This window comes from Equus asinus, chromosome 13 (genome assembly GCF_041296235.1).
Source record: "Equus asinus isolate D_3611 breed Donkey chromosome 13, EquAss-T2T_v2, whole genome shotgun sequence".
Taxonomy (NCBI): Eukaryota; Metazoa; Chordata; class Mammalia; order Perissodactyla; family Equidae; genus Equus; species Equus asinus.
The window spans coordinates 3294898-3400150 of NC_091802.1; the positions used below are offsets into that span (position 1 = coordinate 3294898).

A 105253-nucleotide genomic window follows, 5' to 3' on the forward strand; every position below is an offset into this window, starting at 1 on the left:
GTCTGAAGAGCTAATGCAGGTAAACTGGAGGAGGAAGTCAGACCCCTTCCTATTTTGATAGAAGGAAGGGGTTAGAAAGTTGGAAGGCAGCAGAAATGAAAAGAAGTTGCTAGGTGAGGGGAGGGTGGGGTCCTGGGCAGGTCCTATTTATCTTCTGTTTGGGTGTGTCCTGGTCTTTAAAAAAGCACTGGCTCTTGGTGCCTTCTCTGGTATATCCAGGAGATTTTATATGGTCGTGTCTCAAAAAAAATAAGGTTTTCATGAATGTTCCCTTCTCCTTGGGCTTAGAAAATAGTTGGGGACGTCTTTGGAGCTGTGAAAATCCAAACGGCCATTGCTGCTTCTTCCCGGGGTGGTCGGTGGACAACGCTTCAGTAGCGGCCTTGAATTAAGAACTAACCACACTTGGCTTCAGCCTTCTGGGGGCTGGGTCCACGCTGTGAACCCAGCAAGCCTCAGTACATGTACGCGGAGTGCTGGGATGGATACAAAGAGCTAGGCATGGCCTTCGCCCTGAAAACAGCTGATAGACGAAATCAGAAAAGTTAGCTGCCCTGAGTAAAAAATACCCAGTGGCAGATTTTAGCCGGGGCCACTCTCAGTGCCTCATTCTTCTTGGGTCTACGTAAGTGGAAGGTCTTTTCCAGGGACTAAGATGCAGGCTTGCACTTACGGTGGCCCTCACGGCTGGGCGCCGGCAAAGCCCCCTCTCCCAGCTCTTTGTTAGGAAGCCCCGCACATCCCCTCTTCATTCCATCCCCATTGGACGCCCGAGCCTCCTAGGGCTTTCTCCCACTGCCTGCCCTTCCCCTCGCCAGGTAGGAGCCCCGGGATACGGAGGCTCACCCAACCAGCTGCAAATTGCTGGCAAGGAGCTCATTCGCGGGGAGCAAATTCTTTATCAGCCAGAAAGCGAGGCAGAGGGAGCAATGTCATCTGAAATGCCAGCAGTGTGCTCTGGAGGGCCGCCCTCCCTCCTCGCCCCTCAGCACATCTTCCTTCTCCGACCTGTCGTCTCCCTTGTCATCACCGAGCGCCGCGCCCACGGCTCCCCCACAAGGACGCCCTCTCCCCCGACACCGCGCCTTCCCCTGCCGCTAGGGTGGCCTGCTGCCCCCTCCCCGCCTCATCCCTGGAGCTCCGCTGGCGACGACGGTTGGCCGGGGCGCCGGGGCGGCTGCAGGATGGAGGTTGAGGTGGAGGTGGGGGTGGGGGTGGAGCCCCCCGCCCCCTGCCGCCGCCTCCGCGCTCCCATCGCGTGGGCGCGCCCGCCACCGAGCCGCTCCCGCGCCGGCATGGACCTCGCCGCGGCCGCCGACGCCGAGACCCCCGCGCGCCCGGGCGCCCCCCGCTGGCGCGGCTGCCTGCGGGGCCTGCGGGGCGCGCTGCCGCCCGACGTGCGGCGGGAGGCGGCCGAGCTGGCGGCGCTCGCGGGCCCCGTGGTGAGTGCGGCCGGCGCCTGCCGCGGGGGGGCCCCCAGGCGGTGCGCGATGCGGGGTTCTACCAAGTTCGGTCCTGCGCTTTCCCGCTTTGCTCCGCGAAGCATGCCCCGGGGCGGAGAGGGTTGCAGTAAACCCGTCCTTTCCTTCCTCTTCCCTTGGCAGTTCCTTGGACAGTTGATGATCTTTCTGATTAGCATCGTCAGTTCCATATTCTGTGGACATCTGGGGAAGGTCGAGCTGGATGGTGTCACGCTCGCTATATCGGTAGGTTTTTAAATTTTTATCTTGTTATCTGGGCTGACAACGTGGTCGAGCCTCGGAATTTGAATTGTATTGTGTCTGACACGTCTTCCTTTACAGGGCCGGAGCTTGACCAAGGGGTACCATTACCTTATCTTTAGATTTGAAAGAAGATCGTGTCAACTACTTAGAAAAGTGTTTTCAGTACTCTTCAACCATGAGGTGTGGCCAGCCTCCAATTACAAAGGGACCAGGTATTGCAAGGAATTTGTAGCAATTAGATAAATTGTGCTGGTAAAACTAAAAGAACTGAGCTTTTTCGTATTATAAAATTAAACCAAAGAACTTTTAGTAATTTAGGTTGTCTGCCATTGGTTTGAATTACACAGTTCATTAAGGTCACACTAACCCTGGTAATAAAGTGTCTTCCTTAGGCCATGGATTGAAATTACACCTCCTTTCAAGTCTTTTGTCCCTGCATTTTTGTTAGTGATGCAGTAGAAAGTTGCCTTTCTCTTGCATTTTATCCAGGTTTTCAAAGAAGGTGAAAAATACTTCTCCTGCTGCTGATGGCAGGTGGTTTTTTCCAGGCTCAGAAAATGTGCCTTCTGTCCCCACAGGAGGTGGGTGTACGCTCTAAGATCATGGCGGGGCCACAGAAGTTACTCTGTCGGCTTTATGGTTGAGATGACCTTGGTATGTAGAATCAGACATTTTATTTACAGGTCTGTTATTGGGTGAAGTAATTTGAGCTAAGGGATATTTCTACTTCCTTCGAAAGTTTCATTGGGTCTCTAGAAAGACTCAAGAAAGAAGAGAAGTTTTATATACTAGCTGTTAACAGTGTCCCCTCCAAGAAGGATGAGCTTAACCCCTCCACCACATAGGGCTACGTGGCCCTGGCACACATTGTACTCCTGGTCACCCTTCTGGGTGTGAACAAACATTAACAGTGGGTGATTCTCTGAAATTTGAGGGACACTTTCTCCAGCTTCTCCACAGAGCCCAAGATTGGGGTCCACTTTTTCCTATCACTGCTTCCAAACAGTTACTCTACGGTGGCCATTTACAAAAAAATTTTAAAAATTAATTTTTTGTTGAGATATAATTGATATATAGCATTATATTAGTTTCAGGTGTACAACATACCGATTCAATATTTGCGTATGTTGTGAAATGATCACTACAATAAGTCTAGTTAACGTCTTTCACCATACATAGTCAGAAAATTTTCTTGTAATGAGAATTTTTAGATTTACTCTCTTAGCAACTTTCAAATACTATGCAATGCAGTATTATTAACTATAGGCACCATGCTGTACCTTACATACGCACACTTTATGTATTTTATAACTTGAATTTGTACCTTTTACCCCCTTCACTCATCTTGCCCATCCCCGCCTCCCTGCAACCTCCAATCTCCTCTCTGTATCTATGCATTCGTTTTTGGTTTTTGTTTTTAGATTCCACATTTAAGTGAGATCATATGGTATTTGTCTTTCTCTGTCTGACTTATTTCACTAAGCATATAGCCCTCAAGGTCCATCCACGTCTCAAATGGCAAGATTTCCTTCTTTTTTATGGCTGAATAAATTCCATTGTGTGGAATAAATTCCATTCCAGGTCTTACATTCACGTCTTTAGTCCATTTTGAGTTGATTATTGCGTGTGGTGTAAGATAGGGGTCCATTGAATTCTTTTGCATGTGGCTGTCCAGTTTTCCCAGCACCATTTATTGAGTAAACTGTCCTTTTGCAGTGCCCGTTTTTGGACAGTCCATCCAGGTATACCATCCTGTACTTCTCCCTGTTGATGATATCGAGTGGCCGGTACATGGCCTCTTCCTTGTTCATTGAAGACCTCAGCGCCTGAGTGCTCATCTTCTTGGGTGTGGGGGCTCCACCTCCCTGCATCTCACTGGCTTCCAGGACCCCCCAAATGCACTTCAGGCCCCACACCTTGCACATTTTCATCCCTCAGGATGGACCCATAGTAGAAGTTTTAAACTTTGCTTTCCTGCTTGCTACCTTTTATCCCTGGAGCTCTGTCAAGTCTCCACCCCATCCTACCTGCCCTTTGACCTCATGGGGTCATGACGACTATGCTATGATCCGAAGAGTCCATGCCTGACGACCTCTCACCTCCCCTTCAGTACGGCCACCCAGATCTCCATCACTCCCCTCTTCAGGACCAGCCTCCTGCTGTGCTCTGGAACCTTCTTTCTCCTCCAACCCCTTCCCTTTAACTGGTGCCATTGCATTCTGATAAATATATTCAGTTGTAAAAACACCTCCATCACCTGTCTCCTCCTTGCCCAGTCCCCTCTCTGGCCTCTATCCACTTATGCTCTTTGCTCGAAAGTCTCCATTAACATCTTCATTTTTCTTTTCTTCCCATTGCAAGCTGGCCACTATTTCCCCACCACTCCATTTAACCTACTCTGACGAAAGCTGTCAGTACCTCCCCCCCGCCATCTCCCGAGGACTCACCCTTGCCTGGCCCCTTGTCACTCCCTCACTCCTGGAAACTCTGCCTTCGGTGCTTCCATCGCTAGTCCTCTTTGGTTCTCCTTCCACTCTTCTGAGAGTTAGACTTGTCTTTCTCTCCCCTCTCCCTCTCCCTTCTGTTTGTTAGTGCCTCCCAAATTTGTGTCTCCGTCCTTGACCTGGACTGCCTTCATGTGTCTAACTGCTCATGTCTATAACTGGATCTATTGGCTGAATATGTCAGGGACTCCTCACACTCCGAATATCTGAAGCTATAGTGACCATCCCCACTTGGGAGCCCTAGACACTCCCCTCTATTTCTACACCCCACGTCTTGGTCAGTCAGCAAGCCCTGCTAACTTTATTTCCCCCATTTCTTAAAATCACTCCTTTTCTTCTGTTTCCTGCTTTCGCTCTCTCCATCCAGCCTTCATCCTTCCTGCCTGCCCTGCAGCCTCTGTGCTGAACTGGCCTCCCCTCCTCCAGCCCTGGATCCATCCTCCTCTCCTCCATTCTGGAGCCAGAGTCTAGAACCACGAATCCAGTCCTCCTGGCTTAACATCCTTCAGCGGTCCCCTGATGATGAAACCTAGACCCCTTGGCCTCCTGCTGTGGGTGTCCACTCACTGCATTCTGTTACTTGCATGTGGGGTGCCGACATATCTTAGACACAGCCTGGGGGCATCTGCAGAAAGCTTTCCCTGAAGACCCCAGCAGGACCCCACCCAGAGCCCCTCCTCTGTTCCCTCAGTGTCCCGTGCCAACCTCTGTGTTGGTGCCTCCTGTGCTGGGCCCACATTCTCTTTCTCTGCATGCTCTCTTGCTGATCTGCTAGCTCATGTTAATTTTTGCCGAACCTGGTACCTGGCACGGATCTGGCCCAAGTAGATGTTTCAGAGAACTACATAGCTCAGGAGAACCATCTGTGAGCCACCTCTCACCCAGGCATCACCTGAACTTTTCCTTTTCTTCTCAACGCCCTCCCTTATGCTTTTCCATCCTCTAATATGGGGAGGGTTTGAAATGTTACATTTGTATGCGTGTGTAGAGTCCCATGACTCCTGTTCTTTCAGTTATTTCATCAAACTATTTTAAAACCTATCTTGGAGGGGGGGAAGCTAAATTAAGCTTTTTATTTATTTATTTTTCTTCTTCTTCTCCCCAAAGCCCCCCAGTACGTAGTTGTATATTCTACTTATGGGTTCTTCTAGTTGTGGCATGTGGGATGACGCCTCAGCATGGCCTGATGAGTGGTGCCATGTCTGTGCCCAGGATCTGAGCTGGTGAAACCCTGGGCCGCTGAAGCTGAGCAGGAGAACAACCGCTCAGCCACGGGGTCGGCCCTAAATTAAGATTTTATATGTGGTTTGTGGTGGTTTCTTTCCCTCTTTCTCTCTGTTTTTCTCCCAAATCACCCAATGATAAGAGGGTAAAAAAAGAGTTCTTAGTTTTCAAAGTAAAAATGATAGGAATAGAGTAAATACAAATCTAAGATTATATAGATGGGCCTAAAAAGGGTATGTGGGAAGGTTGGTATGTTCCAGAGACAAGAATTTCTGTAGAGAAGACGTCAGATAAGGCAGTCTGTGCCCGCCCTCCCTTGGGCAGTGGGTGGTGATACTTTGCTTTTAATCAACTGTTAAACTATAACTAATAGTGAGGAAGATAATAGGCTCAGTTTCAAGAAAACTGTTTATGAAAGCCAAAAATGTTTACCTTATGAAAATTTCTGTATGTAGTGTGAGAAGATTTACAAAAGTGTTTGTTTTTTAAATAAAAGAACATTTCTTTATACCCAACCTTGTTCCACAAAGAATTTGAATTGGTTTATAAAACTACTTTCAGTACAGAAGGATAAATAACCAGCCAGTAGAATGGGGTCGAAGAAACGTAGATGGAAACAGACCCAAGCCAGGGGTGGTGGGCAGGGGGCTGCAGACCCCCCCCCCCCCAAACGCCCTGCCTGTGATTCCAAAGCTGATTTCAAGCCACCGCTTGAGGCGAAGGGCAGCCTTTCTTCATACGGAGTCCTAGGGGAATTTCTCTTGTAGAGTTTCATAAAGGGGACACTCTGAGGAGGAAGATTCTGTCCTGGCAACTTGCCATAGAGATACAGAAGCAATTTTGTACCGTCTTGTATTACACAGTCAGCCATTGTAAGGGGAAATCGTGGCGTCAGAGCTCAGGTTGGTCAAAGCTGGTTGACTTAAACCAAGTCAGTCTCTGACTAAGAGACCTGACCTGGGGGAGACTTTAAACTGAGGAAGATTAACATGCTGAGCCAACCAGACTCAGTCAGTTTACCAGAAAAAGGCTCATGTGTGACTCCTTTTAAAATACAAACTTTTCAGAAATTGACGCGCTTCATCTTTTTCTTTCCCTGGAAGGCTGAGGAATTTTTGGAGCTTGAGCCCTGACACTGCCCTGGGTGGAATTCGGAGCAGAAGGCGTCTTGGTGTGGGTGCCTCCTACTGCTCACTGGGCCGGGGCCCTGGGGCTCACTCACTCTCTGTGTGGCCTGTCACTGGCTCCTGGTGGCCAGAGTCTGTGCTCTTGGTCAGCCAAGAGGTTAACTCACCTGCTCACCTGGAGTTGACATCCCTGCTCACTGAAACCTAGGATGAAAACGAAGACCCTCACCTACAGGTGCCCTTGGTTGTCAGGGGCACTGGGTGAGGTCTGACCGAGAGAGTGACGCAAACCTAGTCCCATTCCTCACTAGGGGACTAAAGCCTGGGACCAGATTCCCAGCTTGAGGTCACTATCTGAATGACCAAAACTTGCTGTGACTCGCTCAGGTGACCTATAAGGTGAGAGCAGTGATGGTAACACCATGTACGTGCAGGGTTTGGAAGAGCACCTGCACGTCGCACGTGCTCAATACATGTTTGCTGTTATTATTATTAAATGCACATCGCAGATCAGGGGCGTCGCTGTCAGATGTTACCCACAGCTTAACCTTTAAATACAGAGATTGTAACACGCTGTGTTGTAAGCTCCCCTGTTGACACAATCTGATTGTGATCCTTTAGGCAGAGGGTACATTTTTGTTTGATAATCGAGAAAGACAGATGTAGACACCCCTTTGATCTGAAATATAGAGCCTTACGTGTATAGTTACAAGTTGCCCCTTGGAGATAGGCTGTCACGGTTCCTTGGTTTAAAGGGAGCTGTTTGACAGAGACTCTGCTCTCGCTTAGTCCCCTGGCTGCTTGCCGCACCCGGTCTCTTGTTCCTTGCAGGTCGTGAATGTTACTGGGATTTCGGTTGGAACTGGCTTGGCCTCTGCTTGTGACACGCTGATGTCTCAGGTGAGGGCCACCCTCCCCCACATACCATTTCTGTCGATTACCTCTCATATTAGAGATGATCCAGGGGACTGCACACTCTAGTTTTGTTGCCTCTTGTTTCTCGAATACCATGCTGCTGATGGCTGTAATGCAGATAGAGCTGGCTTTACTAATTCTGTCCTCTGGGCCTGTCTGCTCAGGGGCTGTGTTTTCCCTTTTCTTTCCTGTCTGATCTCTCCCACCCTAAAAGTGCCTTCCGTCACCCACCACTCCACCTCCGTATCTCTCCCTTTCTCCTCTCCTTTAAGCCAAGCTTCTTGAAAGTGTTCTTTGTGCTCCCTGTCCTGACCCCAGCTCTTGACTCAGCGCCCATTGACGCCTTTCTGTCCCTGTGCATCCCACTGAGCCTGGTCTCCTGCGAGCCTGTTGTGACTGAATCATCAGGTGAACACTTGGCCGTCCGTAACCCACTGGGCCATTCTCTGTTCTCCACAACACTCCCTCAGCTGCCACCATTGCGGGCCTTCCCGACATTCTTGCTGCCTCTCTGGCTACTCCTTCTCAGTCTGTGCCCCTGAGATAGCCCTGCCCCTTAGAGACCCCACGCCCTCACCTTCCACCACCGTACACTCTCTCCCCAGCTTCTGTCTCCACCCTGGTGTTGAAAACGCATATCTCCATCTCCTGCCCACACCTCTCCTGAGGGCCAGACTCGAATGTTGATTATGTACCAGACATCTCAGGCTCAGCTCACCCAGAACTAAGCTCGTCAGTCTTTCCCACTCTGAACTGTCTCTCCTCTAGGATTTCCTCTCGCAGGAATATACCACCCTCTGCTCAACCCACAATCCTTCTTCGTTTCCCGCGTCCGTATGTTAGCAGAACTATTGACTGCTATTGACTTTGACTCCTACATGTTTCTTGAAGCTGCTCATTTCTCTTCATCCTTGTTGCCTGTCACGGGATTGGGAGTTGTGGGTTGGAGTGCTAGCATTATCAGAGGAGAGGCAGATTCTGGTCCAGGTCTTTTACGTCGCTGTGTCTTCCCATCTCACCCACCCAGTTTACAACCATAGTGGTCTCCCTACTAGACTCTGAGCTCCTTAGGGAGAAAGACTATATCCCTTTCAGTCTTTTAATCCCTGTAGTTCAGAATCATGCTTGCTGTTTAGTGAGTACCCTGAAATTTGTTGAATGAGTGAGAGGAAGGGAAAGAACAAAGCAGGGATGGGTGGATGAATGGTTGGATAGATGGATGATGGATGGATAGATAGGTGGGTGGGTGGGTGGATGGATGGATGATGGATGGATGGATGGATGGATGAATGGATGGGTGGGTGGATGGTAGATAGATGGATGGGTGGGTGGATGGATGGATGGTGGGTGGATGGTAGATAGATGGATGGGTGGGTGGGTGGATGATGGATGACTCCTACCTTCAAACCCAAAGCCTGGAAGAGTGAGGGCAGCTTTATGTGCATGGGAAGAACAACATCCTGAGTTATCCTAAGATAGTTTTTACAGGCTAAGCTGAACATGGCTTTAAAGGACTTAATGTAATTTAGGCCAAAGTTACCTATGGATTGGCATGGCATGGGATATGAAATTTTAATTTAAAATGATTTTTTGGTCCCTTTTTTGCACCATTTCAGTCATTTTTATTCATACTTTTTTTTCAACAAAAAAGGCTATGTCTTTAATTTAGTTCCCCACCTATCAATATATAATGGACATCTTTCTGTATTATTAAATATATTTCTGTAATGTCACATTGTTTCCCAAATTTTAAAGTTTTTAGAAAAGATTTATAAAGGTCAAACACATATAGAAACATTAGGTTACCTAGAAAAGTTTTTTTAAAAAGTGAAAAACAAATTACTAAAATTTAGTTGCTCCCTCTAAAGTTACCTCTGTTTTTGGTGACTATCCTCCAAATATTTCAATCTGTGTGTATTTACACACTCACACAATTCTAAAATCTACTCATGGTTTTAATACTTTTTCCACCAATTAAACAGTGCGTTTTGGAGAAACATTGCATGAAGTAGTCATACAGGTTCCCTTTTGATATTTGCATACTATTCTATAACATGTCATTTATATTTCCATTGTTTTATTATTATTTAATTTGTTTCCATTGTCTCTTTTTGTTTGTTTGTTTGGGTTTTTTTTGAGGAAGATTAGCCCTGAGCTAACTGCTGCCAATCCTCCTCTTTTTGCTGAGGAAGACTGGCCCTGAGCTAACATCCATGCCCATCTTCCTCTACTTTATATGTGGGACGCCTGCCACAGCATGGCTTGCCAAGCGGTGCCATGTCCGCACCCGGGATCCGGACCAGCAAACCCCGGGCCGCCAAAGCAGAACATGCACACTTAACCGCTGCGCCACCGGGCGGCCCCTCTGTTGTCTCTTTTAATGTGCTTTAAGTTAGACTCTTTTTTGATTGTCAAAAAGAGATAATCAGGGGTCGGCCCCGTGGCTGAGTGGTTAAGTTCTCGCACTCCGCTGCAAGCGATCCAGTGTTTCGTCGGTTCGAATCCTGGGCGCGGACATGGCACTGCTTGTCGGGCCATGCTGAGGCGGCGTCCCACATACCACAACTAGAGGGACCCACAACTAAGAATATACAACTATGTACCGGGGGGCTTTGGGGAGAAAAAGGAAAAAAAAAATAAAATCTTAATAAAAAAAAAAAAAAGATAATCATTCATGTTGCTTGAAGGAAAAGGTGCCTGGAAAAGGATGCATGAGGCCTTAGACTCGGCCAAGACCCTTGTGGGGACCAGCTCCTTCACCTCTGTCGGGGGTCGGCTTCTCTCTGGCGCAGCCCTGGCCTTCCATCGCCCACTCTCTGATCTGTGTTTTGGTCTCCTAGCTGCTGCTCACTTGTGGCTTCTCTCCCCTCATCACTCTTAAACTTCAGGCGGATCATGTCATCCCTCTGCTTAGAAATCTCTAGTGACCCTCTTTCCACTGTGGAGGCTGCTGGGCCTGCTGCCCTCCCCCACTCTAGTTCCAGCCACGCTGGCCGCCCTCCCGTGCCTCTCCCAGATGTCCACCCGGCTCACTCGCTCAGCCCCAGGAGGGCTTTGTCCTGTATCACCTTCTCAGTGAGGCCTCCCCAGCCCCAGTTTAAAAACTACGCTCCCCTTCTAACACTCCATCCCTCTTCTCTGATTTATTTTTCTCCACAGCACTTACTGCCATATCCTAGACAATGCACTCTAGGTCTTGGTTATTTCTCTTGTTTACTGTTTGTCTCCCGTTCCCCTTAGAAACTCAGCTCCATGAGAGCAGGGTCTTCTGCCCACTGTGTTCGCTGCTGAGTTCATTCCCAGTGCCTCAGATATGTCTGGCACATGGTAGGAGTTGAAGGAATATTTGCTGAAGGAATGTGGAAGGCTCTAACATGGGCCCAGTTCTTCCCATTCTTTTCAAGCTCTGGTCTCTGCTGCCAGTGCCCTCCATGTCTAACTGTCCCTGTTCCCAGGAGCAGGGGACTCATCATCCCAGGGCATGTTTAAAATGCCACTGGTGCCAAGTAGCTCACTGGCCGCTCTTGGCTTGGATGCTGGAGTGGGGAGCTGATGGCAAGGAAGCATGGCTGCCCGGCCGCAGGGGTGGCGGGCAGGGCACTCCCATGGAGGGGCTGTTTGTAGTGCAGGTGGTCCAGGCCTTGGCATGCCTGGTACGTGGTGGCATTCTTTATCATTGTATTTGTTTTCTCAAGTCCTTTGGAGGCAAGAACCAAAAACGCGTGGGGATCATACTTCAAAGAGGAATCCTCATCTTGATGCTGTGTTGCTTTCCCTGCTGGGCCATCTTCATCAATACCGAGCATATCCTCCTGCTCTTAAAACAGGACCCCGAAGTCTCCAGGTCAGCAGCGTCTCTAATGTCAGAATCCCAGGTTCAGAGTAAGTGACTGTCTGGTCATCTTACCTGTGTTGACATTTTTGGCCAGTTACCTGGACTTGAACCCTATGGAAAATGGAAGCTATGACTGTGGATCACAGAAGCCCTGGGCTGGCAGGGACCCCCCTGAGGCAGAGTGACGCTGTCACCTGACACCCTGCCCAGGGTGGAAAGACACAGGACGAGAATGTAATACCCTGGGCCCTAGTCGACCTTTCACAACTTTCCTCCATTTTGGTGTTTTGCAAACACACAGAATATTTTTCCCCTGACAAAAGTAAAATAGCAACACAGTTGCCTTCACTTTTGTCTTTAGAGCTGGGTTTTTTAACCTACAGTTGTTTGTTCTCTGACACTGTCGCTGGGGCACGTGAGATGCAAGGAGGCGTCTCTCCTTTCTAGAAGACTGCCGGCCTTGCTTCACTGTGGGGCACAGCTGCAGGCCTGACTCTATCAAAACATTTTCTGAATTTTCCCTGACTTTTAGTTCATTTTGCTGTGTTCATTCCACCTTTTATGCTAAGAATGAGCTAAAAAACGTGAAGTCAGACTTCCCCTTAGGAAGCAGACATTTAGCAGGCCTAACGTAATGCTGATTCAGGTTGTAGAAGGACAGTCACTTAAAACTGTTATTAAATGTTTCCCATATAAATTATTTTTAGTTTTAATTTTCAGAAAATAGTCTATGGATTCAGTTTTAAGACAGTATGACCAGCAATTGTTTTAATATTAACTGAAGGCTATTCTGTCATTTATTTCAGGATAGCCCAGATGTATGTGATGGCTTTTATTCCTGCCCTTCCTGTAAGTGTCAGGATATTCTTGTGTTTTGGTACGTGAAGCAGCTCGTGAATGTTGTCAGGAGTGTGCCTCCCTGCTGTTTTTTGGTTCGTTCATTTTATCATAGTCCTGTTCATGCACAACTTCCGCATGTGTTTCTTGGACCTGTCACATCTCCCTTACTGATTCTCAGTGCTTGTGCCGATTTCCGGTCCCACAGCTTAAATTAAACACAAACACTGATGAGGGGATCAAACTTCTCACCTTAGTCTATGGTTACTTTTGATTGCAAATCAATCAGAATATTTCCTGGGCTCCTCTGGGATTGTGGGAAGAACCACCTGCTGGCACCCTTCAGACTCAGGGCAATGAGTGGCCCCTGCTTCAGCCCGTAAGGGTCTGCCCTTGTTGGGTCTTCAGAGAGTCCACTCTGGAAAATCCCAAATAGTTTGCATCCTAGCATTTGATTAGTACAAGTCTGGTTTTCTGAATTTAAGGTCACATATCAAGAGGAAATATCTTATTAAAAAGCGGAACTGACATAAACTGTTGAATTATACTTTCATATTAATGAGAGGTGTTTGTTTTTCTATCTTATAGGCGGTATTCCTGTTCCAGCTGCAGACGCGATATTTACAAAGTCAGGTACAGATTCTTTTTGTATTTTTACTCCATAACACTGGAAATGTATGGTAAATCTTCTTAGGAAGTTTTCCATACAATTTTTTTTCCTGAAATTCTACCCAGACCTCTTTGTTTGGGAAACGTGGGGTCTTGTGGGGGCATTTTGTCCAGCCCGGGAGAGGCGCCCTATGGAGCTGTCAGATTCCTGCGGCCCCCTGCTGTTTCTCTCTGCAGCCCCCACACCCCACCGCTTGCTTCTTCTGGGGGCTGGCTGCCTGCTTTGCATCTGGCCTCAGGCCCGGCTCTGGTGCCTCTGTTTTAGAGGAGGACCCAGAGCTCCTGCAGCCACGTTCCCAGAAGCGCACGGGGATCACCGTGCCCACAGCACGCCAGAGGGAGAAGGGGACAGAGGGAAGGCTGAGGGCCAGAGGTGTGGGCGGAGGTGAGAGGCGAGCTCTGCCTCCCGGGGTCCCCTCCCCAGTCCCTCTGACTGCCTTCGTCCGTGGTCCGTTCCTCTCTGACAGCAACTCTGCGTAAATGCGGGGAAAAAATGTGGAAGTCTTACTTAAAGAAAATGTTTATCCCAGTACTAGTGCAGAGTGGGCAACGGATAAAAAGAAGCGAGTACTGTGGCACTGTCGAACAGAGGGGTGAAGGCCCACTGCACACCTGCATCGGAGCGGCGTCGCTGGGTGTCCGCCTCCGTTCGGCAGCCCTGCGCAGGAGGGGGGCAGCTTGGCCAGGTGTCTCCCCGACCGTCTTTCCTTTACACCTCGTGCCAGCACCCACTTTGCCCTTCGTGTGGTTATTTCCTCTCTTCTGTCTTTGTTACTGTGGTGGAAACCGTGCCCTCCCAGGTCCTTCAGAAGCAGTCACAAACTTCTGGTGGTTTGGCTGGAAGCTGCACCGACGGAGGAGACACATGCAGTGGTCTCGACTCCCGGCTCTTGCAGTCTTGTGTAACTTCGCTGTCATTTAACGTGGCTGCCCGTTTAACTCTGAATGTTCATTTCACCAGCTGTTTAGGAAAAGCTCAATCTTCCTTCTGTGTTTCTCCTTTCCTCTCACGCTGCTATCGCGCTCACAACACTTCTGGCATCAGATGTGTGGGTTTTTCCCCCACACCAAGCAATTCAGCCATCCAGCTGAGTGTCCTACAATTCAACTCAATTCTGACACTGCCTCCCTGGAGATAGTGTCAGATCCCGCAGGTTAAGGGCTCAGTCCCGCAAGATTTCCCCCACTTCAGATGCCAGTGACAAGTCTGGTCTGTCACCTGTGCTTCTGACTGATCAGCTATAAATCAGAGGTTACCAGTACCCACACCTGGCGTTCAGTTAATTTGCTCGAGCGACTCACAGAACTCAGGAGCACAGTTTACTTGTTTCAGGAAATCAGTTACTGTTTACCAGTTTATTATAAAAGGATATGACAAAAAATACAGATGAACATCCACATGGAAGAGATGCATAGGGCAAGGCATGTGGGAAGGGGCACAGAGCTTCCATGCCCTCTCGGGGCACGCCATTTTCCCATTCTGTCCGTGTGTTCACCGATGTGGAAGATCTCCAAACCCTGTACTTTTGGGATTTTTATGGAGGCTTGCTCACGTAGGCGTGATGAATCATTAACTCCATTTCCAGCCCCTCCCCCTTCTCTGGAGAATAGGGGGTGGAGCTGAAAATCTCAACCTTCCAGTCATGGCTTGGTTTTTCTGAAGACCAGCCCACATCCAGGAGTCATCCAGGAGTCCCCCCAGAGTCGCCTCATTAGAACCAAGGGCACAGCTGTCATCCAGGAAGTCCCAAGGGTTTTAGGAGCTCTGTGTTGGGAACGGGGGTGGGGCAGAGATCAGTATACATGTGTTCTGTTATTTCATACCACTTAACTGATTAGCTTTTGAAAATGCTAACGTTTTCCTGTTTTGGGGGGATTTTAGGGCATCATCATGCCTCAAGTTATTACTGGGATTGCAGCAAATATCATCAACGTGGGCATGCATGCCCTCCTGCTCTATGCCCTGGACCTTGGAGTACTGTAAGTAGTGACCTGTTCACTCATCAAACAGTGAGTGTCTGCTGGATGCTCGCTCTGGTCCTAGGGGCTGGGACATAGGGGAGTGAAGCAGCCTTGTGGGAAATACCTAGAGGTGTTCAGATGCTGCATGTGACAGGGTACGAGCTGGTGCCGAGGAACACCCAGGAGGGGCAGCCAGCCCAGGCTGTTGGAAGGGAGGAGAGGCCGGGCTTCATCTGGGGACACAGGGGAAAGTGTTGTGGAAGAAGCAGCATGTGAGCCGACTCCTGCATGTGGAAGTGGAGGTAGCCTGCAGGAAGGCACTGCTGCAGCCTGTGAAGACTGAGATGGGTGACCCCAGCAAAGGCAAGAGCGGGGCAGATGCCTGTAGAGATTCTCCTGTTATCTCTGCCTTGTAAGAAATGGAGCCAAATTCCATCTTTATGAAGCTCAAGAAGACGAGGGTCACACATAGAAGGCAGTGTCAGTTTAATCTTCCCTCGATAGGCACTGTGCTGTTGGTCCATCCCTCACTTAACCCCTCTGGTGTGTTGGTCCAGAGCCAGCCTCCTTTGCATGAGCCTCAGCAGTTTTTAGGTGCTTTAGGGCAGTGTGTTTCTTTTTTCTTTCTTTCTTTCTTTTTCTGAGGAAGATTGGCTCGGAGCTAACATCTGTTGCCAATTTCTTCTATTTTATGTGGGACTCTGCCACAGCATGGCTTGACGAGCGGTGCTAAGGTCTGCACCCAGGATCTGAACCTGCGAACCCTGGGCCATGGAAGCAGAGCACATGAACTTAACTGCTATGCCACCAGGCTGGCCCCACTGTGTTTCTTTATAAATGAAAACTGGTTTAGTGGGTCATGACTGGCACTTTAAAAAATGAAATATATTATGAATGAAATAAAATAAAATGAAATAGAATAGAAAATATAAGGTGGTATGGGGACTTTTCTATAGGGTGTGTGTGTGTGTGCGCGTGCATATTAATGGGGGTACTGAATAGTGACGGAAAATTTCTTTCTTCCTGTTGGTTGCAGTAAAAAAATATACAAAAGCTGTTAATTAAAGGATTTCGGAGAGTTGGAACATAAGAGCAATCAATGAAAAAACAGTTATAACATCTTCCTCTGCCAGAAAACTGGAAGAGGCTTTGGCCATGGGGGAGGTAGGGGTCAGCAGCCAGGTTTGAGAACTGGTGACAGTGACCCACGTAAACACCTGGGTGGGCGTCCAAGTCCTCTGCAGATGGACCTCAGACTGTCTCTTCAAAGTTTCTTGAGCAGATGTACAAAGGACAATTCGGGGATAGGTCGGTAAGAGAACATATAGGAATGGATTAATAAGTGATAAAATGTGAGGCTTGGTCAGGAGAGTGAAATGACACAAATAGAAGGGAAAGCAGAGTTCCTGGCTCTCTGCCGGGATGAGACGCCATTTTATTTGTGGTGCAAAAGTGTCATCTATTGAAGATGCTCTAAGGTCATTTCCTAATAGAAAACAAATTTATTATAATCCTGGGAAATAAAGCCACTGTGACCGTGGACCTGTATTTTGAACACAGTAGCTGTTTGTTATATTCCTTTTAGCTAATTATGTGTAAGAATTTATTTGATGGGTCATTTAAGGCTGTTAAGATAAGGGACGGTGATAAATCTTTATGTCTTTTTGTTTTTCCGTTAATGAATAGTAACATTTAATTCTTCCACAATATTCAATGTTGGTGGAAAGAAAAGAAGTCCATTATAAGTGCATATGGTGTCTAAAATATTAAAAAGAGACAGTCCAGGAGTTCTAGATTACTCTAATGACTGATTCTTACAGGGAGCAAAAACTTGTCATGTGGTCTGTTTCTTGGTTGGGGGATACACTCACAGGTGCTGATTACTTTTTCTCCTTCAGAGGATCTGCCTGGGCAAACACCACGTCCCAGTTCTTCCTGTCTGGTCTTCTTTTCCTGTACATATGGTGGAAAAAAATCCACATCGACACTTGGGGAGGTACGAGGACGTTGATTTCTTACATTATGCTGTTTGTTATTCAGAACATGTTATTCTGATTTCTGGATTTTGTTTTCCAGAGGGTCTTTTTGTTTTTATCGTTTGGAAAATTTAAAAATTATATATGTTATATAAATTTTTAAAAAAATTTAAAAATATTTAAATTACCGACAGTGTAAAAGTTGCAGGTCAATATGAGATTTTTTAAATGTCTATGAAGGCAGATTTTGTTCATAGAAAACTGTAGCTACTGGGTAAGAATTAGTGTTTAATGAATTAAAATTGCAAATACAAAATCTTAGTTGTTGCTTACGAATCATCGTGCTCTGTTAAAGTGAAGCTTGTTTAATGTCTTATCAACACACGTGAGCAGATCGAACTCTCTTCAACGATCAGTACCGCTTACAGCTTAGCTAAGTGCCCTAAATATTTTAACATGCATTTGTCAATTTAGTAAAATAGATTTGCTTTTTTCTACTTTTTAAAATTGTGGTAACTATATATATAATGTAAGATGTGCCATTTTAACTATTTTTCAGTGTAGAATTCAGTGCCTTTAAGTACATTTACAATGTTCTGCATCCATCACCATCATCTATTTCTAAAACATTTTTATCACCCTGAACAGAAACTCTGTACCCATTAAGCAATAACTCCCCATTTTCTTTCCCTCTAGACCCCCAGTAACCTCAAATCTACTTTCTGTGGGTCTTGTACCCTGGAACTTTGCTGACGTCATTTATTAGCTCTAGTAGCTTTCTTGTGGTTCTTTGGGTGTTTATATATATATAGGATCATGCTATGTGTGAATAGAGATAATTTACTTCTTCCTTTGGGGTTTTGATGCCTTTTATTTATTTATTTTTAATTATTTTATTGAGGTCATGTTGGCTTATAACATTGTGTAAATTTCAGGTATACATTATTATATATCAGTTTCTATATAGACTGCATCGTGTTCATCACCAATAGCCTACTTTCATCTGTCTCCGTACATATGTGTCCTTTAACCCTTTTGCCCTCCCCCCACCTCCTTCCCCTCTGGTAACCACTTATCTATTCTCCTTATCCATGTATTTGTTTATCTCCACATATGAATGAAATCATTCGATGTTGATCTTTCTCCTCTGACTTATTTAGCTTAGCATAATACCCTCAAGTTCCGTCCATGTTGTCGCAAATGGCAAGATTTCATCTTTTTTATGGCAGAGTAGTATTCCATTGTGTATACACCACATCTTCTTTATCCATTCGTCCCTTGATGGGCACTTGGGTTGTTTCCGAGTCTTGGCTGTTGTGAATAACGCTGCAGTGAACGTACGGCGGCATATATCTCTACGTGTTTGTCTTTTCAAGCTCTTTGGATAAATACCCAGCAGTGGGATAGCTGGATCGTATGGTAGTTCTATTCTTAATTTTTTGAGGAGTCTCCATACTGTTTTCCATAGTGGCTGCACCAGTTTGCATTCCCACTAGCAGTGTATGGGGGTTCCCTTTTCTCCACATCCTCTCCAACACCTGTTATTTCTTGTCTCGTTAATTGCAGCCATTCTAACCTGAGTGAGGTGATAGCTCATTGTAGTTTTGATTTGCATTTCCCTGATAATTACTGATGTTCACCATCTTTTCATGTGCCTGTTGGCTGTCTGTATGTCTTCTTTGGAAAAATGTCTGTCCATATCCTCTGCCCATTTTTTGATCAGGTTGTTAATTTTTCATTGTTGAGTTTTGTGACTTCTTTATACATTTTAGAAATTAACCTCTCGTCGAATGTATGATTTGCAAATATTTCCTCCCAGTTGGTGGGTTGTTCTTTTGTTTTGTTCGTGGTCTCCTTTGCCATGCAGAAGCTTTTTAGTCCCATTTGTTTATTTTTTCGTTTGTTTCCCTTGCCTGAGTAGACATTTTCTTAATCGCCCTAGCTGGAACTTCCGGTACAATGTTGAATAGAATAGCAAATGTAAGCATCTTTGCCTTGTTTCTGATTTTAGAGGTAAAGCTTTCAGTCTTTAATCATTGGGTATGGTGCTACCTGTGGGTTTTTCGTAGAAGCCGTTTATCAGCTTGAAGAAGTTTGCTCTATTCCTAGTTTGTTGAGTGTTTTTTTTTCGTAAAAGGGTGTTGGATTTTGTTAAATGCCTTTTTTTGCATCAGTTGAGATGATCATTGTTTGTTTCCTTCATTCTATTAATATGGTATATTACATTGATAGATGTTGATCATCGCTTGCATTACTGGGATAAATCCCACTTGGTCATGGTGTATAACCTTTTAACTGCTGCTGGATGTAGTTTGCCAGTGTTTTGTTGAATATTTTTGCATATATATTCATAAAGGATATTGATCTGTGATTTTCTTTTCTTGTGATGGCTTTATCAGGCTTTGGTATTAGAGTAATGCTGGCCTCATAGAATGAGGCCATGACTTTGGTAGTGTTACTTCCTCTTCTGTTTTTTGGAAGAATTTGAGAAAGATTAGTGTCATTTCTTCTTTAAATGATTGGTTTAATTCAACAGTGAAGCCATCAGGTCCTGGACTTTTCTTTGTTGGGAGGTTTTTGATTGCTGATTCAATTTCTTATTAAGGGTTTGTTGAGGGGCCAGCCCCATTGCTGAGTGGTTAAGTTCGTGTGCTCTGCTTCGGTGGCCCAGGGTTCGCTGGTTCAGATCCTGGGCGCGGACATAGCACCGCTCGTCAGGTCATGATGAGGCGGCATCCCACACAGCACAGCCAGAGGCACTCGCAACTAGAATAGACAGCTATGTACTGGGGGGCTTTGGGGAGAAGAAGGAAAAAAAACCAAGATTGGCAACAGATGTTAGTGCAGGTGCCAATCTTTAAAAAAAAAAAAAGATTTGTTGAGATTTTCTGTTTCTTTTCAGTCAGTTTAGATGATTGATGTGTGTTTCTAGGAATTTCTCACTTCATCTGGTTATCTTATTTGTTGGTGTACAATTGTTCACAGCACTCTTTTATAGTCCTTTTTATTAATGTAAGATTGGCAGTAATGTCCCCTTGTTATTTCTGATTTTAGTTATTTGAGTCTTCTCTCTTTTTTTCTTAGTCAGTCTAGCTAAAGTTTTGTCAATTTAGTTGATCTGATCTTTCAAAGAACCAATTTTTGGTTTCTTGATTCTCTCATTTATTTTTCTATTCTCTCTTTCATTTATTTCTGCTTTAATCTTTATTATTTCCATCGTTCTAGCTTTAGGTTTAGTTTGGTCTTTTTCTGTTTCCTCAATGTGTAGAATTAGGTTATCAATTTGAGATTTTTTTTCTTTTTTAATGTAGGCGTTTACAGCTGTAAATTTCCCTTTGAGTACTGCCTTCACTGCATCTCACGTGGTATGTTGTGTTTTGTTTTCTTTTGTTTCAGAGTATTTTCTAATTTCCTTTCTGATTTGTTTAAGATTGTGTTGTTTAATTTCCACGTAGTTGTGAATTTTTCAGATTTCCTTCTGTTATTGATTTCCAGCCTTATTCCATTGTGGTTGGGGAAGATACTTTGTATGATTCAGTCTTTTAAAATGAATTGGAACTTGTGTTGTGGCCTAACATATGGTCTATTGGAGAATTTTTCATGTGCAGTAGAGAAGAACATGTATTCTGCTGTTATTGGGCGGGGGGGGGGGGGTGTTCTATATATGCCTGGTAGGTCTAGTTGGTTTATAGTGCTGTTCAAGGCTTCTGTTTCCTTACTGATCTTCTGTCTGGATGTTCTGTCTATTACTGAAAATAGTGTATTGAAGTCCCCAACTATTTTTGTAGAACAACTGTCTAATTCTCCAATTCTGTAAATGTTTGCTTCATATATTTTGGGGCTCTGTTGTTTGGTACATACATGTTTATAATTGTTACATTTTCTTGATGAATTGACCCTTTTATCAGTGGATAATGTCTTTCTTTATCCCTTGTAACAGATTTTGACTTAAAGTCTATTTTGTCTAATGTTAGTATGGCCACCCAGCTCTCTTTTGGTTACGGTTTGCATGAAATATCTTTTTCCATCCTCTCCCTTTCAGCCTATTTGTCATTTTGTGAGTCACTTTGTCACTAAAGTGAGTCTCCTATAGACAGCATATAGTTAGATCATGTTTTATAATCCATTCTGTCAATATCAGTCTTTTGATTGGAAAATTTAATCCATTTACATTTAAAGTAATTACTGATAAGGACAGACTGTCTTTTCCATTTTCCTATATCTCTCTACACAGTGTTAGGGTCCTATACAGGCCATCACTACTGGTCAAGCTCACAGAGTTGCCCAGCTGGAGTGGAGACTGAATCCAATCTGTGCTTCACTTGTGTGCCCTGCATCCTAGTACAGGACTGTAGCATCTTTTTCTTAGTACAAAGGTGCATCTGCTGGCCATGCTATATGCCATGGGCTTGTATCCACATACAAGGGGCACCACATAGGTTAATAGGGGCCCTGGTTTCAGGTTCATTTTATCTTGTTTCTCCACCATATATGGATTTCATTACCAAGGTCACTTCATAGCCAAGTTGGCTCTCCAGCATTGCTGCTACATTCCAGTTAGTAGGAAGGAGGAGGGAGGGAAGAACAGGATGCCTGCATACTCACTTTAAGAATATTTCCTGAAAGTTGCCCACATCGATTCTGATTTTATCCCATTGACAAATACTTAGCTACGTGGTCACACTAAGTTGCAAGAAATGTACAGGTGGCCTCTAAACTCTGATGAGTTTGTTTCTGTGAACCATAGGAAAATGAATTTTGGTAGACAAATTGTGGTCTCTGCCACAACTGAGAACTATGAAGCACTCAGGGGATGTTAATTGCTGTGGCTCTGTGAGTTCTCATACATTCACCCTGAATAGTCATTTATCTTGCAAGATAGCTTGCATGCTCCTGCTTGATGAAGTTTCCAGAAAAAGTCGTTCATCATTTTACTAGTGGAAATAAATACTTCTCAGTCAAGTAAACTCTGAAATAATGGATTGCTAATTTTAACCCAATTGAGTCCCAGTATATTTGTACAAATGCTGTAGACTCGAGATAAGAATTTGCCTGCAACAAGAAAAATTTCATACACACGTTTTAAAACAAAGTTAATCCATTAAAAGTGACAAAATAAGAATAAGCTTAGGCTGTTAAACCTTAACTTTTTCTTACAATCAGCCTTCTTTCATTTGTTTTCTTTTCACTTTTAAAAACAGAAATAGGTAAGTGAAGGCGTAGAGAATTTCTCAGCTTTGCTTTGCCCAGTCTTCCTGTGTAAATATAAACAACGTTCAATCGTTTCCTCCTGTCACGTCACAATTCTTAATCATTTGAGATTCTTTATGTTTCAAAGTCAAAATAAGGAAAACGATCTCAGTTATTTTTAACAACTTTATTGAGGTATAATTTACATGCTATAAAATCCAGTTTTAGAAGATTTCCATCACCCAAAAAAGATTCCTAATGACTCATGGCAGTCAGTCAACCCCTGTTCCCACCCTGAGCCCCAGGCAAACACTCATTCTCTATAAATTTGCCTTTTCTGTACCATCGCAAATATTTCATGCTATAAGTAAACCATCTGCTTAAGAGACACAGTAATGGCTTCTGCAAAGGTGACATTACCAATGATTAATAAATAAGGTAAGGAAGAAACACTTAAATCTACTGTGTAAAGTGATTTTCATCTCTTTGCTCAATTTTTCTCTTTGTTTTTGTCTCCCCCCGCACCTTACTTTTAGTGATGGGGGAAAATAGCCATATCTAAATAGTTTCTTATAAACACAAATGCATATTTTGGACTTTCTGCAAGTCTGATTTATTACACAGGTTGATAGATCTTTAATGTTTAGGGGTTGGGGCTTTTGGCGTGGATTTATTTGCAGTCAAGCACCACATAATGACATTTTGGTCAATGATGGACCGCGTGTACGATGGTGTCCTGTATGGTTAGTACCATGGAGCCCAGGTGTGCAGTAGGCTAGACCATCTAGGTTTGTGTAAGTGCACTCTGTGATGTTCACACAACTGTGAAATCACTAATGATGTATTTCTCAGAACGTATCCCCATTGCTAAGCAATGCATGACTGTATTTGTTATGAATTTGTTAATGATTTAACATTCTTTAAATAATCAACATTCCTCTAAATATTCACCCAGCACTTACACAACTAAAAACCAAAAATTTAAGAATTAACAATTTAGGTTTCCTAAACATTTAAATATTGATTACAAACTTATCACTTTTAAACATTTCATTAAAATCTTGTTTAATATATCAATCTCATAAATGCTTTAAACTACCTTAAAAACAGTTTTAAGAATATATACCAAATGTATAATGATTATATACTATCCTTTCTTTTCTCTACTGCTCTCTGCTCTTACTATAACTCCTCTTCATCTGGGAGGTGGTGGGGCAAAGTCGTTAAAGATGTTGACTCTGGAGCCAGACTGCCTAGGCTCAGTCCCACTTCTTAGCAGGGAAAGGTACCTAACTTCTGTGCCTCAGTTTCCTCATTTGTAAAGTAGTAATAATAATAGGGCCTATATCATTTAATTTTTGTGAAGATGAACTGAGTTCATCCACATGAAGGGTTTAGAACAAAGAATATAACATAAAGGGCATTCAACAAATGTTAGCTGCTATTTTTTTTACTACCCTTAAATATTTTTAATTGTTTTGTAGTCCCGAGTACTTTTTCATTTTTGCCTCCAACTTTTTGTTTTTGAAATGTCCAAGCCCATTGGTAAATAGAAGGAATGGTTTAATGATCATTCAATTATGCTTTATCTAAATTTGCCGCCTGTTAACATTTTGCCCTATTTGTTTCTCTCTTTCACCCCATGTATCCATGTTTTTTGGGTCCAACAAATTGGAGGCATCATGGCACCTCACCACGAGTTATTTCAGCATACATCTCTCCTAAATAACATTCTTCTAAATAACCACAATATTACTATTTTGAAGAAAATAAAAAGAAAAACGTTATTGAATATGATATTCAATAATGTCATATGATATACATTCTATACTCAAATTTCCATAGTTGTCCCCAGACCACCATATACTTAAAGGTGCTTTGGAGATCCAGGCTGCAGTCAAGGTTCATGCCTTGCAAGGTAGTTGTTTCCTTGTCTTCTTTTCATCTAAACCAATCCCCTTATCTTTTTTGTTTTTAAGACACTGACTTTTCAAAGAGCCAGTTGTCTTGTAGAATGTCCCACACTCTGGATTTGTCTCTTCACGTTTGTTTTCTCAGGAGTAGATTCAAGTTACAGCATTTGGGCAAGAAAAGTGCAGAGGGAACGGTGTGTGCCCACTGCGCTACCTCTGGAGGCAGATGATCTCGGGTGACACTGGGTTTGGTTGTTTGGTTGAGGGAGTGACTGCTAGATTTCTCCTTTGGGAATACGCATTTTCTCCTTTGCAGTTAGAAAGTATGTATAGGGTGACAGAGATCATTTGACTCTCTGGTTCTCCAGTAACCTTTTATCCAATGGTTTTAGCTTCCACTGATGATTCTCAATCGAATCAACTATTACAGTGGGGTTTTCAAATATTCTTAAATTTTTAATATGCATCCTTGTATCAGGATGCATTCAGCTGTAAGCTAAAAGCAAAACAACCAGTTCAACCTAGCTTAAACATTAAAGGTTAAAAGGTTAAACTGGCTCATGTAACTGGAAGTCCAAGGGTAGGTATTTCAGCATGGTGTGCAAGGGAACTGTGGGTACCTGGATGAGAGTGAGGAATTTCCAAGAGAAGGAGGGGTGGTGGTTGGACAGGCAACTGTAATGCTCATTGTAATATTTTGAAATACATGATTTTTCTTATCTCTGTCCTCTTCCCAAATAGGACAGCACATGTTAATTTCCTCTCTCCTAGTCTTGTCTTCCATATTATTGTCAATTAGAAGTTTAGTTCCAGATTTTTAAAAGTTCTACTAAAATATTATTTTGTTATATTTAGATTTATCAACATGTTTTATAAGTTAATTTCTTCACTGTTGCTTCTTGAATCTCATTCCTTCCTCCTGGATTTATTTTTATTCTTTCTGAAATACGTCTTTCAGTAGTTCTTTCGGCAAATTCTTTCAGTAAAGAGTAAATTCTTAGTCTTTAAATGTTTAAAAGAAAGTCTTCATCTTATTCTCTTGCTTAAATATTGCTGGGTATAAAAATCTAAGTTGATAGTAATTTTGCATTGCTGGTATTACATTTTTTCCTTCTTGTTCGTGGTGATAAGTCCACCATAAACCTGATTGTCTTTGCTTTGTAGACAATGAAGTATTTTCTCTCATAGTTTTAAAGATTTTCTCTTTCTCCTTTTTATACTACAGCATGGTCACTTGAGGATTTAAAAAAAATTATCTTGTAGGCATTTGGTAAACTTTCTTAATCTGAGGGCCTCTATTAAGTTCTGGAAAAATTTTAGCTTTTTTCCTACTATTTGTCTCCATTTCTAACTATTCTTCCCTTTGCAGGCAGATATCTTCCATATCTCCTCATTTTTCTTTCATTTGTTCTCTCTCTTCAACTCTTTGTGCTGTGCATTGAGAGATTTTCTGTTTTCTTTTTAAAAAAATTTTATATGTATTTTTTAATTGCGGTCACCTTGGTTTATAACATGTAAATTTCAGTTGTATGTCATTATATTTCGATTCCTGTGTAGATTACGTCATGTTCACCACCCAAACACTAATTACAGTCCACCGCCACACACATGCGCCTATTCACCCCTTCTGCCCTCCCTCCCCCCTTCCCCACTGGCAACCACCAATCCAATCTCTGACACTACGTGTTTGTTTGTTGCTGTTTTTATCTTCTGTGTATGAGTGAGATCATATGGTATTTGACTTTCTCCCTCTAACTTATTTCACTTAGCATAATACCCTCGAGGTCCATCCATGTTGTCACAAATGGCAAGATTTCATCATTTTTTATGGCTGAGAAGTATTCTATTGTCTAAATATACCACATCTTCTTTATCCATTCATCCCTTGATGGGCATCTAGGTTGCTTCCAAGTCTTGGCTATTGTGAATAATGCTGCAGTGAACATAGGGGTGCGTATATCTTTACACATTTGTGTTTTCATGTTCTTTGGATAAATACCCAGCAGTGGAATAGCTGGATCATATGGTAGTTCTATTCTTAATTTTTTGAGGACTCTCCATACTGTTTTCCATAGTGATTGCACCAGTTTGCACTCCCACCAGCAGTGAATCAGAGTTCTTTTTTCTCCACATCCTCTCCAACACTTGTTATTTCCTATCTTGTTAATATAGCAATTCTGACAGATGTGAGGTGCTATCTCATTGTAGTTTCGATTTGCATTTCCCTGATAATTAGTGATGTTGAACATGTTTTCATGTGCCTGTGACCATCTGTATATCTTCTTTGGAAAAATCTCTGTTCACATTTTTTGCCCATTTTTTATTTGGGTTAGTTTTTTCGTTGTTGAGATGTATGAGTTCTTTGTATGTTTTGATACTAACCCCTTATCAGATACATGGTTTCCAAATATCTTCTCCTAATTTTTAGGTTGTCTTTTCATTTTGTTGATGATTTCTTTTGTTGTGTAGAAGCTTTTTAGTTTGATGTAGTCCCATTTGTTTATTTTTTCTTTTGTTTCCCTTGCTTAGTCAGAAATTTTTTTTGCTTGTGGCTGTCCAGTTTTCCCAGCACCATTTATTGAAGAGACTTTGCTTCTTCCATTGTATGTTCTTGGCTCCTTTGTTGAAAATTAGCTGTCCATAGATATGTGGGTTTATTTCTGGGCTCTCAATTCTGTTCCATTGATCTGTGTGTCTGTTTTTGTGCCAGTACCACACTATTTGATTACTCTGACTTTGTAGTGTGTTTTGAAATCAGGGAGTGTGATGCCTTCAGCTTTGTTATTTTTTCCCAGGATTGCTTTGGCTATTCGGGGTCTTTCCTTGTTCCATATAAATTTTAGGATTCTTTGTTCTATTTCTGTGAAAAATGTCATTAGAACTTTGATAGGGATTGTACTGAATCTTTAGATTGTTTTAGGAGGTGTGGAAATTTTAACTATGTTAATTCTTTCAATCCGAGAGCATAGACTATCTTTCCATTTTTTTGTGTCTTCTATTTCTTTCAACCATGTTTTATAGTTTTCAGTGTACATCTTTCACCTCTTTGGTCAAGTTTATTCCTAGGTATTTTATTCTTTTGTTGCAATTGTAAATGGGATTGTATTCTTAATTTCTCTTTCTTCTACTTCATTGTTAGAGTATAGAAACACAACTGATTTTTGTATGTTGATTTTGTATCCTGCAACTTTGCCATATTCATTTATTATTTCTAAAAGTTTTTTGGTGAATTCTTTAGGGTTTTCTATATATAAAATGATGTCGTCTGCAAATAGTGACAGTTTCACTTCTTCCTTCTCAATTTGGATCCCTTTTATTACTTTTTCTTGCCTGATTGCTCTGGCTAGGACTTCCAACACTCTGTAATTCTTTGTATTTCTGAGGTGTCCATTATAATTTCTCCTCTTTCATTTCTTATTTTATTTGTTTGAGCCTTCTTGTTTTCTTGCTGAGTCTAGCTAAAGGTTTGTCAGTTTTGTTTATCTTTTCAAAGAACCAGCTCTTACTATTGGTTTTTCTCTATTGTTTTTTTTTAGTCTCTGTTTCATTTATTTCTGCTCTGATTTTTATTATTTCCTTCCTCCTACTGATTTTGGGCTTTGTTCTTCTTTTTCCAGTTACTTTAGGTACACTGTTAGATTGTTTATTTGAGATTTCTCTTGTTTGTTAAGGTAGGCCTTTATTGCTGTATCCCATAAATTTTGGCATGTTGTGTTTTTATTTTCGTTTTTCTCCAAGTATTTTTTGATTTCTCCTTCGATTTCTTTGTTGACCTAATCATTATTCAGTAGCATTTTGTTTAATCTCCACATATTTGCAGCTTTTCCTATTTTCTTCCTGTAGTTGATTTCTAGTTTCATACCATTGTGGTCAGAAAAGATGCTTGGTAGTATTTTAGTCTTCTTGAATTTATTGAGGCTTGTTTTGTGGCCTAATATGTCGTCTATCCTGAAGAATGTTCCATGTGCGTTCTAAAAGAATGTGTATTCTGCAGTTTTTGGATGGAATGTTCTGTATATATCTACTATGTCCATCTGGTCTAATGTGTCATTTGAGGCCAGTGTTTCCTTATTGATCTTCTATTCAGATGATCTATCCATTGATGTAAGTGGAGTGTTAAAGTCCCCTACTGTTATTGTGTTGCTGTCTATTTCTCCTTTTATGTCTGTTAATAATTGCTTTATATATTTAGGTGCTCCTATGTTGGGTGCATAGATATTTACAAGTGTTACATTCTCCTGTTGGCTTGTTCCCTTTATCATTATGTAGTGCTCTTCTTTGTCTCTTGTTACAGTTTTTCTTTTAAAGTCTATTTTGTCTGATATAAGTACTGCTACCCCAGCTTTCTTTTCATTGCTATTTGCATAGAGTATCTTTTTCCATCCCTTCACTTTGAGTCTGTGAGTGTCTTTAGGTCTGAAGTGTGTCTCTTGTATGCAGCGTATATATGGGTCTTATTTTTTTATCTGGTTGGCCACTGTATGCCTTTTGATTGGAGCATTTAGTCCATTGACATTTAAAGTAGTCATTGATAAGAATGTGCTTATTGACATTTTGTTACTTTTTTTCTGAACGTTTTAGTAGTTCTTCTCTGTTCCTTTCTTCTTCCCTTGGTCTCTTCCCTGTTGGTTTTATGGCTTTCTTTAGTATTATGCTTGGATTCCTCTCTCAATTTCTTGTGTATTTGTCATAAGTTTCTGGTTTGTGATTACCATGAGGTTCATATATAATAACCTACGTTTATAGCAGTCTGTATTAAGTTGATGGTCGCTTTAGTTTGACCTCTTGTTAAAAGCTCTACTCTTTTACTCCCTTCCTCCCACATTTTTTGTTTTTGATATCACATTTAACCTCTTATTTTTTTGTGCATTTGTCTCCATTACCCTCTTATCATGGAAATAGATAATTTTAGTACTTTCGTCTTTTGACCTTCATAGGCTAGCTTCATAGGTGGTTGATCTGCTACCTTTACTGTGTATTTGCCTTTACCACTGATTTTATTGCTTCTTTAAAAAATAATTTTCTTATTCCTATTTGTGGTCTTCTCTTTTCCACTTAAATAATTCCCTTTAGCCTTTCTCATAAGGTTGGTTTCTTGGTGATAAACTCCTTTAGTTTTTGCTTGTCTGGGAAACTCTTTATCTCTCCTTCCATTCTGAATGATAACCTTGCTGGGTAGAGTATTCTTGTCTGTAGGTTTTTCCCTTTCAGCACTTTAGATATATGATGCCACTCCCTTCTCGCCTGTAAGGTTTCAGCTGAGAAGGCAGCTGATAGCCTTATGGAGTTTCCTTTGTATGTAACTTGTTTCCTTTCTCTTGCAGCTTTTAGGATTCTCTCTCTCTTTAATTCTTGACATTTTAATTATAATGTGTCTTGCTGTGGGCCTCTTTGGGTTTATCTTATTTGGTGCTCTCTGTGCTTCCTGTACCTGGATGTCTGTTTCCTTCCTTAGAAGGTTAGGAACGTTTTCAGTATTATTTCTTCAAATAGATTCTCTGCCTCTTTATTTCTCTCTTCTCTTTCTGGGACACCTATAATACAGATGTTGGTGCACTTGATGTTGTCCCAGAGGTCCCTTAGACTGTCCTCATTCTTTTTAATTCTTTTTTCTTTTATCTGTTCAGCTTGAGTGATTGTCTCTAGTATTTGTCCAGCTCGTTGATCCATTCTTCTGTATCACGTAGTCTGCTATTGAGTCCCTTTAGTGAATTTTTCATTTCCAGTATTGTAGTCTTCATTTCTGATTGGTTCTTTTTTATATCCAATTCTTTGTTGAAGTTCTCACTGAATTCATCCATTCTTCTCCTAAGATCAGTGAGCATCCTTATGACTCTTTGTTTGAACTTTTTGTCAGGTAGATTGTTTATCTCTGTTTCGTTTACTTCTTTTTCTGGGGTTTTGTCCTGTTACCTTGCTTGGAACGTATTCCTTTGTCTCCTCATTTGGCCTCTTTCTCTGTGCTTATTTCTACGTATTAGGTAGGTCAGCTATGTCTCCCAATCTTGGAGAGGTGGCCTTATGAAAGAGATGCCTTATGAGGCCCAGCAGTGTGCTTCCCTCTCATCACCAGTTCCAAGTGCTCCAGGGGTGTCTCCATGTGGGCTACGTGTGTCTTTCTGTTGTGGCAGAGTTGCTCTTGCAGCAGGTGCCTGGGGAGGCTAGGCTGTCCCCCTACCTGGCTGGTTGTAACGCTCAGCAGCATGTGTCTGCTACGGTCCTGTCAGTCATTTTTATCAGGCTTGGGGAGCCCCAGCACAATTGGCTGTAAGGTCTAATAGCACATTCCTGTTGCAATTTTTCTGTTAAGTGAGTAGGTCCCCAGCATGGCTGGTTGCTAGATTCAGGGGCTTACAATTGTTGTAGGCCTCCAGCCTGCAAGGCTCTTGTCAGCTCTCTCCCAGGATTGTTGCTGAGTGGAGCCAGCCCAAGCGTGGGAGCACTCATTTGTTTCAGGCTTTGGAAGGTGGGGCTGATCCCCTATGTGGCTGTTAGAGAAGCACAAGTCTGCTGCAGCGGATAAGCCCCACTGCTTGCAGGACCACACACCCCATCAACACAGTCCTGCCCCATGCACATGCCCTGACCCACTAAAGTGGATCCACTGCTGAGGCCCTACACACTCCACCAATGTTGGCCTGCCCCTCACAAATGCTGTGTCCCACAGAGGCGGGCCCACTCACCTGCTGTCCAGGTTCCAGGCACCCCACCTCTGTGGGCCCACAAGTTGCCTGAGGGCTTGCCCACCCAATGGGGCCAGCCCCACGGGCAGACTGCCTGCCCTGGCTGAGCTGGATTAAATCAGTGCTCTAGTTGGTGTGGCAGACCCCTGTGCTAACAGGCCAGGGGAAGAACTCCAATGAAATCTGCCAGAGTCTGTGTCAGCGTGCCTGTATTAGGTCACAGTAATGGCTGCTGCCAATGTCTCAGTCCCTGGAGAGGTCTCACTTCTCACTGAGATGCACCCAGAGCCTATCAAGTGAGTGTCTTTTTCTTTCTTGACTTCATAATAGTTTACATCATTGTGAAATTTCAGTTGTACATTATTTCTTGTCCGTCACCACATAAGTGCTCCCCTTCACCCCCTGTGCCCACTCCCCACCCCCCTTCCCCTGGTGATGACTGAACTGTTTTCTTTGTCCATGTGTTTGTTTATATTCCACATATGAGTGAAATCGTCTGGCATTTGTCTTTCCCAGTCTGGCTTATTTTGCTTAACATAATTCCCTCCAGGTCCATCCATGTTGTTGCAAATGGGATAATTTTGTATTTTTTATGGCTGAATAGTATTCCATTGTGTATATATATCACATCTTCTTTATCCAATCATCCGTCAGTGGGCACTTGGATTGTTTCCATGTCTTGGCTATTGTGGATAGTGCAGCAATGAAAGTAGAGGTGCACCTGTTACTTTGGATTGTTAATTTCAAGATGTTTGTGTAGATACCCAGTAGTGGGATGGCCGGATCATATGGTAGTTCTATTTTTAGTTTTTTGAGGAATCTCCATACTGTTTTCCATAGCGGCTGCACCCGTTTGCATTCAGACCAGCAGTGTATGAGGGTTCCCTTTTCTTCACACCCTCTCCAACATTTATTATTTTTAGTCTTGGTGATTATAGCCATTTTAACAGGTGTAAGGTGGTATCTTAGTATAGTTTTGATTTTGTATTTCCCTGATGATTAGTGATGTTGAACATCTTTTCATGTGTTTATTGGCCATCTGTGTATCTTCTTTGGAAAAATGTCTGTTCATATCCTCTGCCAATTTTTTGATTGGGCTGTTTTTTTTTATTGTTCAGTTTTGTGAGTTCCTTATATATTATGGAGATTAACCACTTGTGAGATAATATGATTTGGATATATTTTCTCTCAGTTGGTGGTTTGTGTTTTTGTTTTGGTCCTAGTTTCTTTTGTCTTGAAGAAGCTCTTTAGTCTGATGAAGTCCCACTTGTTTATTTTTTCTTTTGTTTCCCTTGTCTGAGAAGACATGATATTCAAAAAGATCCTTTTAAGTTCAATGTAAAAGAGTATTCTACCTATATTGTCTTCCAGGAGTCTTATGGTTTCAGGACTTATCTTCAAGTCTTTGATGCATTTTGAGTTTATTTTTGTGTAAGGCGTGAAATAATGGTCTACTTTCATTCTTTTGCAAGTGGTTGTCCAGATTTCCCAACACCATTTATTGAAGAGACTATCTTTTCTCCATTGCATGTTCTTGGCTCCTTTGTCAAAGATTAGCTGTCTGTAGATGTGTAGTTTTATTTCTGGGCTTTCAGTTCTGTTCCACTGATCTGTGTGCCTGTTTTTGTGCCAGTACCATGCTGTTTTGATTACTATGGCTTTGTAGTACATTTTGAAGTCAGGGATTGTGATGCCTCCAGCTTTGTTCCTTTTTCTCAGGATTGCTTTAGTAATTCGGGGTCTTTGGTTGCCCCATGTGAATTTTAGGATTCTTAGTTCTATTTCCGTGAAGAATGTCATTGGGATTCTGATTGAGATTGCACTGAATCTGTAGATTGCTTTAGGTAGTATGGACATTTTAAGTATGTTTATTCTTCCAATCCATGTGCATGGAACCTCTTTCTATCTCTTTAGGTCATCATCTATTTCTTTCAATAATGTCTTATGGTTTTCATTGTGTAAGTTCTTCACCTCCTTGGTTAAACTTATTCCTAGATATTTTATTCTTTTTGTTGTGATTATAAATGGAATTGTATTTTTGAGTTCTCTTTCTGTAAGTTCATTATTAGACTATAGAAATGCAACTGATTTTTGTAAGTTGATTTTGTACCCTGCAACTTTACAGCAGTTACTAATTATTTCTAAAAGTTCTCCGATGGACCCTTTAGGGTTTTCTATATATAAGATCATGTCATCTGCAAACAGCAAGAGTTTCACTTCTTCACTCCCTATTTGGATTCCTTTTATTCTTTTCTCTTGCTGAATTGCTCTGGCCAAAACCTCCAGTACTATGTTGAATAAGAGTGGTGATAGTGGGCATCCTTGTCTTGTTCCTGTTCTCAGATGGCATTCAGTTTTTCCCCATTGAGTATGATGTTATCTGTGTGTTTGTCATATGTGACCTTTATTATGTTGAGGTAATTTCCTTCTAGCCCCATTTTGTCAAGAGTTTTTATCATAAATGGGTGTTGGATCTTGTCGAATGCTTTCTCTGCATCAATTGAGATGATCATGTGGTGTACCACATTGATTGATTTGCAGATGTTGAACCATCACTGTGTCCTTGGTATAAATCCCACTTGATCATGATGTGTGATCTTTTTGATATATTGCTGTGTTTGGTATGCCAGTATTTTGTTGAGGATTTTTGCATCTATGTTCATCAGTAATATTGGCCTGTAGTTTTCCTTTTTTGTGTTGTCCTTGTAAGGCATTGGTATCAGAGTGATGTTGGCCTCGTAGAATGTGTTAGGAAGTGTTCCATATTCCCTGATTTGTTGGAATAGCTTGAGAAGGACAGGTATTAGGTTCTCTCTGAAAGTTTGGTAGAATTCTCCTGGGAACCATCTGGTCCTGGGCTTTTATTTTTTGGGCAATGCTTTTGATTACTGTTTCAATCTCTTTACCTGTGATTGGTCTATTCAGATTATCTACTTCTTGATTCAGCTTTGGGAGGTTGTAAGAGTCTAATAATTTATCCATTTCTTCTAGATTGTCCATTTTGTTGGCATATAGCTTTTCATAGTATTTTCTTATAATCCTTTGTATTTCTGTGGTAGCCGTTGTTATTTCTCCTCTTTCATTTCTAATTTTACTTACCTGAGCTTTCTGTCTTTTTTCTTTGTAAGTCTGGCTAGGGGTTTGTCAATTTTGTTTAACTTCTCAAAGAACCAGCTCTTTCTTTCATCGATCCTTTCTACTGCCTTTTTTGTTTCAATTGCATTTATTTCTGCTCTGATTTTTATTATTTCTCTCCTTCTGCTGACTTTGGGCTCTGTTTGTTCCTCTTTTCTAATTCAGTTAGATGTAGTTTGAGATTACTTATTTGAGATTTTTCTTGTTTGTTAAGGTGAGCCTGTATTGTGATGAATTTCCTTCTAAGTACCACTTTTTCTACATCCCATATGAATTGGTATGGTATGTTTTCATTTTCATCTGTCTCCAGATATTTTTTGATTTCTCCTTTGATTTCTTCAGTGATCCATTGTTTGTCCAATACCGTGTTGTTTAGTCTCCATGTCTTTGTCCCTTTCTCTGCTTTTTTCTTCTATTTAATTTCCAGCTTCATAGCATTGTGAGTGGTAAAGATGCTTGTTATTATTTCAATATTCTTATATTTATTGAGGCTTGCCTTGTTTCCCAACATATGGTCTGTCCTTGAGAATGTTCCGTGCACACTTGAGAGAATGTGTTTTCTCCTGTTTGTGGATGGAATGTCCTGTATATGTCTATTAAGTCCAACTGGTCCAGCTTTTCATCTAATTCCACTGTTTCCTTGTTGATTTTCTGTCTGGATGATCTGTCCATTGATGTAAGTGGAGTGTTGAGGTCCCCCACTATTATTGTGTTGTTATTATCTCCTTTTAAGTTTGTTAATAGTTGCTTTATGTACTTTGAAGCTCCTGTGTTGGGTGGGTGGTTATTTGTAAGTGTTATGTCTTCTCAGTAGAGTGTCCTTTTAATCATTATATACTGCCCCTCTTTGTCTCTCTTTACCTGTCTTATCTTGAAGTCTACTTTTTCTAATATAAGTATTCCAACACCTACTTTTTTTTGTTTGCCATTAGCCTGGGTATCATCTTCCACCCCTTCACTCTCAGCCTGTGTTTGTCATTGGAACTGAGATGTGTTTTCTGGAGGCAGCATATTGGTGGGTCTTGTTCTCTAATCTATCTTGCCACTCTGTGTCTTTTTATGGAGAATTCAATATGTTTATGTTTAGGGTGATTATCAATATATGAGGGCTTAATGCTTTCATTTTATCACTCATTTTCTGGTTCTCTTGCATTTCCTTTGTTTCTCATCCTGTGTGTTTCAGTCTACCAATTGAGTTATGTAGTTTTTTATGTGGTGTTTCTTTGTATCCTCCTTATTTATTATTTGTGTCTCTGTTCTGCTTTTTTGTTTAGTGGTTACCCTGATGTTTGTATTCAAAATCTCATGGATAAGATAGTCCCTTTCCTAATGGCCTCTTGTTTGCTTAGACTAAAGTGATTCAGTGCCTTTCCTCTTCTCCTCCTAAGTTGTTTTTCTCACATCTTATTCAATCTTGTGTTGTGAGTTTGTGGTTAAAATGACACAATTACCTTTGTTTTTGGTGTTTTCCTTCCCTTTATCTTTAATGTTATACTTGAGTATTTGCTAACCGTTCTGATGAAAAGCTACAATTTTCTGATTCTGTCTACCTATTTATCTCCTTACTCCGTGCTTTGTAACCCCTTTCTCCTTTTTTTTTTTTTCAGGTGTGAGGGCCTTTTTGAGAATTTTTTGTTGGGGGTCTTGTGGCTCTGAACTCCCTTAGCTTTTGCTTATCTGGAAAAGTTTTTATTTCTCCATCATATCTGAAGGATATTTTTGGTGAATAGAGTTTTCTTGGCTGAAAGTTTTTGTCCTTCAAAGATTTGAATATATCATTCCACTCTCTCCTAGCCTGTAAGGTTTCTGCAGAGAAATCTGCTGAAAGCCTGATGGAGGTTCCTTTGTAGGTTGTTTTCTTCTGCCTTGCTGCACTTAGTATATTTTCTTTTTCATTCAGTTTTGCCAGTTTCACTACTATATGCATTGCAGTAGGTCTTTTTACATTGACATATTTAGGAGATCTAATAGCCTCTTCCACATGGATTTACATCTCCTTCCCTAGGTTTGGGCAGTTCTCTGATATTATTTCTTTGAACAAGCTTTCTACTCCATTTTCTCTCTCTTCTCCCTCTGGAATACCTATAATTCTTATATTGCATTTCCTAATTGAGTCAGATATTTCTCTGAGACTTTGTTCATTTCTTTTTAGTCTTAATTCTCTCTCCTCCTCTATCTGGAGCATTTCAATATGTCTATTCTCAATTATGCTGATTTGCTCCTTTGTGATGTCTGCTTGAGCATTCAGGGAATCCATATTTTGTTTTATCTCATTGATTGTGTCTTTCCTCTCCAATATTTCTGATTGATTCTTCTTTATAGTTTCAATCTCTTTTGTGAAGTAGCTCATGAACTCGTTGAATTGTTTCTCTGCATTCTCTTTTAACTCATTGAGTTGTTTGATGATAGCTATTTTGAATTCTCTGTTATTTAGATTACATATTTCTGTGTCCTCAGGTCTGATTTCTTGATACTTGTCATTTTCTCCCTTGTCTGGAGATTTAATGTAATTTTTGATACTCCTATAGGGTGTGGCTGTGTTTTTGCACATCATGGTATTATTTGATTGCAGTTACCGCCTGTTGCCACTGGGTCAGGCTCAAGAGCTGCGTATTCTGAGCCCTCTGTGTGCTGCTGGGATCCCAGGCACTGGAGCTGGCACTGGGTGGGTTGGGGGTGGGGCACTTGCTTCTGTATGCTCTCGGAGTTTTCTCACTCTGCCCTTGCCATCTGTTCTCCTGGAGTGTTGGCTTGATGAGGTCACCCCCACATTAGCTATCACCTTGGTAGGGGCTTTCCCCTAGGTTGCAAGGGCTTTTGGGGATCTTTGATGTTCCCATGAACGGATGTCCCCTCCCCCCTTGCTTCCCTCTCTGAGGTTGCCTGCTATCCCGAATCACAGTCTTTGGGGAGGGAGCAAAGTTTTCTCTTACCCTGTTCCACCTCCTCTGAGGGAGGCTCCAGTGTCTCCACCCTTTGCTGCATGGGTCTCTCAGACGTCTTCTGTGTTGTGTGGATTTCTCTGTTGGAGTATGAATGTCTTTTTCATTGTATGGTGGAGGGGAGAGATCACCAGCAGAACTCACTCTGCCATGATGCTGACCCAAGTGAGTCTCTTTTCATCAAAGGACTGTGTGCCTTTCTTTCTAGTGATTTTAGGTTGCTTTCTGGAATAGGTGATTTTGCACGTGGGCCCTTTAGGAGCAGGCTTTTCTTTCCCCATTTGATAGCTTTTCTGGGGAGTAATCCCTATTGTAGTTAATAACCAGCAAAGCCAGATATTATGACACTTGTCTCAGTTGTGCTGAGTCCAAGAGCTGCTTATTGTGGTAACACTCCCCTGCTCAGTTCCCCCACTCCTCCAGGGAGGGCTGCATGCCTTACAATTGCTCCTGGCTGGCCTTGAAGTGCTGTGTCTCAAAGATGGCTTTTTTCTCTCTAGAAATGAATTTCTGCCTCTTCCACCTCAGTCAACACTGTCCCTTGTTGTGGGGGTTCTTTTTATCCAGTTTTCAGTTCTCTCTCAGGAGTAATTATTCCAAGAGTAGTTGTAAATTGGTTGTGTCCATGGGAGTAGGTGACTTCGGAGTCTACCTATGTTGCCATCTTGGTACTGTCTCTGATTTTCTCTTTTCTGTCTCTCAGTTTACTAATTATCTTTTAAGCCGTGTCTTGTCTAGTTTCTGATTCATTTATTGCTTTAATTTTCAACAATTATATTTTTCATTTCTAAGATTTTACTTGGTTCTTTTTTATATCTTCCTTTCCTTATTTCAAAACTTCCTTCTTTGGAACATTTTAAGGGTGTTTATTTAACATTTTTTTCAGATTACCCTATCATTTCTACTTCATCAGGTGTGAAATCTTTCATGTGTTGGTTTTGTGACATTTCTTTCCTGGCATTGGATCTCTTATTTGTTTATATCCTGGGTCATGGAACATACATATACCCACATTTTGTTAATTCTAAGACTCATTGTTTTGCATTTTAATGTCTTTAAAATTGGAACTCCTCTTTCAATTGATATGCTAAAATATTATGTCATAATTTAATTGGAAGATTCTTTGTGGCTCATAATGACATCTTAGATGTGTTGAATACAGTACTTAATTTCACTAAGCATCGTCTGAGTGATGCCTGTCCCCTCAAACTGTGGTTTTGACTGGCTTCTTTATAGCTTTGTCTATGAGCTTATTTTCCAAGGGAGTTGTCTTCCTTGTGAGTCACACACATGCCGTGTCCATTTTTTAACATGCTGTGTCTGCTCAGGTCTTATGGAATATATCTGTTCCAAATCCAGTTTCTTAGCTCAGGGTTTCCTCCCCGTGTCTGTACTTCAGGTTCAAGTCCTCTCCTATACATTGTGACTGCTTCCGCTCATGGCTTGGGATAGGCAGCTTGTTTGTGCTCATGACTTCAGGCTAGGAGGCAGGTTTTCTGGGTTTTAGATGGGGAACAGACTGGGGGCAGTGCTTTCTTGGCTCCCAACACTCCCTGCTCACTGGGGCTTATGCTGTAACCCTCTACCCTTCCCGTCATCCACAGTCATCACGCAATCCACATGGCTCATTCTCTATTGATTCTTGATGTTGTTCTTCCCTCAAACCTTCACCTCAAAATTTGGGGGTACGGGGTAGGTCCCAGGCTCTCTGCTTCCCCTGAGACCCAATAAGGTGAGTGGCAACGTAGCTCTTGGTGCGTTTCTTTGCTCTTATGTTATAGAAATTCCTCACTGTTTTTCAATGCCTATCTTCTTCCTCCACTTTCTCTCCCTCTCTTGTCCTGGACCTTAGATACGAAGCATTGAGTTTCTTCTACTCAAATTCATGGCACACTGATGTCATCATTCCTTATACAGCCTCTTTCTCATTTTAGGGTATTTCTCCCATTTTTCAGTTCCCATTCTCCTCCCACAATGTACCCTCTCTGTGTTTGATATATGTCTTTTAATATGTATCTTTGAAAAATGTGAAACTCTTTTTTTTTGGTCTGTGTATATATTTATATTCACCTAATACTATCATAGTTTACCTGCCCTTGTGCTCTAGTGGTTAAGATTCGGTGCTTTCACTGCTGCAGCCCAGGTTGTTTCTCAGTCAAGGAATGAAACTAGCCTCTGTAGGTTGTCATACCATGGCGCTGCGTGTTGCTGTGATGCCACCATTATTTCAAATACTAGCAGGGTCACCCATGGTGGACAGGTTTCAGCAGAGCTTCCAGACTAGACAGGCTAGGAAGAAGGAACTGGCCACCCACTTCGGAAAAAATTGGCCGTGGAAACCCTGTGGATAGCAGCAGAGCTTTGTCTGATAGAGCACCAGAAGATGAGGGGATGGCACAAAAAGACCAGGTGGGGTTATGCTCTGCTGTAGACAGGGTCGCTAGGAGTCAGAATCAACTCAATGGCACTAACAACAACACTATAATTTGGATTTTTCTTTTCCATAAATTTCTTCACTTAGCACAGAGGTTGGCAAACTACAGCCCACAACCCGAATCTGGCCCGCAGCTTGCTTTTGTAAATAAAGTTTTATTGGAACACAGCTGTGTCTGTCATTTATGGATTTCCCGTGGCTGCTCTTGCTTTGCTACAGCACAGCTGAGTAGTGGCAACAGAGACCATTTGGCCTGTAAAGTTGAAACTATTTACTATGTGGCTCTTTACAGAAAAAGTTTGTGGACCTCTGATGTAGCACAGTGTTTTGTTGTTGTTTTTTAAATTGTAGTAAAATATACATGACATAAAATTTACCATCTTAACCATTTTTAAGTGTGCAGTTAAGTAACATTAAACACATTCACATTGTCATGCAACCATCACCACCATCCATCTCCAGAACTTTCCCATCTTGCAAAACCGAAACTCTATACCCATTAAACAATTCGCTGTTCCCCCTCTCCTCATCGCCCGATAACCACCATGCTACTTTCCATCTTTGTGAATTTGACTACTCTTGATACCTCATATAAGTGAAATTGTACCGTATTTGTCTTTTTGTGACTGGCTTATTTCACTAAGTATGATGTCCTCCAAGTTCATCCACTTTATAGCGTTTGTCAGAATTTCCTTCCTTTTTAAAGTTGAATAATAATTCCATTGTATGTGTATACCACATCTTGTTATCCATTCATCTGTCAGTGGGTACGTGGGTTGCTTCCGCCTTTTGTCTATTGTGAACAGTGCTGCTATGAACACGGGTGTACAAATATCTCTTTGAGATTCTGCTTTCAATTCTTTTGTATATATACCCAGAAGTGATATTGCTGCATCATGTGGTAATTTCTACTTTTAAGTTTTTGAAGAACCACCATGCTTTTTTTTCATAGTGGCTGCACCGTTTTCCATTCCTAACAACAGAGCTCAAGTGTTCCAGCTTATCTACATCCTTGCCAATGCTTGTTATTTTCTGTTGTTTTTATTTTAAAGCACCCATTCTAATGGGTGTAAGATGACGTCTTATTGTAGTTTTGATTTGCATTTTCCTAATGATTAGTGATGTTGAGCATTTTTTCTGTGATTTTTGGCTGTTTGTATATCTTCTTTGGAGAAATGTCTATTCAAGTCCTTTACCCATTTTTTTTTTAAGTAGATTATCCCTGAGCTAACATCTGCTGCCAAAACTCCACTTTTTTTTTTCCTGAGGAAGATTGGCCCTGAGCTAACATCTATGCCCATTTTCTCTACTTTATATGTGGGACACCTGCTGCAGCATGGCTTGATAAGCAGTGCATAGGTCTGTGCCGAGAATCTGAACTGGTGAACCCCAGGCTGCCAAAGTGGAGTGTGCAAAACTTAACCACTATGCCACTGCTTTGCCCATTTTTTAATTGGGTTTTTATTGTTGTTGAATTCTAGGAGTTTTTATATAATCTGGATATTATGATATCCAGATATCCTTATCAGGTGTATGATTTGTAAATATTTTCTCCCGTTCTGTGGGTTGCCTTTTCACTCTGTTGATTGTGTCCTTTGACACACAGAAGTTTTAAATTTTGATGTAGTCCAATTTATCCATTTTTACTTTTGTTGCCTGTTAGCACAATGTATTTTTATTTATTAAAACTATTTTTTGGGGGGGGCCGGCCCGGTGGCGCAGCGGTTAAGTGCGCACGTTCAGCTTCTCGGCGGCCCGGGCTTCACTAGTTCTGATCCCGGGTGCGGACATGGCACCGCTCGGCATGCCATGCTGTGGTAGGCATCCCACATATAAAGTAGAGGAAGATGGGCATGGACATTAGCTCAGGGCCAGGCTTCCTCAGCAAAAAGAGGAGGATTGGCAGCAGTTAGCTCAGGGCTAATCTTCCTCAAAAAAAAAAAAACAAAACTTTTTTGAGGAATATTAGCCCTGAGCTAACGTCTGTGCCCATCTTCCTCCATTTTATATGTGGGACGCCTGCCACAGCATGGCTTGATGAGCAGTGCGTAGGTCTGTACCTAGGATCCGAACCGGCAAACTGCAGGCTGCTGGAGCAAAGCATGTGAACTCAACCGCTGCACCACTGGGCCAGCCCAGTATAATGTATCTTCAGATCTAACTACGTTGCCATTTGTACATCCAGTGTTCTGCTTTGAACTATAATATGCATCTACCACCGTATTTTACTTCTCTAGTTCCCTGGTGATGGTTCCCTTGATGACCCCAATGTCCCACAACCACACCCTGCCACAGTGAACATCCTCCGTGTTCTTCTGGAGCTCTACAAAAGTTTCTCTGTCATTTAGAGCAGGAGTGAAATGTGTAGGTGATAGGGCATATACGTCACTTCGGTTTCACTGTGTTGCCAGCTCTACTCCTGCCGTCTCAAACTCTCGTCTTGTTTGACATCGTTAAAATCCATTATTTTTCTAGAGAACTGCAGTTATTTCAAGTCTCTGGCCATTGGAGGAGGCGGGTATGTGGAATAAAATTGTTGATATCAGAGGCTGTTGAACAGTAAGCGCCTGCTTTCTTCCCTGTCCTCCAGGTTGGACTGGGGACTGTTTCCAGGAGTGGGACTCCTACATCCGGCTGGCTGTTCCCAGTATGTTCATGTTGTGCATCGAGTGGTGGACCTTTGAGATCGGAACCTTCCTTGCAGGTTTGTCAGCGGTTTAGTCAAAACATAACAACAGCCTGCTAATCATGTCTCCAGAGCTTTGCAGGAAATATGTTTAACTTCTTCCTCTCCGTTTCTTCAGGCTTTCATGGAAGTTTGCAGTATAGGTTTAAACCCTTGTCCAACCACAGCATGTTCAGGTTGGGTGCCCTCGCTGCCCTTCATTTTGTAGATTGGGAAGGGAAGGCCGCTGGCAAGCGTTTTGCCGCGGTCGTGGAGCAGGAGGACAAACGCCAGCATCTGGGCCTCCCGACTCTCACACCGTCTTCTGCTTCCGCTCATTTTTTGCAGGCATGATGCCAAGTTTTTAAGATGTTTGTAAACACACAGTGAGTGATTTGGCTGTTTTAGACATGATCCATGTTCCTATGAGAACTGTAACAATTTTGGTCATAGGTATTCACCTAGCCATCTTATTGCTAGTAAAGTAATAGAGAAAACAACAGAGAGAGGATGATAATAATTGATGTTAGAGTTTCTGTGGACACTTGAATTTGCCAATAGTCCCATCAGTTCTATATAGAGTTCTACTGCCTTCCATCCCTCCCCTCCCACATTGTGACCCTCCATCTCCCTGAACTCCAGGAACCTCATTGTTTTCTACTTTATACCTGCCGTTTCGTTCCCTGGTGGAGCATGGGCTTGTAGAATGAACCTGTATCACATCTTAGCTGCTGAGTTCTTGGCAACTTCCTGGGGATGGCTGTCTGGGTTCTCCTCTGCACAGATGGTGAATTCTTCCATTGAGTTATGCTTCTGGGGGAGTCTTCGCTTCTCTTAAATTAAGATATGTACTAGTTTCATAAGGAAAATGTTGCTTTAACCTACTTTTTGAAATGTGCTTTGTGTGTGTATGTGCCAACGTTTCAGGACTGATTAATGTGACAGAACTTGGAGCCCAGGCCATCATTTATGAACTGATCTCTGCAGCCTACCTGGTAAGAACCTCCAGGGTGAGACTCAGCACCTTCTCTGCATAGACTCTGCTGGGCTCTTGTCATTGTATCCACTCAGCCAACATGTTGAATGCCCGCCATGCCATGCTCCAAGGAGAGAGGACTCAGACAGCACGAAGAGAGCACAGCGTAGTGGAGAGAGCATGGGTTTTGGAGCCAGACACACTGGGTTTGAGTCCTGGCCCTGCTGCTCCCCAACTGTGTGACCATTGGCTCATTACTTAATCTTTCTGAGCTTCAGTTTCCTTATAGACAAAAATGGGAAAAAATACCTACTTTGCAGATGAAAATCGAATAACGTATTGGAGGTGAAACACGTAGCACAATGCCTGGCGTGTTTATTCAGCAAATATGGAGTTGGTGCTAGGATACAGTGGAGAGTATATTGGAGGCAGTCCCTGCCCTCTCAGGGCTTGTGCTCTGGTGGGGAGACAGAGATAAACAAGTAAACAGATGCAGAAGAGCATTACAAATATGTATAACATCGTACCATAAAAGAAGCAAAAAGAGGCCTGAGATGCATCAAGCTGGAGACTGATAGCTTTTTAGATAGAACAGTCATGAAGGGTCCTTCTGAGTTGCTATTTAAGCTGAAGCTTGAAAGCTGAGAGGAAGCCAGGCAGGGAAGCCCAAGGGTGAGAGCTGACTGGGTAGCCTGAGCAAAGGTTCCAAGATGAAAAAGAGCACTTGGCAGGATCAGGGACCGGAAATGGGAACCCAGCTGTGGGCCTGGTGAGGAAAGAAGGATGTGACGTGCTTCTAGCTGTCGTGTAGCGGCTGGCTTAGAGGAGAGCAGATATGGGAGTGGGTACCACTGGAAGGACGCAGTTGGAATCATCCAGGGGAGCAAGCAGGAGGCTGCTGGTGGAGGAGAAAAGTGGATGAATTAGTTATGTTGTAGAAGTAGAAGTGACCGGGCATGACCAGGGTTTGGATGTGGAAGGCAAGGGAGGAATCACAAATGACGCCAGAGTTTCTGGCTTGAACAACTGTGTGCTGGTGATGCCTTTTACGTTTTGGTGCTTTTTGAATATTCCAACCCTGTACAAATATTCCATTTGTTTTGTTTGTTTCTTTTTTCTTTTCTTTTTTTTTTTTTTAAGATCAACAGAGGTCATCTGGGCAGAGGGATTATGAGCCATTTTTGTTTCCAAGGTTTTTTTGGTCTTTTTTTTTTTTTTGAGGAAGATTAGCCCTGAGCTAACATCTGCCACCAGTCCTCCTCTTTTTGCTGAGGAAGACTGGCCCTGAGCTAACATCTGTGCCCATCTTCCTCTACTTTATATGTGGGATGCCTGCCACAGCATGGCTTGATAAGCGGTGCATAGGTCTGCGCCCAGGATTTGAACCAGTGAACCCCGGGCCACCGTAGTGGAGCATGCGAACTTAACCGCTACACCACCAGGCCAGCCCAGAGTATTTTTTCCATCTTAAAAAGGAAAAAAGAAGTAGCAGGAACTGATGTGGTCATCTAGGAATGAAAAGGAAGAGTGTCTAGGAGCAAGCCCCAACGTGTAGAGGTCAGGAATAGAATGAAAACCCAGCCAAGAGACAGAGCAGGCCAGTAAGGAAGGAAAACCGAGAGAACATGTGGAGGAAGCAGCCATGAAGAATGATTCACAGCGAGAATGACGACTGAGTGGAGGGCTGCTGAGAGGTATCTGAAGATAGGGTTGGAAAGTGTCCCTTGGATTTAGCGTCGTTAGAGACATTATGGCGTGATGAGGAGTGAGAGCCACATTCAAAGGCATGGACATTCAAGGGAGGTGGAGGGCGGAGACTGCCGGGTGGACAGTCCTGTCCAGAGTCTGGTTGTTGGTGGTGGGCAATATGTGTTGGAGGGAGGGTTTCCGTTTTGCTTCTGTTTTTAAATGGTGATGCTAGAGCTTGTTTATAGGTGTGTGAGAAACAATATCTATCTACGAATTCTGTCCTATCTGCAGATTTTCTGTTTTTCTGCCTGCTCTGTCACAGGCTTCTTTTTTATTTTTAATTGTGGTAACATACACATAGCATACATTTGCCTTTAACTGTGCAGTTTGGTAGTGTTAAGTACCTTCACATTTTGTGCAGCCAATCTCCAGAACTTTTTCATTTTGCAGAACTGAACCTCTATGCTCATTAAGCAACTCCCCATCCCTCCTGCCCTCGGCTTCTGGCAGCCACCATTCCACTTTCTGCTTCTTGTCACAGGCTGCCTTTTGTTAGAGACACTGAGGCAATAATTCTTCATTTATTCCCCTGGAAAAAGCAAGCCACAACAGTGGCAAGCTTACAATAAAAATTAGAAAATACAAAGAAATAATCCATCGTGAGCAAGAGTTAACAGATGCAACAAACAGGAAAATTAGAATTCAAATTTGAGATGATGGTATAATAATCAGAAAGAGAAAAGAAAAGTATTATGTTTAAAACCATTAAACATAAAAGAAGGAATTGAAACCAAAAGAATGATGTTTGGAAAAGAACCAAGTAGAATTTTCAAAAATAGGAAATATAGCCCTAGAAATGTAATACTTAATAGACATGATAAACTGAAGGTTAGTTAAAGCTGAAAAAACAAATAATGAACTTGAAGATAGATCTGTGGAAATTCCCAGAATAAAATTAAGACGTGTAACTAGATGGAATTGGATATGTAGACCAATGAAATAGAATAGAGAGCACAGAAAGAAAACCTTGCACATGTGATCAAATGATTTCTGACGAAGACGCCTAGACTATCCAGTGGGGAGGACAGCCTCTGCAATGAATGGTGCTGGGGTGACTGAATGTCCACATGCAAAAGAATGAAGCGGGACCCTCATCTAACACCATATACAGAAATTAACTCAAAGAGAATCAAAACCTAAACATAAGACCTCAAACAGTAAAACTCTTAGAAGAAAACCTAAGGCAAAATCTTCCCAACATTGGATTTGGCAATGATTTCTTCGATATGACTCCAAAGGCATAGGCAACAAAAGAAAAAATAGACAAATTGGACCTCATGAAAAATTTTAAAATTTGTATATCAAAAGACAATATCCACAGAGTAAGAAGGCAACCTAACAGAATGGGAGAGAATACTTGCAAGTCCTCTATGTGATAAGGGATTAATATCCAGAATATATAGAGAACTCCTAAACCTCAATAACAAAAAAACAACCTGATTGAAAAATGGGCAAAGAATTTGAATAGATATTTCTCTAAGGAAAATACACCAGTAGCCAATAAGCACGTGAAAAGATGCTCAACATCACTGATTATTAGGAAATGATTACAAAAAACTACATTGAGATACCACCTCACATCCATTAGTAGGGCTACTACTTTTTTAAAACCCAGAAAATAGCAAGTGTTGGTGAGAAGGTGGAAAAATTGGAACCCTTGTGCGATGTTTGGAATGAATGTAAAATGATGCAGCCACTGTGGAAAAAAGTATGGTGGTTCCTCAAAAAATTAAAAATAAAATTATCATATGACCCAGCAATTCCACTTCTGAGTATATATCCAAAAGAATTGAAAGCAGGATCTGGAAGAAATATTTTCACACTCATGTTCATAGCAGCATTATTCACAAGAGACAAAAGGTGGAAGCAACCCAGATGTCTACCCACAGATGACTGGATGAGCAAAGTGTGATGCGTACATGCAGTGGAGTTATCATTCAGCCTTAAAAGGGAGGGAAATTCTGACACATGCTGCAACACGGATAAACCTTGAGGACATTACGCTAAGTTAATAAGCCAGTCAGAAAAAGACAAATATGTGTATGATTCCACTTATTTAAGGTACTTAGAGTAGTCAAAAATCGTAGAGACAGAAACTAAGAATGGTGGTTGCCAGGGGCTGGGGGGAGATGGGAGGGAAGTTATTGTTTAATGTGTGTAGAGTTTCAGTTTCACAAGATGAAAAGAGTTATGGAGATGGATGGTAGTATTGGTTGCACAACATTATGAATGTATTTAATACCACTGAACTGTACCCTTAAAATAATTAAAGTGATAAAATATATATATATACACCATATATAATTACTGGAGTAAGAAGGGAAAAAATGATTAAGATGATAAATTTTATGTTATGTGTATTTTACCACAATAAATAAAAATGGGAAAAAGTAGAGATGGAATATATGAAAGATATGGGTCCATTATCTATCTAGTAGGAATTCCACAGGGAGAGAATAGAGACACTGGTGGGGATGTAATATTCAGAGATATTTGACAAGAGACAGAGACAGACAAAGACATGAGTCTGAATATTCAGAAATCGGAATGAACACTTTAGGAGATTCTAGCCTGGGCAATTAGGCAAGAAAAAGAAATAAAAGGCATCCATATTGGAAAGAAAGAAAGAAAACTATCTGCATTTGCAAATGACATGACTTTATATATAGAAAACTCTAAAAACTCCACATGCATGTGCAAAAACTAAAATACCTAGAGCTAATTAGTTCTGCAGAGTTATAGGATACAATATCAGTACACAAAAATCAGTTCTATTTCTATAATACCAGCAATGAACAATCTGAAAATGAAATTAAGAAAGCAATTCCATTCACCACAGCACCAAAAAATTAAAATACTTAGGAATAAATTCAACCAAAGCAGAGCAAGACTTGTATACTGAAAACTACAAAACGTTGTTGAAAGAAATTAAAGAAAACCTAATAAATGGAAAGATTTCCCATGTTCATGTATGAGAAGACTCAATGTTGTTACGGTGACAATACCCCCAAGTTAATTTACAGATTCAGTGCAACCTATCAAATGGGCTTTTTTGCAGACTGGACAAACTGATCCTAAAATTCCTATGGAGATGCAAGGGACCCCCGAATAGTCAAAACAATCCTGGAAAAGAACAAAGTCAGAGGCCTCACACCTCAACAACAGCAATAAAAACCAGAAGACTGTGAGACAATATCAAAGTGCTGAGAGAATAATGTCAGCCCTTAGCTAACTAAGCTATTGCTCAAGAAAGAGGGCAAATTAAAAGACATTTTCCAGCAAAGACTGAGGGACAGCACCATTCATAGACCTTCAAGGAAAAAACACTGTCAAAATAATGGTGAGCAAAGAAATTGGTAAATATGGATAAATCTAAACTAGCATTGATTGCAAACAAAAAATGAGATCAAGTTTCACAGTGCAAAAATAAGGCAGAAATAAAATACAGTACGGCAAATAGAGGCGAGATTGGGAGAAGGTCTTCTTATTTAAAGCAATCTAGGTATTACCAAGGAAGAGGGTAAGAGATAGTGATTAACTTAATTTTTTTAAGTCAGAGTGCATGTTGACATTTTAAGGGAAATAACCAAGAGAGAGGAAATAGAATATATTTCGAAACCACTAGCAGAGCTGAAATGGGAATTAAGAAAACATGATCAATCCAACAGAAGGCAGTGAAAATAAAGAAGATAAAGAAACAAAAAGAAAGCATTATAAATAATACAAAATTAAATGGTAGAATTAAATCCAAATAGTGTGTAATCATACTAAAGGAGAACATGCTAAACTTACCAATTAAAAACCCTCTCAAGTTAGATCGCACCCCTTCATATCTTTTTGCTTTGCTTATTTTTCCACAGTTGTATGCTGTTTTCACTTAATATTATCACATAGCATTTTTTTCATGTTTTTAAAGGCTTTTCCTAAAAATAGTTGAAAATCTGATTTGCCTGTGTATAGTCAGCACCTGAATATAGCACTGTTCACTTAGTCATTCCACTGTACTTGGACTTTTCATCTGTTTCCAGTTTTTCAAAGCACCAGTGTTGTTTCAGTGAATATCTTTACACATAGAACTTTATCCTTGAGGAGAGTGTCACCAGCATCATGGCAGAATGAGTTGTTCCCTTTGTCACTCCCCTCTAAGTTGCAACCAGCAGGACATCCATTAACCAACAAAGGACTCCCCGCATAGTACACCAGAACACCTTAGAGATCCATGCAGCTACACATCTGAAGATGGGTGGATTGGACCTGCGGGAGCCAGTGGAACTAGGGCAGCAGCCCCACCCCTCCCCTGGCAGCAGCGATCCAGAATGTGGATGCACCCAGCAGTGGCGGTGATGCTCCGACCTAAAGTTTAAAAAAATACAACAGAACTGGAGACCAGAGGCTGCAAGAGCAGCAGTAGCATCATGGCTCAGTCTCTGTTCCTCCCCTAGCAGTGGCAGGTGTCACCTGTGACCTGAGGCTGCAGGAGCCACAGCAGAACCTGTGACCCAGCCCCCCTCTCTCCCCAGGCAGCAATGGCATTAGTAGCTTAGTCCCTGCCCCTCCCCTAGTGGTGGCAGGTGGCATGCGTGACCTGGTGCTTTAGGAAACAGCAGTGCCAGCAACCCAGCCCCATCCCTCTCCCCAGGCAGCTGCAGCTCCAACCTCAGTCTTTCCAGCAGCAACGACTGCATCCAAAATGCAATACTCCCAGCAGGGGCAGTGGTACCATGACCTGAGCTTTCAAAAAGCACACAAGAGGCCCAGCCCCTGTGGCCTAGTGGTTAAGTTTGACATGCTTTGCTTTGGCAGCCCAGATTCAGTTCCTGGGCATAGACCTACACCACTCATCTGTCAGTGACCGTGCTGTGGTGGTGGTTCACATACAAAAAGAGGAAGACTGGCAACAAATGTAAGCTCAGGCAAATCTTCCTCAGCAAAATAAGGAAGATTGGCAACTGATGTTAGCTCAGGGCAGACCTTCCTCAGCAAAATAACAAACAAAAAAACCCCATACAGGCATGAGCTGGCAATCAGAGGCTGCAGGAACAGCAGTGGCACTAGTGGCTTAGCCCCTGCCCCTCCCCTAATGGTGGCAGGTAGCACCTGTGACCTGAGGCTTCAGTAGCCACAGCAGAACCCCTGACCCAGTCCCCAGTGGCAACACCCTTGACACAGACTTTACCAGCATCTGGGGCTGCATAAAGACCTTGGGCTCCTGGCAGTGGCAGCGCCATCCATGAACCCAGCACCCCTGGCAGTGGCGCTGCCAGCGCCCTCAGATAACCTAGGAGTAGCTGTGCAGGTGGTGCACAAGGCAGCAGCACTGAAGCCTGTGGAGAGCCCGCAGGGAGCCTGTGGGGGAACATGAGACCCAGACAACCCCAGAAGCAGAAGAGGTACTCGCAGCTTCATGACCTCACTGGTGACACCCACAACTGCTGTGACATCATAAACAGCCAGGCACCAACAACCTCAGAGCCACAAGCAACACAAGGAGGGCACTGACAATGCCTGTGGCGGAGGCAGTGGAAAAGTGCAGGCCCTCAAATACAACCAGAAGCAGCTCGGAATCAAAATAAACAAAGCTGTACCCAAATAAGAAAGGTGGTTACTACCACAAATGCACCAGTGGAGGATCAACTCATCAAGTACCATGAAGAACTACAGTAAGACAGTAGAACAAAAAGAAAAATGACAGCTCTCCAGAAACCAAACTTGAAGTCATAGAAGATTGTGATCTAACTGACAGAGAATTCAAAACAGCTGCCATGAAGAAATTCCACAAGTTAGAAGAAAACTCAGAAAGACAGTTCAATGAGCTCAATAAAATTAATGAACAGGAGTACTTCACCAAATAGAGTGAAACTCTAAAAAAAAAAACAGAAATTCCGGAGCTGAAGAACACAATTAATGAGATGAAAAATAAAGTAGAAAGCACTGGAAATAGAGCAGACCATATGGAAGACAGAATTAGGGAGCTCAAAGACAGAAATCTAGAAATGATTCAGGTGGGAGAGCAAGGAGAAGTAAGATTTTTTTTTTTAAATGAAGAAATTCTACAAGAAATACTGTCTCAATCAGGAAAAGCAACATAAGAATAATGGGTATCCCAGAAGAAGAAGAGAGGGAGAAAGGAACAGAGAACTTATTTGAAGAAATAATAGCTGAGAACTTCCCAAACCCAGGGAAGAAACTGGATATACATGTACATGAAGCTAATAGGATGCCTAGTTATCTCAACACAAAAAGACCTTCTCCAAGGCACATTATTTTAAAACTGTCAAAAGTCAATGACAAAGAAAGAATATTAAGGGGGGCAAGAGGGAGGAAAATAACTTACAAAGGAACCCCCATCAGGATATCAGCAAATTTCTCAGCAGAAACTCTACAGGCTAGGAGAGAGTGGGATGATATATTCAAAATATTAAAAGACAAAAACTATCAGCCAAGAATATTCTACCCAGAAAATTACACAGCAGATATGAAGGAGAAATAAAGGCTTTCCCAGACAAATAAAAACTGAGGGAGTTCATCACTACACCTGCCTTACAAGAAATGTTGGAAGGATCCTTCCTACCTGAAACAAAAAGGCACACGTTTGCGAAGCCTTGAGCAAGGTAATAAATGAGCAGACAGAATCAGAAGATTACAACTCTACATTGAAATAGGTTAGTAAACAAATATAAAGGCTAAGGGGAAAGAAAGCATCTGAAATAACTATAACCACTTCAATTTGGTAACAAACTCGTAATGCAAAAAAGCATAATTTATGGCAACAAAAATATAGAAAAGAAAGAGGAAAAGAATGGAACCTGCATAGGTTACTGGAGATAAGATGCCCTCAGCAGGAAAAGGACTGTCATCTATGAGATCTTTTATACAAACCTCATGGTAACCACAAAACAAAAAATCAAAGCAGAGTCACAAAACATAAAGAAAGAGAAAAACGTCACAGAAAACCATCAAACTGAAATGGCACACAGAAATAAAGGAAAAGGAAACACTGGAAATATAGAACAACCAGAAAACAAAAGATAAAATGGCAGTATTAGGCCCTCATATATCAGTGATCACTCTAAATGTCAATGGATTGAATTTCAGTCAAAAGACACAGAGTGGTTGGATGGATTAAAAAACAAGACCTAACAATATGCTGCCTCCAGAGGACCCATTTCAGCTCTAAAGAGTAGGCTCAGAGTGAAGGGATGAAAGATGATACTCCAAGCAAATGGCAACCAAAAGAATGCAGGTGTAGCTATACTTATATCAGACAAAATAGACCTCAAGCCCAAGAAAGATAACAAGAAACAAAGATAGATGTTATATAATAATAATGTCTTCCACCAAGAAGACATACACTTATTAATATATATACTTCTAACATCAAAGCACCAAAGTGTATACAGCAAGTATTATTAATGATCCTAAAGGGAGATAGTGACAGCAACACAATAGTAGGAGACTTTAACATCCCGCTTACATCAATGGATAGATCCTCCAGACAGAAAGTCAACAAGGAAACATTGGCGTTAAATGAAACACTAGGCCAGATGGAGTTAATAGATATAGATAGAACATTCCATCACAAAGCAGTGGAATACACATTCTTCTCAAGTGCACATGGAACATTCTCAAAGAGACCATATACTGGGAAAGAAAACAAGCCTCAATAAATTAAATAAGTTTGAAGTCATGTCACACATCTCTTCTGAGCACAATGGAATGAAACTAGAAATCAACTCCAAGAAGAAAGCTAGAAAAGTCACAAATATGTGGAGACTAAACAGCATGCTACTGAACAGCTATTGGATCAATGAAGAAATTGAAGGAGAAATAAAAATATACCTGGAGACAAATGAAAATGAAAACACAGCATACCAAAGCTTATGGGATGCAGCGAAAGCAGTACTAAGAGGGATATAAATAGCAATATAACCCTACCATTTAATAAACTAGAAAACTCTCAAATAAACAATGTAACACTATACTTAATATAGAAAAAGAAGAACAAACAAAGCCCAAAGTCACTAGAAGGAAGGAAATAATAAAAATCAGAGTGGAAATAAGCTAAGTAGAGACTAAAAAGACAATAGAAAGGATCAACAAAATTAAGAACTGGTTCTTTGAAGGGATAAAATTGACAAACCCTTAGCTAGACTCACTTAAAAAAAAGAGAAGGCTCAAATAAATAAAATCAGAAATGAAAGAGGAAAACTAACAACAGATACCACAGAAATATGAAAAATTATAAGAGAATACTATGAAAAGCTATACACCAACAAATTGGATAACCTAGAAGAAATGGATAAATTTGTAGACTCATAGAACCTCCCAAAACTGAATAAAAAAGAAATAGAGAATCTAAATAAAGCAATCACAAGTAAAAAGATTGAAACAGTAGTCAAAAGCCTCCCGAAAAACAAAAGTCCAGGACCAGACATCTTCTCTGGTGAATTCTACCAAACATTCAAAGAAGACTTAATACCTATCCTTCTCAAACTCTTCTGAAAAACTGAAGAGGAGGGGACCCTTCCTAATTCATTTTACGAGGCCAACATTACCCTGATGCCAAACCCAGAAAAGAACAACACCAAAAAGGAAAACGACAGGCCATTATTGCTCATGAACATAGATGCGAGAATCCTCAACAAAATATTAGCAAATTGAATACAACAATATGTTAAAAGGATAGTACACCATAATCAAGAGGGATTTATTCCACGGACACAGGGATGGTTCACCATCTGCAAATCAAACAATGTAATACACCACATTAACAAAATGAAGAGTGAAAATCACATGATCATCTCAGTAGATGCAGAGAAAGCATTTGACAAGATTCACCATCCATTTATAATTAAAACTCTCAAAAATATGTATAGAGAGAAGGAATATATAGAATACATAGAAGGAAAGTACTTCAACATAATAAAGGCCATATATGACAAACCCACAGCCAACATCATACTCAACAGTGGAAAGCTGAAAGCTATTCCTTTAAGAACAGGAACGACAAGGATGCCCACTCTCGCCACTCTTATTCAACATAATACTGAAAGTCCTAGGCAGAGAAATTAGGCAAGAAAAAGAAATAAAGAGATCTAAATTGGAAAGGAAGAAGTAAAACTGTCACTATTTGTGGATGACGTGATTCTATAGAAAACCCTAAAGAATCCACCCAAAAACTCTTAGAAGTAATTAAGGAATACCGTGAAGTTGCAGGGTACAAAATCAAGGTAAAAAAATCAGTTGCATTTCTATACACTAGTAATGAACAGTGAAAGAGAAATCCAGAATACAGTCCCATTTCCAACTGAAACAAAAAGAATAAAATACCTAGGAATAAATTTAATCAAGGAAGTGAAAGACCTACACACTGAAAACTATAAGACATTATTGAAAGTAACTGAAGAAGACATAAAAGAAGTGGAAATATATTCCGTGCTCATGGGTTAGAATAATAAACACAGTTAAAATGTCGATATTACCTAAAGTAATCTACACATTCAATGCAATCCCAGTCCGAATCCCAATGGCATTTTTTCATGGAAGTAGAACAAAGAATCCTAAAATTTATATGGAACAACAAACGACCCCAAATAGCCAAAGCAATACTGAGAAAAAAGAACAAAGCTGGGGGTATCACACTCCCTGATTTCAAAATATACATAGCTATAGTAATCAAAACAGACACACAGATCAATGGAACAGAGTTGAGAGGCCAGAAATTAACCCACACTTCTACGGACAGCTAATTTTCGACAAACGAACCAAGAACATACAATGAGAAAGGGAAGTCTCTTCAATAAATGGTGTTGGGAAGATTGGAAATCCACATGCAAAAGAATGAAACTAGACCACTATCTTACACCATACAAAAAAATTAACTCAAAATGGGTCAAATATTTGAATGTAAGACCTGAAACCATGAAACTCCTAGAAGAAAACATAGGCAGTACACTCTCTGACGTCAGTCCTGGCAGTATCTTTTTGAATATCATATCTGCTCAGGCAAGGGAAACAAAGGAAAAGATAAGTGAGACTACATCAAACTAAAAAGCTTCTGCCTGGCAAAGGAAACCATCAACAAAACAGAAAGACAACCCACCAACTGGGTGAAAATATTTGCACAGCATATATCCAATAAGTGGTTAATATCCAAAATATATAAAGAACTCATACAACTTAACAACAGCAACAAATGAACGACATAATCCAAAAATGAGCATAGGATACGAATAGACATTTTTCCAAAGAAGATATACAGATGGCCAACAGGTACATGAAAAGATGTTCAACTTCACTAATTATTAGGGAAATGCAAATCAAAACTGTAATGAGATATCACCTCACTCCCATCAAAATGGCTATAATTAACAAGACAAGAAATAACAAGTGTTGGAGAGGATGTGGAGAGAAGGAAACCCCCATAAACTGTGAGTGGGGTGCAAACTGGTGCAGTCACTGTGGTAAACAGTGCAGAGATTTCTTTAAAAACGGAAACTAGAAATACCATATGATCCAGCTATCCCACTACTAGGTATTTATCCAAAGAACATGAAATCAACAATTCAAAGAAATTTATGCATCCCTATGTTCATTGCAGCATTATTCATAATAGCAAAGACTTGGAAGCAACCTAAGTGTCCATCAGTAGATAAAGAAGATGTGGTGTGTGTATATATTGGAATACTACTCAGTCATAAAAAAGGGATGAAATTGTGCCATTTGCAACAGCATGGATGGACCTTGAGGGTATTATGCTAAAGAAAATAAGTCAGACAGAGAAAGGCAGTTACTATATGACTTCACTCATATGTGGGAGATAAACAAACAAACACACACATAGATATGGAGAATTGATTGGTGGTTACCAGAGGGTCGGAGGAGGGTGAAAGGGGTAAAAGGGGCACATATGTATGGTGATGGATGGAAACTAGACTTTTGGTGGTGAACAAAATGCAGTCTATACAGAAGTCAAAATATAATGATATACATCTGAAATTTATATTATATTATGTTATAAACCAATGTAACCTCAATAAAATAAATATAGTGTTGGAAGAAAACTCTTTGGATACCCTGGACTGCCAGGAAGATGGACAAGTGAGTCCTCAGGCAAATTAAGCCTGAACTATTGCCAGAGGCAAGAATGATAAAACTGAGGCTGTCCTCCTTTGGGCATGTCATGAGAAGGCAGGATTCCTTGGAAAAGACAATAATGCTGGGAAAAGTGGAAGGAGCAGGAAAAGAGGAAGACCAACTATGAGATGGATTGACCCCATAAAGGAGGCTACAGGCCTGAGTCTACAGGAGGTGAGGAGGGCCGTTGCGGACGGGACACTGTGGACTTCACTCATTCATAGAGTCGCCAGGAGTTGGGGCTGACTTGATGGCACATAACACGCAAGTTTCTTATAGGCAACATATAGTTGGGTCTTGTTTTCCCTTCTGACTGTCTCTGTTATTAATTGATGTCTTTAGACCATTCCTTGTTTTAATTTGTGTCCACTGGTTTTGAGACTTTTCTAACATGCTGCACAGCCGTCATACCGAAAATGTTTAAATTATCCTCATGAATTAAGTCTCCAGTTTCTTTGATCCTATTTCTTCTGCTTTCTTAGATTCCTTTAAAATGTTTTTGAAGTATTTCGTCAAAGAACTTTTTCTTGAAGGTAAACTGTGAGCCCCGCACATTTGAAAGAGTCTTTATTTTCCCCTATGCTTGTTTAATAATTTTGCTGAGTATAGAATTCTAGGTTCAAAATGTTTTTCTCTCAGAATTTTTAAGGTGATGTTCTATGTTCTTACGGCATTTGGAGTTACTAATGTAAACTCTGATCTTCATCTGGTTCTCGTTCCTTTGTGACAACATGATGTTTGCTCTTTGACCATTTTAGCATTTCTGTCTTTATGTGTGTCATTCTGAGGGTGTATCTCTCTGCGGGTACCTTTTTACTTCTCCTGCTTGTTAGCACTTGGCATACCCTTTCAGTCTGAAGACTTTGTCTTTCTCAACTCTGAGAAATTTTTAAAGTATTATTCTTTCTCCCTTTTCTGTACATTTTTTCTATTCTCTCTTTTTAAATTCCCTAATAGGTGGAAGTTGACCTCCTGGATTGATCTTGTGGTTTTTAACCTTTTTCTTCCATTTTAAAAATCTGTCTTTTTGCTATTAATTTTTTTTAGTTTTGTTTTTAATTTCCAAGAACTCTTTCTTTTTGTCTTATAATCCCTTCTTCATAGGAACCTGCGCTTGTTTTCTGCTGCATTATCTTTTAAATATCTTAAGATATTACATTGAACCTTCGGACATTCTCTTCTGTTCCTGGAATCATCTCTTTGTTTCCTCTGAGGTCAGTTTGTCTTTATTTATCTTAATCTTTTTTATAGTTATGTCCTTTGGTTTTCCTCAAAGATCTGGTGATCCTTATCAGCCCATTTGTACTTATGAATGAGTGAATATATTGATTTATAAAATAAACAGCTGGCCTGGCTTTCCTGTCCTGTTATTTGGGGATTTTTCTCCAACAGACGTCTCGTGTGTACGGGAAGAAGCAGTGGGGAGCCGAGCACTAAGGTGGTGTCTATCACATGACATCTTCATTTTAGGGTTTATGAATGAGGAGCAGGGAGCAGGCAGCCTCACCCCACCTCCCATGCCCCGTACATCCATCCCCCAAGACAAAACAAGAAGAGGTTGGTTCTGAGGTCTCACACTGCACAGGGAGCTCTCTCATGTGGCTTTTCCATTTTAGCGCAGTCTCTGTGTGTGGGGAGTCTGAGGTCTAGATAGGCAATGGCTGTGTTGTTTGTAACCCTCTAGTGAACCTGCGTGAGTACTGCTCATCACTGCCCTGATGGACTTGAAGCCTCAAGCTTCCTGGGGCTCCACTGGGAAGAACCAGCAGAATCCCACCTTCTCCTGTTTGTATGCTGGACTTTGGCTTCCTCTGGTCCTACCCCTGGATCGTGGCACCTGCTTTCCCTCTTCCAGGAGCTGGTCTGCTCTCTTATTCTCAGTGTTGTTAATGTATTTCTTGTCTGTTAAGCATCTTTAACTGGTATTTTAATGGTATTTTGAGAGGGAAGGGAATTAAGCATACGAGCTAGCCATTCATCTTGAACTGGCAGCCAATTATGTATACTTTGGGCACTCAAGTCTCGTAGATTTTTATATAGTCAAATCCATTGTTTTTCAAGTTCTTAATCTTAGCAATTTAATATGTAGTTATTATCAACTCAACTTAGGCTCGTTCTCAAAACAATAACAAATTAGAAGGTTCTTGGGAGGATGCTGCTTCTAGTAGGAAGAGAAGTTAAAGCTGACATATAAATTATTAAAAGCAGACACGAGGGGCCAGCCCAGTGGCACAGGGGTTCAGTGCGCACGTTCTGCTTTGGCAGCCCAGGGTCCGCCGGTTTGGATCCCGGGTGCGGACATGGCACTGCTTGGCAAGCCATGCTGTGGCAGGCGTCCCACGTATAAGGTAGAGGAAGATAGGCACGGATGTGAGCTCAGGGCCAATCTTCCTCAGCAAAAAAGAGGAGAATTGGTGGCCTTAAAAAAAAAGGCAGACACAAGAACTAAAACCACAGTGTTCTATACAACCCAAACAGCCCTTGAGGGCAGCACTATATTACAGAATAACAATAGGGGGTAAAAAGGATGACCCTGAAGGTTGAATAATGGTGTATTTAAGAAACAGGCAAGATTATAGCTTCAGATTTCTATAATCAATGATTAAAGTAAAGCTTTGGTATCTGAAGAGACCTATTTCATTTACTGGGTAATTAGACGTATGGAATACTGGGCACATAATGTATTGTTGTGGAGTCAGACTCCATCAATGTTTATTGAATTCCTACAGTGCGCCAGGCTTCATTCAAAGTCTTTTTCATATGGTTCACTTAATTTTCACAGGTTATTTCTATTTGTAATACATTAAACCTTATGTTGTAGAATGTAGCTAGGTTGAATTAAGTCTTGATAGTGTGTGTTTAGCCGATAAAGGAGATGCTTCACCCTCAAATCCGGTGTCATTAAGAGGTTCTACTCTGATACCTTTGATACAGGTAGCAGTCAGGGCAGCCGTTACACTTCTTTAGCAAAGAAGAAATTGGGTATCAGCAAGGCTGAGCAATTTGTTTACAGTCACACAGCCAGGGTGTAGTATAAGCAGTTCTAGAATCCAGATTTCTGACTCTGTCTAGGGTTTGCCTACACTTAGACTCTAGTGCAAATAGTCTAATTTTCAGGCCCTCTGACTTCTTGTGATTTGTGATTGTTCGTTCTCAGGTGCCCCTTGGCTTTGGTGTGGCAGCCAGTGTTCGCGTGGGCAATGCTCTGGGGGCCGGGCATGCTGAGCAGGCTCGGCACGCCTGCATCACCGTTCTCCTGTGTGCAAGTGAGTAAAGGACTTCTGCTCTCTGCGTCCATATTGGGTTTCATCTGATAAGTTAAAATATATATATCAGAATTTCTCTAGGAATTGACTTATATACATAAACTCAACTAAAATCTGTATTCTTTGTGCTCTTTCCACTTTACTTAGTTAAATAAAGCTTCTAATTATGATTTTCTGTTACTAGGTACCAACGAAATAATGTTATGCTTGGTACTATTGAAATCATTTCAAAGGCAATTCTTATCTTATGCAGGCTTATTTTCTGACCAATGTCTGTGTTACCCATTCTCCATGTTCCTGGACCACTGCCCCCTCTGGCAGTTTTTTTTTTTCTCCCCAAAGCCCCAGTACATAGTTGTATATTCTAGTTGTAAGTCCTTCTAGTTCTTCCATGTGAGCCACCACCACAGCATGGCTACTGACAGATGAGTGGTGTGGTTCTGCACCCGAGAACCAAACCCGGGCCACCAAAGTGGAATGCGCTGAACTTTAACCACTAGGCCATCTGGGCTGGCTCCCCGTGGCAGGTTTAATGTTCTGGAATCTGAGCAGTAAGAGAAGATTCTGATTGTACTGACACCTTATTGAATATCTTTTCTGAGTCTGCCTTAGAAAAAGGAATCAGAATCACCTGACCTTAGTTGCTCTTTTCATAATTATTACATTTCTTAAATCACCGACACAAATATCACATGAGAAGTCAGTACTAGGACTTATTAAACTCTGGAGAATTTTCATTTCCTGTGGCTTCTTCTGTATTTTCCAGGTGTTGGTGCACTTGTAGTGGGTATTTCACTTGCAGCTTTGAAGGATGTGGTTGCCTATGTATTTACCAGTGACAAGTAAGTACCATGTTCTAGAAAAATGTTTTTAGTTTTATACATTCTTTCTTCACTACATTTTCCGATTCTGACAGCTAAGTAACATTTTACTTCATGGGAAAATCTGCATTGCAGCCAGGAATGAAAACCACAGTACTAAATGTAATGAATTTGAATGATGGAAGCCTGTGGATATCATCCCCACTCCTCCAGTACCCGATTTATCAACCCTGAGTGCAGTGTCTCTTGTGCTCAATGCTGGTTTTGCTCAGAGTTACACAGAAAGAGCACATAGAATATCGTCATCCTCAGAAAGGCACCTCGCAGCCCAGGGCATGCTGACAGTGTGCACACCTGAATCAAATGGGCAGAATTTGCATGAATCAGTGACCCAAACTTAGGTTGAATTTTATTGCATTTTCTGTAATTATGTGTTTGCATAATTATTTAGGTACAATATGTCTTTTGATTAAACCCAAATCCTCTTTATGAAAAAGCTCCAATAATTTGTACCAGTTGCCTTGGATTACTCTTATGAAGAAATTCAGTTTTATCACTTTCAAGTGTACTCTCCTAGTTTATCTGACCTCATTGGTTTTAGACCAATGCTTAAACATATTCTTATAAAATCTTAGGACTAAGAAGATGTTCAGATGGAGTAATAGGGACTGGGTTTACCCTCCTGCCTTAAACAACTAAAAAACTGTGCAAAATCTATGGGTTTTTTTCTGAAAAAAACTTTTTCTTTTCTTGGTCACACTGGTTTATAACATTATGTAAATTTCAGGTGTACATCATTATATTTCAACTTCTGTATAGACTACATCATGTTCACCACCAAAAGTCTACTTTCCCTCTGTCACCATACATATGTGCCCTTTACCCCTTCTCCCCCCATCCATCCCCTTTCCCTCTGGTAAACACCAGTCTGCTTTCTGTATCTATGTGTGTTTTTGTTTATCTTTCACATATGAGTGAAGTCATACAGTAATTGTCTTTCTCCATCTGACCTATTTGGCTTAGCTTAATACTGTCACAGTCCATCCATGTTGTTGCAAATGGCATGATTTCCTTTTTTTTCGCAAGGAAAGATTTGTCCTGAGCTAACCTCTGTTGCCAATCTTCCTCTTTTTTTTTCTCCCCAAAGCCCCACTGTGTGGTTATATATCCTAGTTGTAAGTCCTTCTAGTTGTTCCATGTGAACCACCGCCACAGCATGGCAGCTGACAGGTGGTGTGGCTCTGTGACCAGGAAATGACCCCAGGCTGCCAAAGTGGTGAAAGTGCCAACTTTAACCAGTAGGCCATCAGGGCTGGCTCATGACTTCTTTTTTATTGCTTAGTAGTAGTCCATTATATATATATACCACATCTTTATTCATCCATTGATGGGCACTTAGGTTGCTTCTAAGTCCTGGCTATTATGAGTAATGCTACAGTAAACATAGGGGTGCACATATCTTTTTGAATTAGTGCAAAATCTGTATTTTTAAAAATATTTTGTATTTTTTTCAAACATGGGACAACAGGCAGCACAGAATAGTAATGCCTGAGAGGGGAAACAAATGACAAGAACCCAGCTTACCAGGAGGGAGTTTCCAGGCCACAGCACAAAGGGGTCCCCAGCAAACCCAATCCATCTCCCTAGGTTGAGGAAATGGAGTTGAGTGTTCCAAGAGGCTCCATGGCTAGAGTTCTTGATGCAGAGTACCAGATGGGAGGGAGCTCCCAGAGAGAGAGCTTTGGAGAGCTGCCAAGGGTAGCCCTCAAGTCTTCAGCGACTGTGAAGCTATGCATTGCATGTGAGGACACTACTTGAGGCCAGGGAGGGGGGGGAACACCTGAAAGGAGCAGATGGGACAATCCCTGAGCACAGAAAGGGCTGGGAAGAGTTTGTGTTGTCACCAGCCAGAATGAACAAAACTTCGTAATGCACAAGACAGCTGGTGGAGTTCTCAGAAGGATCTTGCCTCCATAGTGGAGGAAAATGAGCCCTAGAAAGAAGACTGCTCTGGTCCTGCCTAACAAAGCTTAAAAGAAAACCTCAAAAGGATCACACTCTTTCTGAGAAGCTTAACTGCATCACAGCTCAAGAGTATTTAAAATAATAGAAGAATATGTAGTACCCAACAAAGTAAAACTCACAATGTCTGCATCCATTTAAAATTACTAGGCATACAAAGAAGCAAGAAACTAAAATCTGTAATGAGGAGAAACATCAGTAAATTTAACTGACCCAGAAATGAAACAGGTGATAGAATTAGTACACAGGGATATTAAATGTTTTTATAGCTATTTTTAATATTTTCAAGAAGGTAGAGGAAAACATGAGCATGGTAAAGTAAGACATCAAAGATTTTGGGGAAAAACAGCAAGAAATTGAACTTACAGAGCTGAAAAAAAATGTCTGAGATGAAACTACCTTGGGTGTGATTGACATCGGATTAGACACTATAGAAGAAAAGGCTGGTGAACTTGAAGATATAACAATAGTACATATCCTAAATGAGATGCAGAGAGAAAAAAGACTGGAAAAATATGAACAGAGCATCAGTGAGCTCTAATTGGCCTAAAAAGCATGTAACGAGAGTTGTCAAAGCAGAGGAGAGGCAAGAGGGGACAGGAAAAAAAATTTGAAGAAGTAATGGCAAAAACTTTCCAAATTTGACAAAAAATCTTAGCATTAAAAGGATCTAAAAGGAGTGACGTCAGCAACATGGCAGAGTGAGCAGTTTTCTTTGTCTCTTCCCCCTTGAAATACAACTAAATGGACATTCATTGATCAACGAAGGATACTCACACAGCACTGCAGGACGCCTGAGACCCGTGCTGCTATACATCGGAAGGTGGATGGACTGGCCCTGGGAGGAGGTGGAGAATGGTGAGAACTCTGTGGCCCCCAGACAGCCTAGTACCTGTGAGCAACCCTATCCCGGCTGACACGCTCTACCACCACCACAGCCCCAGGGGTGGATGTGCATCAGCACAACTGTGGAAACAAGTGACTGCAGCCCTAAGCCCCCCATGATTACCCTGTGGACCAGTGGGAAAATCCATGGTCCCACAGTGGCCACAGGGAGAGTCTCTGGTTGGCTCTAGTGGAGAGGGCCCGCCCACCAAGCAGAAAGGCTGGATGACCTTGGGGCTGGAGTGGCTCGGCTGGGTGAGCTACCCACCAGCTGCATTAAACACCCATAGCCCAAGGGGGCAAGTGAGATCCAGCAGGACCATACGAGTGGGCAGTGACAATCTGGAGCCCCAGTGTGATTGCTCCTTGGTCCAGGGGGAAAATCCACAGTCCCACAGTGCCCCAGGGAGAGTGTTTGCTTGTCCCTAGTGGAGAGGCTCCACCCACCATGCACAAAGGCTGGGTGACCTAAGAGCAGAATGGCATGGTTGGGCGAGCTAACCGCTGGCTGCATTAGCTGCCCATAGCTCTGCTGTGGCCCAGAGGGGGCAAGTGAAATCCAGTGGGACCAGACAGTGGCAGAGCTGCGAGGCTGGGTGAACCAGCTCCCAGCTGCCACAAAAGCCCATAACACCACTGCAGTCCCTAAGGGGGAAGTGCATCTAGGCAGGTCTGTGGGAGCAGGCAGCAGCAACCCAAAGCCCCCATGTGATTGTTCCCACAGTTTACAGGAGACTCGACAGGGCCATGGTGATCCCAAGGAGGGGCCCAGACTCAGGAACAGCTGACAGGGATCCTGGTTTGTGCAAATTAGACAGCTGCTACCTCCTCTCCTGCCAGTGGAAGTAAGTGGAAACAGGAACCAAATTCTTAGCTCTATGTGGAGGCACAAATCCACGCCATCAAGCAGTATGAAAAAATATATTAAATCTCCAGAGTAGAAGGAAAATGACAAGTACCCAGAAACAATCCCGAAGACACAGAAATCTATAACTTAAATTACAAAGAATTCAAAACAGCTATCGTTAAAAAAACTCATTGTGTTAAAAGAGAATACAGATAGGCAACTCACCGACTTCAGGAGGTATATCGCAAAACAGCTTGATACTATAAAGAAGAACCAATCAGAAATGTTGGAGATGAAAAACACAATGGAGGAAATTAAGAAAAATCTGGACTCCCTGAACAGTCGGGCTGATAATAAGGAGGACAGAATTAGCAGGCTGGAGGACAGGAATATAGATAGCTTCAGACATAGGAAGAGAGAGAACTAAGACTAAAAATAAATGAAGAAACTCTCCAAGAAATATCTGACTCGATTAGGAAATGCAGCATAAGGATTATAGGTATCCCAGAGGGAGAAGAGAAGAATGGAGCAGAAAGCTTGTTCAAAGAAGTAATAGCTGAGAACTTCTCAAACCCTGAGAGGGAGCTGGAAATACAAGCAAAAGAAGCCAATAGGTCTCCTAACCATATCAGTATAAAAACACCTTCTCCAAGGCATATAGTAGTGAAGCTTGCAAAAGTCAATGACAAAGAGAAAATATGAAGGGCAGCAAGGCAGAATAAAATAACCTGCAAAGGAACCCCTATTATGCTGTAAGCAGATTTCTCAGCAGAAACCTTAAGGCTAGGAAAGAGTGGAATGATATATTCAAAATTCTGAAAGACAAAGACTTTCAGCCAAGAATACTCTATCCAGTGAAAACATCCTTCAGATATGATGAAGAAATAAAAACTTTCCCAGATAAGCAAAAGTTAAGGGAGTTCATCGCCACAAGACACCCCCACCACCACCACCACCAAGAAATGCACAGGAAGGCCCTCATACCTGAAAAAAAAAAAAAAAAGGAGAGGAGGTACAAAACCCTGAGCAAGGAGATAAGTAGAAAGACAAAATCAGAAAATTGCAGCTCTCCATCAGAACAGGTTAGCAAATGCTTAAGTACAATATTAAAGATAAAGGGAAGGGAAACACTAAGAATAAATATGATCTTGTCATTTTTTTTTTTAAAGATTTTATTATTTCCTTTTTCTCCCCAAAGCCCCCTGGTACATAGTTGTATATTATTCGTTGTAGGTTCTTCTAGTTGTGGCATGTGGGACGCCGCCTCAGCGTGGTTTGATGAGCAGTGTCATGTCCGCGCCCAGGATTCGAACCAACGAAACACTGGGCCGCCTGCAGCGGAGCGCATGAACTTAACCACTCGGCCACGGGGCCAGCCCCCGATCTTGTCATTTTAACCCCAAACTAACAACACACAAAAAAAAGATCTGACAGTAACAACTTAGAAGGGGAAGCGGAAAGGGATGGGACTGACTTAGTCTAAGGAAATAAGAGGCTATCAGAAAATGGACTATCTTATCTGTGAGATACCACATGGTAACCACTAAATAAATAATTAGAACAGAGACACAAGTTACAAATAAGGAGGAAACTAAGAAAACCAACAGAGAAAAATACCTAACAGAATTGGTAGTCCAAAATTCATGGGATGAGAAACAAAGGAAATGCAGGAGAACTGGAAAACAAGTGATAAAATGACAGCATTAGGCCCCCACGTTTCACTAATTACTCTGAATGTAAATGGATTGAATTCTCCAATCAAAAGACACAGAGTGGCAGGATGGATTAAAAAACAAGACCCAACAATATGCTGCCCCCAGGAAACACACCTCAGCCCTAAAGACAAACACAGACTCAGAGTGAAGGGATGGAAGATGATACTCCAAGCTAACAGCAAACATAAGAAAGCAGGTGTCGCCATACTTATATCAGACAACGTAGACTTCAAGGCAAAACAGGTAGAGAGAGACAAAGAGGGGCAGTTGATAATGATAAAAGGAACACTCCACCAAGAAGACATAACACTTATGAATATATATGCACCAAACACAGAAGCCCCAAAGTATGTAAAGCAACTATGAACGAAACTAAAAGGAGACATCAACAACAATACAATAATAGTAGGGGACCTCAACACCCTACTAACACCAATGGATAGATCATCCAGACAGAAAGTCAACAAGGAAATAATGGAATTAAATGAAAAACTAGGTGAGATGGACTTAGTAGATATATATAGAACACTCCATCCAAAAAACAGCAGGTTACACATTCTTCTCAAATGTGCATGGAACATTCTCAAGGATAGACCATATGCTTGGAAACAAAGCAAGCCTCAACAAATTTAAGATGATTGAAATAATATCAAGCATCTCTTCTGACCATAATGCTGTGAAACTAGAGATCAATTACAAGAATAAAGCTGGGAAGGGGGCAAAGATGTGGAGATTAAACAACATGCTACTGAACATGAAATCAAAGGAGAAATCAAAAAATATCTGGAGACAAATGAAAATGAAAATACACTAAACCAACTCATTTGGGATGCAGCAAAGCGATCCTAAGAGGGAAAATCATTGCAATACAGGCTTACCTCAGTAAACAAGAAAAATCTCAAATAAGCAATCTCAAACTACACCTAACAGAATTAGAAAAAGAAGGACAAACAAAGCCCAAAGTCAGTAGAAGAAGGAAAATAATAAAAATTAGAGCAGAAATAATGAAATTGAAACAAAAAAGGTAGTAGAAAGATCAATGAAACAAAGAGCTAGTTGTTTGAGAAAATAAACGAAATTGACAAACCCTTAGGCAGGCTCACTAAGAAAAAAAAGAAGACTCAACTAAATAAAATCAGAAATAAAAGAGGAGAAATCACAACGGATGCCACAGAAATACAAAAGATTATAAGAGAATACTACAAAAAACTATATGCCAACAAATTGGACAACCTAGGAGAAATGGATAAATTCTTAGAGTCTTACAACCTCCCAAAAATGAATCAAGATGAAATAGAGAATCTGAACAGACCAATCACAAGTCAAGAGATTGAAGCTATAATCAAAAACTTCCCCCAAAATAAAAGTCCACGACCAGACAGCTTCTCTGGAGAGTTCTACCAAACATTCAAAGAAGATTTAATACCTATCCTTCTCAAACTATTCCAGAAAATTGAGGAAGATGGAGCACTTCCTAACAAATTCTATGAGGCCAACATCACCCTGATCCCAAAACCAGACAAGGACAACACAAAGAAGGAAAACTGTAGGCCAATATCACTGATGAACATAGATACAAAAATCCTCAACAAAATATTGGCAAACTGAATACAGCAATACATCAAAAAGATCATACATCACGATCAAGTGGGATTTATACCAGGGACAGAGGGATGGTTCAACATCCATCAACATGATATACCACATTAACAAAATGAGCAATTAAAACCACGTGATCATCTCAATAGATGCAGAGAAAGCATTTGACAAGATCCAACAAGATTTATGATAAAAACTCTTAATAAAATGGGTATAGAAGGAAAGTACCTCAACATAATAAAGGCCACATATGACAAACCCACAGCCAACATTGTACACAATGGGGAAAAGCTGAAAGCCATCTCTCTGAGAACAGTAACAAGACAAGGGTGCCCACTACCACCACTCTTATTCAACACAGTACTGGAGGTTTTGGCCAGAGCAATTAGGCAAGAGAAAGGAATAAAAGGAATCCAAATAGGGAGTGAAGAAGTGAAACTCTCACTGTTTGCAGATGACATGATCTTATGTGTAGAAAACCCTAAAAAATCTATTGGAAAGCTACTAGAAGTGATCAACAATTACAGCAAAGTTGCAGGGTACAAAATTAACTTACGTAAATCAGTAGCATTTCTTTACTCTAATAATGAACTAAAAGAAAGAGAACTCAAGAACACAGTCCCATTCAAAATCACAACAAAAAGAATAAAATATCTTGGAATAAATTTAACCAAGGAAGTGAAAGACCTGTGCAATGAAAACTACAAGACTTTCCTGAAAGAAATTGATGATGACATAAAGAGATTGGAAAGACATTCCATGCACATGGATTGGAAGAATAAACATAGTTAAAATGTCCATTCTACCTAAGGCAATCTAAAAATTCAACGCTATCCCAATCAGAATCCCAATGACATTCTTCGCAGAAATAGAACAAAGAATCCTAAAATTTATATGAGGCAACCAAAGACCCCAAATTACTAAAACAATCCTGAGAAAAGAGAACAAACTTGGAGGCATCACAATCCCTGACTTCAAAACTACTACAAAGCTATTGTAGTCAAAACAGCATGGTACCGGCACAAAAACAGGCACACAGATCCGTGGAACAGAATTGAAAGCCCATAAATAAAACCACACATCTATGGACAGCTCATCTTCGACAAAGGAGCTGAGAACATACAACGGAGAAAAGAAAGTCTCTTCAACAAATGGTGTTTGGAAAACTGGACAGCCAAGTGTAAAAGAATGAAAATAGACCATTCTTTTACACCATTCACAAAAATAAACTCAAAATGGATCAAAGACTTGAAGGTAAGACCTGAAACCATAAGACTTCTAGAAGAAAATGCAGACAGTATACTCTTTGACATCAATCTTAAAAGGATCTTTTCGGACACCATATCTTCTCAGACAAGGGAAACAATAGAAAGAATAAACAAATGGGACTTCATCAGACTAAAGAGCTTCAGGATTGAAACAAAAACACAACCTACCAACTGGTAAAAAATATTTTCAAATCATATATCCAACAAAGGGTTAATCTCCGTAATATATAAAGAACTCACACAACTCAACAACAAAAAAAATCAAACAACCCGATCAAAAAATGGGCAGGGGATATGAACAGACATTTCTCCAAAGAAGATATACGGATGGCCAATAAGCACATGAAAAGATGTTCATTATCGCTGTGCATCAGGGAAATGCAAATCAAAACTACACTAAGATATCACCTTACACCCGTTAGAATGGCTAAAATAGCCAAGAGAAAAAATAGCAAATGTTGGAGCAGTTGTAGAGAAAAAGGAGCCCTTATACACTGCTGGTGGGAATGAAAGCTGGTGCAGCCACTATGGAAAACAGTATGGCGATTTCTCAAAAAATTAAAAATAGAAATACCGTATGACCCAGCCATCCCACTGCTGGATATCTACCCAAAGAACCTGAAATCAGAAATTCAAAGAGACTCATGTACCCCTAGGTTCATTGCAGCATTATTCACAATACCCGAGACATGGAAACAACCCAAGTGCCCATCAACTGATGATTGGATAAAGAAGATGTGGTGTATATATATACAATGGAATACTACTAAGCCATAAAAAAGGATAAAATCTTCATTCACAACAACATGGATGGACTTTGAGGGTATTATGTTAAGCAAAATACAATCACCTGTCTTACATTGGAATTACTCTAAAACGTCCTTGCTAGGTTGTCCAATTATACTTTCATAACCTGAGTGATGAGCAACTTGCTACCTCCCAAGGCAGCTTTGAGTCTCGAGACACGTTATTTTGAGCTGAAATCTACAGAAGCCCACCCATAATTTTCACCCAGTTCTTCCAGTTCTTGTGCTTGTGAGAGTATAAATCCATTTCTGAGTTACAGCCCTCTTTTTTTTTTTTTTTTTTTTGAGAAAGATTAGCCCTGAGCTAACTACTGCCAATCCTCCTCTCTTTGCTGAGGAAGACCGGCCCTGAGCTAACATCCGTGCCCATCCTCCTCCACCTTATATGTGGGACTCCTACCACAGCATGGCTTTTGCCAAGTGGTACCATGTCCGCACCCAGGATCCGAACTGGTGAACCCTGGGCCCCCAAGAAGTGGGATGTGCAGACTTAACCGCTGAGCCACCAGGCTGGCCCACAGCCCTCCTCTTCTCTACCCCTAAGTTCTATCTGCCTCCTGGGTGAACTCAACATACATGGATGAGCCATCCGTTGTCCCAGCCCCTCATTCCAGTGCCCTAGTCCTCACTACGGTAATCTCAGCCCTACCTCAGGCACATTCCCCTGTGGGCATACTTGGGGCTTTGTCATCACATATAACTATTCCATCTCCAGTCCTTCAGTTGGCCACAACTCCAGTGCTTCCAACATGCTCTTTTTTTCTATTTATTTGTTTTTTTATTGTGGCAACATTGGTTTATAACATTATATAAGTTTCAGGTGTACATCATTTCAATTGCTGTGTAGATTACATCATGTTCACCACCCAAAGACTAATTACCATCCACCACCACACGCATGTGCCTAATCAACCCTTTTGCCCTCCCTGTCCCCCCTTCCACTCTGGTAACCACCAATCCAATCTCTGTCTCTGTTTGTTTGTTGTTGTTTTTATTGTCTACTTATGAGTGAGATCATATGGTATTTGACTTTCTTTCAACCATGTCTTATAGTTTTCAGTGTACAGATCTTTCACATCTTTGGTTAAGTTTATTCCTAGGCATTTTATTCTTTTTGTTGCAATTGTGAATGGGATTGTATTCTTAATTTCTCTTTCTGCTACTTCGTTTTTAGTGTATAGAAACGCAACTGATTTTTGTATGTTGATTTTGTATTCTGCAACTTTGCCATATTCATTTGTTATTTCTAAAGGTTTTTTAGTGAATTCTTTAGGGTTTTCCATATATAGAGTCATATCATCTGCAAATAGTGACAGTTTCAGTTCTTTCTTTCCAATTTGGATCCCTTTTATTTCTTTTTCTTGCCTGATTGCTCTGGATAAGACTTCCAATACTGTGTTAAACAAGAGTGGTGAAACTGGGCATCCTTGTCTTGTTCCTGTTCTTAGAGGGATGGCTTTCAGTTTTTCTCCATTGAGAATGATATTAGCTGTGGGTTTGTCATATATGGCCTTTATTATGTTGAGGTGTTTTCTCTCTATACCCATTTTATTCCAAGTTTTTATCATAAATGGATGCTGTATCTTGTCAAATGATTTCTCTGCATCTATTGAGATGATCATGTGATTTTTATTCTTCATTTTGTTAATGTGTGTATCATGTTGATTGATTTGCAGATGTTGAACCATTCCTGCATCCCTGGAATAAATCCCACTGGATCAGGGTGTATGATCTTTCAAAAGTATTGTTGTATTCGATTTGCTAGTATTTTGTTGACATTTGCATTGATGTTCATCAGTGATATTGACCTGTAATTTTCTTTTTTGTGTTGTCCTTGTCTGGTTTTGGTATCAGGGTCATGTTCCAACATGCTTTTACAGCTACATGTACTTAAGACAATTCTTCAACCTTGGCCCCTCCAGTCTGGTAACAGCTCTGGTCTTGCACTCTTTCTCAATCCGTCATGACATTCCTGCCTTTACTTCTCTCCTTATGTAATTTAGTTGCCATGGCCCATCATTTTGGTAACTCTCTTGCTAGGAACCTCAATTCCTTTGACCATCTTATATGGCAGAACCCCAACCTGGAAGAACCCAGTTGCACATTGTCTGTGCCAATAGCTGATCACTTTTGGAAAAGTCACAGAAGAATGCATATTGCTTCTACTAGAAACTTACGACAACCGACCACATTTAGACCCTCTGCATTGCTTATCTTGCCTTTCTTTGGTCATCTCACTGTCTATCACTGCAATCCATATTATACCTTCTCCACTTTCCTCAAACCACTAACCCTCCCTACCATCCTCAGTCATCACTCTCAGCAAATGACTTTGCCTTCTCCTAGGTTTATCCTGCTTGGTGTTGAGTTTCGTGGGTATGTAGATTCATGTCTCTCATGAAATTTGGGAAGTTTTCAGTCATTCTTTCCTCAGATATTTTCTCTGCCCCGTCCCCTCTCTCCTTCCCTTCTGGGAGTCCCATTATGTGTATGTTGGTGTACTTGATAGTGTTCCAACGGGTTTCTGCATCTCTGTTTGTTTTTCTTCATTCGTTTTTCTTTCTGCTCCTCAGACTGAATAATCTCAATTGTCCTAGCTTCAAGTTCACCGATTCTTTCTTCTGCCAACTCGAATCTACTGTTGAGGACCTCCAATGAATTTTTCACTTCAATATTTGGAGTTTTTGACTCCACAGTTTTATTTTTTGTATAGTTTTTATCTCTCTATTGATAGTATCTATTTTGGTAAGATGTCATTCTCATACTTTCCTTTAGTTCTTCAGACATGATTTTCTTGAACTCTTTGAACATATTTAAAATAGATGATTTTAAAGTCCTTTTTAGTGAGTTCAAAGTCAAGGCTCCCTCAGAGACAATTTTTATTTATTGTTCCCCCCCCCCATGTATGGGCCATACTTTCTTGTTTCTTTACATGACTCATAATTTTTTGTTGAAAACTGGACATTTTTTATATTACAATGTGGCAACTCTGGAAATCATATTCTCCCCCCACCCCCAGGGCTTATTTTTGTTACTGATTCTTGTTGTTCGTTTGCTTAGTGACTTTTATGAACTAATTCAGTAAAGTTTGTATTCTTTGTTGGGTGTGGCCACTGAAGTCTCTGTTGCATTAGCTTAGTGGTCAGCTGATTCATGGACAGAGATTTTTGTATTTATTTAGTTATTGAGATAACATTGGTTTGTAACATTATATGAATTTCAGGTGTGCATCATTATATTTCAGTTCTGTGTAGACTACCTTTGGGTGGTTTACCGCCCAAAGGCTAATTACCATCCATCACCTTACGCATGGGCCCCGTCACCACTTTCACCTTCCTCTCTCCTCCCTTCCCCTCTGGTAACCACCAATCTAATCTTGGACAGAGATTTTCGTAAATGCTTGCATCCCAAACATTTCCCCCTCTTTGCTGAAGGGCTCTCTGGACATGCGTCAGGGCGTACCTTTAACACTCAGCCAGGCAGTTTGCAACTTGGCCTTCACCTTCGTTTCCTGCTTGTGTAGAGCCTCAAGTTGTGCCAGAGGTGAGAGCTTAGGCCTTCTCTGGTCTTCCTGAGCATGTGCACAGTCCTATGCAAGCACATGGTCTTCCAGATTCCCAGGACTCTAGGAAAGTCAAAGCTTTCAAAGTCCCTACAAGTATCTCATTCCCCAGTCTTTCCTCCCAAGCTTGTTGGTTAGTCTATTGTTTGCCTCAACTATTACCCATTGCCTCAGGCAGCAGCAACTACAACATTAACATGTAAATGTTTTTGACAAGCATCTCCCAGAGATCAACTTTAACATTGGGCAAGTTTGAGTCAGATGAAACAAAGACAGCCTTTCAAAGGGTGTCTTCTACGGAAACACCAGACAGGTGGATCTTTCTGTGAAATAATAACTATTCTTTGGGAATGAAGTTTTGAAGGAGTTCACACCATTCTTCCTCTGCCAGTCTTGGAAATGTGGACTGTTATTTTTCAAGATTACCACTGCGCTGGGAGCAGGAGATGATACTAGAGTAAGTTAAAAACACCACAAAGCTGTGGTTACTAAGATTCAGCCATTTTTCTGCAATAAGTGCCCCCAGGTCACTGCAAGCGTTTGGTTAATTTCTAGAGTTCTCAAAAAATTGATTCTGACAATATTTACCAGTTTCTGATAATCTCTTCTTTTCCTGTGAATGGGCCATACTTTCCTGTTTCTTTGTATATACTTTGTAATTTGTTGTTGAGAACTGGCCATTTTGAATATTGTAGTGCGATAACTCTGGAAATCAGGTTCTTCTCCCTCCCCAGGCATTGCTCTTCTTTTTTTTTTTTTTTAATAGAAACCATTTTTATTTTTTTTAAAGATTTTATTTTTTCCTTTTTCTCCCCAAAGCCCCCTGGTACATAGTTGTATATTCTTCGTTGTGGGTCCTTCTAGTTGTGGCATGTGAGACGCTGCCTCAGCATGGTTTGATGAGCAGTGCCATGTCCGCGCCCAGGATTCGAACCAACGAAACACTGGGCCGCCTGCAGCGGAGCGCGCGAACTTAACCACTCGGCCACGGGGCCAGCCCCGGGGCATTGCTCTTCTTGCTTGTTGTCATTGCTGTTCTGCAGTCGTCCATTTGTTCACTGACTTTTCCAAACCAGTTTTTACAAAAGACTGTGTTCCTTGTCATGTGTGGTGTCCGTTATCTCCACACTCAGCCAATGACCTGACAGAGATTTCCTTAAATACCTTGATCCAATAAGAAAAGAGTTCTTTAAAAAGGTTCTGTCTCTGTAAATTACTCACCAGGCACTGCCTGGGAAGGTGCTTCAGCCCAAAGGGGTTGAGACGGTGGCCAGTCTCTGTGCCAGTCCCTTAGTGAACTGCCTGGTCGATCAAAAGATAAAACCCTGGTTTTTTTGTTTTTGTTTTTTTGTTTTTTTGTTTTAGTTTATGGCAGCTGTTCTTTTTTATTATTATTATTGAGTTATTGATAGGTTACAATCTTGTGAAATTTCAGTTGTACATTAATGTTTGTCAGTCATGTTGTAGGCACACCACTTCACCCTTTGTGCCCACCCCCCACCCCGCCTTTCCCCTGGTATCCACTAAACTGTTCTTAGTCCATAATTTTAAATTCCTCATATGAGTGGAGTCATACACAGATTATCTTTCTCTCTGGCTTATTTCACTTAACATAATTCTCTCAAGGTCCATCCATGTTATTGCAAATGGAATGATTTTGTTCTGTTTTGCAGCTGAGTAGTATTCCATTGTATATATGTACCACATCTTCTTTATCCATTCATCTGTTGCTGGACACTTAGGTTGCTTCCACATCTTGGCTATTGTAAACAGTGCTGCAAGAAACATTGGGGTGCATAGGACTTTTGGGATTGCTGACTTCAAGCTCTTTGGATAAATACCCAGTAGTGGGATGGTTGGATCGTATGGTAGTTCTATTTTTAATCTTTTGAGGAATCTCCATACTGTTTTCCATAGTGGCTGCACCAGTTTGCATGCCCACCAGCAGTGTATGAGGGTTCCTTTTTCTCCGCAACCTCTCCAACATTTGTTGCTATTAGTTTTAGATATTTTTGTCATTCTAATGGGTGTAAGGTGATATCTTAGTGTAGTTTTGATTTGCATTTCCCTGATGATCAGCGATGATGAGCATCTTTTCATGTGCCTATTGGCCATCCGTATATCTTCTTTGGAGAAATGTCTGTTCATGTCTCCAGCCCATTTTTTGATTGGGTTGTTTCATGTTTTGTTGTTGAGTTGTGAGAGTTCTTTATATATTATGGGTATTAAGCCTTTGTCAGATATATGACTTGCAAATATTTTTTCCCAGTTAGTGGGTTGTTTTTTCGTTTCAATCCTGTTTTCATTTGCCTTGAAGAAGCTCTTTAATCTGATGAAGTCCCATTTGTTTACTCTTTCTATTGTTTCCCTTCTCTGAGAAGGCATGGTGTCTGAAAAGATCCTTTTACTACTGATGTCAAAGAGTGTACTGCCTACGTTTTCTTCCAGAAGCCTTATGGTTTCAGGTCTCATCTTTAGGTCTTTAATCCATTTTGAGTTTATTTTGGTGAATGGTGAAAAAGAATGGTCAATTTTCATTCTTTTACATGTGGCTTTCCAGTTTTCCCAGCAACATTTGTTGAAAAGACTTTCTTTTCTCCATTGTATGCCCTCAGCTCCTTTGTCAAAGATAAGCTGTCCATAGATGTGTGGTTTTATTTCTGGGCTTTCAATTCTGTTCCATTGATCTGTGAACCTGCTTTTGTACCAGTACCACGCTGTTTTGATTACTGTAGCTTTGTAGTATGTTTTGAAGTCAGGGATTGTGATGCCTCCCGTTTTGTTCTTTTTTCTCAGGATTGCTTTAGAAATTCGGGGTCTTTTGTTGCCCCATATGAATTTTAGGATTCTTTGTTCTAATTCTGTAAAGAATGTCATTGGGATTCTGATTGGGATGGCGTTGAATCTGTAGATTGCTTTAGGTAGAACGGACATTTTAACTATGTTTATTCTTCCAATCCATGTACATGGAATGTCTTTCCATCTCCTTATGTCGTCATCCACTTCTCTCAGAAAGGCCTTGTAATTTTCATTATATAGGTCCTTCACTTCCTTAGTTAAATTTACCCCAAGGTATTTTATTCTTTTTGTTGCGATTGTGAATGGTATTGTATTCTTGAGTTCTTTTTCTGTTGGTTCATTACTGGAGTATAGAAATGCTACTGATTTATGCAAATTGATTTTATACCCTGCAACTTTGCTGTAGTTGTTGATTACTTCTAACAGTTTTCCAATGGATTCTTTGGGGTTTCCTATATATAAGATCATGTTGTCTGCAAACAGCTAGAGTTTCACTTTGTCCCTCCCTATTTGGATTCCTTTTATTCCTTTTTCTTGCCTGGTTGCTCTGGCCAGGACCTCCAGTACTATGTTAAATAAGAGTGGTGAGAGAGGGCATCCTTGTCTCATTCCTGTTTTCAGGGGGATGGGGTTCAGTTTTTGCCCATTGAGTATGATGTTGGCTATGGGTTTGTCGTATATGGCCTTTATTATGTTGAGGTAGTTTCCTTCTATGCCCATTTTGTTCAGAGTTTTTATCATAAATGGCTGTTGGATCTTGTCAAATGCCTTCTCTGCATCTATTGAGATGATCATGTGGTTTTTATTCCTCAGTTTGTTGATGTGGTGTATCACGTTGATTGATTTGCGGATGTTGAACCATCCCTGTGTTCCTGGTGTGAATCCCACCTGATCCTGATGTATGATTCTTTTGATGAATTGCTGAATTCTGGTTGCCAAAATTTTGTTTAGAATTTTTGCATCTATGTTCATCAGTGATATTGGCCTGTAGTTCTCTTTTTTCGTGGTGTCCTTGTCAGGTTGTGGGATCAGCGTGATGTTGGCCTCATAGAATGTGTTAGGAAGTGTTCCATCTTCCCTAATTTTTTGGAATAGCTTGAAAAGGATAGGTATTAAATCCTCTCTGAAAGTTTGGTAGAATTCCCCAGGAAAGCCATCTGGTCCTGGGGTTTTATTCTTTGGGATGTTTTTGATGTTTCAATCTCTTTCCTTGTGATTGGTCTGTTCAAATTGTCTGCCTCTTCTTGAGTGAGCTTTGGGAGATTGTAGGAGTCCAAGAATTTATCCATTTCCTCTAGGTTATCCATTCTGTTGGCATATAGTTTTTTGTAGTATTCTCTTATAATCTGTTGTATTTCTGCAGAGTCTGTTGTTATTTCTCCTCGCTCATTTCTGATTTTGTTTATTTGAGCTTTCTCCCTTTTTTTCTTTGTAAGTCTGGCTAGGGGTTTGTCAATTTTATTTATCTTCTCAAAAAACCAGCTCTTTGTCTCATTGATCCTTTCTACTGCCTTTTTCATTTCAAAAGTATTTATTTCTGCTCTGATTTTTATTATTTCTCTCCTGCTGACTTTGGACTTCATTTGTTCTTTTTTCTCTAGTTCAGTTAGGTGTGCTTTAGGGTTGCTTATTTGGGATTTTTCTTGTTTGGTAAGATGTGCCTGTATTGTGATGAATTTTCCTCTTAATACAGCTTTTGCTGTATCCCATATGAGTTGGTATGGCATGCTATCATTTTCATTTGTTTCCAGGTATTTTTTTATTTCTTATTTAATTTATTCAATGATCCATTGCTTGTTCAGTAGTGTGTTGTTTAGTTTCCACATCTTTGTGCCTTTCTCAGCTTTTTTCTTGCACTTAATTTCTAGCCTTATAGCACTATGATCTGAGAAGATGCTTGTTATTATTTCAATTTTTTTAAATTTGTAGAGGCTTGCCTTGTTTCCCAACATATGGTCTATCCTAGAGAATGTTCCATGTGCACTTGAGAAGAATGTGTATTCAGCTCTTTCTGGGTGGAGTGATCTATATATGTCTATTAAGTCCAATTGTTTTAGTTTTTCATTCAGCTCCACTATTTCCTTGTTGATTTTCTGTCTGGATGATCTGTCCATTGATGTGAGTGGGGTGTTGAGGTCCCCTACTATTATTGTGTTGTTTTTAACATCTTCCTTTAGGTCTGTTAATATTTGCTTTATGAATCTTGGTGCTCCTGTGTTGGGTGCATAGATATTTATAAGCGTTATTTCTTCTTGATGAAGTGTCCCTTTGATCATTATATATTGTCCCTCTGTGTCTCTCTTTACCTGTCTTATTTTGAAATCCACTTGGTCTGATATGAGAATTGCAATACCTGCCTTTTTTCCCTTGCTATTTGCTTGAAGTATTGTCCTCCACCCCTTCACCCTGAGTCTGTGTTTGTCCTTGGGGCTGAGGTGTGTTTCCTGGAGGCAACAAATTGTTAGATCTTGTTCTTTAATCCATTTTGCCACTCTGTGTCTTTTTATTGGAGAGTTCAATCCGTTCACATTGAGAGTGATTATTGATGCATGTGGACTTAATGCTGTCAATCTGTCGCTCATTATCTTGTTTTCCTGTGTTTCTTTTCCTGTGTGCTTTAGACTACCCATTTAATACTGCAATTTCTTATGCTGGGTTTCTTAGATTTTTCCTTATTTATGATTTGTGACTCTGTTCTGTACTTTATTTTAGTGTCTACCTTGAAGTTTGTATTTAGAATCTCGTGTATAATATAGTCTATTCTCTGGTGGTCTCTTACTTACTTGACCAATACTGATTAAGACCCTTTGCTCTTCCCCTCCTAAATAATTATTTTCATTTTTTATTCCAACTCGTCTTATTAATTTGTAGTTAGAGTGCTAAGATCATCCTTGTTTTGGTAGTTTCCTTATTTTTACCCTAATGCTATAGTTGAATATTTGCTATCCTGTTCTGGTTCTATCCATCGGTCTCCCTAGTCTGTGGATTGTGTCCCCTTTCTCCCTTTTTTCTTTTTTTCAAGTATGAGAGCCTTCTTGAGGATTTCTTGTGATGGAGGGCTTTTAGTTACAAATTCCCTTAACTTTTGTTTGTCTGGAAAAGATTTAATTTCTCCCTCATATCTGAAGGAAATTCTTGCTGGATAGAGTATTCTTGGCTGAAGGTTTTTATCCTTTAAAGCTTTGAATATATCACTCCATTCTCTCCTAGCTTGTAGGGTTTCTGTAGAGAAATCCGCTGACAGTCTGATAGGGGCTCCTTTATAGGTTATTCTTTTTTTTTTCCCTTACTTCCCTGAGTAGTCTCTCCTTATTCCTATTTGCCAACTTTACTACTATGTGCCTTGGGGTAGCTCTTTTTACATTGATAAATCTAGAAGATCTAAAACCCTCCTCTACACACATTTCTCCGTTGATCCCTAGATTTGGGAAATTCTCTTCAATAATTTCGTTAAGCACACTTTCTGCTCCATTTTCCTTTTCCATATTTTCGGGAATTCCTATGATCCTTATGTTCTTACTCCTCATTGAATCCATTATCTCTCGGAGATTTTCCTCATTTTTTTAAATTGTTAGTTCTCTTTCTTCCTCTGTCTGGCGCCATTCAGCCTGTCTGTCCTCGATTATGCTAATTTTCTCCTCTATGTTGTCTACACGGGCATTCAGGGAATCCGTATTCTGTTTTATCTGGTCCATTGTGTTTTTCATCTCAAGTAATTCTGTTTGATTCTTCTTTATGATTTCAGTCTCTTTTGTGAAGTAACTCCAGAACTCGGCTTGTTTCTCTATCTTTCTCTCTACCTCATTGAGTTTTTTGATTATAGCTGCTCTGAATTCATTATCACTTAGTTTACCTAATTCCAAGTCCTCAGGACTTAATTCTGTGTTTTTATTGTTTTCCTTCTGGTCTGGGGCTTTTATAAATTGCTGGATGGTAGAGGAGCGGGTTTTTCTCATGGTGGTAGAATTCAGTTGCAGTTACAGCCTGTCGCCACTAGATGGGGGTCGAGAGCGGTGTGTTAGCTCTCCGCCTTCGGGGCAAGATGGCTGCGCCCACTGGCTTTGCTGGGGGGCAGGGGCTGTTACTCACACGCGCCGGTCTGGGTTCAGATCATTTCTGTTCTCTGGTCTCCCAAGGCCCTTGATTTATAGGGTCCCTGCGGAGGGAAGCTTTCCCCCTGTCAGCCGGTCTCCACTGAATGAGCGGCAGGAGTCCTGGATGATCCCCTGGTCACGCGGCCCCTCCCCCGCTCCTTCCCGACCCGCGCCGCAGCGATCGCAGACTCTAGGGGAGGGAGCGATGTTCTCTCTACCGTTCCAGCGCCTCCGAAGGTGTAAGCAAGGTTTATGATCTCCGCCTTCTTGGTATTGTAGGTCTCTAACGAGCTGGCATTATGTTTATTCTCTGAAATTCAGTTCTTCCAGTCTTTTGTTATATTTTGGAGGAGAGAGAATCCCGGCTCAGCTCACCCCATTTTGCTCCTGGCAGCTCATAAAACCCTGATTTTTGGCACACAAGATCCTTATTGCCCAACTTCTCACCAGTCAACCACGTCAGGAATGCAGGCAGCCATCCCTCCAGCTACCTGCTGTGGGAATCAGGGAACAGGAAATGGCAGCTACCATGCAAAACACGAAAATTCACAGATATTTACAAGCCTCTTTCTTCATCAGGCCCTCCTCTTGTCACTGTAAGTTTTCAGTTCAGCTCCAGAGTTCTGAAATAGTTGATTCCTACATTTCTTGCCAGTTCAATAGTTGTTTTGGTTAAAAGACTGATTCTCAGAGCTTTCTATTCCACCATCTTCCGTGATGTCACCTGGATATAAACTTTTCATATTAATCCGACTCTTTTTCCTTTGTAGGAGAATTTTTTTTTCTGGAAATCTTTCAGATATTCTTTTTGTCCTTGAATGTGGTTGGGTGCAGGTGAATCTTTTTTTCTTTTATTCTCTGTGGCAGTTTATAGACTTTCAGTCTGAAGCGTTGGATTTTTCTTTAGCTCTAGGAAATTTAGATAAATGATAGGACTTATGGATTAATCTGACATGTCTCTTTTCTCTCATTTTCTGTCTCTGTGTTTTGGGATATTTCCTCAACTTTATCTTCCAAATTGAAATTTATCTTTAGCCATGTCCATTTCATTATCCAGTCTTTAAATAGAATGTTTTATTTTAGTTTTCATATTTTTCATTTCCAACCACTTTTTCCCAATTGCTCCTTTTTCCTTAAATCCCTGTTGTTAGTTTATGAATATCTCTAAGAATGCTAATTATAATTTTTAAAAAATTTCTCTTTTGTTCCTTGCATTCTTTCTGTTTCCTTTTGTGTCAGCTGTTCTGCATACTCATTTTGGTCTTTCTTTTCTTTCTTTTTCTTGTGTGCTATTAATTTCTTCAGTGTCTGGTGAACATGGGTTTACTGTTTGTATTTTTGAATGAAATATCACATTGTCATTTTCATTAGTAGAGATGGTGCACACATTAGGTAACTTTGCAGTCCTGTGGATCTGTTCCGAAGAGCTCCCTCCCCTGGTGAAAGGGTTGACCTCAGGCTCTGTCTAAATTGCTGGTGCCTGTCGACCAGCACGCTCCACCTTTAGGATGAATGGGAGAGAAGCAGGAAGACTTCCTTTGGGGAGAGTACTGTAGCTTGTTTCACGTGTTGCATCCACACTGGATCCATCCAGTGTTGTTAGTCACCTCCATCTCTGCTGTGTCTTTCTCCGGAGCCCCAGTACCCTCATTAGGGGCCTCCCCAGGCAGATCTTCCATCATAATTAGACAGAGCTCAGAGGATCCACGAGGAGGCAAATATTGCCTGTGTGAACACTGACCTTCAACTCCATTTTTGAAGAAGACTCCCTTATGCAGAGAGAGAACCATACACGGTCGGAAATGTGCTTCTTTTTCTTCCCAACCTCCACATTTTTATGCTTATAAACAAAACTTTATGAATTATCCTCTGTAGTGGCAGCCTAACCACGTCCCTTTTAACCTAAATCCTAACTAACAACATTTAAATTAATGAGGTTTTATCGTGTACTCATGTCATCAAATAGAAAAGTAGTATTTTGACCGAATTGAATGATCAATTTGTTAGGTTTTTCAGATCAATAGTTAATTAGTACTCCACTTAAATGTGATTTTGGGGTGACTGACTATTTTCTTGTCCTCCAACAGAGATATTGTTTCCCTTGTGAGCCAAGTGATGCCTGTTTTTGCTCCCTTTCATCTATTTGATGCACTTGCAGTGAGTATCGGAGTGATTTTACTGTCTAATATACATAGCAAATTTGTGTTTCTAGCTTTTGAATTAAATGTCTTTGATTTCATTTTTGAAAAGAGAGATCTCTTGCTTCAGGTGGTTTGAGCCACTTGTGGGAAAGATGGGCTACTTAAGAGTGTAGCATCTCCAGGTGGATAAGTTATCCGGTCTTCTCTGGTGCTTATCCTACTTCATCTGGGGCCTCAATGCCCTGTGTGACATCCTAGCCAAGTGATGAAGTGATCTCTGCCGTATCCTTCAAGGCAGGCCGTGAGCACTGAAAAGTCCTTCTCCGGGCTGATCTTCTGTAGATTTACAGGTACTTGAAGACCCTTCTGCTATCCCTTGGCATTAGCCCTTGAGGCTCATTCCCAGTTTCACCAGTTAGTCCTCATGACTTGATTTCTAGGTCAATTTGCCATCTTGCTTTTTCCCCCCAAGGAATTTCTTCTATTTGTCATTGTCACGCTAAAGATGTGGTACCCGTGATTGAACACTTGCTGTGGTAAGAATAGTGTGGAAGAGAGCAAGGATTGTCGCCACTCTGGCTCTGAGCGGTTTTGAAGCCTTTAATTGCATTAATATTTTTCAGCCATGACATCGGACTAGATTCTGCTGAGACTTCCGTTATTGAAACTTCTACATGTTTTTTTTAACATACGCTATTACAAAATATTTTTAAATGGCTGAAGATTTAAATAATGCTATCTGATGGGTTTCTGATGAAAGCTGCAATATTCTGTCGTTGGCATAACTTCAGAAGCAAAAGGTTTCCCTGGATCTCTTACACAATGTGCAATGCTTGTTTTGAAACATAACTATTTGCCTGTGTTCAAACTTGTGAAATATGGTTGTTGTATTCTGAACTTGATACAGCTGTGTGACTGCAACACTGCTTTTGGTTTTCCTCTCTTTAGGGCACCTGTGGTGGAATCCTGAGAGGTACAGGAAAACAAAAGATTGGCGCTATCTTGAATGTCGTTGGTTATTATGTGTTTGGTTTTCCCATTGGAGTATCGCTGATCTTTGCCGCTAAACTTGGGATAATAGGTATGTTTTTGATTCCTCGGTTACCCGCCTGCAGTCTCACTTGTGTTAAGATAACCTGCTTGAGATGTAAAGCAGTTGACTGGAAAATGGCCCCCGAGGAATTATTTTCTCCTCAAATAGTTTCTCAGTGTCTCCTCTGTGCAAAAAACTCTGGAAATGCAGTCTTGAACCAAATGAACATGACCCCTGCCCTCAGAATGAGATCAAGATTAAATAGTTAGTTACGCGATTATTCCATTTAGGTTAAGTCCTGCAGAGGAGAAGAGCTGGGTGCTATGAGTGCCTCTGTGGGGTTGGAGGGAACGTCTAAGCCCGACTGGCTTCCAGAACACTGCCCAAGGTAGTGATGCATTGGCTCCGACCTGAGATGTGGCTACGGCTACGTGGATGAGGTGAACACCATCTGCTGAGAAACTCTTCTTTCCTCTTGAATGGGCTTGGCACCCCTGGTGAAAGTCAGTTGGCCATAGAGGTTTGGGTTTATTTCTGGATTTTCTTCTACTCCATTGGTCTGCTTGTCTGGCTTATGCCAGTACCACACTGTTTTGATTGTTGTAGCTGTGTAGATAAGTTTTGAATTCAGGTAGTGTAAGCTCTCCAACTTTGTTCTTCTTTTTCAATTTAGTTTTGGCTATTTGGGGCCCCTTGAATTCCATATGAATTTGAGAATCAGCTTTTCCATTTTTGCAAAAAAGGCTGGTAGAATTTTTAACAGGATTGCTTTGAATCTGTAGATTGCTTTGGTGAGAATATTACAATCTTAACAAGATTAAGTCTGCCAATCTATGAACACAGGATATCTTTCCATTAATTTAGGTCTTTAATTTCTTATAGCAATATTTTATAGTTTTCAATGTACGAGTCTTTCTTCCATGGTTAAATTTATTTCTAGATATTTTATTATTTTGGATCTATTGTAAGTAGAAGTAGTTTCTTAATTTGCTTTTCCGATTGTTCATTGCTGGTGTATTAAAACACAGCTGATTTTTGTGTGTTGATCTTGTAAGTTCACTGAATTCATTTATTAGCTCTAGTATTTTTGTGTGTGTGGGTTCTTTAAGATTTTCTATATATAGGATCATGTTGTATGTAAATATAAATAGTTTTACTCCTTATTTTCCAATTTTAATGCCTTTTACTTCTTTTTTCTTTATTGTTCTGGCAAGAACTTATACAATAGAATTTTAACATTTTTCTACATTCTTCTCCAGTATTTTTATTTTTAATTTAAAAATAATAATGTAAAGCTATAACTTATAGGATGTGAGATAATAGTCATGAAGAGCGTTTGTCAGAAACATGCTAACCTTTTATGTACATTATCGCATTTAAATTTATGACAACTACAAAAGATGTGATCTCCCATTAGCTCCATTTCATACATGAAGAAGCTAAAACCTGAAGAGATTAAGTAATTTGCCCCACAGATAGTAAGTGCTGCGACAGGATTTGAACCCAGATAGTTGACCCCAGAGCTGCACTTATCACTGCTATCTACGCATGTTGTCTCTCTCTTTGAGTTTCATAAATCCCTCATTCATTCAACAAATGCTCACTGAGAACTAAACATGTCAGGGCCTCTGCTGTGTTAGACTCTGGGGAATATAAAGGGAAACAAGCAAGATCCTTGTCTTTTATGAGTTCATACCCGATACTCTTGGTTTCTAATCCTCTTCTTGTTTTTTGGCACTTTTTTATGATCTTGACATGTAGGCCTTACCAAGGACCAGGAAATGATCCTTTTGCTTTTCTTATTCTGCACTCTCCTCCTTGAAAGTCTCAGGGCTTCAACCCCCCATGCCAGTGGCTCTCAGATCTCCATCTCTGGACCTGACTTCATGCCTGAGCGCCTGATCTGTGTATTTTCAGATGTCCCAGGTATTTATGGGCTGGTCTCACCAACATCTCTGGCTCCTGGCCCCCTTTCTGTTCAGCCACCCAGCCTCAAGAACTCTGTCCCAGTCGTGCTGCCGAGTCTTACCAGTTCTATCTCTATAAGATCTTTCATATCTGTGAGGGATTTATGTCACTTTCAGACGGGAAGAGTTGGAAGTTTATAATGGCTGTGGCATTTATCCTAGCATTTATTATCTTCAGTAAACTGCACTGACTCAAATATTTCTTACTCTCATTAGGTGTTACCATTCAGCCCCTGTTTTCCTGCAGAGAAAGTGAGAGGAGGTGCTGGAGGCAGCTCCTGTTCTCCAGACACTTCATCTCTTCCTCAGGGGAATTCTTCTCTCCTAGGTTTCATCTCAGGATGGTACCAGATCTCGGTCTGTAGAGAATAAATGCACTGGGGCCCAAAGATGAAGGAGCCAACCCCGAAATCCACCTGCTAGTTGGTCCAAGACCTGGAGACCATCTGTGTTTTCATGCAATGGGTGCATCTCTGACACTTTCAGCTTTTATGTTCAAATATCTGAGGAACATTTTGGAAATGTTAGCTTCTGCTCAGGCATCTGTTTATAATTTTGCTCATAAAGCTTTTGCACATTTCTTTTTAAGGTTATCCCTAGACATTTTATCCTTTTGTGCCACTGTAAATGAGGGCTTCTCTTCCATTATATAATCTAAGTGGCTGTTGTTTGTATGTAGGAGGACCATTAATTACTGCATGTGAATTTTGTATCTTGTTACAATTCTGAATTCCTCTTATTTGCAGTAGTTTTCAGTTGATTCTCATGGGTTTTCCACTTTTATAACCATATCATCTACAAGTAATTTTATATTCTCCTTTCCAGATTTTATACCACTGATTTCTTTTTTCTGCCTAATGCCTCTAATAGTATCATAGATTGTGTGGTATTAGTGGAAATACTGTCTGTTCAGGTCTTTAGAGATAAAGCTCCCAGTGTTTTTCTACTAAATAGTGTGCTGCATTTGAGGCTGACATACACACACAGACACACACACACACTCACACACACACACACATACACATAAATAAGTTAGTGTGAGCACGTTTTTAAAAATCATGTTCAAGGAAGTATCCATGGCGTCTATTTCATTGAATGTTTCCAACAAGGTTGGTAGAGCGTTTTGTCAAATAACTTTTTAGTGCCTGTAGAGATGATCCTATAATTTTTCTCCTTAAATCTATTATGATAATAAATGATTAATTGATTTCCTTATATTGGACAATCTGGATTATTATGTGCTATTCTTTGACTGAGCTGCTGGATTCTGTTAAGGTTGAAGAATTTTGCAGTGATATTTATAAGTAAGGTTTGTCTGTAGTTTTATTTTTTGTGTAAGCTTCCTTAGGTTTTGATATTAATGATATTAATGTTATACTCACTTCCTCAAGAGAATTAAAAATGTTCCCTTTTTGTATGCCCGGAACAATTTAAACAGTACAGGGGGGATCTGGTTTATAAAGGTGTGCTGGAACTCTTCTGTGAAGCTGTCATGACGTGGTTTTTGGCGGAGTTTATCCTTCTTACGGCTTTCTCAGCTTCTTCTCTGAAAAGCAGTGTGTTTAGACTTTCTATCTTCTATTGGGACCCTTTAGCAAGCTATTATTTTTTTAGAAAATTTCCCATTTTATCAAGATTCTAGGGGCCAGCCCCGTGGCCGAGTGGTTAAGTTGGCACGCTCCACTTCGGCAGCCCAGGGTTTTGCCAGTTCAAATCTTGGGCACAGACATGGCACTGCTCATCGGGCCATGCTGAAGTGGCGTCCCACATGCCACAACCAGAAGGACCCACAAATAAAAATACACAACTATATACCAGGGGGCTTTGGAAGAAAAAGGAAAAATAAAAAAATCTTAAAAGAAAAAAAGATTCTAAATGTATAGAATTATACAAAATAATCTATTCTGTGCTTCGGGGGTAAGCTGCTATATGTGTTCTGCAGATCTATCCACATCTGCATTTTCTATAGATTTCTTTCAGTAACAATAAATTCTATTGTCTTTAGAAAAAAGTCTAATTAGAGGACTGACTGAATGCTGTATGTGTATTCAAATAGCTCCTTTTGTAACAGAACCAGCTTCGCTTTTGCCCGCCACCCAGAACCCAGACACCGAGACAAGATTGCAACAGAGAGAGGGTTTACTCACGAGGCAGCCACATGAGGAAGTGAGAGCATGAGCCTCAAACTCACTTCCCCAAAAAGAGGGACTCAGAGACATTTATGGGGTAGGGGCAAGGCGGTCTGAAATGTGGAGAGAGGTGATGGGAGGTGAGGAGAGGTGAGGTCATTGATAATCCGCGCAAGTGCGGTCAGACTCCATGCCTCGTCACAGGACCCATGTTCACAAAATGGCGGCATTAGCATGATCTGAGGGTGGAGTTTTTAGCCTCTTGACGACGAAAGGTCGCCTATTGGACATCTGCCTGGGCCGGTTGATGAGTTGGTGGTCTCAAAGCCCTGAAGTGGACAAGGAGTTCTGATTCCTGAAGACAGCTCACACACCCATTTCCATGGTGACCCAGGCTCCACAGAGACATTATCTGTAGGAGCCTAGTGGGAGTCAGAGAGCATATTGCCTAAGCAGCACAGGTAACAGTGGGCGGGTTAACAGCTAAATGCCATAATCGGTAATTGTAAAACGGAAAAAACTTTAGTACCTAGATACTTAGTCATCAATGGCTAACTCTTTGCCAATTTCACTTTTGTTCTGTATCCAATCAGGACATTTTACCGTGTAGAACATTTCAACTCTCTCCCCATTTCTCTGTGAAATTTTAATCCTGCTGCTGTCGTAAGAGCCTTCCTGTGTCCACACAAACAGAGGTGCTTAGTTTCTTATCTTGACTTTTTGGAAGTGCTGTCAGTTGGTGGCTTAATGAGTAACTGTCTTCAATGTCGTTTCTCTTTTTAATGACCAGTGCAGACTGGGAGCCTGTGGGGTATTTGGTGAATGTCAAGTTGGCCTTTGTTGTTCTCTGTTTGGGGCACAGAACTGGCGAGCCTTTATCACTGTCTCGTCTCTACCAAGCACAGTCCTAGACGCCGGGGAAATTCCCTTTCACCAAGTAGCAAGAGCCCCTGCCCCTGGAGTGGCTGAGGGTTTACCATTCAGCTTTCCCTAAAAAAAAGCAAACAGTGAAAACCTCTCCCCTACAAGACTCTAAGCTCCTTTAGAATAAGGACCCGTCAGATTTCCCTCTTTGTCCGCAAAAGTGCTTCTGCTTGGTCCACAGTAGATGCTCAGCTTTGTTATACACTTTGGTGTTATACTTCAACAGTATGGAAATTTGGGGAAATGCATAAAATATACAGAAGAAATTCAATTACCTATAATTTCACTTCTCATATAAAAGTTGAGGCATTCAATGTATTTTATTCCAGTATTTTACAATTGTCTTTATTCCAGTATTTTTTCTATCATCACAAATGTGGGATTATACTGAAAATGTAGTTTCCCCCTATACCATGTTAAAGACATGGTTTTTAGCATCTCTGTAATATTTCTTTGTGTCATTTATTTAATGCCTCTCTAATAGTGGACATTTAAATTGCTCCTCTTTATAAATAGCAATGTGATGAGCATCTGGGTATATGAATTATTGGCGACATTCTGGAATATTTCCTTCGGATGGGTTTCTGGGAGTGGAATCACTCCATGGAAGGGTGCAAGCTGTCAGTCCATCTACTTCTCAGCTGGAGAGGTGACACCTGGAGTCCAGGGGAGGACCAGCCTCAGTGGGCCTCTGCCAACGTGGGCCCCAGACATGTAAGGAAGGAGTTAGTGGACTGATTCTCAGTTTATCGCATATTCCATCTCTAACCAAAGCAGCTTGCCTTGTAGCGGAATTGTTGACGTGAGTGGATATTTTACAGCCACTTTGATATAGAATTAATATTTAAGTGATTTAAATCGTTTCTTGTCAGAACTAGAGAGGCATTGTTTAAACCCTTTTTTCATGGAGGCTGTATTGTCTGTAGTCTTTTCCACACAGCAGTGGGAGAGAGCGTTTTCAAAGTGGACTTCTGAAAACATCAGGTCTCACATATGTAAATGTGCACACTGGTCTGGAAGCTTTCAGCGGGTTCCCATTGGTCTTGGAATCAAACCTGAGTCCTTCGGGGCTCGAACGCCTGCGTGTCCTGCTTCCCTCACCCCCTTCCCTCCATCAGCCCTCCCCGCCCCCCTGCCCCATCCCCACTGGCCTTTCTGCTGCTAGGCCATGCAGGCTGGTCTCCTCTGGGCCTGGGCCTGCCCTTCCCTCTGCCTGCAGGGCCCTTCCTGGAGCTGTCACAGCTGCCTCCTGCCCATTCTGGTCTCCCCCTCAGAGAGCCGCCTGACCATCTTCTTGACTCTCAGCGGCCACAAGCCATTATTGCAGCCTCTGCCCAATGTCTCCATGGCCCTTCTCACTCTGAAAGTGACACCTTTGTTTCCTTGTTGATTGCTCGTCTCCCAGTAGAATATGAGCTCCGTGAGGGTGCTCTTCTGTCAGCCGGTGCACTTCTGTGTTTCTAGCACTTAAAACAATGCCTGGCACAAAGAAAGCCCGTAAATATTTGTTACATCAACGTGTAACGCAGCAACCAGTTTGGGGTCGTTTTTGATTGTTCGCTGATAGACTGATTGCCTCTGACAGATCGGCAGTAAGCTGGAGTCTAAGCCTGGTCCATGATTATCTACAGTTTGGGGGAGGTTAATTCAACTAAAGTTTACTCTGTGGATCCGGTAGTTCGGGAAGAGTTTTAACGTTGATGGGAACTGAACTGCAGCCAATCTAAACTCGTGATATTGATTTTGCACCCTTAGGTCTCTGGTCTGGATTGATAGTCTGTGTCTTCTTTCAAGCCATTTTCTACATGGTGTACATCTTCAGGATAGACTGGAATCGAGTGGCAGAGCAGGTAAGAGACAGGTTGTCCTTTCAGAAATGTGGCTCCACTCGATCCTGTGACACGGACAGGGATCTTCTAGGGTCAAAAGGACAGGAATGCCATTGACGGCATGACTCACTTGCAATCATGAAATATATCTAATATGGGAGTTGGCAGCAGAAGAAAGTCATATTTCAGCACATTCTCCTCTCAGTATTGAGTTGATTTAGTATCTATTAACCAAGGACTCAGCCTACATAAAAAAGGAATTAGCTTGGAAAGTGTTTTGCTGGTTGATGTAATAGTCTTAGAAACACAGCAGTGTGTTTCTTATTTATATTGGTTTGTTGTCTGGTTTGTAGGTCTCTTTTAAAAAAATTTCTCTTCATCCTGGTTTCCTAAAAAGCAGGATGCTGAGTATCTGTGATGGGGGGAAGTACTTGCGGGCAGAACTACAACCTACGGGTAGAGGTTTGGGGTCTTGACCACATGGGCATCTCTGTGTTGAGTCGTGAGCCCTGTTTACTGCATCAAGGCTCCAGATGAGATGGAGGCGAGGTTGGCTTGGGGGAGGTGCTGTTCATAAGCAGACGTGAGGATGCCACTGCTTCAGTTTTGACCACGCTCTCGGTTTCAAATCTCTTGATTTTCCTAATTGTGATGTCTTATGTCTTTCCTATTTTGAGTCAGATTTATGGAGGAAATAAAGTGTCCAGGACATTCAGTTGGACCATCAACTACCTATTAGATGATAACACCATTTATCTTTAAACTTTATTCCTTTTATCAGGGTTTGGGAACACTAGTGCATAAAGTATGTTAGAGTTGCAGCTACAGCAACAAGTACCTTTTTCAATCGTTATTATGAGCTGAGCGTTGGGGAGAACAGTGGTTTTCTGGTGTGTTCTATTGCTATTGGCATTTTCAGGATGGAAAACACTGTGCTGGATGTTGCGATCTTCTAGCAATAGTTTCAGCAGTAGCTTAATTGAAGGTTTAACAAAGAGCACCAGCCTGCTGTGACTTATGCTCCGTTTACTCCTGTGCCCCCTTTCCAGGCACAGGTTCGAGCTGGGCTGAAAGGAATTAGAGAGACCGCGCGTCCCCCGACAGGTAACAGAGAGCTTTCTTCAGGGTGCTCTGGTTCTGTCTTACAAGTCTGAAACTTAGTGAAGTCAGAGCTGCTTAGTTTCGCTCTTGCTTAGTAAAACTTGTCTCTGGCCTAATTGAGAGATCAACTCTGGGTTCTCTTATGAAATATCTTTAATGTAATTTCACATATACCAATTAGTGACTGACAGTCATTGTTTACAGTGTATTCTTGTGTAACCTTCAGTAACATCCCTTTACACAACCCAGTACGGAAGTAAATATCCTGCTGTTCTCTGGACACAGATCTACCGAGCCTGAGTAAAGAAGTAACCGACGGAGTGATTTTACCTGATGTCATCAGACCGGAGAGCCAGACCACCCAACTGATGATAACTGAAGAAAACAACCAGAATGCAATGCCCACCATTGGAGATGTTTTGACAAGGAGCCAGTTGATTTTCTATCGGGGAATAGCTTTAGCTGGTGCTGTAGCTGTTCTTTTAGCAGGAATTTTAACAAGAGTTTTCAACGACCGTGGCTAAAATAGAGTTATCGCCACCAACGCCTTATATGAAGCATGGGAAGTGACCTTGTCATTTAGACAGTGGTTCTACTCTCAACTGTGGGTGAAAGGTTATCGCAGATGTTTTCTTAGTTATTCCAAGAATCTGCACTATCCTCTTGACGATTAAGAAATGAGTTATAATTTTAAGTAAATTTTTCTCCCAAATGTTAATTCTATCATGGCTTTTAAATCTGTAAATTTGGTTTTCCCTGATGTAAGTGTTCTTTACTCTTTCTTGTATTGAATATCTTTCTTTTTCCAGGAAAGCAGTTCATTGTCCTCTAAAATTAATCGCTGATCTAGTTTTGTTTTTATTTCTCTGTTAATATGTTTAATCTTGTCAGTAAGGGTATATTAAGTGCCTCTTCCAGTCCTATTCAGGTAGTACCATATAAGCTTTTATAAAATAAACACCTTAAAATTTTAAATGTGTGCTGATAATATTTGGGGCTATAAAATCTATCTAAACAGTCACTTTTCGGTTTTTGCCTCATAATAAGTGTCTGTGGTAACTTTCATATTAACTGAAGAATAAATCTCTCTCCTCTGCTGCTCAGCTCACAGAGCGCTGGCAGTTATGGCCGCACCCTCCCAGCAGGAGATTTTTTAGAGCCTCTTAGAAGGAATTTGACTAACCCAAATAGAAGATCCTTAAAACAATTACTGATTTGGGGGGACTCCCCAACACGAGCTCACCAGATGACCGAGAGCGTAGCTCACAATTCCAAGCCGCCAAGTGACCAGTGTTCCCATTAGCTTGTCATTTCCCTCTCTGGGCACACCACCGTCCCAGCGCCTCCATGTGTTCACCAACCCTGAAGTTCTATAAATCCTGCTGTTTAGAGGTTTTGATGGAGATCCCATTACACAGATATGATTGATTAAATCATTCGCCATTGGAGATTGAATTCCTCTCCAGCCCCTCTCTCCTCGTTAGAGGTTGGGAGATGGGGCTGAAAGTCCAACCCTCTAATCATATATTGATCTTCGTGTTGACCAACCCCCATCCTGAAGCTATCTAGGGCCCACTTTATTAGCATAAATTTAGGTGTGGTTTAAAGGGGCTCATGATGAATAACAAAAGATGCTCGTCTCACCCCTATCACTCAGGAAATTCCAAGGGATTTAGAAGCTCTTGTACGAGAAACTGTAAACATGCATATCACAATAACACAAAGAGAAACACTGAACAAACTGAATATCAGCCACTCTTTTTAGACACATCGGAGAATTGAGGTCACAGGATAACTCCTGCCCCGCAAACTGGGGAGACAGACAGGTAGACACAGCTTACGAGAGCAGAGGCAGCGGCGCCAGCACCTGGACAGGAAAATTTAAACTGTAATTGACAAATTGCTGGAGACTTAACGTGGACAAGCTTGAGAGTTAAAGTTTTCAAGGGAGTCTTGTCTTAGGTGGGCCCCATGCTTCCATGAATTTTATCTTCAGGGGACCCATCAGGTGCTCAGGGTGTGGATTGGTTAAAATCCTTTCATGCCCCCACAGGAGGTAGGGGAAATGGAACCATTTAAAAATCTTCCCAGAGCATTCTGTGCTTTTAACCAAAGCCTACCATCAAGGGGAACTATTTTACCAGAGTCCACCTACCTTGGGTTTTATCACAGCCTATCTTGGTAGAAGGGAAATACCAGACTCCACCCCAGAAGCCTTCCTCAAGGATGACGTGAAATAGCCAACTCTACTCCCTCTACCTTCCTCTCTCATCCTACGGGCTGTGGTGAAACTGAGAAGCATTCAGTAACCGTGTGACGGTACCAGTCCAGGGATACAGGCTCTTTAAAATACTGAGACCTAATCATTGGACTATAAAACATTTGTGCTACCCCACACCTTTTTGTTTTGTTTTGATGAGGAAGATTGGCCCTGAGCTCACATCTGTGTCAGTCTTCCTCTACTTTGTATGTGGGATGCCGTCACAGCATGGCTTGATGAGCAGTGTGTAGGTCTGCACACAGAACCTGAACCTGCAAACCCCGGGCTACCAAAGCGGAGCATGCAAACCTAACCATTACAATACTGGCCCAGCCTGCTACCCTACACCTTATCATCACATCAATAGAGCTCCTGTGTAATACCAGGAGATTACAACTTTATGTCTCAGAGCTTACTTAAGAAGTCTCTAGGGAAACCCAAAGACAACAAGGGAGACAAAAACAATGGATGCCAGAGGAAAGTTTAGCCTTTGATATCTATAGCCATGAAAACAATAAACATAGCCTATCTCCTAGGCAGATAAACATAGAACTTCACAGTAAAGACCTACTGACCTCAGTTCCTTTTACCCAGTACGTCAGGCCTGGCTTTCACAAGAAATTACACGGCATGCTAAACGACAAAAACGCAATTTGAAGAGACAAAGCGAGCCTCAGAACCAGACTCAGACATGCAGGAGATTTTGGAATTATCAGACTGGGAATTTTAAATAACTATGATTAATATGCAAAGGAACTAAGGGAAAAAGTGGAAAACATGCAAGAACAGATAGGTAATGTAAAGCAGAGAGATGGAAATTCTAAGAAAGAATCAAAAGGAAAGGCTAGAAATAAATACTGTAACAGAAACCAAAAATGGCTTTGATGGGCCCTTTAATAGACTGTACATGAACAAGGAAAGAATCAATGAGTTTGAAGAAATATCAATAGAAATTTTCTGTTTTAGTTCATTTGAGTTGCTATAACAAAATACCACAGACTGGGTAGCTTATAAACAACAGAAATTCTTTGCTTACAGTTCTGGAGGCTGAGAAGTCCAAGGTCAAGGGGCCAGCATGGTTGCATCATTGAGGGCTCTCTTCCTGGTTCATAGCCGGCACCTTCTCTCTGTGTCCTCACATGGTAGAAGGGACAAAGGCTCCCTCTGGACCTCTTTTATAAGAACACCAATCCCATTCATGAGGGCTCTGCATCCATCCATCCACCACCTTTGGAGATTAGGATTAAACATATGAATTTGGGGGGGACACAAACTTTCAGACCATAGCACTTCCCAAATGAAATGCAAAGAGAAAATGAATGAAAAAAATGGAACAGAATATCCAAGAACTGTGGGACAATTGCATACAGGTAACGGGAATACCAGAAGGAGAAGAAAGAGAGAAAGGAACAGAAGACATATTTGAAGTAATAATGACCAAGAATTTTCCTAAATAATGACAAACACCAAACCACAGATCCAGGAAACTTAAAGAACACCAAGGAACATAAATTCCAAGAACTCTATGCCTAAGTATATTATATTGAAGCTGCAGAAAATCTAAGACAAGAGAAAAATCTTGAAAGAAGACAGAGGGGGAAAAAACACCTTACCTATAGAGGAGGAAGGGGAAAATCACATCAGACTTCTCTTTGGAAACTATGCAAGCAAGAAGGGAGTGGAGTGAAATATTTAAAGTATTGAAAGAAAAAACCATCAACCCAGAAATCTATATCTAGGGAAATTATCCCTCAAAAGTGAAAGGGAAATAAAGACTTTCATAGACAAACAAAAATTGAGGAAATTTGTCACTAGTAGACCTGCCTTGCAAGAAATGTTAGAAGAAGTCTTTAGAGAGAAGAAAAATGATAGACATGAGAAATTGGGATGTGCATACAGAAAGTAAGAGCCTTAGGGAAGGAATCAACGTAAAATAGAATATTTTTTTCTTTTTGTTGATTGAGCTAATGGATAAAAGCTTGTGGGAAATAATGGCAACAATATATTTGATTATTATAGCTTATGACAGCAATCCTATAAGCTTTGAGCAGGAGGAATTGGGAATACTCGGTTGTGAGGACTTGTATTAACCACAAAGCAGAATGGTGTTATTTGAAAATGGAATTAAATTAGTTGCAAAAGTATATTGCAAACTCAAGGGTGACCACTAAAAATTATTTTTAAAAAAATGAGTATAATTAATATTCTATGAAAGGAAAGAAAATAGAAACATATAAAAGGATGCTCAGTTAAAACCAGGGGAGGCAGAAAGAGCAGAAGAGAAAGAAAAGAAAGAACAATGGCAGCAAATAGAAGTAACAGATGTGATAGATATTAATCCCACTATATCAGTATTCACGCCCTGTGCTGAAAGAAATGTGATAAACTAGGAACAGAAGGGAACTGCCTCAACATTATAAAAGCTGTATATGAAAAACCCACAGCTAACATCATACTCAATGGTGAAAGACTGAAAGATTTTCCCCTAAGATCAGGGACAAGACAAGGATGCCCACTTTCACCACTTCTATTCAACATGGCACTGCAAGGTCTAGCCAGATCACTAAGCAAGAAAAAGAAATAAAAAGGCATTCAAACTGCAAGGAAAGAAGTAAAATTATATTTGTTCACAGATGACATGACCTTCTATGAAGGAAACCCCAAAGATTGCACCAAACTGTTAGACCAAATAAACAACTCAGCAAAGTTGCAGGATACAAATCAACACACAAAATCAGCTGCATTTCTATACACTAGCAATAAACAATCCAAAAAAGGAAATTAGGAAAACAATCCCATTTATGATAGCATCAAAAAGAATGAAATACTTAGGAGTAAATGTAACCAAGGAGGCAAAAAATTTGTATACTGAAAACTATAAAACATTGCTGAAAAAAGTTAAAGAAGGCATAAATAAGTAGAAAGACACCCGATAGTCACGGATTGGAAGACCTAATAGTGGTAAGATGACAATATTACCCCAAGTGATCTACAGAAACAATGCAATCCCTATCAAAATCCCAGAGACACTTTGTGGAAATAGAAAAGCCCATCCTAAAATTCGTAAGGAATCTCAGGACCTAAATAGCCAAAAACATCTTGAATAAGAACAAAATTGGAAGTCTCACACTTCCTGACTTCAAAACATATTAGAAAGCTACAGTAATCAAAGCAATATGGTACTGGCATAAAGAGAGCCATGTAGACCAATGGACAGAATTGAGAGCCCAGAAACAAATCCTTGCATGTATGGTCAAATGATTTTCAACAAGGCTACTGAGACCATTCAATGAGGAAAGCACACTCTTTTCAACAAATTGTGCTGGAAAAAATGGAAATCCACATGAAAAAGAATGAAGTTGGACTCTAACAAAAATTAACTCAAAGTGGATAAAAATAAAGCCCTGATTGCAAGAGCTAAAACTGTGAAGCTTTTAATAGAAAACAAAATCACAAGACTTCACTTCACATCTATTATAATGGCTATTATAAAAAGATAACGGAAAATAACAGTGTTGGCAAGGATGTAGACAATTTGAAAATGTTGTGTATTGCTTATGGAAAAGTACAATAGTGTAGCCACTGTGGAAGATAGTATGTGAGGCCTTTAACAATTAAATATAGAATTACCATAGGATGCAGCAATTTCACTTCTAGATATATAACCAAAAGGACTGAAATCAAAGAATCAAACAAATACTTGTACATCAACCTTCATGCAGCATTATGCACAACAGCCAAAAGGTAGAAGTGACCCAGATGTCTATCAGTAGGTAAATGGATAAACAAGATGTGGTAAACACATACAATGGAATATTATTCAGCCTTAAAAAAAGGAATGAAATTTTGATACATGCTACAACTTGGATAAATCTTGACAACATGACTCTAAGGGAAATAAGCCATATGCAAAAAAGACAAATACTGTCTGATTCCATTTATATGAGTCTGGGAAAAATTCCCCTGTTTCTTCTTTACTCTCACACACAATACTTCTGACATCAAATGTGTGGGATTTTTTTCTCACACCAACAAATTCTGTGGCATCAGCTGGGTATCTGATAGTTGAACTCTGTTCTGACACCACCTGTCTGGAGTCAGCCTCCGATCCGACAGCTTAAGGGCTCAGTCCCACAAGCCTGCCCTCACTTCACATGCCACTTGCAAGTTTCAGGTTGTTTCTTGTTCTTCTCGCCAACTGGTTATAAATCCAGGTTCCCGCAACCCGCTCCTTGGATTCCATAACTTTCTAGAAGGGCTCACAGAATTCAGGGAAACACTTTCTCAGGTTTGCCAGTCTATTAAAAGAGGGTATGATAAAGGGTACAGATGAGCTTCCGGATGGAAGCGATATGGAGGGCGAAGTACAGCAGAAGAGGCACAGAGCTTCCATGCCCTCTCCAGGCGCACCACTCTCCCAGTACCTCTACCTGTCCAGTAAGCCAGAAGCTCTCCAAACCCCGTGCTTTTGGGATTTTTCTGGAGGCTTCATCATGGAAGAGCGACTGATCATTAACTCAATTTCCAGCCCCTCTCCCCTTCCCAGGGGATGGGAGGTGGGGCTGAAGGTTCTAAGCTTCTAATCGTGGCTTGGTCTTTCTGCTGACCAGTCCCGACTCTGAAGCCATCTAGGAGCTCACCAGTAGTTGCCTTAGAACAAAAGACAGTCCTACCACCCAGGAAATTCCAAGGGACTTAGGAGTTCTGTGTTGGGAACTGGGGTCAAAGACCAAATATGAGAACAAAGGATGTTCCTACTGCCCTTATTCCTTAGGAAATTACAAGGGTTTCAGGAGCTCTGTGCTAGGAACTGGGGTCAGAGACCAATATATGTATTTTCTATTTCACAATGAGGTACCTAGAATAGTTAAATTCATAGAGAGTAGAATAGAGATTATCAAGGGCTTGTAGAAGGAGGAAGTGGGAGTATTGTTTAATGGGTACAGAGTTTCTGTTTGGGATGGTGAGAAAGTTCTGAATAGTGGTGATTGCTGTACAATATTCGGAATGTACTTAATGTCACTGAATTGTACACTTAAAATGGTTAAAATCGTAAATTTTATGTTATGTAAATTTTACCACAAAAAAAACCACTCACCAACTAGGCATAGAAGTGAACCTCCTCAATTTGATAAAGAACACCTACAAAAATCCTACAGCTAATATCATATTAATGGAGAGAAACTACATAGCTTCTTGCTAATATTAGGAACAATGCAAGGATGTGTCCTGTCACACTCCTATCCAACAATGTAATGGAACTTCTAGCTAATGCAATAAAACAAAGAAAGAAAGCGAAATGTATACAGATCGGGAAAGAAGAAATAAAGCTCTTTTCGTTCATAGGTGACCTGATTGTCTATGTAGAAAATTCCAAAGAATCAACAAAAAAATTCCTGGAACTAACAAGTGATTATACTAAGCTTTCAGGATGCAAGGTTATTATACAAAAATCCATTGCTTCCCTGTATGCCAGAAAAGGACACTTGGAATTTTATTTATTTATTTACTTATTTCTTTGTTTGTTTGTTTTGAGGAAGATTAGCCCTGAGCTAACTGCTGCCATTCCTCCTCATTTTGCTGAGGAAGACTGGCCCTGAGCTCACATCCATGCCCATCTTCCTCTACTTTATATGTGGAACAACTACCACAGCATGGCGTGCCAAGTGGTGCCATGTCCTCACCTCGGATCCAAACCGGCGAACCACGGGCCGCTGAGGCGGAAGGTGCACACTTAACCACCGCGCCACTGGGCTGGCCCCGACACTTGGAATTTTAAATGAAAAACAATAACATTTACATTAGCACAAGAAAATACTTAAGTATATTTCAAAACATGTACAAGATCTATATGAAGAAAACTACAAATTCTGATGTAAGTAATCAAAGAAGATCTCAATAAATGAAGAGGTATTCCATGTTCATGGACAGAAAGACTCAATATTGTCAAGACCTCAGTTCTTTCCAACTTGATCTATAACTACAAGGCATTCCCAATCAAAACCCTAGCAAGTTATTTTGTAGATATCAACAAACTGATTCTAAAATTTACATGGAAATGCAAAACCCCAGAAGAGTCAACACAATATTAAAAGAGGACAAAGTTGGAGGACTAAGCCTAAGTGCTTTCAAGACTCACTATAAAGCTCTAGTAAACAAGATAGTAAGGTACTGGTGAAAGAATACACAAGTATGTCAATGGAGCAAAACAGAAAGGCCAAAAGTAAACCCACTCTAAATTAGTCAACTAATCTTCCACAAAGGAGCAAAAGCAATTTAAAGGACTTTTTAGATACAAACCAAAAGCACGATCCATGAAAGAAAAAAATTGCTAAGTGGAACTTAAAATTAAAAACTTGCTCTGCAAAAAATACTATTAATAGAATGAAAAGATAATGGACTGGTATCCAAAACAAAATGCTTAAAACTCAACAATATGAAAACAACCCAGTTTAAAAATGGGCAAAAATCTGAACAGAAATCCAACCAAAGAATATATACAGATGGCAAACAAGCATATTAAAAGAGGCTCAACATCATGTATCATGAGGGAATTGCAAATTAAAACAACAATGAGATGAAACAAAAAAACAGCTCACTAATTGGGAAAAAATATTTACAAGCCACTTATCTGACAAAGGGTTAATCTCCATAATATACAAAGAACTCACACGGCTTAACAACAAAAAAACAAACAACCCGATCGAAAAATGGGCAGAGGACATGAACAGACATTTCTCAAAAGAAGATATGAATATGGCCAATAGACACATGAAAAGATATTCATCATCGCTAATCATCAGGGAAATGCAAATCAAAACTACACTAAGATATCACCTTACACCCGTTAGATTGGCAAAAACATCCAAAACCAAGAACGACAAATGTTGGAGAGGTTGTGAAGAAAAAGGAACCCTCATACACTGTTGGTGGGAATGCAAACTGGTACAGCCACTATGGAAAACAGTATGGAGATTTCTCAAAAAGTTAAAAATAGAAATACCCTATGACCCAGCCATCCCATTACTGGGTATCTATCCTAAGAACCTGAAATCAGAAATCCCAAGAGTCCCTTGCACCCCTATGTTCATCGCAGCATTATTTACAATAGCCAAGATGTGGAACCAACCTACATGCCCAGAAACTGATGACTGGATAAAGAAGATATGGTATATATACACAAAGGAATACTACTCAGCCATAAAAAAAGACAAAATTGGCCCATTCGCAGCAACGTGGATGGACCTGGAGGGTATTATGTTAAGCGAAATAAGCCAGTCAGAGAAAGACGAACTCTATATGACTCCACTCATAGGTGGAAGTTAATATATTGACAAGGAGATCTGATCGGTGGTTACCAGGGAAAAGGGGGGGTGGGGGGAGGGCACAAAGGGGGAAGTGGTGTACCCACAACATTACTAACAATAATGTACAACTGAAATCTCACAAGGTTGTAATCTATCATAACATTAATAATAAAAAAAAAAAAGACAATGAGATACCACTACATTTAGGGTAACTCTGTACTTTCTGTGAAATATTTCTGTAAAGCTAAAACTGCTCTAAAAAATAAAGTCTATTTCTAAAGTAGGCAAAGGATCTGCATTGGCATTTGTCCAAAGGCGATATACAAATAGCCAACAAACACATGAAAAGATGTTCAACATCTTAGCCATGAGACAAATGCAAAAGAAAACAAGGAGCTACCACTACACAAGCACTAGGTGGATATAATAAAAAACACAGATAATAACAAGTGTTGGCATGGATGTGGAGAAATTGAGACTCTCATAGATTCCTGGTACAGATATAAAATGCTGCAGTCACTGTGGAAAACTATTTAACAATTCTTCAAAAAGTTAAACGTAGAGTTACCATGTGACCTAGTAATTGTACTCTTAGCTGTATCCCCAAGAGAATTAACAACATATGTCCATACAAAGACTTCTACATGAATGTTCCTAGTAACACTATTCAAAATAGCCAAAAACTTTAAGTAAATCTTTGTCAAATCACTAGGTGACCACTAAGGTAACAGAACAGAGACTCAGTGGCCACACACAATAAACAATACTGTCTTAAAAAGAGTTTAGAAAAGTAACTAAAATGAAAACCAGTGTTCCTTATGAAGCAGCAGCAACAAGCCCTGGGGACTGGAGAGAATCTGACTTCCAGAGTGTCTGAATTATGATTTTAAAAATGTCAAGTTTTCAATACAAAATTACTATGTATGCAAAGAATTGAGAATGTATGGCCATTAACAGGAAGAAAAGATTAATATGCCCAGACAATGGACAAAGAACTAAAGGAAACCAGAAGCATAATGTCTCCACAAATAGAGGATATCAATCAATAAAGAGAAAGTAGGAGCCAAACAGAAACCCTGGAGCTGAACGACATAATAACTGAAATGAAAATTTCACTGGAGGGGCTTAGCATCAGACTGGAACAGACAGAAGAAAGAGTCAGTGAGCTTGAAGATGAGACTGCTCAGATACCAATTATCTGACACCAACTGGGTATGCTACAATTCAATTCAATTCTGACACCAACTAACTGGAGTTAGCATCAGATCCCACAAGTTAAAGAACAATATCCCCAACAAGACTTCAGATGCCACCACAAGTGGAGTCCCCAGGCTACCCACAAATAGCCAATAAGGACATGAAAAGATGCTCAACATCACTAGTCATTTAGGAAATGCAAATTAAAACCACTATGAGATACCACTTCATGCCTATTATGATGGCTATTATCAAAAAATAAAATTTTTTTTAGTGTTGTGAGGATGTAGATAAATTGGAACCCTTGTGTCCTGCTGGTAAGAATGCAAAATGGTACAGCCACTGTGGACAACGGTTTGGCATCTCTTCAAAAAGTTAAACATAGAAATATTGTATCATCCAGCAATTCCACCACTAAGTTATACCCCAAAGAATCAAAAGCAGGGATTTGAAGAGATATCAATGTGCATAGCATATTAACAGAATGAAGGAAAAAACCACATGATCATTTCAATTGATGCAGAAAAAGCATTTGACAAAATTCAACATCCTTTCATGATAAAAACACTCAACAAAATAGGATTAGAAGGAAACTACCTCAACATAATAAAAGGCATATATGAAAAACCCAAAGCAAACATTATATGTTCAGTGGTGAAAGACTGAAAGAACAGGAACAAGGCAAGGATGCCCGCTCTTGCCACTTGTATCCGACATAGTACTAGAAGTTATAGCAAGAGCAGTTAGGGAAGAAAATGAAATAAAAGGCATCCAAATTGGAAAGGAAGCAGTAAAATCTCTGTTCAAAAATGATATAATCTTATATGTAGAAAACTCTGAAGATTCCACAAAAAAAACTGTTACAGCTAATAAATGAATTCAGTATTGTAGTAGGATACAAAGTCAACACAAAAAATATCAGTTGTATTTCTGTACACCAATAATGAACAATCTGACGGGATTGGCCCCATGGCCAAGCAATTAAGTTCACATACTCCACTTCAGTGGCCCAGGGTTCACTGGTTCAGATCCTGGACACAGACCTACACATTGCTCATCAAGCCATGCTGTAGTGGCATCCCACAGAGAAGAACTAGAATGACTTACAACTAGGATATACAAATATGTACTGGGGCTTTGGGGAGAAAAACGAGGAAGTTGGCAACAGATGTTAGCTCAGGGCCAATCTTCCTCACCAAAAAAAGCATACCTTAAAAAAATTAAAATTAAAATTAAAAAATAATGAACTATCTGAAAAGAGAATTATGAAAACAATTCCATTTACAATAGCATCAAAAAGAATAAAATACTTTAAGAATTAACTTAACCAAGGAAGTGAAAGACTTGTACAATAAAAATGACAAAATATTGCTGAAAGAAAATAAGAATACATGAGTAAATGGAGGTACATCCCATGTTCAAGGATTGGATGACTTTTTACTGTTAAGATGGAAATACTACCCAAAGCGATCCACAGATTCAATGCAATCCCTATGAAAATCTCAGTGATATTATTTGCAGAAATAGAAAAATCCATCTTAAAATTCACATGGAAATAAAACCACACATCTATGGACAGCTAATCTTTGATAAAGGAGCTGAGAACATACAATGGAGAAAGGAAAGTCTCATCAATAAATGGTGTTGGGAAAACTGGACAGCCACATGCAAAAGAATGAAAGTAGAACTTTATCTTTTGCCATACACAAAAATTAACTCAAAATGGATTAAAGACTTGAAGATAAGACGTGAAACCATAAAACCCTGAGAAGAATATACAGGCAGTACACTCTTTGACATTGGTCTTAGAAGGATCTTTTCAAATACCTTGTCCACTTGGGCAAGAGAAACAAAAGAAAAAGTAAACAAATGCGACTTCATCAGAATAAAGAGCTTCTGAAAGCCAAAGGAAACCAGGAACAAAACAAAAAGATGACCCACCAACTGGGAGAAAATATTCGCAAATCATATATCCGACAAGGGGTTAATCTCCAAAATACATAAAGAACTCATACAACTCAACAACAGCAAGAGAAACAACCCAATCAGAAAATGGGCAGAGGATCTAAACAGACATTTTTCCAAAGAAGATATACAGATGGCCAATAAGCACAAGAAAAGATGCTCAACATCAGTGACCATTAAAGAAATGCAAATGAAAATTACATTGAGATATCACCTCACACTCAATAGGATGGCTACTATTAAAAGAAGAAAGAAAGGAGGGCCTACAATGGAGAAAAGAAAGTCTCTTCAACAAATGGTGCTGGGAAAACTGGACAGCCACATGCAAAAGATTGAAAATTGACCATTCTTTTTCACCACACACCAAAATAAACTCAAAATGGATCAAAGACCTAAAGATTAGGCCTGAGACAATAAGTCTTTTGGAAGAGAATATAGGCAGTACACTCTTTGACATCAGTTTCAAAAGAATCTTTTCGGACACTATAACTCCTCAGTTGAGGGAAACAATAGAAAGAATAAACAAATGGGACTTCATCAGACTAAAGAGCTTCTTCAAGGCAAGGGAAAACAGGATTGAAACAAAAAAACAGCTCACTAATTGGGAAGAAATATTTACAAGCCACTTATCCGACAAAGGGTTAATCTCCATAATATACAAAGAACTCACACGGCTTAACAACAAAAAAACAAACAACCCGATCGAAAAATGGGCAGAGGACATGAACAGACATTTCTCAAAAGAAGATATGAATATGGCCAATAGACACATGAAAAGATGTTCATCATCGCTTATCATCAGGGAAATGCAAAGCAAAACTACACTAAGATATCACCTTACACCCGTTAGATTGGCAAAAACATCCAAAACCAAGAACGACAAATGTTGGAGAGGTTGTGGAGAAAAAGGAACCCTCATACACTGTTGGTGGGAATGCAAACTGGTACAGCCACTATGGAAAACAGTATGGAGATTTCTCAAAAAGTTAAAAATAGAAATACCCTATGACCCAGCCATCCCATTACTGGGTATCTATCCTAAGAACCTGAAATCAGAAATCTCAAGAGTCCGTTGCACCCCTATGTTCATCGCAGCATTATTTACAATAGCCAAGACGTGGAACCAGCCTACATGCCCAGAAACTGATGATTGGATAAAGAAGATATGGTATATATACACAATGGAATACTACTCAGCCATAAAAAAAGACAAAATTGGCCCATTCACAATAACGTGGATGGACCTGGAGGGTATTATGTTAAGCGAAATAAGCCAGTCAGAGAAAGACGAACTCTATATGACTCCACTCATAGGTGGAAGTTAGTATATTGATAAGGAGATCAGATCAGTGGTTACCAGGGAAAAGGGGGGTGGGGGGAGGGCACAAAGGGGGAAGTGGTGTACCCACAACATGACTAACAAAAATGTACAACTGAAATCTCACAAGGTTGTAATCTATCATAACATTAATAAAAAAAAAAAAAGAAGAAGAAAGAAAGAAAATAACAAGTGTTGGTGAGGATGTGGAAAAATTGGAACCCTTTTGCAATTGGTTGGAATGTAAAATGGTACAGCCACCATGGAAATTAGTACGGCAGTTCCTCAAAAAATTAAAAGGAGATTACCATACGACCCACCAATTCCACTTCTGGACATATACCAAACAGAATTGAAAGCAAGAACTCAGACAGATATTTATTCGTAGCAGCATTATTCACAATAGCCGAAACAAAGAAGCAACTCATGTTTCTATTGACAGATGAATAGATAAACAAAATGTATACACATGCAATGGAGTATCATTCAGCCTTAAAAAGGAAGGAAATTCTGGCACACGCTACAACCCAGGTGAACTTGGAAGAAATGCTAAGGTGAAATAATCCAGTCACAAAAAGACACTGCATGATTGCACTTACATGAGGCACTCAGAGTCAGCAAAATCATAGAGACAGAGTAGACTGGTGGTTTCAAGGGCTGGGAGGAGGGGGGATAGAAAGTTATTGTTTAAGGGGTATAGAGTTTCAGATTTACATGATGAAAAGAGCTATGGAGAGGGATGGCGGAGATGGTGGCACAAAATCACAAACATATTTCATGCCACTGAGCTGTACTATTAAAA

General features: G+C 40.8%; 1 protein-coding gene across 1 annotated transcript; it reads left to right on the plus strand.

Moving 5' to 3' along the window:
- Nucleotides 1–7405: 7405 nt before the first annotated feature.
- LOC106837909 (multidrug and toxin extrusion protein 2-like) lies at nucleotides 7406–91379 on the plus strand. Its single transcript, XM_070482291.1, has 15 exons — nucleotides 7406–7479; nucleotides 11190–11338; nucleotides 12136–12178; nucleotides 12755–12799; nucleotides 14718–14815; nucleotides 16696–16793; nucleotides 41661–41774; nucleotides 42663–42730; nucleotides 58754–58862; nucleotides 59629–59704; nucleotides 81368–81437; nucleotides 82370–82502; nucleotides 89230–89324; nucleotides 90353–90407; nucleotides 90690–91379. The coding sequence occupies exons 1-15, from the start codon at nucleotides 7471–7473 to the stop codon at nucleotides 90926–90928; spliced, it is 1401 nt and encodes a 466-aa protein (XP_070338392.1). The 5' UTR covers nucleotides 7406–7470; the 3' UTR covers nucleotides 90929–91379.
- Nucleotides 91380–105253: the final 13874 nt, after the last annotated feature.

What these genes read in the sequence shown, in the direction of transcription:
- LOC106837909 (XM_070482291.1), top strand. An exon ending in CAGGACCCCGAAGTCTCCAG is followed by an intron (nt 11,339 to 12,135) that starts GTCAGCAGCGTC and finishes CATTTATTTCAG; the next exon opens with GATAGCCCAGATGTATGTGA. An exon ending in CACCGTTCTCCTGTGTGCAA is followed by an intron (nt 58,863 to 59,628) that starts GTGAGTAAAGGA and finishes TGTATTTTCCAG; the next exon opens with GTGTTGGTGCACTTGTAGTG.